We start from the raw sequence: 144,179 nt of genomic DNA, 5'->3' as shown, positions 1-144,179 counted from the left end.
AATAGACAAAGCATTTGTTAAGGACTTGTTCCTGATGACATTGGTGCACATGCTGCATGTATGTTTCTACTTTACCACAAATACCTCTCAGTAATTCTGTGGGAGGCAATTTAGCAGTTTTCGGTTGTAGTCGTATTATTGCTTGAAAAGGGAGCACTGTTTGGATTATAATGCTCTCATACAAATTATGCTGCGGCAGTGCATTTGGCAGTGGAAATACTTTCAAATGATTACTAATTGCTTGTGAAGGTCTTTGGTTACTGTCAGGTTTTGCAGTGCAGTATGTGCGTAATTTTGTATTTTTTTTCAGCTATAAGGTACAGCGCTAATTGTAACCATTGGGATTCCTCATTGTCTTCTATTTTCTACATTATATCTATACATTTGGTGCTCTTTCTATAGAAGGTTCTATGACAACACACACATACTTGGTTTGGTATTTCAGCAGATGTGCTTTTGAACTTTTGTGTTTCTTTTCTGTATGTATAATATAAAAAGTTGGTAGCTGCACTGTTGTCAGTACTGTTGTCTACAAATGCTGGAGTTTGTAAGTGCTCTTCAGTTCCACAATATTTCGTTGGATGTGCTCTGTTTCATTGAGCACTTCTTTGGATATACCTTGTAGGAGAATATCATTTAATGTCGCAGTGCTAAAGCTGTTTTTTTGCATAGTACAGTTTGTAAACTAGATTTCTGACTGTTGAATGGTGAGTTGCTAATATTTTGATACAGTGGAAGGTGCTTTTGCAAGCAGGTCCAGAAATACAGGCTAAGGAATGTCCTTGTATTCCAGTGTACTTGTGCACTGGACAGGAGTCCATAGTCTGCAGTATTTTTATTTTTATTTTGTCGTTGCCTTTGACATACTGATTGTGCAATTGCTGCAAAGATTGATTAAGCATTGGCGAACGTTACACATTGATGTGCAAGGACATTTGTCGGTGAGGCGTATTGCTGTGGTGGAATGGAGAGTGCCATCCAAGTTTGATGGGGATAATTCTGAAAGCAGTGTTTCCTCTTCCATTATGGTATTGTGTATATTTTCATCCCTGGTCCACTCCGATGTAAGGCAATTTGGTTTGTTTGTTGTTTGTATGATTCTTCATTGTAGTATGGCTCTGTGTTGGTGGTGTGACTCCACTCACCTGTACGGATGTCGCCAAAGGTATCTATGCTGATATGTTGATATTGCATTTGTTTCGAAGTAGTGCTTGCAATTTACCAATTAATCTTGTTAGTGGTTCTTTCTGTTCAAACTTACTATAAAAAATTTCCATTTCACGATCATTGCACTGTCTACAAGAGCTTCGAGGATGACTTTCTGCGGTAGGTTTTGAGGGTTCAGCGTGATTTCTGCCCTCTAATTATAAGGTTCTGAAGGACTCTGTGGTGGAACATATTTTGTTAAATTACTTTTTTTAGAATGTTTGCTTGTGGTTACATTACCATTTGTACTGCTTTGTTAGCAGTATTGTGCGTTGCACTGTATTTAGTGGTTTTCTTTTCATTCACACATTTTGAAAGATCAACTATAATGTCTTCACTGGTAGATGCATCCGTTTTCCTTAATGACTGCATTACCTCTTCTCCTTCAACTTTTTGTCCTCGGTCAGCTTGCAGTGGATGGCTACTTTCTGTGGTTTTAGGTTGCATGGCTCTCTTTCTGCATTGCTTTCTTCAGAGTTGCAGTTTGGTATTGTGTAGTAGCTGTTGGTGAAGAAAGGGAAGTGTGGGTGTGCATATTTTCAAATGTAAATGAGGGCAATGTGCATGAGTGGGTCAATAAGAGGGTAGACATATAAATGGAAGTGTCACTGTGTAGTGGTCTCTAAATTTCGGTTGAGGACAGTATCTAACTATGTGGGGATTAGTCTAATTGTGGTGACATAACAGACACTGAGCACCTGTAGAGATGTCAACAGCAACAATGAAGTACATACTGGTGGGTTGCCGCACATCTATATTCTACAATACAACAATAGTGCACTCTTCTAGGAAGACATACAACAGTGTGATGGTATTGTACTTACTATGTTGCTTGCTGAGAGTAGGTGGTTTGCAGGTTGTATTTTGAAGTGCACATGCCAGTGGCTTTCCTGAGAGAGGTGGATACGGCACCTGTATAAGAATGTCGGGGGAAATTCTCCCGGGGTCTGCTGGGTCTTCTGCGGACCCCCCGAGCAGGGAGGCCCCAACTCCTCCCACGTATCCCAAAAATGAGTATGAGGCACACGCAAGAAGCAAGGTGGTTCTGCTGTTTATTAAACAACAGCAGGGATGGGTCAAGGATCGTACGCGTCCATCCTGACTCTCTCTCAAAATTCGTGGGGCTCGCAGGCCCTTTTTACCTAAGTATGACGCGCTACTTGCGTCACCTTGGAAAGTTAGCAAAAAAAGCTATCGTCACTCTGGATTGGTTCCTCGAGTGGTAGGGTTAGTATAGCACACGTATAGAGAACGCTGTTAGTGGTTAAGGGTCAGTCAGGTGGTATACTTGGGTTGTCCCTTCTATTAGATACATGAAAATTGTTACATGAAGGCCCCTGATGATTGGCTAATGTTAATGGCGTCAGTGATAAGTGCCCCATGTTCTGATTGGTCCACCCGCGAGCCCCCCCAGCTTGGGACCATCGTTGTTCCCAGCTCGCGGTGCACCTGCCATTTGCAACAATGTATAACTATGTGTTTGTGCAGACAATGTGTGGATTTGTTCATAAGCTTGAGAGCAGACTACTCCCACCGCAGCAGTCCATTGAGTCGCTTCATTGTTGCTGCCTGTGTCTCAAGACGCGGGACCCAGGCGCCTCCTCCCTCCTGGGCCTGGCACCCTGTCAGGTTTGGCTTGGTCACGTGAGGAGAGACCGTGGTTGAGGCAGAATTCTGCACATTTAATGTTGCATTTTCCAGTGTGTGTCTGGCTTGGTTTGCAGGTGTGACCTTGGCCTCGGCTTGTGGTATGCAAGTTTGCAACATTGCTCCCTTGGCTGTCTGTTCTCGCCGGCTCATTCTGCAGGGTCAGCAATTGTACTCTTGCTCGTTCAATGTTCGTGGAGCCTCTTGCTCGCGGCCTACTTGGACCTGGTGCATAGGTGGGGATGTTTGATGCACGGCGCTTTAAGTTACAGTTTCATATTGCTTTATCCCCAGTATCATGTCTTCATTATATTTCTCATTGCAATGCATGGGTCAGGAGAAGCGTCAGCAAGCATTTTAGATGAGTTCGTTGTGCGTCTTGCCTTTCTGCATTTTGAAAAACCTATGTGAAAAATAATAAAGATGCGCGTCAGTGGGTGTGTCCGTCACCTACGTCATAGCACTGAATATGTTCTTTGTGTGGATTGGTGTGGGAGTGTCCAGTGTGCATGTTTGCACGGGTGCTCTGACCGTGGGCTAGGTCGTCATGGCATTTCTAACGATGTGTTTTTTTTACTGTTGAATGGTTCAGTCGAGTTCATCCATGCCGCAGGTGTCGGTTTGGGCAGGGCAGGCTGATGGGCACATCCGTATGTTCCTGTACCAGGGTATTTGGTCGTCTTGTAGATAGGCAAACTCGTCTCGTGGCGGGCGTCTGGGCCGCGATCCTCTAGGCCAGGGGCGTGAGGGGATTGGTGGGAGTCTTTTGTTCCATTCTCCCACTTCAAGAAGATGGTAAAACAATATGTTGGCTAATGGCATAGTGCTTGCATTTGTGCAATACATTCTCCAAAACTATAGGGGACCTTCTTGGCAGGGAGAGGAAGTGTTTGTGTATAAATGGAAGGCTTACTATATGAATGGGCACTTGGGAGCATAAGCATGTTTGTTAAGGGTGTAGGTGGGTTATTAAGGAGTGTATTGTATGATTTGTTATTAAACACGTGTGCATTAGTGTAGGCCTATTTACTTTCAAAATGCAGTACTTCGCATTCAGTGCAATTCAGAATGTTTTTGTGCTTGCATTTGCATGTACTTCTCCGCATATGTATGCTTGCTACATGAGTGCAGGCATTGATTCTGGGCTTTAATTTCCTTATGCACATTTATGAATGTTGCTGTTGCAAATGCACACATACATTTTTTCATTGTTTAACTACTGTTGTTATCTATGACATGCGGCAGGAAATTGTCGTTATGCTTGCAATGTATGCACTTGGTTTAGTCTGGTGGGAAACGCTGTCTGGCTGTCTGATCATTTTGTGTGCGATTTTTACAAATTTGATAGGTGTGTTAATGGGGGAAAGCATTACAAAATTGATGGAACAAAAGAACAGAGTATTTTTTTTTGGGTTAGTTGAGGGTATCAACCTTTCAAATATATTAAAATACATATTTCCATGTTTACATTTAAGACAATATTGATAACAACATGATAAAATGTTCGAACAAAAAAGAGACCAAAGCAAAAGAAGCAATTAGACACTTAAATAGTAACATATTTCAAAGTCAGCTAATTCTTAAACAAGATAATGAGGTGTTCTTTCTCCAATCTAATACTTTGGATACATTTACTCATTTTTACTCAACATTTACTCAAACAATTTAACAAGATAAAATTGTCGTTGTGATACCAGTGCAGGACAGTCAATAACTATATGTTGCAAAGTTTCCTCTGCCAGAGCAAAAGCGACAGACCTTTAGTTCTTGTAATATCAAGCCTCGTTTAGCCATTATATCCAATGTGTGCCACAGATTTAATATAAAGCGCACACACTTATGTCTTAACAAAGGTGACAGACATTTAACTAAATAATCTGACATATGCCTTAATTTCTTATAGCCAAACAAACGAGTGTCAAAATCCTTATAAGTGATACATTTGGCACGATTTCGTATCCAATCATGTTGATAAAGTTTTACCTTTGCTCGATTAGGATTCTCTATTAAGAGATCTAGAGAAATGTCTACTTCAGACAAAGCACTTATGACACAGTTTCACCATTTCACTGGAAAAGTGTACCTAGATGTTATTAGGTAAAATGCAGCTGTGCTTAGAATGTTATTTTGGTCCAGTCCCAATGAACATTTCCTAAATAAGCTACATATCTTCGATATAACATAAGATGATAATGACAATAAGCCCAATTCAAATCGCAACATAGGTAACGTTGTAGAGTTAGGCAAATTCATTACACGTTTCCAAAAACGTCCTTGAAGAACATCCCATTTTTGTTGCACACTATATAATGTGGTCTCAAGAACTGGAACAACTTTTTGTTGGTAGAACATCATAATATGCTTGCACGAGAATTTGCCATACTTATATAACAATATCTTGGCTTGTTAGATCAAGGTTGCCAATTTATTATCTAAATATTGAGCGTAGGTGGCCTCAGACAGGGTATAATGGAGAATCATGCCTAGATATTTATATTCAGTCACAATGGTTAGCTCGATATTTTGTAAATTCAATTTATAATTGGAAGGGTGAATTCTGGAGTTTTTTGACATACTAACACTTGAGTTTTTTCTAAATTGATTGTTTGTACGTATGTTGCAAGGCTATTTAATAAATTCTGTAGTCCCATCGGTGTTTGAGATAGTAAAACAAGATCGTCAGCATATAGCAACCATGCTATGCGCTGTGCCCCAGTTTTGGAGCAATAGAAAGAGTAGCCACAAAATAGATGCCAATATGCCATCTTATTTTAAGCCACGATTGGTGTTAAAGGAGCCATAGTTAATCGTACTCGCATTGATATACCAGTGTGCAGATGTTTCACTAAAGCAATTGGGGATGTAGGACAGCCATAACGAGATAATTTTGTATACAATAATTGTCGGTCAATCGAATCAAAGGCCATTTGAAAATCGACGAAGGCCATATAAAGTGGTTGCTTTTGAATGGCACTATGTGATTTTAACATATTCGAATGATGATATTGGGAGCTGTACCTAGGCCTGTTACAAACCCTGCCTGAAATGGATGTCTCTTGCACATTTTTAAGGACCAGTCAAGTCTCTCAAAATTAGCCGGCTAAATATTTTCACAGGAGCATCCAACAGCGTGATGGTTGACATCGATCTCCATTTTTTATAAATTGGCAATGTGACAGATTGTTTCCATGATGATGAAATAGATTGTGTGCGCTCTTGATCTACTGGCATTGCCAAAATAGTATAGTATATCTTCTTTGTCAAATTTAAGGAAAAAACTTCAATGTTACATGTATCAGACAAATGATTTGTTTTGTCCGGTAACGAGTAGTTTTTTTAATAATACTCAACCCACTGTTGTTCTTTAACAGAGTTGGCTTGTACAGCTACTTGATGTCCTGCTACTGATTGATTTATTAATGCACAAATTTGTGCTGTATTTTTATTTTGCATTTCTTTCAATATATAGAGTCTGTCGTTTCATAGACAGTTTTATTCTTGGTTTTGATGTGTGTTAACGTAGCACCTCTTATTTCTATTGGAAGTTTCATGGCCTCACATTTTTTTGCGCGAGTCTGAGTCTTAATTTCAATGCTGAATGTGTGAAGTTTAAGTATTTGTTTTTTCTGGGACCAATTAATATTTTCTTGAAATAGCTGCATTAGCTCAGGATATGCAATTTCTTGTTTTCTCCTCCCACTAAAGGACTCATGTATTTCACACGCATAACATTCATGGAAATTTCTCAAGGAAGCATCAGACCAACACAGTCTGTTGCGACCAGGGTTTATTAACACTGATCCCTGTGTTGGACTATTACGTACGTTGTCAATAGGTTGTATCATTAGCCATTGCATTAATCAACATGTTGTGATCACTCAGGTCTGTTTCAGAGTAACCGTTTTCATATACCAATGGCTGTTATGGACAAATGGAAACCACTGTAGGAGCCATTTAATGGTAGGTGATGCAAGAATTAACAGTATGAATTTTGAGTATGTTATGGAGATTCACTGCTAGGTACCCTGTAGCTATGCATTTATAATACATTTGCCAATGTACTGTACAAAAAGTAGTAATAACTACACGGCGTGGTGATGTCCTCCTTCCACAATGAAAACATTATGTTTCATAGGAGCAACGTTTTTCGTTCAGATGGAGTTCATCTGACTGATGCTGGCAATGAGCTGTTTCCTCGCAATATCCAAAATGCAGTGCAGCGCTTCCTACAACTTTAGCTAGCATTTTCCCTTTGGTTGTTCACCACTTCCAACGTTGCAAACACAAACAGCATAAAAAGGCTCTTTTCAGAGCCACCACTTTGTTTTGCAAAAGCGTACACTGCTTTTGACGGAGTCCCGCCACCCTGTACGTGGCGCTCATAGGCTGCACCACCGCCTGCATGCTTTCATTCAACTTCTATTTTTCAATAGTGCAAAGTGGCTCTGAAAAGAGCCTTTTTGTGCCCCACCCCTCCTTATGATTGTGTAGCATTTTTCCTGCTGTTATACGACACGCTACAAAAGACAGGAATGGAAGGGATATTTGGCAAATGGTGCCATCCACAGAGATAAGAAATTAACATATCAATCTTTATTAGCACACATTCATAACCACTTTTCAGAAAGTTATGTGGAGTGCACCTCACTTGGGTAGAGAGCACTCTTTGTCATGCTCCCGGAATGAAGCCTCAAAAGCACTTTGAACATTTTCCCCCCTACACAGTACTGCGTCGCAGTATATGCACAATAGAGTGACCTTTTAAAGGTACGGGTCTGCTGCAAAGCGTATGTCCTGCAAGGCTGCTTGTGGGATGTCCTGGCCCACTGGAGTGTGCCTAGTGGTGGCAGGAGCAGATGCGGAGGATGCGGCAGAGGAAAATAACCTACTACCTGCTTGGAGTTGAGTTAGAGGTGGTAGCAAAAGCACTGGTGGCCCTTACTTTGAGAGGTACTTTGCAGGCACACATTTGGTGAGAAAGCAGTTTCTGCATGAACCAATATGCACCGCTGCTCTTCTCTGGAAAGCCAAACAGGGATTGCAGCGCAATTGTGGGGTGTGCCTTATTATAGGACTGTTGTGGAGCATGTGCCACCAGAAAGTGGGCCTAAGTCTTTCCCTACAATACCTACATCCAGAAGGAAGAGTGTAGGATCTCTGCAAGGGTCCACTCTCACTGTAACACTCCTTACATTGCAGGAAATTGTCATTTTTCGATGTGCACGGATATGGCTCTTGTCCGCTAAATAAGAGCCCACACGCAGCATTGTTCCGTTACCATGAGGACGACGCCATTGCTCTCCATTTGGACGCCTATCTGCAGCACGTACATTGCCTGTAATACTCTGTGGCCATGTGCATAGCTCTCCTATGGATACCCTTGCCATCCCCGAACTACGTAAATGTACGGCACACGTGCATTGAACATTTCTACATTTGGTTGGTGTACGCACGATACAGTAGGTGGAATGTTTACATCCAAAGGTACTCACAGGACGTGGGAGCGCGCTTCCACCTACAACTGCATCAAACGTTTCTTCTCATATGTTGCCCAGGGACGGTATTACCAGATTTCACAGGACAAGATACTCATGTGCGTAGTTGTGCGACTGACAAACGTATGGTCCTGCAACTACTTACAGGCGGTTCTGTGCATGCAAACATGCGGCCCATAGTGGTGTCCTATGGATGCTTCCATTGTGATTGCGCATAGGGCAGCCAGGTGCAGTGGTGGTACGACTTCTCCATTTGCCTCACTTGTAATCATACCCACCAGTGCACTGCCCTTCACACTTACAATGACCTTCGTAAAACAAAGGAAAAGGCACATATACAATCAGTAAAAATTAACATATCAATCTTTATTAGCACACATTCATAGCCACTATTTGGAAGGGGGACCAGAAACAGACACATATACTGGGGATTTCACCATTTCTACAAGCTGCTGGTGAGGGGAAGGGATTGAGGTCTCATAGAAGCGTCTGTCATGACACACAATTTGCGGGGGATGAGGGGCTGGAAAATGGGGAAGGCGGGCATGTGCAAGTCGGGCAGTGATATCTTATTTTCCCTATAATGTGTTTTTCTACAAAAATGTTCAAGGCAGCAAATGGGGTTACTATGCTAACTAATTTCGTCATGCAGAAAATTTTCCTCCAGCGACTCTAGGGTGCTTGCCCTTGCAGTAACTCTCTCCCTTTTCACAGTGCAGCGGGTACCAATGGGGCTATCGTCCTCACTCATTTAATCATGCAGAAAATTCTCTTCCAGCCATTCTAGGGTGGTAGCCATTGCTGCGCACAAACAGAGAACCTCATGCTTTCCTACTATTGTACACTACCAGACTTGTGCAATTATAACATAAACTTTAGCGTACTTACGACGTTGCAGTGACATTCTGCTCTCAGTAGTTGGCATCCCTAACACTGCCTCTTCGTCCTTTGTTGGATTGTGAAGCAGGTGTGCGGTAAGATTGATGAAGGCAAACGTCACTTCTCTTGTTGGTGCTTTCCCTTATGCTGCATACCCTATGCCTTAGCGCTCTTTGTTGCGAAAGTACAGACTTTGTACAGTTACTGCATTTTCCCTTACCATTCACGCACTTGCTGCTCTTTCTATATTTTTTTTGTCTTTGCTTCATGTTACCACTTTTTATGACCACCTCTCCCTTTCTCGGCAAGTTGGACTCCACTCAATGTCCACAAACAGATGCACTGTTCCCAACCACTGTGTCATCTGTGTCATCTGTGATGTCTACTTTGAGGTCATGGGTGTTTGTCCGTGCAGCGCACAGTGGTAGAGCGCGTTATGGTTGCATACCTTGCCATAACTGGTGAATTTCTGTTTTTTTTTTGTCTTACCTGTAACCATAATGTCCCTGTAACAACGTTTTTCCATGACTTCATAGGATTTTTAGTAGTGCAACTTAACCATAATGTCCCTTTAACAACGTTTTTTGTTAGTGTATATATATATATATATATATATATATATGTACCTTCATGCCTATTGAGAACTCTCATTTTCTCTTCTTTTCTCTCTCTCACGCTTTTTTCCTCTCGTTCTTAACCCTTGAGGACTGCGCCCTTAGAAGATGTATTTTTCTGTGTGCCATAATCGAGCAGCCGTGATGGTAACATGTTGAGAAACACATCCATGTGCAGCAGGTGTTGATTTAACAAGAGTCTTGTTTGAATGAATATAAGGACATTATGATTATCAAAATAATCTGAGGTCTATTTCCTTGGGTTTCCTTTTGCCGGGGGTACTGGCTCGTCTGCCAGTTCTCCTATTTGTGCTCCCCCGCTCCTTCAGGGTCATCTGTGCCGCTCTCCTCCCTCTGTCCAACTAAATCCTGTATCAGGGTGTTCCATGCAAGTATTTTATGTCCACTCTCCCCTTCTGCCCTCTGCACCACCCTTGTCCACACTGCTGTTTCTGCCACCAACCATTTCTTTAGATCTGCCCACCATGAGCCTATGCTCGGTCGCTAGTTGCAGTTCCATGCCATTGCTATACGGCGCTTCACACGAAGAACGAAGATGCAGGGCAGAATCCACAATGAGTGCCAGTGTGATTGTTATGTTTTGTTTGTCGTTTGTTTTTTGTTAATGTTGTAAAACAATAATGAGTTTTAAAAAAAAATATACAAAAAAAAGTGATCTTCAGACTGGAGAACGCTTCCATTGGTTCGTTCTTGCCTCCAATACACGTTGTGAATTTCACATATTATCCATAGGGCCATAATATTGCAGCAAATGCTGCCCTCATGATTGGAGCACATGCACACTCTCAGCGGGTGCTTGATGTATATTTCTATACGGTGTACAAATGATGTTTGATATTTTAAAGAAACCAATCCTGACAAGTAAACACGACTAGGAGCCTGGGCCTCTTTCTTTCTGCAGTCTTACCCTGAAGCGATCAGCACTTGCTTCTAGCTGATGGTTTGTTTCACAGATCTACTCAATAAAACATGTGTTTGGACTCCAAGTCCATTTGCTTCCGTTACCTGTCAGCTCTTGTCACCTGTCTTTGTCTATAAACTTCAATGCTTTTGTTCACCTGTCCTTTGGCGGTGGCCTAAGGCAGTGATTAGCAACGAAACAACCAGAGCATGGATTCAGACTGAAAAGAGTGTTTTCTGAATGGTTTGCCACAACTTTCAAAAAGGTTGTTTACATTCAGGAATGATACCTGTGCTTTCATTTAAAACAAAAAAAAAAACATCTGTGATGGTGATGCGATACGGTATTAGGCTGATGGAATTAACAGTCTGATGTTGCTATGAGCAACAGGATGGGTTGGCCTATCTTCTAATTCCAAGCAATAGCAAGCATTGTGAATTATCTGTCATAATGTACAGTGATTATGTAATTGTGTGTGTCCGTATTCACTAGATGCTTAATTCTTGTTGCTTAATTTGCGGAATATTGACAGTACATTTTTAAGACGTTCATTTTGACGAGGAGGCGGATAATACGGGAAATGTCACAGGTTTGTTCTTCTGTATTTGTGGGAATGTGCCATTTCGTGGATTTTGCGCAATGTTTTTCTCTTTTTTGAATGGCTACATTTGCCTTTCTGCATTGAGTGACGCCCTAATGTTTGCAACTTGCTTTGTATTCAAGATGCATTGTGATGCTGCGGCATTTAATATGCACCATTCATGTTCTATATGCCCTTCTTTATTATTAAGAAAAGTTATTCTTGCTCTGCCCCCAGCAGTACCCGTAGCCTATGCAATGCCAAAGAAGAGACTTTCCACAAAGGCATATTCTCTAGGTCTGCAGAGCAGTTCGTATTGATGTGTTGACACGTGGAGTCGTGGTGTCCCGCCAATTGCTGTTTTAGGGCCTGATTTACAAATATAGTTTAACATGGGAAAAGTCCCATTGGCAAACATATTTGTAAATCATGCCCTTAATCTGTTGATTTTAGCCTGCTTTCTTAGCTACACAAGACTGTGTGTGTGTGTGCATGTGCAGTGCTGCCTCTCACCATAAAGTCGTGTGGTGCCTGCTCAATTTAAACAGAGCCTCTTATACCGCTGTTAAATCCTCTCATGGTGGCCCAGCTGTCAGTCGGCCTGTGATGGTCTCTCCCTCGGTTTCGCCCACATCAGAAAATAACGCACTGCACTTTTGGACTCTTGTTGTCCTGAGCAATGGCTCAGGGTGGCTGCCTCACTCATAAAATCTCAAGTAAATCCTACAGATGGCGCTCCAACTAAGAAATTACATTGCACACTGGGGGGGGCGCTAGAGGGCCCGACCAAGATGGCTGCAAGCCCGTGAGCTCTTGAACACCCATCTAAATCCGGAATGATATCCGGTAGATTCCCCTGCTGGAACGTCTCTCTGAGGCAAGGTAACGTGGGAGGAGAAGGTGCTGCGCTGACGGAGAGCAGTCCCGGCAAAAATCGCTGCTAAACCCCAGAATTGTGCTTGTATATTGACCGGCAGACAACCAGGAAACAACGTGAGGGAGGAGAGGAGGAGCTTTTGACACGCGACGCAGGCGCCTAATCCTTGGTGCAGAGGCCAATGACCAGCAATCCTGTACTTGCGGCTGTGGTGGGGGATGGGGTCCCAGAACGTACAGCTTATGCTGGCGGACGGATCGAGCTGGTGCGGCAGTTGAAACTCTGCTGGAGCAGGGAAACGTGGCAGAGGCTCGAAGGGCACCCTCGCTGGAGATGACTGAAGGGGGGCACTCAGCCAGTAGGCCGAGGCAGTGAGCGGCCCTGCCCTACCTCCAGGAGGAGAATCGGGACCCCCTGCGACCGCCTACATCCCCCAAACCAACAGTGGCGGAACCAATGACTGGAGACATGGCAGTCCTGCTGGTGCGGGAATGAGAACGACGTCAGAGGACCGACAGGAAGAAGTGCTTGCCATAGCCGCGCCAGCCGGTGGGGTGGACTGCTAGGGCGCAAGGGGAGAGAAGCGACGCATAAAAAGCCACATATCAGTGGGAGACTATCAGTGGGAGACAATGATGTAACCTGCAAAGCACAGACAGGCTATCGGCTTGGAACACGCCATGATGCGTTGTGGTTGCTCCAAATGGACAGAGGGCATAGTGAGACAACACAAGGTCCTGGGCAGCAACAGCAGTATCCGCTGATCCGCAATAAACCCGATCTGGACTGGTGATTTGGCCGACTCCATGCGCATCCCATTAGGAGCATACTCCAGAGGGTGGAGAGAGCAGGCACCTGTCAGGAGACAATAGGATCCTTGCTAAAGGGCTGAGAGGGCTGGGATGGGCTCACCGGTGCCCGGGCTTGATGTGTGGAGACCCAGAGAAGACCAGGTCAATTGTGGAAGGTGGAGGTAACTGTTGTAGTGACGAGTGCATGCAGTAAGCCCTGTGAGCGCACATCTCGCAACAGAGCCCGGGAGAGGGATCTACTCCGATTGCATCATAATGGTTCAGATTATACTCTGACATGAGACTGGGCCATCCTGGAACCCAGTGTGGTCGGTGCAGCCCCTCAAAACACTAAACCCAGACACGAGAGTTAACGCACCCCAACCTGGGGACAGAGGGACGGCACTAACCAAATTCGAACAGAGACGAGTGACTAGCCAACATATCGCTAGTGCTCTGAGGTGTCCACACTCACAGCTGCTGCAACGGGGCCACCACCCTCTTCCTGCCAGAGTATCGTGGGATACACTGGTGGCACCTGTTCATGAAGGGGGACTAGTGTTACCGAACTTTGAAACATTCTATAACATGGCACAAGCGGGATATTTCAAGGATTGGTATGAGGTCCAGAGGGATAAGAGGCATGTGGAGATAGAACGGGCAGTGGTGGCGCCACACCTCCTGAGATCAGTTATCTTACTGCTCCAGACAGTGCACTCATCACAAAACTTAGTAGAGGTGAACTGCATAGCATGGACACGTCTTGAGTGTAAAAAGAGGGGGGAGGTCCTATCCTCACCCAGACTTCCCTTTATGTGTTTACGAAGGATCCTAGTCACCGCAGAATCCAGCTTCGTAGCTCTGATGAAAAAGCTGGGAATCCCCAGCTTTGGGGAAATCTTTCCTCAAGGGAAGTTTATAACACTGGAGAAACTGAAAGGGAAAGGGACGATGTCAGCTCTAGACATATTTATGTATTACCTTTTAAGGGTGAGCCTGAACCAGGTGTTCACCACATTCCCGGATTAACCCTATATGGGACAGACTACTACAGGGTTTAATATGGGGCAAGGTGACGTCTGATCTACACACTATGTACATGCACACCAGGGGTAAGGATCAGGCATCGCCAAAGTCTAAAAGCCTGGAAAGGGAAATTCCAGAAGACATGTGGGCATACTGCTGTGTGGGAATCAGAAAGGGGACCATCAATGCAAGATTTAAACTAATCCACTTCACATTTTTACACCAGTTTTATTACACCCCGGCTAAACTAAAGGAATACTTCCCAGATGCTACGGGAAGATGTAACAGATGCAACACCGAATCATGTATCTTGAAATTTCCCGATTATACAACGATATCGGGAAGAGGTATTTGATACAATAAGCGGAATCATAGGCCGATCGATATGTCCAGATCCTATGATGGCACTGCTGGGCTATACTAAAGAGGCCCCAAAAAGCGCCTGGAAACGGAATAGTCTGCTGGTTATACTAGCTAAACAGCGGGTATCAATGCAGTGGGGCTGGGGGGTCAGGGCGAAATGGAACCCTAAGTTCTCACAAAGGAAATCAGATATAATGTATTGCATCGACATGGAAAATGGTTGGGGGTCTCTGAACCAAGGTCGTGGCAATGTTGGTAACATTTGGGACGCGTATACAAACTTTTTGATACAACAATCTGCAGACGAAGAGGAGGTGACAGCTATGCCGGAAGCTGAGAGTTAAATGAAGCGTTTAAAGTATAAAAGGGTAGAGACTGAACCTGGCAGTGGTAGAAGAGATACTATGCCACCGTCTTCCAAGAGTACACAGCTTGTACAGCCCAATTTCATGGCAAAATGTGGACGTCAGGTAGTGTGAAATATGACATGGCTTGGAATGTGTTTGGGTGTACTGGAGATGAGGGGGGGCGGGGAACAGGGGATTGTAAGCCCACAGTGTTGATTGTTTGTTTTTTGTTGACAAAAGGCAATAAAGAAAGTATAAAAAATAAAAGAAATGACATTGCACTATAGATGCAGAAACTCAGGAAGCAATCGCAATGGGGGAATACAAACGTTTTCACGACATCAGCCACCAAGTGGCTGGAGAAGTATTCACTGCTTAGGTCTAAGAAACAAACCTGGACTAACACTTTCAAATAGCTCCCTTCACCCATCTTTGTCAGCTGCAATGGCAATTTAACGTCTATGTCTGTAAGTCAGCTGGGCATTTATGCCACGCACACACTGTGATGTTGCGCAATCTGGATTATACAGGCACCAAACTACCACTCCTTATAATTCACCATTCTCTTTGATGCTCAAAGGCATCTTCCACCCTTGTCTACATGACAGAGCGTAGGTCAGGCCTTGATACCCCCAGGCATACGCCACACATCAGTTTTACTGATCTCCTCTTACCTTTCCTTCTCCTCTCTTTGCAATAGGCAATCCTACCGGAATTAAGTATGATGTCTGTGTATGACTTCTAACCGCACCACGTTTGTGATGGATTTAAGTATCCGCACATCATTCTCAGAGATGCCTTTACCATTTTCACAAATGAACATGGGCAAAACCGTGAAACACTGGCCTTCAAGGAACCAGCAAAGAACCATGTTGCTCTCTCTGACTGTGATAACCGTGGAATCATGTTAGACCTGCCCTCCATGCCTGCCTAGAGCATTCCCGGGAATCTATTATCGAAGTTAGCTGCTCTCCCTCTACCCTCCTGTTTCCTTATCACCTGAAGTTAACTCCATTTCCATAGCTATCCACATACTTGCCAACCATACTGATTTAGGCAGTAGGCTACTGCTTTTTAAGCAGTCCTACGGCCTACAGATTTGGGTGACAGATCCTACTGCTTTTTACAGGGACAGTTAATTTGTGACTCTAAATGTAGGCTGCATGAGACAGGCCCAGGACAAAACATGCAACACATTAGTTAGTTAGTCTGTCTGTGCGGTGGGCGGGTAACTGATTACTTTGAGTGATGGGCTCAGGCCAATCCAGTGACCTGACAGCTACATGACTCTGCCCTGCACTCTGGCCGGGACAGGACTTAGGTGAACCACCAGCGAAGGCAAGTGGCAGACCGTAGCACCATCATACAGTATCTTCATATCAGACTGAGAAGGGTATCAGTCACCATGTTGTTCAGTTATTCATCTTGCACGACAGGAATACATATGAATTGCCCGGGCTGCTGCCACAGAGCAGTGGCAAACGTTGCCTACCAGCTCTGCGTGATCATTTTCTGTGAAGTTAGGTAATTGATTTCGGTGTTAACTTACCATTCAGAATTATACATTTTAAACATTTCAACATCTTTCCATGTTGTGCTGTTTGATGGGTTGTGTATTTTAGATTGCTGCAGTGGTGCCAACAATGTATGTTTTGTATTTTCCTGTCATGTAATGGTTATGTGAAGTATTATTTTTGAAACTTGAAAAATCCTACATCTTTTTGGTCACAGAATATTGGCAAGTATGTATCCATTCCCTAGTGGTACGGCTTGAAGACTCTTTGGAAGAGTGATCTTGGCTGATGGGTCACTGGTGAAGACCATCCCTATCAAATCAAATTTTTGAAGAGTGTATACAACTGACAGTAACCCGGAAACCACAACTGAGCTGCTTGCTGATGCAGGTCTGGAAGCATGTGAAAGCATGACCATCACCGGCCATCATCTATGGAGAGTTATTGGGGTTCCTGCCCCTCCTAGCGATCCCTACTTTCCACCATTCTTTCAAAGGCTGATTTCACTTCCTCTTCCTTTCATCAAAGCACACCCTCTTGCTCCTCACCAACCTCTCTGAGTCCCCTCCCTGCCGTTACTAGCTCCCACTCTTCCCAATCGCTTGCACTTTGCAAAGTGTTCCTTTGCTTTTCTTGAAAATGCTCAATTCAAATGTAAATGCGTTCTCGGCTCTCTCCTGCTCTAACCTCCCACTCCCATTTCCCCTTAGCCCTCTCCCGCCACTTACCGTCACCCTCTCGTGGCTACTCCGGCGAATATGCACTCTTTCTGCATTGCCCTTTTCCCTGACCATTACAATGTTAACCTTCCGCCCAGGTTATGCACTTAAGTCTCTTCCACATATTCTCTTCCAAAATGTCACATACTCCATAAACCCTTAATTCCTATCCCATGACACTTCATCTAGTTTTACAAACTCAACCCATAAGCTTTTGCCACTCATAGGTTCTCATGCCCCGTCTAATTTGCACTACTTGTTGCAATCTCCTTTTTTTTTTTTTACAAGTCAGACATGTTGTTTTTCTTTGTTAGCTCTTGGTAAGTATCAAGACATGGGTAAGTATGCAATACCCAGTGTCATTATATTTCAGTGTGGCAGAACATATTCTTACAGTGTGCACATTCTAGATTCAACTTCCTTTAATGAATGAATGCATGCTGTTTTCTGTGCAAAGATTCGGGCCTTTATTACAATTTCGTTTATGTTGTAAGTATAGCCCCAATTCCAAAAGCCACTCTGAGAAGCACTGTGGCCCTTTTAGTTGCTTTTATTTTTCACTTCTTCTGGCCTGGCTATACATATACATCCGACGTCTAAGGCAAGTAAGTGGAGGCTCTACGTTTCCCGCCACGCATAATATTGCACAACGTACATTTTCCTATAACTTCACCATAGCATTCAAGCCAGTATGGAGCCACCATGATTCACAGTGCACATCCACCCTTCCCAACAGTGCCAGTCCACACACACAGCTTCTTTATGCCTCATTCACTTAGATGTGGAGTCCCGACATGGACAACCTCAATTTGTGTTGCCTTTGCACACAACACGATCACACACAACCTTTCGGTAGCTGGCATGTATAAAAAAAAGGCTGGGAATTATCATTTTTTCATTAGCCCAACAACTCTCTTCTGTTTATTGACATTTACAACCACACCTACTATTTTGTATTGCTCATGTCCAACAATTTTGCAAAGGGCTGCATTATAGCTTGCTTCCATCATAACCATTTTCCATTTTTTGTTCACATCTTGCCTCCTTTTATGATTTACTTTTTGTAATTAAGCCAAACCAGATCTTTGCATCATAATTAGATTATAGTCATTTTGTATTTACGCCGTATTCATCATTTGGTTAAAATATTAATGATGGAAAGTGCGCATCATACGTGAACATTATCCTGAAAATACAGCCCTTGTTATGAGTTTGGCGGTAACACCAAACAGGTGATATTTTTTTTATACTGATTTTTTTTAGCTCAAACAAATTATAAATCAGGTGATAATTACCTCCTGCAGTATTCATAGACATATTGCATGATTATAAGTTTGACATCCGCTTCCTATTTGTTTCAAATGTTTAACTCCACTCAAACCTTTAATGTCAAAATTGTGAAAAACCCACAGAGGTAAAACAAAGTATTGTCCTTGGTATCAAGGGAGCTGCAGGTGCGTTTCTTCAAGTTAAGGGACACAACTATGCAGGAACGGGGGCCAAGGAAGTAAATAAATAGGGATCTCAGGTGTCCCCCTTCTCGCCCATTTATCACTGTACCGCAGGGAGATTCCATATTAACTCTTCTCTGCATTATTCTATTTTATGTTTTACAATTACAGTATTATCTGCCATCATCCAAACAGGGATAGAACTACAGTTTAAAATATGGAAACATACACCACGTGCAGGCTTCTAAAACATTGCACAGATTATTTTACAAAACCTGCAATTGTTACTTCGCTAGCAACGCTGCAGACTCCCAACATTGTGCATGCAATATGATTAGCATCCGGGGTGGGTGGTGCCGCCAATCAGGTTCTGGGGATGTGAAATCTCTAATCTCAGCCCACATTCCACAGACCCACAGGCTGCCTCCCCCACCACAGGCCGCCATCTTCCCCACCCTCTTTTTATTTTCTATTTTCATTTAACTCCCCTACCCTGCCCCACTTGCATTATAGCAGCTTACTTCCTCCCTTATCCAACTGCAATGGCAATAGAAGAGAGGCTCCATATGAAGCCCCGCCTTCTACAACCATGGTGGCCATTTTGGATCAGAATTTTCATTCATTTAACATTGTCAACAAAAAAGGTACAAATGGATACAAATGGCAGTCCAAGATTACACTGATTTGAAAATAGAAGAATCATGAACAAAGTTCTGTAAAAACTGATGAAGTGAATTGGAAAAAGTTTAATTGAAAATATGTGTATATTACACGTTGTTAGGAAAGATTTCATAATTGTATGTAATTTTCCCTCCATGTGTACACCATAAACTATCTTTGCCAGAGAAACACAGCCTTCAGCTGCACTCCTCTGGGCTTTCGCTCACTTTTTATGGGGAAACTGACATGCCCTTAAGATAGTCAGTACTGGGAGACTTTGTTTATCTTCCAATACAGTGTACTTGGGTCTGTAGTCATTTTCCAAAGCCCCTAGATACTTCCGATGGACTTTTTGTGAGATGTGCAGCTGGGTCATGGACAGGGCTGGTGGCAGCTATCTTGTTGCATTATTTTTAACCCTTCCCTGCCACGTTAACCGCATTAACTGCATTTGGCACGGATAGGTGGCCTGGCTCCAAAATGGCCATGCCATAAGGTGTTTTGTCCTGTCCTTTGGCCATCTTGCTCCTTCACCTTCCCCAGGTCGAGCCGACCCAGGTCAGTCCTTAATTGGTTATGCACTTTCCCTTGAAACACAATGTTTTCACAGACTCCTGCATGCCTTGTGTGTGTGCCTCCAGGATGTGGGCTGGAACATCTGAGTCCAATACACATCCAGGGTGCCAGAGAGTCTGGAGTGCCATGAATTACTGGGACCACTGTGGTCTGTGATTGGTCCATGTATGGAGTGTGTGTTTGTGAGCAAATCTCCCATTGGGTCCTCTCCGTTTTGGCACAAAGGGAACTTTGGATAAGAGGAGGCCAAAAACACCCATACCATGTCGATCTCCTGAATTCTCACTGAACAAAGGATAGGATCCAAGTATCCTGCAACTACGAAGCTGAGTCGAGGAACCGCTGGTGATCCGGTGGAAGGTTTGGCACCCTGAGCCGGCTGTCATCCTGTGGGACCCCTCTGCATCTGATCGTCCTAGAAGGTCTGCGAAGATGCTTCGACCGATTGGAATAGTGGGACCAACTATTCTCAACACCTTCATCAAAACCTGCAAGTAAGCTTTCTTGGAAGTGTCCCTGGGCCAACCAGTGGGCTGACCAGCTTACCCAGTTTCTTTGCTCTATCACCGCCGCCATTTTCAGGAGGCCCTCGAAACTTGGTATACTGCTAGCTCTGTGTCCGCAGCACCCTTACCCCGAATTTCGTACCCTTGGCATTCCCAAGTCTGAAGTGAGATGAGTGCCCCAGGACCAGAGCATACGTGGTTACCGTGTTGCCCTGCCGTGGCAACAGCATTTGCAAGTACGCTGGATTTGTGACCCTCTTGCCCCTGAAGCCTGCTGCAGTGAAACTGGGTCAATTCATCCACCCAGAGCGGAAAAATTGCCACTGTTCCATATGGGTATCCTGGCTGTATCTCAGGAACTGAAAGCTGCAGAGACGTCCTTTGTGTCTCGTTCCAACCTGCAAATGAAGTTGACTGAACTGGCGAAGTTTGGATCCGAGTGCGCCTGGGACCAGTGAGTACCTATAACACTAACCAGTAGCCCCTGGCACCAAGGCCCCTTTTTACGCATGAGTGACGCCTGGGGGCCTCCCTCCTTCCACTGCTAGTGCGAACTAGCAACTCCATCCCACGCTCTGGAACTGCCACTGCCTTCAAGTGGAGGTCCTCCCTGAATCATGGGAACTTATTCTTCATCGCCTCATCCACCTTCCTGAGCTGCTAGGGATCCCTGAGAGACCCCTTTTTGCCCATTGGAACAACTCCGTGCGCATGCACTGCATGTACTATTGAGCACAAGGCTCCCCTCTTCTTAGGGCTTGGACTGCCTCTTAGTTAGGTGTGTTGTCAATGTCAAAGGTACCTAAAGACTACCTGCACTGGCTTTTTCCTTCCCCTCTAGGTTGTAGACTTATTTTGTGCATTTAACGCTTTAGACCCCAATGGTCTTGTATATACATTGTATTGATAGTGTTGTGTTGGTTTACTGTTACTGTGATTATTTTGCTATGGTCTGATTTACAAAGGCCTTGTAATAAATGTGTCTATATTTTTGATATAACACCTGTCTGGGAGTAATGTGTAAGTGCCCTTGCTCTGTTTGCTCATTGAGGTCTTTCAGTCACCCTCACCCCTCCTGAGACCTAGTCTTGACCGCCTGCCATAGCTACCTTGATTGGTCTGGTCTGTCCAGAGGTTGCCCTGTTCCAATAAACTAGGCTGGCCTTCTGAACCTCTGCCCATCAGGTCAGAGTTCAGAAATCCATCTTAACACACATTTCACTCTATTATGGAACAACAGCTCCCTAACTCAAGGCACCTTATTGTTGACCCTCAAGATCAGAAAAATCCTCCACCTTCTCAAGAAATCAACACTAGATCGTGATTACCTCAACAACTACTATCATATCCCTTCCTAGGAAAGATCCTTGAAAAGACAGCCACACAACTCCTTAAACACATCATAGGCAACAGCCTTCTTCAGCCTGTCCAGGCTGGGTTCAGAGCCAGATGCAGCACATACACAGCTACCATGAAGGTGATCAAAAAATTCCCTTACAATCCTCGATGGTGGTCATCCTTGTCTTCTGGTTCACCGTGTCCTCTCTGCAGGATTCTACACAGCAGACCACCAGACATTCACTGGCAGTCTACATCACTGCATGGGGATCAGCGAGATTGTTCTCAGCTGTTTCCAACCATACCTTTTTATGCAACGCCAGTTCATACAATTTGATTCCTCCAGTTCACCAATTCTATCCATCACTTGTGCAGTGCCACAAGGATCCATCCTCTCCCCTGTAATCTTCAATCTTTAAATGGAACCGCCTAGAACACTCATCATGCCACACAATATCCACACCCACCAATACGCAGCTGACGCACAGCTCTACCTCAAGATATCCTCCATCAAAGACATCCAAAGGGTCAAGGCATGCCTCACATTGATGCAGTCAGGGATGCCCAGTACTTACCTGTAGCTTAACCTTTCTAAGACTGAATTCCTACTGCTGACCAACAACACCAAACACCCTGACATCTAAACCTATCTCTCTGCTATAAACATCAAGGGATTTCAACCCTAGCTGGCCACCTGCGCAAAGTGCCATGAGTTTGACATCATCAGACACCTCTCCTTCAAACAGCACATAGCAAGAAAGACTCAAACAGCTTGGTATCAACTTTCTCCGCTGCATAAAATCACGCCCTTCATCCCACAAAAAAACTTCTGATTGGCTGTCCATGCCTCGGGCCTCTCCCACCTGGATGGTGGCAATGTCATTTGGAAGGCCTGATGACTATCCTGGTTGCCCTGAGATGTTTCCTGCATTCTGCAGCTTGGCTCATCAAAGCAGTCTGCAAATTCAACCACATCACTGCAACCCTTATTGAACTGCACTGGCTACCGATGCAAGCCTGTATCATATTCAAATTCTGCTCCATCATCTACAAGGCTGTCACCCTGAAGTCCCTAGCTAACTCAATGTGAAACCCAGCATCTCTGGAGGACTACAATCCACCAGAAGTAAGGACATGTGCTAACTTGAACTCTGCTAGTGCATAAAGGAAAGAAACAGAAAATAGGACTTTTCTCTCTATGCCTCAAAACTCTGGAACTTCCTCTCCATCATTCTTCACTTCGCGTGGAGCTCAAGACCCTCCTCTTCAAGGAATTGCTCCTGCCAAACACCTAGGTCAACACCACCTCCACTCCCCACCCTACCTGCCACTGGGTGTTCTTCTCTGCACTCTTTCCTCCCGAGATTACTTGAAGAACTCTTGATACCAGCTGCCCGCACACCCTCCCCTTCTAGCGCCCCACTCCCTTGTTTCTCTGCTTCCCTGAGTGTTCTTCCACCTACCATTGTAAAGTGGTGATTTGATTCCCAAAGCTAGGTCCTAACTCAATAAATACCCTAATAATAATTAAACTCTGACAGTAATAGTCATAGAAAGAGAGGGAGACAAAATAGTCAAAGACATTATGGCTTATTTAGAAAAAACATGAGTCTGCTTGGTTACCATGGAAGTTATTTACCCATCCTGCAAAATCCCAAAACAAGGCTCTGGGAAATCATCCTATTACAAATGTAATTAGCTGATAAAGAGAGCTGGCTATCAAAAAAGGAGTGAGACTATTAAAACAATATGCACTCCTGGCTGTTCTACATGGCACTGAAAATACATATAAGAATCTTGAAAGGCCACACAGAAAATACGTATTATGTCTGGCATAAAATCAGTACTAGAACCATTGACACAATATGCAGATTTCTTGTCGAGAACAGAAATTCAGAAGATGGCATCAAAGGCAGCACAGATATGATGAACATGGTATAGCACTTACCATTTGCCCCAAAGACAAATTACTAATCTGTTTCAATAGAGGGGCATTTTATACAAAGATGTTGCAACAAGAAACATTGAGGGTGGTAGCAAAAGGGCTACAGAATTACCACCAAAGGCAGACATTCCACACAATTTCCTTCTACGATGCAGCCCCATTGCCCTCATGAGGACTTTTTTTTCCAATGGAACAATCATCTATTCAAACCAATAGATGGCCCTTTCATGTGATCCACAGTAGCTCCGAATGTGGCTAATCAGCATAAGGAGCATGTTGATAAGGACCACAGGTACCCAGACATTAATCCACATGAGACACAGCTGTCTGCTTGGAGAAGATACTTTGGTGATATATTCATTACATGATAAGGAACAGAAGAAGAGGTGATAGACGTAAGGCATTTTGACTCACACACTGTAAAAGTGCAAAAGTTACCTTTATGCTGCTGTAATCACTAAACTATAAACAGGGAAAATAATCTTTAAATGTACTAATCAGAGTGTTAAAGGTGGATACATACAGACATACGTGATATGCATCTCTATGTATAAATGGGTTAAGGTTGTGACCACTGTCCATAACTGTAGGCCATGACTAGTACTCATTCATGTGTTGAAATATATTTGGCCATGCACACGGACCATGGCAGAAGGCCATGCTTAATGTCAGTTACTGTTGTAGTGTAATTAGTGATGTCATTATTGTGGTCATAGGCTGCGCAACAGGGGGGCACAAAGTTAAGGTGGCTTTAGCTGAATTTGAGGGGTTTTGTGGTATTAAGTTCTTATCTTAATATCCCTGAAACTAAATGTCAAAGCTTTTGTTACAATGTATTGCTCACCTTAACTTCCCTGTAACTAAATTTGTTCCTTGAATTTCAAGGGTTTTGTTATTCCACAGATTGTTAGAATGCTTCCAGACCACTAGCATGGTCTTTGGCCATGGTCAGTGGGCACAGCTTATGGCCATGCTCACTGTTCATTTGAACACGCTACCAGACCACTAGCCATGGCCTTTGGCCATGGTCAGTGGGCACAGTTTATGGCCATGCTCACTGTTCATTTGAACACGCTACCAGACCACTAGCCATGGCCTTTGGCCATGGTCAGTGGGCACAGCTTATGGCCATGCTCACTGTTCATTTGAACACGCTACCAGACCACTAGCCACGGCCTTTGGCCATGGTCAGTGGGCACAGCTTATGGCCATGCTCACTGTTCATTTGAACACGCTACCAGACCACTAGCCACGGCCTTTGGCCATGGTCAGTGGGCACAGCTTATGGCCATGCTCACTGTTCATTTGAACACGCTACCAGACCACTAGCCACGGCCTTTGGCCATGGTCAGTGGGCACAGCTTATGGCCATGCTCACTGTTCATTTGAACACGCTACCAGACCACTAGCCACGGCCTTTGGCCATGGTCAGTGGGCACAGTTTATGGCCATGCTCACTGTTCATTTGAACACGCTACCCAGACCACTAGCCATGGCCTTTGGCCATGGTCAGTGGGCACAGCTTATGGCCATGCTCACTGTTCATTTGAACACGCTACCCAGACCACTAGCCACGGCCTTTGGCCATGGTCAGTGGGCACAGCTTATGGCCATGCTCACTGTTCATTTGAACACGCTACCAGACCACTAGCCATGGCCTGTGGCCATGGCTGGAGAGCAAGGCCCAACACTACCAAAGCACTAGCCATGGCCTTCTGCTTTTGGGCATGGGCGGTGGGCACAACCACTCTATATTTGAAAACAATTGCAACCCATTGCTCAAAGATGTTTATCATAAACTGATTTTGTCCTGTTTTGACAGTGGTATTATGCATAAAATATTGCAGGCTTTGGGAACTAACAATGTTTTTAGTTAATGCACTGTGCGATTAAATTATTTGCAGAGGATCACTTTGGTCAAGCAGCGTGCTACATGCACCTTGTTTTATGGCCGCTCTCTTGATGACTGTTGTGATCCATCGTACAACTCCAACTAACCGCAGCAAGTAAAAGGGAAAGAAATGACCAGCAGCAAAAAGAAATATGCCAGGGTACATTTGCCCCATAGCGAAAATCAAAAGCTGGCACCCATGAATATATGCACGGTAGGTGAACATAAATCTTAAAGTGAAATATACAAATGTAATTCAATAGACCTACTCCTTAGATGAAAGTGCGCAAGACAAAATCGCATTAGACTTTTAAAAAAAGTAATGAACACCAGAAAAATAACCTGACAGAGGAAATGTTCCAATAAAGTATAAAAGGTTCTCACCTTTTAAACCCAGCCATCTGTCATGAAATATTCCCTGGAAAACTAAATCCCAATACGAAACAAGTGCTTGTGGTCTTGTGAGTAAGCGTCTGCCCTGGGAATACAACAACCTGAGTAAAATCCTGGAAGCCAAATACTTGAGCAAGCTTACCAACCTCAAAAAAATCCCAAGGGGTTGCATCCACCCTCTGAAGAAAAGATACACTCTCCACCCACATGTGCCTGTGCCGTGAAAAGCAGCCACAATTAGGGGATTGCAAACTCTTTTGCCACATCGTGGGCAAATACTAGTGACCTACTTGCCTCTCTCCCCTCTTCACCCCCTTTTCTGGCTTTCAACAATACTCTGCTTTATAAAGATAGCTTGAACATTACACATACCATAGTGTCAATCAAATATATAAATCCTTAAAGAACTATGTTAGGCAAAAAGTGTACAATTGTGGCACCTTTCCCCCCATCATGACTAGGATAGTACAAAACCAGAATGCAATTCAAAAAGGCAAAAAAATGGTCTCTAAGTGAAAAACGTTCAAGGACTGACAGTAGCATGTTTTAAAAAAATGTGGATGCTGTGTGTTCTGAGATATATAAAACTAGTAAAACACATGATATTTAAAACTAGGAAAACACATGGCATTTGGGACTGTGGACTGTCTCCCATCCATGCAGTAACCAAGACCAACCCTGCTTAGCTTCAAAGTGAGGAAGGATCCGCCCCCTCGGGCCATGCTGCTCTAAGTGGTCTTGTATAGGAAACTGACTGTTGCTGTAAAAGTATCAATTATTTTATTTGTTATTATTGACTTGGAGACTACAAATACCAGAATGCAATTCAGAAAAAGGCAAAAAATGGTCTCTGAGTGCAAAACCTTCAAGGATTGACAGTAGCACGGTTTAAAAAAAATAATAATTTGGATGTTCTTTTGGTCGCCCATCAGTCACCGGGACTGACCCTGCTTAGCTCCAAAGCACGGAAAGCAGTTTTCCTATTTCTGTAACTTGTCTTGTAACTTTGGCTCATTTATCGCATGGCCAGAGGAGGCCGGCCTCTACCTCACTTTGAAGCTAAGCAGGGTTTTTCCTGGTTAGTGCATGGATGGGAGACCTGTATCTATCTATTACATTTTTATTTAGTCCCATACGCCCAAGGGGCCTCAAGGATGGCATGGATGGCAATCATGTCACTGGCCCTAGCGTTGGCCTAGGCCACTGATTTTTCAACCCCAACCTCACTATAGCTGTAAAAATATATATTTTTAAAAAATGGTATCTGCGGGTCCTGAACTACCCATAACCTTGTCTATCCGTAGTGCTTTATACCCTAGAATATAGCTGTGGATATCAGATAAAAGGCTGGAATAAAAGGCTTTCCTGACCCCCAGGCCCTCACCAAGTACCCCTGTCATCTGTGCCAGCTCCCCCACTTCCCAGAGGGCCTCCTCACATCCTCTGCCCTCTCCCTTCCCCCCCACAACAGATGTTATTTCTGTGATGCAATTTTATGTGAGATGTCAGCTATTCACGGCTATAGCCGAGGCTACAGAAAGCTTTATGTTGCAAACTCATTCCCTAGGCCCCCTCCAAGTCCTAAATTCCACTTGGCGCCCTCTAGCCATCCACCCACCTCTAGCTTGATGGCATTTGCATGTTTCATGACCTTCAAATAGCTTTTCCCATATCCTCGGCTATAACCTCAAATATCTCTTGAATCGAGAGAAAAACAAGATGGCGGCTTTTTAATTTCTGAAAACTATGGTCATGCAATGCACCATGGCAGAAATAACTATCCATTTATGAGAAGGGGCACCCCCTTCTCTGTCAAATATTTAAATAACTACTGCACGGAATAACCCTAACAAATGCATGTATAGCGAGCCAACTCTTTGTGCCCATGTTGTTTCAGACCTGGTCCAAATCTATCCAGCAGTTTGGGCTGTGCGCTTTGGCATAAAATAAAACTTGTTTGTCTATGCAAAAATGAAAGGGAATTAGACCACAACTTTGGGAAAAAAATGTTTGGTCTTCTTAATAACTTAACATATCTGTATGAAACTTTGCAGTCTGGGGGGCCCACGAGTCCCTTATCACTATTGAAATATCGGCCAAATCCATTACTCGAATCAAAAGCTATTAACAATAGAATTTTGAGGGGTTCCTATTGGAGTCCGACTCACCTTAACTATAGGGCGTTTATACCCTATAATACACATATATATTCACTGAAAAAACTTTGTGAAAGGGACGTTATGGTAAAACCGAAAAACCTCCAAAATTAGCCAGTTATAGTAAACTAAGCAAACATAATGTGCCCCTACCGTGCACTGCTAAGACTAATACACACGACATCAAAGATTGCATCACAAATGTAATTGATGACATCACTCAGTGTTAGTCTTAGCAGTGCATGGTGGTGGCATGAGTTATGGCTATTTTCTGAGGTTTTTTTGGTTTTACTTGTAACCATAACGTCCATTTAACAATGTTTTTTTTTCGGAGAGGAAGGAGTTTAACCACGCCAGAGCCTGACCTGTGATTCCCAGGGTGCAATCAGGATTTTGCGTTTTAGCGTGTCAAAGGCAGAGGAGAGGTCAAGAAGAATGAGGACAGAGGAAGTGTTAGTGTCGAGATTTGAGAGCATATAAATGCACATATAATTGGCGAGTGAGAGAAGTGCATAAACAGAAGGGGCAGAACGGATGGACAAGTGCACACGAGAACCCAGGAGGGAAATGCCAAGGTATGCCAAGGTTGGATGTTACTGGGTAACTACTGGAGCAGAGGAGTCCCAAGGGTGGAATGCATCTTAACCGTAACATACCTTTTGACATAGTTTTTTCTGTCAATTTAATAGGTTTTTATAAGTGAAAATGTTTCATGGTATTACATCACTACATATAAGTTATTAATAATTCCTATTTGTTGTTATCAGCAGTGTATGCTGGGGATGAAAATCATTGTTCAATTGCCTACGGCATAAGGCTCAACCATGACCCCAACCAAACCATCCCTATTATTCACTGCACCTGCCCAGCATCCTAGCTCAGTGTCCACTATACCCTAATAATGTAACTCATGGCCAGTGCTCATGGCTTCCAACCATGGCCAGTCTCCAAATACATGGGGCATGGACTTTGGCCTGGTGATTAACTTTTTGACTCTGAATTGTATGATTAATTCCTGGTATTTGTTTTTCTGATTGTGTAGTCTGTCTTTGTTACTAAATGAGCAAATCAGAGTACACTGAAGCATTTGCTGAGAGCCAGCTCCACTACCCAGACACCAAATGTATATCACTAGTTGTTCTACTTACATTCTTACACTTTCAAAAAATAAAACACAAGACATATTTCCAAAAACATGCTTTCAGATCCTTGCTAATGCTTGTTGCGCGCATTTGTTGTAATCTAGTCCACCACTTCAGGATGTAACCGCAAGAAGAAAATGTTTTCCCAACCTAATGCTTGATCCATGCTGCATGCCCCCAGCAAGCAAATTGCAGTACACGTTTCTCCTTGCTGACGGCCAGGCCCAGTGCCAAGACATCAATGTTATATCACTGTGTTGTGTACTTCATTATACACTTTATACACTTTAAGAAAAACAAAAAAAACAACACATATTTGCAAAACCATGCTTTCCAGTTGTTCCTGAACCTCCTTGTGCATATTTGCTGCAATCCCATTCAGCACTTCAACCTGAACCGGTGAGCTAATTTTTTTTCCCTTTCAAACCTATCCCAATTTCGAAAAACTTTACCACATAGCCGGTCCGTGATAGCCGTGCCCACTTTAACCCCATTGCTGGTCCCCCGTGGTCTTGGCCAGTAGCCAGATTGTCCTTAGGCCATGACGCAGACAATCTAGCCACTGCCCAAAACCACAGCTATACCACAGTCACCAAAGGAATATCAATATTTTTTGTACCTACATTATGACACTTTTCAAAAAATAAAACAGGGACGCATTTGCAAAACCATGCTTTTAGGTGCTTGCCAAAGCTCCTTACAAGTGATTGGTGCAAACCCGCCCACGTTTTTGTTTCTCACAAAAGTGTCAAAATGTACGTACATACAATAGTCATATAACGTAGCCCCCACTTGACACAATCCATTCAGACTTTGTATAGACATTCAAGGTTGGGTCTATAATCTTTCTGAAAACATTTGCATCCCTTCATGACAAAATCCCTCCAAACCTTGCAAAAAGATTAATATCTAGATCTAAAATCAGTTTGCAAACATGTGTGCAGATTTGTCAAATGCCACCACACTTATAAGCCTTTACAATAGTTTGCTCCCTCTTGACAAAACAGAACCATACTTTGCAAAACCATTCAGAATCAGGTCTACAATCAAATTCCAAGATTTCACGCAGTTACATTGAGTGGCGCCAAAGTTATAAGCCATCCAACAACTGCTTTCCCGCAACCCTGTAAGGTAGAAACAGGCATAAATGTCCCCTAACATCTCAGATGTTCACGAACAACTCCGGACTGCCCCGACTGTTTGCAGACATCAAAGAACAAAAACGCCTGTTTTTTTGGCTGGTTTTTTAAGGCCATATCCCATCCCATCCTCATCACTGCTTATCTCTCCAGAGATTGTTTCATTAGTTTGACAAGTGCAATGTTGTATTTTTTTATATGTTTTCACCAGGGTGTTCGCGGACAGCGGCAGCTGTCCACGAATCCAACACGGCAGGCGTTTCCCTAAAATATGACGCACCTCACGCTTTTCACCATCTAATCAATGGGCACGTCTGTTGTCCGCGGACATCACGCCGCCCTTCGGGCCAATCGAGGCCCGTCTGCAGACCAAACAGGGAAGTAAGTCTACTGCCGAACTCAGATATCACTATTTTCTTTTGCCTACCTTTTGCCCATTTAAAAAAGAAAAACTGAACAGATTTACACCAAATTTACAAAAACATGCTTTCCGGACCAAGCCGCCGTACCTGCTGCAAATCTGGTGAAAATCCAGCCAGCGGATTGGGTTGGAGGCATGAGAACAAAGTTTGTTTCCTTTGCGTATATGGGAAAAACCACACATTTTGGGACACCCACCATAACATATCTCTGCCCCTCCACCCACCAGCCCCCTTAATGAAACCTCACCAAACTTTGCAGGATAAAAGTTTTGTGAGGATTCATCCAGGGTTTGCCAAGTGATAAACCAGTCAAAAAGTGCTCTTCCATGGTTTGAGCAACCAAACCATAACTACAGGGCTGATACTGCAGGGCCTGTAATGTGAATATATATATATATATACATATATATGTATGACAAATATGTCTGTGATAAACAGGTTATATGCTTGAATCACCAAGTGCATAATGCACACTGGGCTTGGGGCTAAATTTTTTAATATATTTCTTTCAAAACAGTCACCTAATCATTAAAGTGTGAGTAAGCGCACAATATACACACTCTTTTCGACAGCCTGTGAGAATAAAACACTTTTGACATCTGTCATTTGCCTGCATTTGGGAGCCAACTAATAAGATCTGTAGTCATTCTTATGTTCCCAAAGTGCTCTTTGATATTACATTCGGGAGGATAGCTCAGGAGCAACGTGCTCGCCTTGGAAGCAAGACGACACGGAGCAACACCGGTCTGCACTTAGAAGCCTCTGGGTATTAAGCGCGTTATTAATACGTATCATATCATATCATTCAAAGCACCCATGGAACTTCATTGGTGCTATCTGCCCCCTTCCTCTCTCTGATACAGATATTTTGCAAGAGTATAATAAGAGTGTAACAGACTATCAATTTTGGAAGGATAAACCTTTATCAAAAAATAATTTATATTGTTATTCTAAGCTTTGATAATGTATATCTCAGTGAGACAACTGTATCATTCCTATTATGGTTACAATATGTACTGAAAGTGATCATTCGAAATGAACAGTGTAGCATGGTATTAAAAGGGTCACGTACAACTTTAGCAAAATTAGACAATTTCCTTTTTAAAACGCTTCTCTTGAGTAGAAACCTTGGGGTCTAATTCACAGAAGCGTTTTATAAAGGGAAAACGCCATTGGAAAACTCTCTGGGAATTAGGCCCATAGTATTTCATCTCTCAAAACATCCTTTCTTCTTAGAAAGGCGCACTCTGAGATTAAAAGCAATGATTTGTTTCTTCTCTGAGCATCAAAGCAATATTTAATTTTGGGTGCCGTCCGCTGACCCACCGTTCTAACAAACCCAAGCGTTTTGTATGCACAAACACTAATAATGTAACAAGGAATAGAAAATGAACTCATTTTTAGACCTGACATCCTCGCCTTCTCGGTCATTACGAGCTCTTCCAGAAATCCGCCACCACTGCAGAGCCTCTCTGCATCGCCCTCACTTCCTCTTCATGGAGAGTGTGCACTCACTGTGATGGCAACATTCCACGGGGCACACAGTAAAAGACCAATAGTTCAGCATATGGTACAGCATAATATGATATGGCATTCATAAACGCGCCTATACACAAGTGTTTCAAGGCGCTACGAGGCAAGGGAGGGGGGACCGAGGGAGGACAGAGACAATGATTTTACTAGGCCAGGTTACATTGAGATTGCGCTAGTGCAGGGGAGGGGGGAGTGGAAAAGTGCCAGGGGAAAGGGGAGGGGGCAGTGCTGTACTTGGGATAATAGAATAAATAAGAATAAGTAAAAGTACAGCCAGCTGGTGGCAAGTGCAAGGTTAAGTGCAGACATCAGGTGTCAAGTGCTTGTAGTGGGACTGAAGGGATACAGAAAACTGTCTCCAAGTGCGGGGGTTGCCCAGAAGGCAGTGCAGGTGTGCGACTGGTGGGGGAGGTGACCTGTCCCGAGATCAGAGGGTGGTCAGGAAAGCAGCGCAGTGTCAGTTTCAGCCAGGAATTTAGCAGGGGAGAGGAGGAGGGACACCAGGGAAGACATGTATATTATATTTATGGTTCCACAGAATTACATGGGAGATGCCAGTGTCAAAAAAAATAAATCCTGATAATATAATCTGTCATCTTTCAGAAGGGGAAAATGGCACAATAATGAATGGATAGATTTTATAATGCTACAAGAACCAACATGCCATATTGCTACCATTTCTGGTGAACACAGGACCCCGGGAAAATCAGAGACGTTCTTATGGGACGGCAAAAGGGGCACCTGTTCCGGGCCCCCACCCGGGGGGGGGGGGGTGCCCCACAAGGCTGCCTGATCTAAGAAGCAAGATTCCATTGTTCACCAGACCTGAATAGCACACGTCAGGTTATTTTATGGAATGCTGCTGAGGCTCTCAACCTATTGCCTATATGTATTGACAAGCACATTCTGCGTTATTCAATTCATCATGCAATGCTTTCTGTGCTCACTGTGGTATATATAGTTTGTGTGTTCCTTAAGGCACAACTCTGTAGCATTATTTCCTTCCTGTGGGAATTATGTTGATTGTGTGCAATAGTTGAAATGCATATTGATAAATTGAGTGCCACAATGGTTCAGATGTTGGCTCAGTGTGTTAATGTGTTAAGCACTCATTGCAGATAAATGTGTTCATATGCAAGATTAGAATAGCACATTCCAGCAAGGCTGGCAGAGCCTTTCCCTATGTAAGTGTATACACCTGCCTGCATATGTACTTGGTTTTGCAACACTACAAGTGCTGTTATCGGCAATGTGCCTGCACCAGATAGGGGTTGCTATCAAAACTAACACGTTATCCATATGTTGAAGGTCTAGAAATTGGTTTGTTCAGATGGGGTGTTGTAAAACCTGGGTAATCCCCTCCAATGATGTGCATGAACTGTTAGTCCAAGAGGTGAATAAGCATCCAAATTGAAGACTGTGGAACCAAAGCATTCATGCTTGTATCCTGACTTTGCCTGCAGATTATACAGTGATCCTGGTCAAATCATCTAATATCTCTTACATTACTGTGCTGTCTTTTGTGGGGTGTGCCTTCTCGCATGCTGGTGGCATCGTTAAGCCCATTACTTGATCTTTCTTCTTATGTAGGCTATTTGAGTGGTTGTAGACAGAAGAGAGCGGATCAGATGTTGCAGGCCTAGGGCAAGCATATTCTTGGTCTGCTTGTCTAACACAAAAATCGGTTTGCTTTTTTTTTCTAAAGTCAACAGTCTTTCTGCACGTTTGTAAATGACGATTTCATAAGCCAATGCTTAAGAAGTATTTAAAGCTTTAAAATACAAAACACAAACCCATATTAAATCTGTTAAAGCACATTGATTGGTATGCTGGAACTTATATGCTTCCCTTGATAATGAAGAGAATGAAGCTAGAATAATTATATAATAACACCCTCTATAATATGTTATTTAAAAAAAATATATCATGTTTGGTAATGTGAGTTGTGTACTTCCCAAGTCAGTTTTATAAAATGAGATTATTTTAGTTCATGGTAAGAACTGGAAAAGAAAGTGTTCAAATGCAGAATTTGGCACAAATCCCAGCTTCACCCCTTAACCAATGTGTGATCCTTGGCATCTCATTTACCGTGTATTACGTAACCTTTCAAAAAGTGGTCAGCCCTTCAAAGTGATGTCCTACCCTGGGTATGATCTTCAAAAAAGCCTCACTCATGGTTTCACTGGCTATAGTGTTGCTTCCACTATAATAATGAGCATTGATAAATTGCACACCGCAGGCACTTGTTTCTTTGATCTCTAATGGCAACACTATTTAAAAAAACATGCCCCACTTCTAATCTCATTCTTTCTGAAGACAGACCCCTTCCTGGTAGCTTCTAATCTATATCCACTATCCATGCGATGGTATGTGTAGCTTTCTCCTTCCTTCCAATTAGTTTCCTCTATTCATGCTTGAGCACTTTTGCATTTTATCAGGCAGCTAATGTGAGTACTCTGTCTATTCTGGGTTACATGTATCTTTTACATACGACCCTGCATTAATGCTACATGCTGGATACCTTCCTGAAAGCTACTGAGAAAAAGTATCCTGTATCTATACTAGAACAGCGTAACCTCTTCATAGACTGTTAATGTTGGCGGCATTCAAATGCTACTTGTTTATCATTCTGAATAGAGCAAGTATAAAGAGGGCAAGGGGACTTAAAGGGAGTAAACATGCTTATTTTGAAAACTGCAAGGCAGTATATCAACCTATAATTTGTAATTATGACACAGTGCAGTGGGGGGTGCAACCAGATATTCTTGTTCGCTGAATTCCTTCGGTTGGATGGAAGGGGTCCTCAAATATGTCCGTGCTGAGGGCCCAAAAAGTGCTTAAGATGGCCCTGTGGAAAATGTCCGACAGCACTTGCCGGTTTCGGCTCGGACTGGCTTGCCGTTAATGGCCATGCGAGCCCCCTGCCTCAGGTGTGATTGCTATAATATCTATGTCTCACTTATTTGAAAAACACCATTGATGACATGGCAGTTTTTCTCTTTCCCATATGATGAAACAAACCTCTACAATTGAGTCACAAAAAAGTTATATTGGCCTCTAAAATAAACACCAATGCTTCAATGACTAAATTTGCTCATGTGACCACTACCTCCACCTACTAAGGTGCATACCATTTTTCATCCTCTTGTTCTGCCCCATCAAGGACTGATCTGTGAAAGTGGGAACCACAATGGACTCCAGACTTAGGTATGCGCTCTATATTGGCTTGATGAAATACACCAATTTGCCATCTCAAAGTATGACTCAATCAAACTGACTATAAAATATACAAACAGACTCCCCCTTGAAACCGTATCACTTTCAAGACCCTCTGTCACACCCATGAATTCATCCAAATGAAGATCCCCCCAATTACCATAGGAGCAAGCTACAGTGCTACATCACCCAATGCTCTTTAGGCTTCCTGATAAAATATTTACCAGATCCTGCAAATTTTCTGCAAATCAAGGAGGCACTTTGCAATACAAGAACCACTGCTATTGAACATGCTTGTCAGCCCCCTCTGGGAGATACTGGGAGTTTAAGTGGGACACATGTAGGTGGCTTTTGACTGCTTGCAGTCTCCTAATGTTTGACATCATAGCTCCTGGTAAGAATGCGGGTATCTTTGCTCCACAAGGATTCCGAAGCAGATCAGGGTGTTTTGACATATCCCCAGAAAAAACCCTGGTCTGTTTGAGAAGGTACATACAGTTGCCCAGTCCAGGTGTTTGTCCTCGCCTGCAGAGAAGTTAAGAATCTGAAGCCAGAGAAAGTTTGAGGATTTTTCTGTTTTACATTTGAGGTGTTTTCATACGTTTCTACCACTCATTCTGTAGTAGAATGGTGAAGGTCCATGATACACGTCAGAGGACCTCCTAAATTAAGTGAAGATGGGCATCCCTTCCTCATGCCATTTAATATGATAGCTTGGTTATGAGTTACCAGAGAGCAACCCAAAGGAGGGACGGTCAGGGGTTTGTGCTGCCTGTGCCTTTGGAGGGACTCTGACACCTACACGAGTCATGAGACTGAGACTGGACTGATGGCGGAGTGTTAAAATATCTAAAACTCCTATTTCCCAAGGTCAGTCCTCTCTAGGTCTACAGGAGATACCCTCATGTACCAGTGCCTAACAGTTTCCCTTCTTTAGACTTGTCATTCACAGTGTTCTCAATGTATCTGTCCCAATAACCTTTCTTTAATGCCATCAGTCAATTTTTGCATGGAAACAAATGTGCTGATCCTGTCCCTTATGACCAGCTTGTGAGACATGGCAGAGGGGTCCTGTAAAAAGCTGTTTTGTTCCTGTTAAACAGTTATTGCATCTTGGTATAGAACATAATATCCAGACTTGAACTCCCTGCACTTTTCTTCATGTGTTTGTCTTCAGTTTCAGATCTTTCACAGTGATTGACTATACTATTTGGCAGTAGTGACTTTAAGCAGGGAACAAAGAAACATAATGCAGACCCCTCTCCCCATGAGATGTGAAAACGCCTTAGATATTAAAACCATAGAGAAAAGTCTATTCAAAAGTGAAAGCAGGTTTAATGAACCTTAAAACAGACTATATGGAAATGAAATGTGTGTGCATGATTTATCTGTAGACCCTTGTTCATGTTTATCTATCTTTATAGTGTTTAGATATATTCTGACAAACAACCGATATATCCAATCTGTTTTCCAGATTGTGTCTGAATATCTATGAATAATTGGACGACATTGAATCAGGTCGACAGAAGAACCAATCAAAACAAGATGTAGACCATTCATTTACATTTTTATGGTTGGAAATAACGGCAGTTTAATAATGTCAGGGTCAAACACTCCCACCCCACAAATTGGGTCAGGAAACAAACAGTGTTTGTTACACTACTTATTTTTGTTGAAATAAAAATGCATTTAAATGAAAGTGATTCCCAATTTACAATACAAGGTAAACCACCAAAAATAGTAGAGGTAAATCCAAGTAGTCATTAAAACAAAGGAATCAGTCAATGCTTGTTGTTGGGCATAAACATTTCCCAAGTGTTTTGGGTTCACTGTGCACTTTATTATGTGTATGAATGTTCACGAGATTCTTAATGTGGTTTTAGTCTTCTAGTGATAGGCACTGTATTTTAGCAAATATTGTTTGTGATAAAATTGAACAGTTTAGCATGTCAATTTAATAAAATATTATACTGATTTATATTACTGGTTTTTATGGTTTACTGTTTACAATTATCTTCTTTTGGTGAATTTCAATGCTTAGAGGAGGTCCTACATGGATGCTGCGAGATTCTTTATGTTTTGAAACGACCGTAGGCCGAGTTAAGGGGGACGAATCTCGCAGCATTATTTAGTTGCCCTTTTGTCTTCCTTTTGTTTAATGTGGGCATAAACAATGTTCATACAGTTAGATGCAATTTCAATGTTTTGTATTGTGCTGACGCATGTCAGTCTTTTTTGATTACACAAGCGTTAAGCAAAAAGTAATAATTATTTTGCATTTCGGGATATATAGCCCTTCATCAGGAGCAGAACATCTTTTACATTAGTAGTGTCAATAAGACTTGAACTTCTTGTATCTACAAGGTAAGTAAAGAAACTTCAATGAGTACTGAGCATTGTAGCCATGAGTAGTGTACATGTATTAGCGGCTTAATTTCAAAAGTATTAGTTATAAAGTACATTTAGAGTTCACCTCAATGAGTGTGTGTCGACACCTTGTCTTAGAGGATATTCTTTTGCTGGGATTCTCAGAGGGACGGAAGCTCGACCTAGTGTGATATTTGCCATAATTAGTACTAATCATGTAGCAAACAAAAGTCATAAATAAGACATGCCTTATATTGGCCAATTGATGTGCCTACCTTAAAGAAGGTCGGCACTGCAATCCAAAGGACAGATATTGTAGTGTGCTTGGTTCACTTTCTTGTGGTAAAAATCTTATCTAAGGGTGTATGTAAAGTCCAATGTTAAGTAACATCCAAAAGTGTATACCATTTAAAAACACTCTTAATTGTCAACAGATTGGCTGAGTAGGGGTGAAATTACTCACCTACTTGCATAGTCTAGATTTATGTGGTTGTTCACGATATTGTGGGACAGGTGCAGTCATCCAATATGTGGATGTTGTCAGGATTGTGGTCCTTTCATATAGATGGGTGTGGATTCTTTAACGGTCAACTCTATTTCACTGCAAGAATAATATGTCTATTTAGAATAAGATAAGCAATGTCATCGACAATCGGCATTGTGAGAAATCTGTACTCATGTCTGTTGTAGTTACGTTCAGTTATCTATTTAAAAAATGATGTCCTGGGTGTTAGTCTTAGCAGCGCACAGTGCTGGCGCGAGTTATGGTTGCTTTGCCTACTATAACTGGAGAATTTCAGGGGTTTTTTGGTTTTACTTTGAACCATAATGTCCCGTTTATAAAGTTTTTTTTTAGTGAACTTGACATGTTTCTAGAAGTGTAACTTAACCATAACGTCCCGCTAACAAAGTTTTTTTTTACTGAATTTCACACGTTTCTATTAGGGCAACTTAACCATAACGTCCCTTTAACAATGTTTTTTTTACTGAATTTCACAGGTTTTTAGTAGGGCATCTTAACCATAACGTCCCTTTAACAAAGTTTTTTCAGGGAATTTCATAGTTTTTTAGTAGGGCAACTTAATCATAACATCCCTTTAACAAAGTTTTTTTTACTGAATATACACTTTCATCATGTGAATTTGGGAGATATGTACTATAATTTCCTTACTTTATATACATGTAACATAGAACATACTGAACCCCCTCGTTAATGATATTTGAAGGGCACGGACTGAGCACCTGTCTGCGGACGGGCACGGACGAGATCAACACTACCCAAACAGTCAAGGGGTATCTGAAATTGTTCTATTATGCCATATGAAAAATGCACAAGTTTAAAAAGGAGCACATAAACACATTATAAGTAGTAATAAGTAACCACTCGAACCTACATGTCTCACACATTACCCATTCATTTAATTACCATGTAGAATAAAATGGATTATACCATAACAAAAAAAGATATGCCTCCAACGTAATTACCTCACAGAAACTGTGCAGCTAGGAGCGACAATAGACAAACATAACACAACGAAGACAAATTAAAAGAAAGTAGTAAGTGAACGTCATTTTTCTTATATGTGTGTATACATTTTTTATGAGCTGCAGAACAAGAAATGTGCAGTACATTGGAGTGGCTGGAGGAGAATTTTCCTCATGGCGAAATGTCGGAAGATAGCGATAATAATGGTACTTCTCTGCATAAGAAAATGAATAGTCAGTATTTTATGGGCACTTAACATATATATATATTTATTTTTAACAGACCAGATAAAAAATTAAGAAAGTCCACCAAAGGACACAGTGCAAGACACCCTGAAACGAATAGAAGACAAAGTGGACATTCTAAAAGAGAATTTTGATGGGTTAAGGCAATTTGTGGAGGAATTCGTGAAAGGAAAAATCAGATATCACTGTCCCACCTGTACTTGTCCCCCTTCTCCATTTCCTAGTGAACTATCCCCAAACCCTCAAGAACAACATAAACGTTTTGACGAAACTTCCATCCCTTCATGCCCTCACAACCAGCCTGTGCAAAACCCTAATTCCCCTATATTTGTTTCAGTGTCTGCTTCCCCCTCTCTCTCTTGATTGATGTATATGCGTTTAATAAAAAAAATCTTATGTTACTTTTAGTGGAATGGTTTGGATCTAATTTTTTTTTTAAAAGAGTTAAAATGTCCACGGACAGCACGCCTGTTCCGCCTGTCCGTAATCAATAAAATATGGATATTCTAAGGACAATACACCTACCCGTACCATTTGCAACCAAGATGGAACTGTTGTTGGAACACACCAGCTGTCCAAGATGTCCGTAATTCAACAGAATGGGGGCGTCATAAGGACATTATACCTCTCCGTACTGTTCACAACCAAGATGAAACTGTTCTTAGAACACACCAGGTGTCCGGGATGTCTATAGTTGATCAAAATTGGAGTGTCCTAAGGACACTATACCTGTCCATACCGTCCGCAGCCAAGATGGAACTGTCCGTAGAACAGGCGCATGGCCGGCATGTCCATAGTCAAACAAAATGGAGGTTTCCTAAGGACACTTTACCTGGCCATACAGTCGGCAGAACATCTACGCACTTGCGCACCACACCTGTAAGTCTTGCGAGCATCGCGCCTGTCCGTAACTGTCCGTCTCACTTGTGTCGCACTTTTAATTAGTTTCAGGACCCGAACCCTGTCCGTAGAACACCCACGCACATCCGTTACTGTGCATTTGGTGTCCTGCGGGCACCCATTTCCTTCGCGGATGTGTTCACGATGTCATCATGTGACCGCACCCACGCTGAGCGTGTGTCCTAATTTGCACACTTTGTCCACTTCCGCAACATTTCAAAAGAATTTATGCAGACATGACAAATTATTTTACAATACGAAATGACCATTTCACATGTCCCATACAGTGGCCCTAGCTTTCAACATATTGTTTAGAACTTTTTCAACACTTTTGAGTGATCGATATGGTCACGAGGCGCATCCCTCCACCCCTATAAAAGGCCACACCCCCGAGCTCATCTTCATTGTACTTCTGGCTATAGCAGATTGAGTTTTGGTGCCTTTACTGCTGTAGCAAAGATTACTCGACCAACCCTAATGGCATCCATGGCTGCTGTTGCTACATCAGCCTCCGCACCACCCCCAAAACCCCACCCACCACCACCACCACCACCACCTCCCCATGGGCCTGCAGAGGGATATATGCGTGAGGATGTAGAGAGCGAGGAAGAAGAGGATGAAGAGAATGAGGTGGGGGGAACTCCCTACTACCGGCACTCGCCGGGTGTCGTGGGTGTGGCGGTTGTTTACCGTTTTTGGTAACATACCAAAAGCACGTGCGAACCTGGTCACCTGTAACCAGTGCAAGTTGGTGCTGAGTCATGGGAGACCTGGTGCGTACAGCTTTGGTACGACAACCATGAAGCGACACCTAACTTCGTTCCACGATGCAGAAGTTCGCAAGGTGTACCATGTAAAGAACGTAGTAGGTTGAGTTCCTCTGCAGCATCTTCTGTGTCCAATCCTCTCACCACAAGAGACACTCCTGTGGGAGAGCGCATCCCTCCAGCTGCCTTACAGGCCATTCGCGATGCTGTTGACCCTTACCTTTCGAAGATCACAATATTGTGTATGTACCGCGACGCAGTACTCTGCAGGGGGGAGAGTTTTCGAAGTGCTTTCGAGACCACGGTCATGGAGCCCCGGAAGATCTGCTACCTACCTAAATAAGGCCCACCCTACATCTTTCTCTCTCCACCTGCCCTTTCTTATCCCCGTGGTTGGTGTCCCTTCCTTACCCTCCTTTACTCTCCTCTCCTAGTGGGTCGTGTGTAAAAAAAATCCCAAAAATATAAAAAAAACAATAATTAAAAAAAAGGCTCTTTTCAGAGCCGCCTTTCTCAGTTTAACAATGGAACTATCAAGTAAATGGTGTAGGCCCCCGCTCATTTTTCAAAAAGTCCGCGGACAGTCGTATGATGCACAAAAATATAGGGTGCAACTGTTGCAAAACCAATGCACCTTTCTCTGGGAGTAAGTGGTGGCTCTGAAAAGAGCCTTGTGGTGGTGCTTTGTGTGTTTGAAATTTGTCAAAATGTAATGTAAAATAGGTGACTATGAATGCAAAAAAGGTTGCAATGCATTTTGTTCATTTCGAAGAAAAATCTGATTGCCAGCATATGTAAGATGAACTCCATCTCTACAAAAAATGAATGTGCTACGAAACAAAATATTTTCATTGTGGAAAGAGGAAATGCCAACATCTATTAGAAAGGCACAAACAGCTTTATTAACATTGTGCCTCGCTTTCTCCATTTGTGGACCAAATAAAGCAGAACAGAGCCACATTTGTCTTCGTGCAATATGGGAAATAATTAGTTGGCAATTTGGAAACATGTCCATGACCTTCGCAAGTCCTTCCTTCATTGCAAATTGCGAAGAAATTCCAGAGACATGCCCTAAACTGTTTCCTCCACCATGAATGATCATTATATCAGGATGACGCTCTGTCTGTAAAGTAGCACAGAGAGGTACCAAGTCCAGCCACTTCATTCCACGCATCGCATACCAGTGCACTCCCACATGAGAAAATCCAAGATCTGCAGATATACCACAACGTTCTGCATGCACCTTCAGCCAATGTATCCATGAGTCTCCCAAAATCCAGATAATCTGTTTTCAAGCACACAGAGCCTTAGCTGTCATTTCTCCTCTCAGGTAAAAGACGTTCTCACTAAATCTCTCCATTCAGAACACACCCACTGAACTTTAGTGACCAATCCCTAGCTTCGCTCATTCTCATTTGCATGCATCTCCACCCCAGAATCCCCGTTGGTAATACGCGCTGTGTCACAGGTTTCCCCCTTTCTCACCTGTTTTCGCTGCTTCATGGATTCCGTTGTAGAAGTTTTCTTCCTTATGGTTCGGGTCTTGTACAAGCCTGCTCGGCTGTCTTCGGCTTCCAGTGTTCGTATAACTTCTTGTCCGGGATCGATAGTAAGCTCCAGGAAATCCAGGAAAAAATAAGGGGAAGAAGCACTCGGAGGCGGGTGCACGGATTCCTTGAGAAGTTTGGGTAAGAAGGAGAAGGGATAGAATGGAGCAAGGGTCCGGGAACCAGGAAAGCAAGCGGGTTCAGTGAAAGCGAACTATGGAGCACACGTCTAGCCACAGCTAACAGTAGCGTTGAGATGCGCGAAAGTGTGGCTATTTTATCGAGCGTGCTGCAATGAACGTGAAGACTTGTAGGCAGTGTTCAGTGTTTGCGGCCATGTTGGTAGTACAACAGAGTGCAAGCCCCGGCGTGACAGGGACCAGGAGGCCCAGAAGGGGCGTGTCCGATGGGTCATGACACACTGCCTACAGACTACCACCATGTCCGCGGACATGTAGCGGATCTGAGCGTGACGACTGTACATTTTTAATGGTATTCCCCTTTTCCTTTTAAGGTGGGCTCTCTGCAAAGAGCTGTTTTTTTTGTTTTTTTGCAGATGCCTGACAGACACCTGTTATTTTGTATTTTCTTAAATTTTTTTCTTCTTTGTTTACTCCTACAATCATCACAGAACCTTCTCCAAGTCAAGCCTTGCATTCCAAAAGAACATGGCATTTCCCAAAAAAGATAAAGAAACACCATCTGCTTCAAAATAAGCTGCATTACTGGAAACAATGTTCTCGTGGCTGCAGAAAAACATACCAGCTCTTAACATGAAAGCACGCATGCCGCGATTGATGGCACACCTACCAATACTTTGATCTGGACAAAAAACAGAACTCTTGTCCCATTTTGCTCTAGGGAGTAAGTCAGAAAAAATTACTTTCACGGTTGCATAGATGTTAATGACTGCTTGAACCAACTGTTCCAAATCCCCCAACAAAGAAGGTGAACTCACGTGGCCCAAATGGCAAGCACCATAGTGCAAAACTACCACATGGGGACTGGTCATCATACGCATATCTCTGCAAACTTGGAGAATTGCTGCTACATTGCAATCATTTGCAGCGCTCCACACCACCTCCACTCCTCTGACATAGAAATTGTTTGCCACATGCCTACATTCGGAATAGTGCTGTAAACCGTGAAGAAAAATATCTCCGAGCACCAACACCCTGACTGTCTCCACCTCTGCCATCTTCACTACACACACTCTCTTTCGACACAAATCAACAATGTCAACATCTGATTGGCTGATGTCTACAGTCCCGTTTCCATGCTGGATTTGCTGTGGAACCCCGTATGTGGCACACCCCACCGCGGACAAGCGCGGAGTCCGTGCGGCACGTAACTCTTAGCCAGTCCTTCTACCCTTTCCACATCACTCGCAAATCCATTCCCTCATTGGACACAGCTAAACAGTCACACAACCATTCACCAATCACATCCAAGACCTCTACATCTAACTCCGTCATCAGAGTTCTGCACTTCAAATATACTGTTGATCACTCTGAATACAAGTCGCAAATCATTACAAAGCACCCACTTCAAAAACTACTGTGCAAGTGTTGCAGATTTCTACTTGCAGCTCCATGCATACCCACATGCATGGGTACAAAGTACAGGTATGCATATTTTATTCAGAGAACATGTGCAAATCTTATGATTCCATTTAAACAAATGAATGCCACTAAATCTGCATATCCAATACATACCAACCCTCCCGCTTTAAGTGCAAGACTTCTGATTTTTCATTGAGAAATCGCACTACTTCTTACTGTCTCCCACATAACCTGTACATACGTACCAACCCTCCCGATTTATGTGAGAAACCCGATTTTCCATTAAAAAAGTCACCATTTTTTACTGACTTCTGCCTAAATTGATGCTACTTCCAATGCGATCGTATGAGAGAAACGTTCCCCGATTGCTGTGGTGACATCTCCCTCTCCGGTGCTCCCGATTTTTCGCATTCCTACTTATAATACGAATTGACATTTTTTCCATCTACTATAATGACCTATCACTTCCAAACCTCTCTGCTATAGACAACACGGCTTAAAAAAAACAAGGGAATTTCATGAACTGAAAATTGTACTAATTTGCAAAGCAGGTTCAACTAACATACTGCAAATAACATATAAAGGCTGCACATAGTAATTTTGTGTGTTTAAAGCAGTGATGTTAATGTACACGTTCATTTTTCAGCTTTCGTGGGAGTATTCTAGTTTTACTTCTCAACACAGTGTATGTGTGCATTTCATTTCACTAACTTCTTCCTTTTACAATTGCAGTGAAGACTACTCTCCTGAAAATCAACAGCATCTACACTGAAACAACATATCCGAAGAAACCTGGTCATTCCACAAAAAAAAGTAAGTACAGTAGTCCCTTTATATTCTTACTGTTCTTCAAAGAAAGTGTGTGGGTTATTTATGGAATTTGCGCACCAAAAAAAACATTGATTTCTGAACCATTCTGCCCACAAATCCCCATTTATTAAACAAAGAATAACAGGCAGAATGGCACACATATCCCTGTGTTTTTGGAACACAAATAACACACACAAGCCTTAGTATATTAGTAGTACAAAACAAATAGCTGTTTTAATTTTATACCATTACGTTTACTATTAATGCTTCTCCTTACCAATAGCTCACTTTCTACTCTCATCTGAAGCACAGTGTAATAATATACAAACAGAAAAATAGCCTTCCCAACTCATTGTAACTGCCCAATGCACATTCACACACCACCACAAACATCTTCCCCATCAAACTCATACACGCATGCACACAGCACACATACATTGTAAAACAGACCAACCCAGGCCTTCTTTTTTTTCAACAGACCCCAAAGAATTCCTACCAAAAAGCAAGTCCGTAGAAAAGAACGCTGAAATAGAGCAAATAAAAATAAGTGTCCAAAGTAAGCATCCATCTCTAGCAGAGTTTGTACAGAACGTTGAAACAAACAGCTAATACAGTCATTTAGTGAAACAAAGGAAGCTTCAACAACAGAAACTTTAGCGCCTGTATCAAAATGTGGCACGAAACAGAAAATGCTTTTCAAGAATTCGGCTACCACTACTGCTAACAATGCTCATACAAATCAAGAACCCATAGTAAAAAAAGTATTTTAGCAAAAATGTTCTGCCACAGAGTCCTTCAGAATCTAATAAGAAAAGGAGCGAAATCATCTTCAACCCTTAAAACCTACTGTAGAAAATTAATCCTACAAGCTCTCGTAGACAGTGCAATCCTTCTCAGAAGGACATTATTTATTTTAGTGTTAAATAGGATGAAACCACTAACAATACTAAGTACTAAACTACAAAATAAACTTCTCAATAAACGGAATGTCAACAAAAATAACTTCTTAAATATTTGTGTAGGTGAATGTAGTCACACGACAACCACAGAACCATTTTTTAATGAAGAAGCATACAAACAAAATCAACCAAACACAATTGCCATCCATAGCAGTGGACGAGGCTATGAAAAAATCAATAATACCATCATGGAACAAGAAACACTGCTTACAAAAGTATCCCCAGAAAACTCAGAATTACCTCTCTATTCGACTGAACCAGACCGTCCAGTATACAAATGGCTGTGCACATCAATGTGTAACATTCCTAGCATATCGTTCAAATCTTTATGCCAGTTCCTCAATCAGTATGTGAAAGTTAAAGACAAAATGAAAATGCTGCAAAATATGGGATACCTGTCCAGTGTGCAAATACACAGGACTACAAGGACATTCATTAGGCTGCATTTCAGGACCTATTTGCAAAAGCACCTTCCATGATATCAAAGTGATATCAACACATCCTTCAAATGTAAGAAATCTAGTCTATAAACTGTACTATGATAAAAGTCCAGCTTTAGAATTAGCCAATTTAAATAACACTCTTCTGCATGGTACACCCAAATACCTACAAGAAGAAACCGACCGTATCCAGAGAAAATATTTTGGAAGTGAAAGCCACTTACAAAATTCAATAGTTTTGGAACAGACTAGCAACAATTCTGCACATAGCAACCTTCTATTACACACATACAAAAAGGAAATACTAAAATGTAAAAGTACATCCGCTGAAGTACCAAACCATGTGTGTGTGTGTGTTGCCGCAGAACTTTTTACAAAAGTAACACAAAAAGACGTAACATACAAAATAGAAGACCATGAAGATTCCAAATGGTTTGAATTAGCTCTCTACCTTTTAGCAGAAAATAAATACGAAATAAGTGAGCCCCTAATATGTTGCAGTTACTGCACTACAAAACTTGACAACAACCAAACTCCTTCACGTGATATCACAAATAATTCGGAATTATTCCCACAACCAATACCCCTGCAACAACTCAATTTGTATGAGAGCATCATAATTCAAATAATTCACCCATTTCAAGCAATAATATGCCTTCAACCAAAAACAGCTAAATTACCTCCCTCTGAATTGGTGAAAGGCATTTGAGGCAAAGTAGTTTATTTGCCATTAGATCTGACAGAGAATGTGCACAGTCTAGGAGTGCAACATCCAATAGAGCATTCTTTAATTGTCTTAGGAAATGGTGTACCAACAAAAGACAAAAAAAATAGGCAACAACTCGTGGACTTACACAAAGTTAGACAAGCCTTGCAATATCTGAACGACAATAATGAATACTACAAAGAAATAAATATTGAAGAAAGCTTAAGGGAAACAACTGAAATTATTCAAGAGTCATCAGAAACTGGTCAATTTGAACATCTGTATCCTGCTGCAGTATCCGCTCTTTTGGACCATTACAACATGCATCCATTGCACTCTAATGAGAGCATAGATGATGCACTAGAACCTTACCAAATGCGACAAACTAAAGCATCATCAATGAGCATATGGGAAAAAAGTATAGAAGCACGTGCTTTTCCACTGCTATTTCCAACTGGCAAATGAGGACGATACAATGATATACCCACTCAGATAACAGCATCAGAATACTGCTCATTACGAATGTATTCTGAAGATCCCACATTTAGACAAAATGTGGAATACATATTCCTCCTACTCTTTGAAAGTGAGCTAGCAACCCTATGTTACGGAGTTGCACACATATTGAAATCTGGAACCCACTTTCAAAATATGTCAGCTATGCAATTAATGCAAAAAGTGCAAGAAAAAGATGAGGTTTTACAATCAAGTATAACAAATCTGTTTGCAAACATGCGTGGTACGAAAGAATACTGGTTCTGACAGCACAGAGATATACGTTGTATGATCAGAAACCTTGGACCACCCACTTGGTTTGTTAAATTAAGTTGTGCAGAATATGCATGGGAAGATTTACATGATTTCCTACGCATATCAAACAACAACAAAATGAACATAGACATACTAACACCTGGAGAACTTTGCTCTCTAGATCCTGTTAATGTTTCAAGATACTTCCACCATCGTTTCATTGCTATGCTACACTTTATTTGTAATAAAACTGTTCCTGCCCTTGGACAGGTGCAATGCTTCTTTTGGAGAAAAGAATACCAAGCCAGAGGAGCACCACATATCCACATGCTTTTATGGATCAAAGGTGCACCTAAATCTGGTCAGGACAGTGATGCCACTGTTTTGCAGTTCATCCAAAAATATGTCACTTGTGAAATCCCTTCACAAAGGACACATAGTGACCTTCATGGACAGATTGTACAATTTCAAAGACACAAATGTGGCAAATATTGTCATCGCAAATACAAAAGCAAAGAGAAATACTACACCAAATGCTGTTTTGGATCCCCTAGACCAGTTACAGAAACAGGTGAAGTGAACAACTTAATGTCTTCAGTTCAACACAGTGTTAAAGGTAAATCACCTAAGAACACGTATTGCATAAAAAGAACAGAAGAATCAAAATATATCAATGATTACAATGCAATCATTGCACTCTTATGGAATGCAAACATAGAAGTGCAGTACATTGCAGACAATTCCACTGCAGTTGCACGATATGTTACAGCCTACTTAACAGAAGCAGAAAAAGCAGAGCTTCAAGACCTCTGGAATGACCTATCATCAGACAAAACACTATCTAAGAAATTGTACAGCCTAGGCATGAAAATGTTCTCACATAGAGAATGTGGTGCCTATGAAGCTTCAGATCGTTTAACCGGTACTGCTTTGTATGGAAAATCGGAAAATATAGTATGGCTAAGTCTTGGTCCTGCTAAATCTAGAAAAAGAGTTCTCAAATCATATGAGGACATAGAAACAAGCCAAAAATGATCCCAACAGCCAAGACATTTTAAAAAACTATTTACTAGACACATACTACCCGAACAGGAGTACCACTTTGGAAACCATGTGTCTATACCACATAGCCCAAAACTTTGAATACAAAAATCATATAAAACCTGATGAAAGCAAAGGTAGATATAGAGTGGCAGATTGTGATGGCAACTTAGTGAAACTTACCAAACGAAGCTTAATTAATCATGTCAAATTGTCATTAAAAGCTCCTCAACAGAAAGAACTATATTACATGTCCCTGCTACAACTTTTTAAACCATGGAGAAAAGAGGAAGAGATACTAGATAACTATGACTGCTATGAAGATGCTTTCAAAGCAAATGAAAGCGCTATCACTGATGTGAACTTTACACAGTACAAAAAAATGTTGCACAATGAACAGCAACACGAAGAAGTAGTGCAGGCCCAACTACATAAGGACACTTCTGACAGTAGTCAACCTTCTGTAACAGGAAGTCAAGAACCACTAGGACAGCCACTAATAGCAAATGAGGCAGAATTAGCTGTGACAGAAGTGGTAAACACCATGTGTCACTATGAAGAAGATATAGAAGACTTAACTGTACTACAAGCAAAACTTAACAAAGATCATCGCACCATTTTTGAAGAAGCAACAAAAGAAATTGCACATGGTGTACAACACGAAAATAAAGAATGTACCTGTCAAAATTACAAACCTATACTGCTGTACGTCAGTGGTGAAGCTGGTTCAGGGAAAACATTCTTAATCAAAATCATCAGCAAGTTCCTTCAACAATTGACAAACAACAAACTGTCAGCTGTTGTAACTGCCCCCACAGGTTTAGCTGCCTACAACATAGGTGGTGTCACTTTACACCGTTTACTACTCCTTCCAGTAGAACACCAAAACAAATTAGACTATTACAAACTTTCTGCAGAAGCTGCAATGGAACTATGCAGAGTATTAAAACAAATGAAAATGCTACTAATAGATGAAGTGAGCATGGTCTCCAACCTAATGTTGGCTTTGATTCACCTCAGATTGCAAGAAGTACTTAAAAGAAACTATGAAGAACTCTTTGCAGGAAAACACATTTTCATTTTCAGAGATCTTCTACAATTGACACCAGTAAAAGGTGAAACTATTTTTAAAACCTTAAGACACAAACTCTGCCGTAAAACAGTTGGCAGCATAGGAAATGTCAACCTTTGGCAATATTTCCAATGCAGCGAATTAACACAAAACGTGTCAATCTGCAGACCTCACTTACGCCAACATTTTAAAAAGTATTAGAATTGGTGTACTATCTCAAGAAGCACAAGCAATATTGAAAAACCAGCACATTCATGCACTTTATGGCAATAACGCATGTGCTACTGATGTTATGGAACAATTAGCGCACAAAAATGTCAATTGTATGGCCTTAATGCCAACTCTTCAAATTCAATGAAACAATGTTAAAAAAAGAAATGCAACCAATAATTGAAATTTGCTCCACATTCAAACTGGACGTACATAGTATGACACTACCCATGTGCCAGCAAGCCACAACAAGACTAAATACCTTAGAAAATTCAATCTCCGGCACAGCTGGGTTGGAAAAAATATTATAATTAGCCTTAAATTGTAGAGTAATGCTTAAACGTAAACTTGACATGGAGCAAGGGCTAGTTAATGGAGCACTGGGTACAGTTGTTGGCTTTCAAACATACCCACGTGACAACAACATTCAGTTAGTCAATATTCGCTTTGACAAACTTTCAGAAGTAAAAAGGTAAAGGCTCTCAACAGCTCGATTCCTTCTCTTCAAAGACTTGTATGTACGTAGAGAACAATTTTCTCTAACTCTTGCATATGCAGTCACCATTTATAAATCCCAAGGTCTTACCCTAGACAAAGCATTGATAGATATAGGAAACACAGTCTTTAAAGAAGGCATGAGCTACGTAGCACTATCACGCTTACGTACACTTGACGGTCTATTTTAATCAACTTTGATCCAAGTAAAGTGAACGCTGATATTCAATGTAGCAATGAATATTCTATTTCAATTGCCACCAATTGTTAACAACATTTACTTACACAGTACAGACCAATTGTGTTTGCAAATGTTAGTCCTTCATAGAAACGCAACAAACAATCCTGATAACACGTATAGTGTTCACGGAATAAGACAAGAATTGGACTACTGTGCTGGAATGGTGAGATTAACTATAAACTCAAAAGAAGATCCACAAGAATTTCTAATGTACTTACTACAAGTTCTCGAAAACAAAAACATACCTATAAATGAAATCTTCCAGATTTCATACATGTGGAAACATACATGCACTCTCTGCAACAATGTGACACAGGAACAAATCCCAAATGAGCGATTTGTGCATATATCCATACCTAATTGTGAATCCATTCCATTTCAGCAACTTATACAAAATGCAAACCACAGCAGATTATGAACTATCTGCAATTCAGATAATCGCTCCACCTTACTGATACAAACACATAGTAACTACATAATACTAGAGCTTCTACGTTACAATGCAGATGGTACCAAAAACAACTGCAAGCTGACTGGATTCACACACGGTCAAGTGTCACTTGGTAAGAAAATCTTCAAAAAAATAGGTATAATCTACCACAGAGCCACAACCAATGCAGGTCACTACACTGCATATATTAAAAAGAAATGTGGATGGTTCAAATGTAATGATAGTAGCATTACTTTAAAGCAGAGATTACCAGCAAATCTTACAAACGCATATTTAATCTTCTTAAAGCCAAAATTTAATAACTAATGTGTACTTGAGCATTAACAAAAATTCAAGTAAGAGACTATAAACAGTTAGAATATGCCAACAGGTATCTAACTGCCCAAGATTGTATAACAACCACACAGATAAATGAATACCACAGATTCGTAACAAAAAATGCACAGTTAGAATACGCCAACAGGTATCTGACTGTTTATAAAATCTGCATCAAGCCAACATACATAACATTAATCAGAAACAACAAGTGAACACTCAAAGGAAACAAAGAAATAGTTTGTAGCATAGCAAAAAAAGGTTTTTCTTAATCCGACAAGGATTTTTTCCACCAGACCCAATGATTTGAAAAACAAACACAGAAAATGAGCAAAATGCACAGTACACTGGTTTGTAAACTAAATATGGGGGTAAAAAAAAAGCTAAAATGTCTATTATACAATGCAATAAGTCTTTATAAAATACAAACACTAACATGCTCTTTTCTTTTATCACAGAAATAGAAAAAGGATATTTCCTCAAAGTACTAAAGTCATGTAAGAAATATATTGAATCTCAGCAAAATAAACAGTAAGTATAATTTCACACATTTCATACATATTTGAATCTATACGTCTGATCTATGGCAGTAATATGGTTCAGTAGCTGTAGGCAGGGCCTAGAGTCTTGGATGTATAACCTACGACCTACACCCTGCGGCCATGCAACCAAGACTGTAGGTCCTACCCACAACCATCGCAGCATATGAAAACCATGGTGGCTTATAACTGCACTGCTTATAACTTTGGTCATGGGTGCATGGCCTGCGGACATGCACCAAAGACCCTAGGTCGTGCACACAACCACTGTACCGCATCACACCCATGCTGACTTATAACTGCAGTGCTTATAACTTCAGTCTTGGGTGCATGGCCTTCGTCCATGCACCAAAGACTCTAGGTCCTGCCCTCAACCACCACAGCATATCACACCCATTGTGGCTTATAACTTCACTACGTATAAATTTGATCTTGGGTGCATGGCTTTCGGCCATGTACCCAAGACTCTAGGCCCTCCCCACAACTACCTGATCGATGTTCGATACTACGGTGTATCTATAGCTGTGATGTGCTGCGCAGGAAGTAGCCAGGGCCTAGAGTCTTGGGTGTATGGCCATAGATAATTGAATCTATAGGCGTGCAGTATATGAAACACATGTTGGCTTATAACTTCAGTGCTTAGAACTTTGTTCTTGGGTCAGCCATGCACCCAAGACTCTAGGCTCTCCCCACAACTACCTGATCGATATTCGTAACTACGGGTGTATCTATAGCTGTGATATGCTGCGGTGGTTGTGGCCAGGGCCTAAAGACTTGGGTGTATGGCCATAGATATTTGAATATATGGGTGTGCAGTATATAAATCCCATGGTGGCTTATAACTCTAGTGCTTACAACTTTGTTCGTGGATGCATGGCCTTCGGCCATGCACCCAAGACTCTAGTTGCTGGCCAAAACCACCACAGCATATCACACCCATTGTGGCTTGTAACTTCACTAAATATATATTTGGTCTTGGGTGCATGGCCTTTGGCCATGCACCCAAGACTCTAGCCCTCCACACAACCACCTGATCCATATGCAATACTACGGGTGTATTTATTGCTGTGATATCTTGCGGTGGTTGTGGCCAGGGCCTAGAGTCTTGGGAGTATGGCCTACGGCCATGCACCCAAGACTCTAGGCCCTGGCCACAAGCACCGCAGCATATCACACCCATGGCGCCGTATAAGTCTGGAGAACACCCATAGAAACAAAAATGTTAACTACGGCATGTACTCAATTTTAATATTCGCTAACACGACGCGTGTCCTTAGAACAGTTTCAAGTTGCCTGCGCAGAGCACGGACGGAAGTACTATCCTTATGAGACCCCTCATTTTCAGTAATTACAAACATCCCGGACAGGGCGGGCATGGCGAATACATCATTAGCACCTGCCGCCTAAACAAGTACAGTATTTCATCCATCTCTTACTCTCTGAACCTCCCCAAGCACCAAAACATTTTCTGAAACAACATTTCACCTGTGGTCCCCGCCGCGCTGTCGGCGGGTCCAAGATGTCGGGTGCATCCAAACAATCTGACGCACATCACGCCTCACTCCAGCCAATCGGCGGACACGTTACGTGTCTGCGGTTATGCCACCAGCCCCTTAGCCAATCGGTATCTTGTCCACGGAGCGAACAGGGAAGTGTGACCGCAGAGCAGACATAGATATCACTCATTTTTTGAGACATACGTTTTGATTGTTTTAAAGAAAACTACTGGACGGATTGGAGCCAAATTTACGAAAGCACGCTTTCGGGACCAAGGTCGTCCTCCTGCCGCAAATTTGGTGAAAATCCGTCCAGCGGTTTGGCCTGTAGGTGTGCGCAAAGTTTTTTCCCCATTCACTCTCTGGGAAAAAAGACGTTTCGGGACCCCTCCTGTAACTTAGCCCCTCCTGAACCAAACATCACCAAATGATGCAAAAAATTCAGAGTGGCCCATATACTTTTTTTGCAAAGTTTGGTGAGGATTCGTCCAGGGGGAGCAAAGTTATAAGCCGCCCAAAAAGTGCTCTTCCTATGGAAACAGCAACTTAACCATAACTGCACAGCCACTACCGTGGCTGTGTAATACATATATATATCGGGTTCTGGACCCAATAAGGCAATGTTGCTAACATTTAACACAGGATGCCTACGTGTGTGTTAGCTAGTAACTGATATAGAAATTAGAGAGCCATGTTCTTCTACTGTTCTGTGTTGGGTAACAAAGCTTCCTCTCATGTAGATACAATGCTTAAGGTGTCTTAAAACATGTATTAGTTATGGTATATGTGGAGACAAGTACATTACCTTCTATAATATCTGCAGGTACAACAGTTTTACAGACATTGTGCGGTTTACGGTTATGTTTCAATGTACATGTAATGCTGTAGTGGTCCAACCAGTGTGGTTTACAATCAAAATGCTTCCTGTTTACTAAGTCCACAGAATTATTTCCTAGAGTAGCTAGTATATTTTTAGAACTTACTCTATACATGGATATTTACACCATGATTATACAATGGTATTACAACAGTTTGATCTCAGTGCATCATAGCTCATTGTAGTGAGTCAATATACAATTCGTACACTTACATATTCATACTGTTTACTAGCTTCATTCAGAGTGCTATCTCTTTTCATTGATCCTTCAGTATTTCACAATCTTCCAAAACATTTATATATGGACAATAATTATACAGTACAAGCTGGATACTACTAAGGCCATGTTTCTTGGCTTTAACTGCAAGAATAATTTGTCTATTTAGAATCAGATGGGCATAGAAAATATGCTAGTAGGTTTCTAAAGACCATCTACAAGGTCTTGTTTATCTTACCCTTGTTGGAGAGTCTGCCGCTTGGATTTGAGCGGAAACACGCCCCTGATCCAAGATGGCCGCTATAAGCTTTGCATCAATGCGCGTCGTTGCGGATGCAATGAGGTTACAGCGTTGACGTCGGCAATCGGCATCGCAAGTATTCTATACTCATGCCTGTTGCAGTTACATTCACTTATCCATTAAAAAAATGATATATATCGGGTTCTGGACCCAATAAGGCAATGTTGCCAACAATTAACACAGGAACACAAGATGCCTGCATGTGTGTTATCTAGTAACTGATAGAGAAACTAGAGAGCCATACTTTTGTAGTGGTCTGTGTTGGGCAAAGAGGATCCCTCTCGTGTAGATACAATGCTTAAGGTGTCTTTAAGGAAGTATTAGTTATGGTATCTGTGGAGACAAGTACATTACCGTCTATAATCTCTGCAGGTACAACAGTATTAAATGTGTGTTGCAGCTAATCACATTTGTTAACATTTATTACAGACATTGGGCTTCATTAAAAGTTTGGCAGTCCAGAAATAATAGCAACGTACCGGCACCCTTTCCAGACTACCAAACTAAGAGTCTGCCGGTACGGGCACAGAACTCCTGGCAGGCCTGGCCTACCGACAGGCTTTTCACTGAAGCACCAGCACCGTTACTAATGGTGACGGTGCTTGGGGTTTCCCATTTGGTAAGTGCTGGGAAACTACCATGTTCTACCTGCTATTTGTCTAGATAACGTATGAGTTGCTGTATATCTGTTGGTATGATTGCAAGATCAGTTTACTAATTTCTTATTATTAGGTATATTACAGGAAGGCTGTCGGTGAGAACTCTTCATTCATTCCTGTTTTTTCAAATGTGTCCAACTTGTGTATCCAGAAAATGTCTCTATGCCTAAGGTCATCACTGGTATTGATCCTCATTTGATTCTATAAACAGTCAAAACACCAGCATATCTACGTTGGGCAATTGTGTGTCTGTTTTCCTCAAAGTGTCTAGCTACGGGTGATTTCTGGTTTTTAGTGCTGATGTTAAGCCTTTTGTTGCATCAGTCTTTCTTTTATTTCCATAGTGGTCTGTCCCATGTAGAACTTACCGCACGGGCAGATCAGTCCATAGATTTCAAGGTTGGAATCACAAGTGTCGTATTGCTTCAGGCTTATTTTTTTACCAGTCCTGGGATGTCTGATGTGTTCGCCCTTCGGTACATTGCAGCAATGGCAGCAATGAAGGCAGGGGGGGAAGGTGCCATGTTTTGGTGAGTTAAGGAAGAGTTGCTTAGATGAATCTGCTCTCTCTGCTTTCACTAGGTTGCCGCTTAAGTTTTGTCCTCTTGTATGTACTACCATTGGTAGTCTTTGGAACAGTTTTTTAATTTGGGCATCTAGTCTTGTAATTTTCCAATTTTTTCTAAGTAAACGGTTGATTTGTGTGCTTTGTTTGGACATTTAGTTAGACATATCAAGGGGGGAATCATCTTTCTTTCTTTTTTGTTTCAGCAGAGTCTTCCTGGTATGTAGAGTGTTCTTGTTCTTTTCCTCTATGAGCACAGTTTCTGGGTAGCACCTAGCTCTGAATCTATTCATCCACATCTCAGCTGCTTCTGTGAACTCATTATCATCAGATACAATTCTTCTCACTATAAGGAATTGACTCAAGGGGAGATTGTTTTTCAAATGCTGAGGATGTTAACTTCTGTAGTGTATTGGTATTATTGACATCAGTGGGTTTACTATAGCTAGATGTACTCAATGTTTTACCTATAAGGGTCACTTTTACGTCGAGAAAGTGCACACTCTGGAAGAACCTCTAATGTAAACTTGATTCTGGGGTGACATTCATTGAGATATTTCAAGAAGGATTTGAGTTCATCTTCCCTGGGATCCTTCCAGATAGCAAAGATGTCATTGATATATCTCTTCCAAATGGCTAGTTTGTTGGCCCAGGTTTGATTTTCAAGGATATATTGTGCTTCAAATGCAAACATGAATATGTTCACGTAGGCTGGGGCCATGGCCGAGCCCATTGAGGTACTAGAAATGTGTAAGTAATATTGCTTGTTAAATCTGAAACAGTTGTTGTACAAGATAATTTTTGTTAATTCCAATGTAAGGATTTTATCATATTGGAAGTATTGTTCTTGTAGGAGTATCCATTGGAGTGTGTCAAGTCACTCACTATGGCGGGATGTAAGTATACATACTGTGAAACATCTAACGTAAAGAGTGTCCAAATGGAGTCAAAGAAAAAGAGTTCTTCCAATGTGGTCAAGAAGTGGGTGGTATCACTAAAATAGGTCAAGGTTTTTTTGATTGGACTAGTGGTTGTACAAGTTTGTCCAGGAAATTAGCAATCGGGTCAAAGATGCTGTCTGTGGCTGCCACAATCTGTCTGAAAGGGGGATGTTGTAGTTTCTTATGGACTTTAGGGAGACCATAAAATACTGCCACTATGGGATATTTTTTTCAAGAAGTATTTTGTCTTTTCAGGGATCCACTCTTCTGTGAGAGTGATAGTCAATACATTTTCAATGATTGGCTTAATGGAGTATGTTGGGCCGTTGACAAATACCATATAGGTGTCACATGTAGGTGTCTGTGTCACCAAGGAGTGATAGACAGCAAGTGGTGTAGAAGTCTGAGTCCATTACAACAATGACCCTGCCTTTGTCTGCTGGTTTAATTTCTATGGTCCGGTCTTCAGACATTTGTTTCAGAAGTTTGAGTTGATGTTTGCACATATGTCAAAGTATTTAATTGCTTTGAGGTCTTTCACCATTTTAGTTCTGAATAGGTCACACGCTGAATTGCCTATTGTGTGGTTGACCAGGATCTTAGCCTTGATCTCTAGATAATCAAATGTCTGTGATCTTTCTTCCATAGGATGTATAGAGTCAAAGAATAATTTAATCCAATTTTCCTTGTCAGTTGGGCTATATTGATTTCTTCATCAAATAGGTTTGTATTATTAGTTGGTGTAAAGGACAGTCTTAGGCTGAGTATGTCGTTTTGTAGTTTAGAGAAAGTATGACTAGGGATGTTAATGACTAGGTGGCTGTTTTTTCTTTCCTCGTAATATTCTTGTTTCCTCTCCTAGTCATTTTACCTCTAAAAACGGACGTGTGTTTGTACCACTTGGTTCTCCCTGTGCCAGTACCAGTGAGCTTGGAATTACAGGCAAAGTTGTCTTTTTATTGTCTGTACTAGGAGTCATTGTGGTTTGTTCTTTGCCACTGCTAGAGGTGTCGGTCATTGGGTCAGTACTTCTACTATTGTGTCTCTGTTGTCTGTCCTGCCTATTTGTCTTAAATTGTTGGTTTTGCCGATAGAATTAATGCCAGGAGTACACTATATCTCTTGAGTAGTCGAGTGTGTCTCGTTTAAATTTTCAGATCTTTCTTTGCTCGATCTCATGTTGGTATGTGTCTAGCTTTCTGCAGGTTCGGAGATGTCAGAATCTTTCTTAGAGAGTGATTTCCCCAATTGCTCTATCGTGCATTTATTGAGAATTTTTCAATTTTTTTGACAAAATCACTGTTCTCTTTACATAATGTGTGTCTTAACTACACTCTCAATCCTCCTTGGATTTGTTGGGCTTTATAATATTGCACCAAATTTGAGGTGTGAAATTTCTGAGAAAATTATTTTCTAACTAGTCTTCCTAGTTTGTTGACAAGCTTATCTGGACCTTCTGTGATCATTCTTTCTGTGTCTTTTATTAGACCTAAAATGCGGGAGGCTGCTTCTTCACTAAAAGCTAGTGTAGTAGCATGTTTCGCTGTAAGAAAATTGATTTTGGAAGACATCATCATTTATGGTTTATTCTTAGGGTATAATCGATGCACGCTAAACTATTGCGCCACTCCAAATAATGAGAAAGAACAGTATTCACCTAGGTTTTTTTGGTGTGCACACCTTCTTAAATAGGATTCTTGGTCTCAAGTAATGGTATATTCTTAGCTTTGGGTGCAGGGGTGAAAGAACTGCTCTGGCACAAGAAGCTGCTACTGTGTACTGAGAGAAACTTAGTGTACTAAGTTGGAGGACACTCCCCTTTTCAGTATAAATGGTGTGCAGGGAATGGATCAGTCAATGTTTGTTGTTAGTCATAAACAATATTTATACAATTAGATGTAATGTCAATATTTTGTATTATAATAATAATAATAATAATTGGTTATTTATAACATGCATATTAGCAAAGAGGTTTTTAAGTATGGACCCGGGATTCAAACCTGTGTTGGTCTGCGTCGTCTTGCTTTCAAAACAAGCACATTGCCACTGAGCTATACTACACATGTTAACCAGTATTGTGCTAACAAGTGTTCATCTTTTTTTAATACACAAGTGTTAAACAAAAAAGTCATAATAATCACAATGTTGAGGTCTGCGCGTTTCTGGAGGTATATGCCTTCATTAGAAGTGGAAAATCTTTTACAATAGTGTCAATAAGTCTTGAAACATCATATATCTACAAGGTAAGTAAAGAAACTTCAATGAGTACAGAAACATGTAGCATGAGTTTTATAAATAAAGTGGATTTGGAGTGCACCTCAATGAGTGTGTGTAGACACCTTGGGATCTCATTACAAGTGTGGCGGTCTGAAAGCAATGTGCCGGTAATTTCAGATTACCGGCACTCTTTCTTGAGCGCAGCACTATGAGAGTGAATGGCAATAAGAGCATACACTGGGCTACCATTGTCGGTAGCACAGTCAACCGAAACAGCAGAATCCTCCAGAAGCAGTGCCAAAATCACTGGCAACCTGGAAATAAGGAAGCATTGCGACAGCGGGTTTACCGGAAACACTGGCATGGAAATGCTGGTGCCACTGGGAAAACCATGCCGGAAACGCTGGCACCACGGAGCAGGCTGTAACCCGGCCCATATGTGGAGGAACAGGCCACAGGTGCACCCAATGCCCCAAGCTGCACACAATGAGCAAAGGGACTGCTGAAAAGGACCGCAACCACACCACACACACTTCCCAACACAACCATGCTGTTTCTCCGACCTGGAGGTGCTGCATGAAGGAGTGCAACTTAATGAGCAGGAGCTGCAACAGTGGCAACAGGCCGACAGGCAGTGGAGGAGGAAGATGAGGAGAATGCAGATGAACAATGGCATGCAAGTGTGCCCCAGAGGCGTGCATCTATACCCTGCACAAGAGTCATACCCTGGGCCCTGAATGACAGCCAGAACCAAACACTAAACTGCCTGATCATGGAGACCATCCTGGACCTTGGAGAGCTCATCCAGGATGACATTCAGTGCATCATAGGCATCCGGACGACATAGCCCCCTATTGAAGGTGCCATCAGTGCTGCACTATCTTGTCATGGGCACATTCCAGCACTTAGTCGGTGAGCTGCACAGTATCTCACAGCCAGAATGTTCACCTGTGGTGGTGCAGGTCCTGAATGCCCTCCTACACCATGTGTCCCAGCACATCGTCCTACCAACCATGCAGACACAGCTCAACTCCACCAAGGTCCGCTTCCATGCACTTGCGGGCATACCTAATGTATTGGGAGCAGTGGACTGCCCACATATAGAGCTAATGGCTTCCCACGCCACTGATGAGGTCTATAGAAACCGAAAGATGTACTGCTAATTGAATGTGCAGGTTGGATGTGATGTGGACCTGACAATCACCCACTAATGCGCCCGCTTTTCGGGATCAACCCATGACTCCATGGTCCTGTGGAATAGAGCTCTTCCTGCGTACATGGCATGTATGGCGGACAGCTATTTGGTGAGTGAAAGCATCAATACACATGTGCACCATGGCATGGAGGTCATTCCCTGGCACCAGTGAATGGCCCACAGCCACCATGCCAATGCAGGACACAATCTCGGGAGGATAGCTCAGGCGCAACCTGCTTTCCTTGGAAGCAAGACGGCACGGAGCAACAAAGGTTTGATCCCCAGGTCCGCGCTTAGAAACCTCTGGGTATTAAGCATGTTATAAATAACCAGTCATATCTTATCTCAATCGGCACACAAGAGTGGGTGGCCACGATGGGCATATACATGTTTCAACAGATGGCTACCCCATCACAATCTGGGCATGGACGGACAGACACATGCAATGCACTACAGGTACCAGAATGCATCACTGCCATGTCAAAATACTTGCATATCCTGACTCAGCCCCACCCACCACCATCAACCCATCCTTGGGAGTCAGACCCTACAAATGACCTGACCAGCATTACCTGTCACAGGGTGCATCAATTGTGAATGAGGGCCCACAAGTGCTCAGACCCAGATGCATGTGTAACTCGCTCACATCCCAATATGTATGCACTGCCCAGTCACCTCAATATAATGACCCTCCCTGTGTCCCATTCAATGCAGGTGATTCCGGTTAGGCCCTAATACCATGGCTGATGAACCCTCTGAGAGATCCCCAGACTCACCAGGAAATAGCATACAATCGCGCTCACATCCGAACACAGACAATTGAGCAGACCTTTGGACTGTTGAAGGAACCATCTGGTGCCTTCTCCGCTCTGGTGGGGCACTGCATTTCAGGCCAGTAAAGGTGGAGAAGATATTCTTGGCCTGTGACAAGTTGCACAATATGTGTATCAGGCATAACATACTGCGGCACCCGGACATGGACATGCCTCCAGCGGACGCTGATGACGATGGTGATGTGGATGCAGCTATTGACATGCAAGACACCATCACAGGGATGTCAGGGATGGGCTTGCAACCCACCAGGAACTCATTGAGAACTACTTTAGAGCACCCAGCAACTGCAAACAACCCACGGCACACACTGCATGTGATGCAGCACAATAGAAAAGCACAGCACTTCACAATTTGAATGTCCAGATGTGAATTTCTTTTCACAACCATGTTTATTTTGGAATGATCAAACATCAACAATTAGGTGATCCACCAGCCCCCTCCCATATAACCCTCTCAAACACACCCCCTGCCAACCAGGCCTCCCCACTGCCCCTCCCCAACTAACCCTCCAATACACACCCTCCCCAAAACACTCCATAGGTTGCAGTAGTGTCACAGAAAGTCTGGTAATCGGTCACTTCTGTGGCCTCTTTTCACCAGACCTGCCCTTCTTTGGTGACCCTGACAGCTGCAGGGAGCAGCACTTTGGGCTGCTCTGTTGGGAGCTGGCAGGTGCGGTGATTTTCGAGAGCGGGGCATAACCTGCCGCGTTCCTGTGCTCTAGGGCCGCCTGCAGGGAAAGGGTGAGGAACTCTGCTAGGGCCGACATTGCCTCATTCCCCTCTCAGAAACTCTGTGCAATCAGGACTGTTGTGCATGAGGAGCGCTCCAGGGCACAGGTACAGCACCGGCTGGTGGCTTGCACACTCTCCCAGATAATCCTGGCTTCCTCGAGCTGCTGGCTCACACAAGTCCAGCCATCACCTCAGCCGTGCCTCAATTCGCCGGATGTATGCATCCATAATGTGGAAACTGGGTATCAGTGGTGGAGGGAGGCTGTGGAGGCCTGAGGGGCTGAAGGAGGGATGGTGGTAGGGGGTGTAGTCGGGTGACCCCTTGGTGGTATACCCGCCCCCCTGCCTGACATCGTCATCTGTCGAGGTGGCAACATATATGGGAGGCTGGTGGGGGGGAATGGCCGTATTGGTGGCCCACTCTGCTGTGTGTTAGGGCAGCCGGCTGTCTTCATGACTGGTGCTTGTGTTGCTGTATGTGCATCTGGCTGTGCCGCCGTGGCTGGAGTTGGTGTGGATTTGGAAGTGATGGTGCGGGGCATGGTTCTCCTCCTCTGTGTGGGTGGCTGTGATGTGCTTGCTCCACCTTGCTCACTGTCAGACAAGGTGCCTGGGGGGTGGGATGGGCATGTTGTTATTCACCTCTTTGACATCCAATGGCCTTGCTACATGCAGTTCATACATTGTGTGAAATTATGCCTGTGCATGGAGTTATGACATCAGCATGGCTTTGATGCGTGCATGCATTTCAGTGTGTTATGGGGAGACATTGCTCGTGGTGCATGCATGCCACCTTGGTCTGGTGTGTGCCTCATGTATGTGTTGATTCTCATGTTGTCACTTTGTGAACATGATCAGTACTCATGTAACCATATGTGTGTTTGGATGTTTGGGGGCAAAGCTTGTGTACCCCTGGGCATCGGCCATGGTTTACTGCCCACTCTATGGGTTGGATATGGTTTCGTGGCATGCAATTGAACATGTCTCCATGTACTGTGCACTGCATTTGCTTGTCCACTGTGTATTGTTATTTTGGTGTGACATGTTGTACTCACCACCCTCTCCATGTGTCCCTGAGCCGACCTCCACCACTCCCACTCCCTCGATCCCTTTGAGGTGCAGCATACTGCTGCATTTCTCCTTACATGGCATCAGCTTTATTGGCAAAGCCGTCCCACCTCCAGTGGCCAGGTATTCCTTTCGGTGGGCCAACAGCAGGTTGCAGACCATCAGGCAGAGGTCAACCCACTGCTTATGGGCTTATGGGAGTCGTTTTGTGTTCATGCTACAGGACCCACGGCTGACACCTTCTGCACCTCCTTGTTTCAGATGGCATTTTCTGGAGTTGGAACTGCGCCAGTGGTCAGTGGCAAACAGTTCCCCATCATGTTGCACTATGGTGTCTGTGAGCTCAATGAGTTCTTGCTCTGAGAAGCGTGGCTTCTGCTGCCACAATTCAGGGACTCGGAATGTCATGCCTGCTGTGAGGATGCTGGTCTCAATATGTCCGGATGGCAACAGGAAGTAGGTGATTTTATGTGGATTGTGTTTTTCAAAATGGGTGCCGGGAAGCTGGTCCTGCAATGATGTTGTTTGCAGTCCCGGTTTGTCCGCATGATACAGGCAAGTAACAGTGCCACCAGCATTTTTGATGGTGGTGCCACAGGTTTTTTGGCATGGTGATGTTTTTTCTGTCATGTCGGTTGCACCATTACCGGCATTCCCAATTGTGCGCTCCCACAGGGTTGTGATGTGCTTGTAATAACATGGTTGTGGTTGCTGGAAACGGTGCCACCAACTCCACAAAATCAATGGGACATTACTGGCAAAGTAGTAATGTGGGCCCTTATCTTTGACATTCAAATTGCATCTCTTAGTTTACTTTCTCAGACACACAACAAACCAATATTACTTGGTAAAGGTACCAAATCATGATTAGGTGGAAAAGAATGGGAAACAGTGCTTTCCATATGTTAGTTAGACAATTTGGAATCCAAGAAAATATTTTGGCCAACCAATGTGCTTCCTTGGTGATTCCTCCTTCTACCTCCATTCCTGTCTCCAAATTATGGAGGGCTTTGATGGCTATACTTAAATAGCCATTATATTTTTTTATTTATTTTATTTCTCATTGCACTCCACATGCCCATAGGCCTCAGGGGATACATAGGCACAGCAGTTTGCCCCGATCTTTTTTACAAACACCACCCTCCACTGCTGTGAGGAGATCCAGTATCAGGCAGTTCGGTAGTGTCATTATCCACAGTGCTCTGAGTTTTTTACCCACGACATTGAGACCATGCTCTATGGCATTTGCCAGTTGGAACACACTCCACCTTATGACCTGAAGCCATTTGGCATTTGTGGCGGTTTGTATTCCAGGGACAAGGCATGATGCAAAGAACGATTACGTCTATACTGCGCCGGTATCTTCTTTAGGGCATCTTCTGTGTGTTTAAATGATCTACAATTGCGAGGTAAAATCAACAGACTTTTGTGGGTTGTACAATTGGGGAACTGAAGGGGAATAGGGATATTTATTTGAGATTGAAAGGTGTTTTTCCAGAATAAGGAGTACTGGTGCATGAAGTGTCACAAGAGAGCATACTCCATTACAAGAGGCCGGCAGATGGAATCAGGTGTTGCTTACACACTGCCAAAACCGGTCCAATAATATGGCAGTACTATCATGTAATGCTGGCATGGCAAGAGTTCTGTTGCAGTGCACACTCTGACCCCAAGGTACACTTCCTTTGCCTCTGAAACAGAAAGAAGATCAAGTGAGTTTCTGTGCTTTAACAGTTTGATCATGTTGTTGAAAACTTGTTAATTTACTAAAATGTGAAGCCAATATAATTCTGCATTTTTCATCTGCTCTTTTTGTGACATCTTCTATATACCCCATCAGTCTTTCTGCTTGGCACATTGCTTGCCCCTTCACCCATTTTGTGTTCCAGTAGTTTGCTTCATCAATGTACATTTGTGGTCTGACCACACAACGTATATAGTCCTTTCATTCTTTCCCTGAAAATTCAGCTTCATTTACTTTTTCCAATCTTGACTGTAATGTGTGTCCCTGAAACTGCCCTTGTATCTTACAGAGTACTAAGTATGGTAAGCACTGTGCCTCTAATGTCCTCACTTACGCGGTATTAACCCACACACTTAACATGAGTCATTATACTGGTCCTGCCTATCTCTTTCACTGTCCCTTCTGAATGGTGTTTTTCTATGACATTGGCGTGTATATTTTCTTCTATTTATAATTTCTCTTCTTTGTCTCGTCATGAGATTGCTTCTAATTGCTGTTACATTCAGTACTTTGGTTGCATTATTCCCTCTACTTTCAACCCCTGAACTCATTAGTTTCATCAAAAAATAAGAAAAGAGATGAGAGGAAAACAAGCAGCATATTCCTATGTACAATGTCTTCATTCTTTTGCTATATTATGTTTGGGCCTCAGATATCTGTGCTGCCCACTCTAATCCTGATTGCCCAAAGAGAGTTCACATAGGTTTTCTTAATTTCTACTCTACTCAGCTTTAGTTGATGGTGCTGTTTTCTGTTTCTGTTTCTTGCTGAAGTTCCAGTGTTGTGCTGGTATCCATTCAGACATCTGTTAGGTGAACCCAGGCATGCCTGTCTTTCAGTTCACTGCTGTGGGCATAACGTATGTCACCTCATGAGGACGAGTGAACCATGGCTGCTTCCATGTTCTGTTGTGTGCTCTCAAGTAGACTTGTTTACTTGGGCAGAGTTGAAGTGGTTGGTTTGGCTCTGTGCTGCTTGAGTTTGGTAAGGCCTGTTGGTGCACTTTGCAGGGGATCTGGTGGGATACAAGCTTAGAACATGTTCCCTCAGGACATCTGCACTGCTGTGAGTATTTGTTGCTGTTTGCATTGGAGCCACCAGCATTTGCATCTTCTGACCCATCTCCACCTCGTGTAGTGACAGGTGGTGGTGTTTGCTTGGCTGGTTGCGAAAACTGAACAGTACTGAGGGCAAGCTATATAACCAACTCTTTTTTAGCGTATTACACATCTTTGCCAGCTTTCCAGTTTAATATTTCCACTAACCTGTTGGCTAGTGGGTGGGTCTGCTTGATTTCCAATACTTTGGTGATCTCACTGAAGAGCTCATTTGCATACAGTGACTGTGCAATTGTTGGACCTCAGTACATCACATATTCCCCATCTTGGAAATACCTCTCTAATTAGAAATTGGGCTGCAGATTTTGCATCAGCATGTACACATGAACCCACCTTAATCTATCGGAAAAATGGTCATACCACAAAGATCATATACCATAACAGAAATTACTGCGCTAGTTAGCTATGTCAATGAAAATGACATGGAGTTCTTTGAAGGGACCTGAAGGGCGGGGCAATGTTGCTTTCAAAGTCTTCAATGTGTGGCCAAGATTGAACATATGGAATGTTGTACAGTTAGTGGGGGTTTTCTCTCACAAAGATGCTGCCCCAACATTAGATTTGGTATTGAACTGATTTATTAACAAAGCCCATATGATAACACGTGTTTCGCCACATCTCATGCCTTTTTCAAACGTGTGCATTGGTTTAGTCAAAAACATGCAATACTTGAATTCAAAGAAAAACATCAATGTGCATTTCAAACATGACATAGATGAGGGAATGGTGAAGGTGAGGATTATTACAGTCAAATACAATAAAAAAGACGAGCAACAAAAATTGTGAAAAAGACAAAGAACGGAATAAGCCCTATACATTTCAGTTTTCATATACATAAAACATCTTACCTCATTCAGAAGTAAAATACCTCATTCCAACTAATGTCACTTTAACTTAAAACACAACTAAAATAGGTGTTAAGAACATCTTTAAGAATACAATCCATTAGCTTTCATTTTTAGGTCAGATTTTGACACACACCACCTTTTCCTTTGTAATTATGTCATGCTCTTATAAACTACAATCACCATTATCCGTCCAAATATTGAGTCCTTTTCACTAATAACACATCACTTTGATCTAACAATCACCAATAAACCTTTATTTATTTCCGCCTATTTAATTTGATTTGAAATAAGACATAACATAGGCATCTTACTATGCATGTATATTTTCCTTTTTCTGGTCTCTAGTCTGCAAAATTCACGGGTTTAAATCCCACCTACAAAATAGTAATCCTTCTCATTTTAAATCCTGGTAACTTATTATTTCCATAAATAGCTGCACACTTCTTGGTCCCCTCATTCACGTACCACTTTCACATTTATCTTGGTTGCAGACACATGTCTCCATTTCTTAAATATACTGTTTCCTGAATATTTACTCTGTCCCCTGAAGGTGCGTGTCAATTGCCATGAACCTTTTTGTTTATTACAAAGGCATTCTCCGTCACAACCTTATCTTTCTTAGTTTTAGTAGTCAAATGCAGTCACTATATGCACATAATCTACCTTAAGTTAGACGAACAAAATATACTAGCCGTATGTTTCATAAATGCGGTACAATCATTCTAGACACTCTGAATATATCTATTTAGTTCATACAGAATACATTCTGCTTCTCTGCGCATCTTTTCTTTGATGCCGCTTACCTCGTACTAAGTTCTCCTGTCCCTGCGCATCGGCTCTCCCATTGAACGCGGGATGCCGAGTCGCAAACCTACTTATACTGATGATTGCCTTGGTTACTGTTTGCGGCCGTCATTACTTTCAATTACCTCAATGTACGGTCACCATGTTTTGGAACGACTGGACGCACCACTATGGATATCGTAAATGCTTATTCCCATACTTTGTCTCCAATAGGCCCATGTATGTTTTCATAACACGATTTTAAATTACCAAAAAAGCCTACGTTTTGCATTATTAAAATATGCATGCAAAATACAGGATTGAATCTCCTGGCTAAAAGCAAATTGCTCACATTAACTAACACGGGTATTTACATATACTCCAGACTCTTCAAATTTCACGGCTTAATGACCTTGAACAAATATATGTATATCAACATGATATTACTATTATTTCTCCTCGTTATACGACTGCCATGGTTAATCTACTATTTAATGTTAAGTTTTGTAACGTCTATAAAAAAAAGTCCTTGCGCTTCAAAAATGTGTGAACTAAATGATTAGTGCTGCGCTATGTAAATGTTGCAATGTCTTTAATGTATGTCAAACCTTGTGATTCCTCCCTAGCATAAATCATATCTTCAAGTCCATATGGGCAATCAGGAGTGTTCACGTCCTGATGAGAATATGAAAAAAGGGATAAAAACATGAATGTCATATCAAAAATGTAAAAAAAAGAGTCAACGAAAATCTAGTGAAAAAAATATATATATAAATAAAAATTACTGTACCACATACCATTGTGTTACCTTTCGTTAAGGCAGCAGTGGACCGATATGTTCCCAAAGAGTCAACGAAAATCTAGTGAAAAAAATATATATATAAATAAAAATTACTGTACCACATACCATTGTGTTACCTTTCGTTAAGGCAGCAGTGGACCGATATGTTCCCAAAATATTTTTTTTAATTAATTTAATAATATAATACTCTCCACACAAACGCTATTAGGACAAAACGTATACTGATTAGGGCTAATTCTCTTACATTAAAGCTGCTTTTTTCCGTTGGATCCAAGATCCTCATTTCTCAAGAAAATCTCTTCTTTCAATACCACCTTGGGGGATATTGTCATAAATCAACCACATATCTTACACTGACCATTAAAGGATACAGGTATAACCTAAAGGATATAATTGGTAGGGTTCTTCTGGATCCTCGAAGAGAAAACGGCTTGAAGGTAGTGAAGTCAAAAATAGACCTTCCAAATGATGCCACTCTATGACTAAGCTAACCAGTCAGAGGGAGTAATCACTAGAAAGGGCGTGGTAAGGCAATGGGAAGTCGGCCTAGGAAAACATAAGGTATCATGAAGATATGTACCAACATTACTCTTACAAATAGTTCACCGAATAGGACAACACTAACCTGTAGATGTTGAACGGAAGAGGCTCCGAAAAAAGGTCTCTGAAGGAATCCAAAATAGAATGAAAAAGGAGGGAAGGTTAGTATGGAAAACTTATCCCGAACGGCACGAGGATCATGCTATATTTGGGTTGGGCACCACAGGGTAGCGTCCAAAGTTATGTGCACAATCACCTTATAAATACACTGTCGACAGAACTTCCTTGCCCTTGTAGAACAGCAAAACAATCCAACACAAATTAATCAGGAATAGTTATAAATCCTCCTGTTGTTTCATCACAGGCGACGGGTTCAATCCGAGCACAGCACAGCATTTTTTTTTTTTTTTTTTTTTTTGTGTTTAATCACTTCGGATTTTTTTACAAAACAAAAAAAATGACTGAAGTTCCATTTAAATGGTTTCAAATTCAGTGTCTGGTTCGAGTAAGTGCAGGTTCTCGAAAAGGAAAACGACTGCTGTTGGAGCGTGTGGCGTCCCGGCGAGCGGCTCTGGGACGGCAAAAGAGCCGGGTGTAAAGAGGCCTAACTTGTATCAGCCCTTTGTTGGAAAGATCGACAGGAGAGCAGCAGTCGGCTATGCTTCTGTGGGACGCTTTAAGTTGATGATGTGTTGCATGATGTTTACCGTGGCTAGGGCCCAGCCAGGCTTGTCGCCTGCGATCAACTTGTTCCAACAGTTTTCCTCGTCGGGCGCTGAGAAGTCGGAGATGTAGTTCTTCAAATAGATACGACGGATTTCTCGAGTCTTCGGGCAATTCAGCAGGAGATGACGAATCGTTTCTTTTTCAGTAGGGGATTTACAGTAACGGCATTGGCTTGTGTTCGATAGACCTCTAATTGCCAGGATTTCGTTTGTCTCTAAGAGATTTAGGCGAATTTTCAAGAAGTAGAGACGGGCTGCTCTACTTGGGAAAAGTTTGAGGTATGTTTGTAATGTGTCCTGTTTCTTGAAGAAAAGCGGAAGGTGGCTGATGAGTTTATATTTGTTTGCTGTTTCTATGGTTTGAATCCAGTCCCACTCTTTAATTTTTTTGGAAGTTTTTACTGGATTGGTTATCAGCTCTTCCTTGCAGCTTTCGGCTGAGTGTAGGAGGGCAAGCATGTTTGATTCCCAGTTCAAGAGTGAGTTGCATGATTTCATTTCGAGTTCCTGGTTTATCAGGCGATAGGCGTATGGGGCCCCTGGCGTAATGCATTTCCTGTACAGTAGGACACTGTTCAACGCGACCGAGGTTCCTAGGGATAAAAGACCGAGTTCTCTCCTGAGCGGTGCTATCGGTGTCGATTTCAGGAGACCCAGGATTTTCCTCCAGAATAGCGCTTCCAATTTAGGCCATAGCTCTGCCGGAAGGTTGGGCATGGCGTCTGCTCCGTAGGTTACCGTAGGGATCACCTTCTTTTTGTAAAAGTCCCTTACTGGGATTAAAGAGTGACGGCCAAATTTAAGGTCGATTGCCTTTCCCTGGATCGATAGGTTCTTAACTTTGTCGATGAGGGTTTCTTGCATTGATTTGTCTTTCGCAGAGCTGTCTAACGTAACCCCCAGGTACTTAAAACTGTTCACCGTTTCAATTTGAGTGGCGCCGAGACGAAGATTGATCTTTTCCGCTTTCTTTGTTGTTTTTTGGAGCCTCATCGTTTTGGTTTTGGACTCGTTGATTTCTAAGTTGTTTTCGTCCATGTACCTTTGGAGGTTGTTTAGTTGTCGTTGGGGTCCTATGGGAGTCTGGTCCAATAGGATCAGGTCATCGGCGTACAATAAGCGGCTGATCAGGACTCCTCCCAGTTTTGGTGGGAAGGAGCGGATTAGTTTTTCGGAGTCTTGGAAGTCCCCAAGGTAAGTCCAGAACAGCGCGGGGGCGAGTGGACAGCCTTGCTTGACGCCTCTGGATGTTTTTATCTCTCCCGAAAGGGACCCTTGTTGATTTAACCTTACTCTCATTGACGTGCCTGAGTATAAGGCTTTGATCGGGTTCAAGATCTCGGGTGGACATTTCCAGTTTGTTAGTTTCTGCCATAATCTAGTACGATTCACTTTATCGAAGGCCTGTGTTAGGTCAATGAACGTGATATATAGGTCAGGTTTGCCTTCGAAGATCTTGTTTTTCAGTGTGTTCAATATCAGGATGTTCGCGTTCGTACCCAGGTTCTTCTTGAATCCTGTTTGGAGGTCGTCTTGGCAGGGGGCGTTGGTTGCCCATCTGAGGAAATGTTGCAGGAGGAGGGATCCAAATAGTTTGCCTATTGAGTCCAAAAGGGCTATAGGACGGAAGTTAGTTGGATCGGCTCTGTTACCCTTTTTGTAGATTGGAACTATGTTAGCACGGGTCCATGATGGCGGTATTGATCTGGAAGCTGCACAGCGAGCAAATATAATACTCAAGAGGTGAGACCACGCTTCAGGGTGGGTTTTGAGATCGACATTTGTTATCCCATCCGGGCCAGGTGCGCGGGACGGTTTTAATTTTCTTATCTGTGTTAGAATGTCGTCCTGGTCGGTGATGTTAATCCATGCAGAGGTGGTTTCAGGTGTTTTACTCTCGGTAGGCATCGGTTCTTTGAATAGGTTTTCAAAGTGGGCCTCCCATACTGCGGCCGCGATTCCATTTAGTTGGTCAGGAGGGGCTCCTGGAGTAGCCGAATGAATGAGGGTCCAGAAGTCTCTGGCATGGTTGCCGTTTATTGCCCTGAGGATGTTTTCTGCGTCTTGCTGGAGCAGGTTGTGTCGATGGCCTCTCAGCCAGTTTTTATAGGTTTTTACGGCTGTTGAGACGGCAGATGCAGCTGAAGGTTGGTTCAGTGTCAGAGCGAGTCTTTTAGATCTCCTTAACTCTCTCTTTTTCTCTTGAATTAGTTTATCGAATGTGTGCCTCCGCTGTGGACGGTTTTCCCTGTTCCTTCCACGTGGGATTCTGAAGGCTGTCAACAGAGGAGTGTAGTCAGCCGATGACGGCTGGTTTCGTGAGGTAAGGTCTTTGTAAGCTGTTGTTAATGAGTTTACAGCTTTTTCCGTCATTTTCAATCTTGTGCCTTGCGATGTTAGATCGATGTTATTTGGCATCGTGGTCTTGTTTGGCGCCACCGAGATCCAGGTGGTTTCTAGGAGATTGTGGTCACTCTCCTCTGTTCTTTTCACATTGAATGAAGTTACCAAATTTAGTAGTGGCCGAGAGACGAAGATGTGGTCTATTGTGGATTTGGAGTTGGCTCTTTCCCAAGTTGGGAGCCTCTTTGAGTCGAGGAAGGTGTGGTCGAGGTTTAGGAAAGTTCTAGATTCCATTAGCTTTAGCCATTTACATGCCCTTTGGTCAATAGGAGGATCTTTCAATTTGGAAAGAGGAGGGTTGTCAGGGTTGTGACATTTGATGTTGAGGTCCCCGCATATGAGTATGTGGTCGACTTGATGGTTTAAGTGAATCCAGTCGATGTCTCGTTCCATTTCTTTGATGAATTTCGAAGTGTTAGTCGTGGCCGGGTTCCAGTATGTAGTGATGATGACCATCGACTTTGAGTGGCCTACGGTGTTCTCTGTGGCAAACGACCAGTTTAGCTTTATCATCAGCGTGTCGTGGGTCTCTTTCAGTTTTTCTATGTTCGTTAGACCTCGACCGCTTCGGGTCGCGACAAGTAGGCCAGCAGTTGGTCTACCTGTTAAGCCTTTTTTTTCTGCGACTATGTTGGTCACATACCCATCTATGATCGGAGGATGAAGGAGCCAAGTCTCTTGGAGGCAAATGATGTCGTATTCGTTCCAGTTAATAGAGCTCGGGGTGGTTAGGTGGTGGAAGCCTCTGGTGTTCCATGAGCATAGTTTTATTCGGTCGTGAGTCCAACTGTGTGGGTCTTTGGACGTGTCGCAGTTGGTATGGTACATTGATGGCTATTTTTGACGCTGGGACTTCAAGGCCTTAGGCAGCCATGACCACATAGTCTCAAGGGTGGAGGCTGGCGTGGATTTAACCACGTTTGCATAGGTCTCGTTTTGAACCTTCCTTAAATCTGTTGGTTGCTGTTCTTCCTGGTTGGTTCTTTGGGGTACTGGGGAGAGCTTCGTTTTCTGGGGGTAGTCGCCTGATGGAGGCCAGTGGTCAGTTTGTTTAGTAGGTAGTTTCGAAGGATCTTTCTGAACAGTTGGGTTTGTGGGTTCTTTCCGTCTTCCAATGTCTTTGGCACTTTTCGTGAGATGATGCTGGTGTTGATGGACATATTTTATGTCAGTTTTCCCCTTTGTACGTTTCGTGATGGGTTCTGATACCTCGTTTTTACGGGTTTTTATTTCCCTTGTTGATTCTCTTAAGTCGTAACCCATGGTTTGCAGGTCTTCGACTGCTGCTCTTAGTGTTTTATTTGTAGCAGAGGATGAAATATAAAGATGGGCAATTGCCTTGTGATGCCTATGACTTGGGTCAACTATCCGGATGTCCGCGGATTTCAGCGCACACAGTTTGGGAATGTAGCTGAAAAGGTCAAGGACTGATCTTCTGTTTAAGATTACTCTGTCTTGGTTTTCTTGAGTTTGCTCGAGCTTCAGGATCCATCTAATGTGAGGATCTTTTTGCGGTAAGACTCTGGTTGTTTTATTCGTTGTCGTGAGTCTATTATAGGGCCTTTGTGGACGAGATGGTAGTCGTCCGACGTCAGAAAGAAGGCAGTTAGTTTCATCATAGCGATCATTCCGGTTCTGCAGGCGATAGGAACGCGATCGTTCTTCTCGCTTTTGGGGTGACGATCTTTTCTTTGTGTTGTGATGAGCGTGGTAGGAATAGTGTTTCCTATCATCATCTTGTTTCCTGGTGGTGGTCCTTCTACTGTTCTTCAAAGTTAGAAGTGGAGACTCAAGTCCAGAATCTTCTGCGTTGGGTCTGGTTTGTTGTTGAGCAAGTGACGTAATTGTGTCGGACGTGAGGTTTTCTTTCATTGAAAGCGCTGTAGATTTCTCTGTTAAGTGCTGTGTGATGTTCATCAACTCTTCATGGTTTAAGAACTCCTGGACCCCTCTGGGTGAGGGGTTGAGTAGATCGTTTTCTTCCAGGGGCGGTCTTTGTTTGACTTTCGGTGTTGACTGTGGGGTTGGTTGAGTTGCTAAAAGTTTTATCAGTGGTGGCAGTTTAGCCTTGGTAGGAGCTTGATTTTGGATTGTTGATTCTGAGTTTGAAGTGCTCGTAAATTTTGTTGTACTTTCTAAAGGGTCTTTTATGGTTTTTTCTGTCGTTGGTTGTAAATTAGAAGTCGTTGTTAGGTCAATAAATACTGCGGTTTGAGTTGCTTTCGCTTCACGTGATATATGGAGTGGCCGCATGAGCGCTTCTTTTTCGGCATCATTTCCTTTGTCGTTAGGTGGTGTGGGATACTGTGGTTTCGGGGGATCCCCCTGCTTTTGTTTCTGCTCTAGGGCCATTATATACCCTTCAAGAAAAGTCAATTTAGTTGACATGGCCACCTGTATTGAAATTTGATCCTTCAGGGTGTCTCCGATGGTCTCGTAAAGTTTGGTAAAGGGGGCGAGGGCGATTGTCAAAGCCGACATCAGAGTACACATGTCGAGTTTTTTAGGTGGAGGGTCTTTTGGAGTTGTTGAGCTTTGGGAGGGGGGGCTGCTACACCGTGAGGTCAATGGGTTTGTAGGTATAGTTCCTGAGTTTGGCGTTCTGGGGGGGTGGTCTAATGAGTGTCTTCTATGGTTGTTGTAGATGTTGAGATTGGAATAGAAGGTGTCCAAGGGTCTCTCAAATAGTAAGTTAGCTTTGGGCGTTTGAGGAAGCTTCTTACTCAGCGAGTGACCAGGGGGTGAATTGTTCGTTCTGATGCGTTCATCTCTCCCCAAGGGAGAGGGCTTTTCCACTAAATCTTTCCCTGGTGTTTGCTCCTCGACGTGACAGACCAAGTCATGTTTTGCTAAGGCTTCTTTTAATAGGGTTGGGTGAGCCGATGGAATTTTGTCTATGGTGGATGGGCTTTGGCTAGCCGTAAAGTGGTTTGAGGGCGTCTCGTGGGATGCTCCTTCCAGCCGCGTAGTATCCGGGAGTGTTGTATTGCTCTCTTTGGGGAACAATGGATCGATGTTGGCCTCGGTTGACACCAACACATCTGCAGTGGTGTCAATGCAATTTAACCGCCGGGGTACTAACGGCGTTGTTGTAGCACCATCTTCAGTTGTGGTGAGACTTACAGATTGGGAGACAGGTTTCGAAGTGACGAGTGTTGCTGGGGGTGGTATTACGAATTGCTCGTTTTCTTTGGTTGAAGATAGCGTGGGGTCGTCTAATGCTTTTGGTTGCAGCGAAGCAGGGGTGTTTGGTAAGGGATTCAGTCTGCGTTGTTTGTTTGGAGGCGAGCTTTCAGAGGTTGCTTCCAGTATTTCCTCATCGGTCAAGTCTTGCCTTAAGCCTTGGAAAGCCATTGAGTGTTTACGGAAGAAGTCCGTTAGGAGTTTCAGCGGTTGTTGATGTTGTTTTGTTCCCTTTTTCAAATTTTTTGTAGGGTTTAAATTGAAATTCTTGTTTATTTTTTCGGGATAGCCATTGGCACCTTGCTTTACTGGTGGAGTAGAAATCTTTTTTTTCTGTTTTTTTTCCTGTGCTTTTTTTTTTTTTTTTTGGGGGGACACCAGTGAGTCGTGGTCTTTTTTTCTGGTTTGTTGGAGTAAGGACTTCATCAGCGGCAGTGGATGAAGAAGATGTGAGGTCAACGTCGGGTAGGGGTTGCAGGTCTTCCACTTCGTTTGCGGTGTTCTTTGCCTCGTGATGGATCTGGGCTAGTACCGTCAATACGGTAGTGGGCGGGGCCTGCAGCAAGTCACCCGCCTGGGTTGCCGAGATGCGTGCGGACTCGCGCCTCGTCGGGGCCGCTGAGGTGGGCCGCTGGGCCCCGTCCGGAGCGACCGTCTCCTCTGCGGCCTCTCTCCTCGGTTGGGCGAGGGCAGACCCAGTCCGCGACCGCGCCTCCACCCTGGCGTCCGTGACGTCACCTGACAGCCCGTCCAGGGATCTCAACGCCGTCTCCCCTCCGGGAGACGGCGGAGCTCCGGTCGTGGCTGAGGAGGGACGCGGGCGGAAGGAGATCGCTGGAGCCTCCGAGAGTCGGCGTGGAATCGCTGGGCCGTCAGCATGCCCGCCAGCCTCACCCCCGACCCACGGGGGGGACGCCCTGGACGAAGACGCCCATGCGCTGCTGGGTAAGACTGGTATACTCTTTTCGTGGAATGATGAAGGTTGAGAGGTAGTCAATGCAGAAGCTGTGTCGTTAACCCACTTTGATGGGTTTTTCTGCGTTGAGTCTTGAGTAGAATGATCCTGAGGGTGGCTTGTATCAAGGGGGGGGTTTGGAGTGGCTGGTGCTGTGTTTTTCCTGGCACTAGCACTTGAACTAGCACTCCTCAGATGACGGCCCATGTCGTCTTCTAGTTCCGTTTGTGCCTGCGGTAGAGTGGTCGTCTTTGCAGGCTTGCCTGGCATGACTGCAAGACTGCCACTCGCCGCCACTCCGCGTCCGCTCCGCGGAGGTAATGGGCTTTTAAAGTTGTAGCACGCCTCCTAGTAGAAACAGGCACTGTAGAAAGACTGGAATGAAGTAGGGGTGGCAGACCAAGACTGCCACTCGCCGCCACTCCGCACAGCATTAACAGGTGGCAGAAATCATCCAGGAGAGCCGCACGTTAGTCCTTTAAATGCGCCTGCAAGAGTTAGTTGGAACTGTGTGTGGAAAAGTACACGCAACAAGGAAAGCCGCGCGTTTGAATTCTTAAATGCGGCTGAAAATTTCCAGGAAACCGCGTGTGGTAGATTTACACGCGGTAAGGAGAACCGCACGTTAGTCCTCTAAACGCGGCTGCAAGCACTGCATGTGGAAAATTTACACGCAGCAAGGAAAGATGCACATTTGAATTATTACACGCGGCTGAAGAGTACCAGGAAACCGCGTGTGGAATATTAACATGCAGCCAGGAGAGCCGCACGTTGGTCGTCTTAGACGCGGCTGCAGGAGTTCCAGGAAATCCGCATGTGGAGTATTTACACATGGTCAGGAGTTACAAACAATGCTGAAGAATTGCGTGGACGCAGATCAAAGCTTCAGGTACAAAACTCCATGTTGTTTCAATCAGAAGCAGCGAGCAACTATCAAACCCTGCTAATAAACGTAGAGTGGAAATCACGTGACAATCTCCAATCATGTGATATTAATGACTTGAATAATGTAAACGCTGTTTTCCGGGCAAAGTATCAAACAGCCTCCATCTAGATTAGAAAGGCTTTGAGGTTCTATGGGCATAACAAGACCTGTGAGAATATGATGTTGTTACAGGTCCAGAAGTAATCTGACTGCCCTGCATGACCGTTATGAGTCTATTTAGTAAATACACCTCTGTTGGGTTAGTTGTACCTAGTAATCTTTAGGTTAAATTAAATACAAAAACTGGCATGCTGGTTACTCTTCTTATAAAAGTCAAATTATCACATTAAACTATAAAGGAGTATTACTATCATATTTGTCGGTTCGGAAACACCCCTGACCTCAATATTCTTTCAATGTTGGATCCTGTACACTGTGGCATTGCCCCAAGCCTATACTTTCCGATCCCTCTCACATTCATGGCCTAGTCAATAATTAACATTATATTGACAAATCCTTCCAATTTTCATTAGGAATCTACAAAAATGAAAACATCTCACTATCTTTGTTCAGTCCTAGTTCCAATGTCCTGAATTTACAGATAAACCTTGCTTCTGTTTGCCTAAGTAGTAGCTCTCTATTACCAGCTTTCCTACCAAGCATCACTCTTTGTAGTCCAATAAATCTTATATCCTGCTTCTCGTCCATCTGATATTTGTTTTGCCAATGTTGTACAAGTGGCAATGTTGAATCTTGACTTCCGATTGTTGACAAATGTTCCTGTATCCGTATCCTCATTTCTCTTATTGTGCTCCCTGTGTAGATATGCTTGCATACACAGTTTATATCTTACACCACATATTTTGTCCTGCAGTTGATATTCTCCTTGATTTGGATTCTGATTCCATTTCTGTCCTGTAAATTGTTTGTGCTATAATGTACATATTTACATAATGTACAGTTAGCCACAAATGTATCCTTGTGTTCTGATAGGATACGAACTAAACAATCTTTGTTAATATTGGCAGCTATGTGCTGCTGGTTGTGTCTTCGAGGTAGTGAAGCTGTTCCAATAATTCAAAAGGCATTACTACATTACCTGTAATGTTTTGTCATCATACCAAATTGGTAGGTGACAGTGTGCAGTCTCACTTCACTCATAGTGCTTTCTCTTGCGCTGACACTTTCTCTTGCAACTCTATAATGTGCACCATGGACATCGAGTTGTACGATTCTGGTATATAAGCTGCCTCTTCGGCAGCTTCTTCTGCAGCTATGTTTTCACATGAAATTGGATATTTTCCTCCGGTGTGCGCTGCACACTTCACAATTGCTACAACGAAGGGCCTTTCAGAGCATCTATTAGCCTAGATAATAATGCTGCACCTTGAACTGGAGATCCATTTAATTTCCTGTACCCTCTCTTTTGCCATCTTGACAAGCCTTCCCAGCTTGCTTCTGGTGTTTGAGATTTGAAGAGGGATCCTCTGCGAATCTCATTCTTGCAGGCTCCCTCCTGCTCTCTCAACTGCATCTGACTTCTCTCCCTCAGCAGCCTCCCTTTATACACCTGTTTGATGTTGATTGTCTGCAGGTGTGTGGCAGGGTTGGGTTTGCCTGAACTTGCCTGTTCTCATTAAGGGGCGAGCCTACTGTCAGAGTGTTATAGTCTGTCCTCTGTGTCTTAATGGTTTTTTCACTGGTAATCTTCACCCCTCCAGATTTGAAAATGGGGAGCAGGAGAAGTAGTGTGTTTGAAAACACCCCAAGAAGTTAGGGGGTTGCGATTGTGGGTAACTGGTAGAAGGGGATACCATGTCTCACCTAGGGCATTCCCATGAAAATGACCCCAGAACCCCCTACCCAGGTGATCCTCCCTCGCTCGTCCACCCCCAGGGTCGGGATCCAAAAGTGAAGGCCCTCCTCTTGCCACCGGAATAGAGGATTCTCTGGGTCTAAAAGTGAGAATACCCCTAGGTTTCTCACATGGTGCATAAGTGGAATGCTGGTGTTGGGTGCACCTGAGTGATGCTGCATAGTAGGCCTGCTTCAGCAATCTCATGCTATCTGTCCAATCTTCCCACATGTCCAACAAGGTCCTCTGAATCATGATCTTACCTTCCAAATCCCCCTCCCGTCCTCTTTGGGAGTTGCCTTGTCGACCTGCCCATCCCTGTGGCCGTTCTTGTTCACACCGCCCATCTGTGGCATTGGTAACTACTGCACCTTGCATGCTTACTTTCAGTAACACTTCTGTACTAGCTTTGCTTTTGTTCATTGTGCTTGTTATTCTTTTTCCATTTCTTTTGTGCACTTTCACTTACAATAATGCAATATAAGCACTTGTATCTCGCCCCATCAATGCCCACTATTTAATCCAATTCTGCATGTACCTCTATGGGAAGACCCATGTGTAACACGTGATAGAATATTGGTATACTTTGATCCCATGCATCCCATGTCTCTTCTCACCAGATTTCCCGAATTGAATGGATGTACAATACAGGGACTTCATTTGGCTGCATAGTCTGCGCCATGATTGATCATATGTTAGGTTTATCCGGGTATCCTCTTCTCAGGGCACCCCACACATGGGCTTGGCAGTTATTAAATGGAACCCCATTGTGAACGTTACTCTCTAGTCAAACCTCTGGATAGCCTGCTTTTTTCAAAATGGTGTTTGTCTGCTCCCCTATTATGGCAGGGAGTAAGCTCTTCATGTGTCCACTGCTATCGGAACTCCTGCTGTCTGTTTTTCTAGAGCATTAATTCACTTCCCATCTCCTACTGTAGGTGTGGGCAATGTCTTCATTAGATTATTTTTATCCATGTGGTGCCAAAATACATACTGTGATCTGCCTATTAGTTTCTGTATCAAAGGGAATTGTATCCTGCGCTTTCCTTTCTTAAATGCTTTCCTTCTTTTCCTCTCCCTCACTGTGTCATCTCCCCCTACTCATCCTCTGTCACCCTGTCTTCCTCGCTCTCTTCCTGTTCTTCTTCAACCTCAGAAGCTTCTGAATCATAAAGCTTTGCTAGTTTTTCTCCCTACGTCACATATATTCTGCATTCCTTCTTTCTGTTTGGTTTGCCTCTTCTGTCTTTATTTTAACATCCTAGATCACTATGCTATTCATTTTCAACAGAATGTCCCCTGCTGTCCATGTATTGGCTTTTATCATTGGGCACGGCTCTCCCTTCTCCTCTGTCAAGCTCTTGCTCTGTTTTTGGAATCACTGTTCCTATATCCCTGCATGCTTTGCTTGCTATTTTTGTTCTAATCAGATCTCACACATTGTTATTTCCTACATTGCCCCATGATGTTCTAGGTTTTAAATCTGTGGGGGGGCTTATACTGGGGATTTGTATATCCTGTGGCAGGCCGTACTGGATATGTTCCTAAAGTGGGCAGTGCTGTCGGCTGCGAAGGCATTTGAGCTTGTGCCGAATTGGCGCTCTCTGTTGAAAGTGGCTGGACTATCGATTGCACCGGCATTGGAGTCTGTTCTGTTTTGGTGCTTTCACTTGGAAGGGCAGGGCTGTGGCCAAAGCAGGTGCCATATCCCCTTTGTAATCCCTACTCTCTGATTCACCCTCTATTTCGTTGTACAATTTCCATAACTGTAATATACTCTCTCTTTTCTTTAACATTTTAGCTTTATATGTGAACAACAAATTATTGTACATGAGCTCTCCGGTCCCCTTATTATGCGTACCTTCCACCGTACATGCAGTAAACCTTTTCCCTTCTGTCCCCGTCACTCATTCATTATGCATGATAAGCTTCAATGCTGGGTACTGAGTCTTTGGAACTCATTACCATCCAATATTAAGGGATCTGTGTTGACTGCTCAATTCAAAACACATTTAAAAACATATCTTTTTAATAAGGGCACAAATTGGATTACTCTTTCTGGTTTCCTTTCTTCTTTGTATCCCTTTTTATGTTTGTTTGTTGTTAGTCCTGTGAGTGTAGATAGATGGATAGAAAGATTATGGTTTTAATAATGTTCTCCTATATGTCGGGATCTCCTTACACATGTGCTCAATCGGCGTTCAACCTCCACAGGACAGCAAACCTGCCAACCTGATAAGGGAGACCACAGTGTCAACTCCCTTTAGGTTTATCAGGACATTTTACAACATATCATGTTGGTCAAACAGTGCGTACTCCCACCGATACCTTTTTTGTAAAACATATGTTCAAACCTCCACCACGTTGTTATCAAATATATTCATGTTCGCCATATTTCTTTGAGGAAACAAGGTTGTATTCCCACACAGTACAAAAAATCCAAAAGCAGAGAGTATAATGTATACATCTCATAATACAGGTTCCAAACAATGCAGACACTGTATAACATATGTGTAGTGTACACATATGAAACAGTATAAGGTTCACAACATTGCTGTTCCACATTCCATCTAGATGCTACATTGATATGTAGGAGTAGACCTAGAAATTCAACAAAGTAATGATCTGTGCAATTAAAGTGCACAAAGTTTCCATCTTAACACAAATTGTTCTGAAGACAAATTAAAATTGAAGAGCATATGGCACATCTAAACCAATGTTCTTTTGTGTTTCAAGGTAGGATACCATTCCCCTTTCGAGCGAAGTAATGAATCCAAGACCAAAACTGGAAGATGCAACATTAACTATTAATAAGCTTAATTTTTTGCATTCTCCCCATACGTCCTGGTCCTGATAAATCAATTTGTATGTAATTTTACAGTCATTAGACAGTGCAACCCTGAGTTTGTTTTAGTTAGAATAAGAGAATGAGTAGAACTTTAGGTTGAATGTTGGATGTACATTTTAACCACAGATTTGTGTTAACCTATCATCTGCCATTTAAATGGAAGTAGAGCCATTTAAAACAATCATTGCTGTTGTTTAACAAAAACTGTCTTGTCAACATACAAATGCTGTTTTTGGTAACATAATTTATTTGTTTGTTTTTTAAGAAAATCTTCTTTTCTATACACTAATAAAATTTATTTTTGTAATCTAATTTAACTGACTGAATATTTAATTTGACAATTACCAGTTAGTAGTGCTTTGTAACAAAGCACAACTCGCTCAACAGGGCACAGTACCCCGTCCTGAAACCAAGTTCGACTCACAAGCATTCTTGTTTTGGTTTAAGGTTTTGAAAACTATCTGGAGGGTTCTGCTTGACGAGCAAGGTAATTAACCCTCATACCTCCGTGACAATTAGTACAGTCCTTGATCGTGAGGTTCATACCCCCTGAGAGGGGTGGAGCAGAATCAAGACACATTTCACCAAACCAGTACCAACATGTTTTTCTATTTCTCACAGAGCACAGTCAGCCATAGGCTATACTCCCACTAGCTGCACTCTGTACTTATTGCCCGCTAGAATGGCAATAGAAAGATGCAGAAGCTATGATAACAAATATGTCACTGAGTTGCTTCAAGAGGCATCCATTTTAGGTGGCGCAACAGAAACTACTACCAATATTACCAACTTGGATGAGCTGACACAATTAAGAAAAAGGCTAATTTGAACCAAAATTCATGGTTCCATCATGTTGGAGTATTTAAGAAAAGGTACTTTGCCCCACGGTTTATTTATGTGTAATGGACCTAGACTCTTTCTCAACAAAACATTTGCTACAGTGGAGCTATGTGGCTAACAAATGTGGACGGGACTGGATCATTTTGATAATTGACACAGCTAATGAAATTACCGAAATAATACTAGTAGATCTAAACACCCTACAAGAGGAGATCAAAAAAGCCATCCCACTGGAACTTTTTAAAAAACAAGTTGACACGCTACTTCTGGAAATGAACACCTTCAACGAAGAAACATTAAGAAATAGAGTTAGACGAATGAACAAAGACCTTCTCAACTTTACGCAAGAAAAAGCCTTTTGCTACACACAGGACAATTACAAACAAGATGAGGTTCTGTGACTATGCTTCTGGATTTATAGCGTTCCCCAATTTGTCTTTATTGAGTCGCATCCCCTCTCCTCTGACACCACATGTAAGAAAGACAGACCGACAGTTCAAGGTTTTTTATTAAACTTCAAAAAGGGTTTCAAAAATGCCAAACTAATCCTAAATCTACAGATGGGAGCAAGCTACGACCAACAAATAATAATAACGCAGTCCTAGTGGTGTCTTGTCACACTAAAAGGGCCTATTTTAATAAACCTGTTACCAATCCATATCTCTAAATACAAACAGTGTGGGAAACAATGTTCTGAAAAAGAAAGAAGTGTTCACAAAATTATATGTCTGGATGTTCAGGCCATTGGCCTCCCCGCCCCACGTTTTCAGCATAGGACAAGGTGGTACACTCGAGCTTAGCACAGTCTCTGGCACAAGGATACAGTTCAATCATTAGCATCAGGACCTTCCGTGCCAAGTCGTGTTGCCTTTCAAAAAGCTCTACTTTTTGAGGGCCTGATGCGAAAACAAACAATATGTTATTTTCCTCTTGAGATTTCACAAGTACTCAATTTCTCAGGCGATTCACTATTTACCTCGGATTCCCCTCAGCTGGGCTCAGATCCTCTTAACACAATGCTTGTGGAATATTCATACATCGAAAGCTCGTAGGATATTCATGCATTCAATTTCTTGGGTGATTCACGGTTCAGCCGGGATCCCCCTAAACTGAACTCAGATCCTCTTTAACACACTGTTCAATTAGTCTCCATCTGCCAGACTTGGACCAAGTTCAATTTAATTTTTTAACACAAACTTGCTTTAACCAAAAAGCTCTGAGCTGATCTCCCTCTGCCGGGCTCGGACCTACTTCATCTGTTTTGTCATCACTTTTCTTTACACTATTAACATCAAAGACTTTCGATTGTGCACATGATTTTGCTTGACGCATTGCAGTACCACTTCGATTCACTTTTTTGCTTTTGCCACCTTTCAGTTGGAGACCTTACAGAGACCTTCGAATGAGCATCCACGCGGTGCCGGACCATTCTAAAGAATTGTATCTTGGTTTCAAAGTTCACTCACTCATCTGTTATTCAATTTTACTCACTTTGATTATCACATACGCTTCATGCACTGTTCACTTCAAAGTTTACTATACAATGTTGTCCCTTGCAACCTTGGCTTCAACACAGACCAGTCTGGTATCAGTTTCCCCAACTCACCGGCTGTTCTGAATTCACTGATGCTGCTTTGTTGTAGAAGCCAAGGGCAGTACCACGGCGGCAACCGATTCTCCCCGCCTTGACTATCAATGCAGGAGTGCCCCGGGTACATCTGTCACACAATGCAGGGTTCTTTAGCCTTGTTTCTGGGTCTTACATTTTCTATTCTCGAAGGTTCATGAAAGTAACGGTTCCATATTGAAAAAGTCAAGGGCACTTCCCTCATTGTGATCCCCTTTGGTTTTACCATTTTTCATCTTGTATTAAATGTCCATCTAGGAACTGCTGCTTCCTCATGTGATTTGCCTCGCTCAGAGTATGCTTTCGTGCTCCACCTTTTATCCGTGTGGGGAAGTGTAATGGAGATCAGGTGTGTATAATGGTCAGTAATTGCCTGACCCTGCCTGACCATTGTATTGGGACATGTCAGGTATACGGCTCGGGTTTTAGTCAGTTTTCTCTCATAGCGATCTGTCAGTGAGAAAGTGTTTGTGTTGGGAGAAGGGGGGGTTGAGTTCCTAAGTATCCTACCTGGTAGGATGAGGTAAAGGTGTTACAGGGAAGGGGATACCACATTTTGCCATCCAGTGTCCCACTCCCTAAAGATCCCTCACCCAGGTGATCCTCCCACACTGGTCCACCCCCCAGGAACTGGATCCAAATGCGATGGCCGTGTTCTGGCCAGCTAGATGACAGATCCCCAGGGACTAGCGGGTGAGACACCTTCAGGTTTATCACATACCCTTCCTCTCTGCGATGTAGCCACATCTGTTTCACAAGGGAACTGAGAATGGAAATCCATGTTTCTTTGGTCTTTGCCTTTTCGGTGCTCCACAGTGAAACAGTAGGGTTGCAGGTCTAAGAAACATCACATGACTCAAGGGTTAGAATCTTTCCACTGGCGAATGCAAACTAGTGGAGAATGATCCATGACGAGTGTGAACTTCCTTCCTAGGAGGTAGTATCTAAGGTGGGTAATGGCCCACTTGATGGCAGGGCCTCTAATTCCAGCACAGAGTAATCATGTGGGAAGGCTTTGCGACTAGTAAAAAAGATACAATGTTCCAATCAGTCGCAAATTTGTGACAAGACTGCTCCTAGCGCTGTAAGGGGAGTGTCTGTTAGTAACACAAATTCCTTCGAGAAATCTACTACCTTTAAGATCAGGTTCTGGCACAGGGTTTGTTTTAGGTTGTTTTTACATACATCGTCCTCCTCAGTCCAATTAATTTTCTGTGGTTCAGCGTTCTTTAATTTATCTGTCAGCCTAGCTGTCCTGTCTGAGAAGTTAGGGATATACCGACTGATAAATCCTAAGAATGCTCGGAGTTCTCTTTTAGTTTTAGGCGTAGGCGTATCTGGGATGGCCTTGACTTTCTCGCAGTGAGGTTGGATACTAGCATTCCATACAAAGACATTTTCCTGCAATGGAAAGATAAGAGTCCATTCTAAACCTGTGATAGGGCCCAAAACCCCTCTGTGTTATTACAATGAACAGCACTTCCTCACACCATCATCTTATAGTATGGCTATGAATTAACAGAGAGCTGCCCACAAGAGAGATGCCTGGTGGTTTGTCCCACCTGAACATCTGCAGGGACTCGAGTAATGAGACCAAGACTAGCTAGGCTGAAGACTGAGCACTGAAGAAATTTAAAACCACATACAAGCGTGTGACTATTCCTCTAGAGCAGTTTGCTCCATGTCTCCCCTGACAGCTGCATGCTGTTGTGTCGTACAGTTGACCCACAGGGATCGAAATGCAGCAATGTTGAAAGTTGCAGCATTTAATTATTTTTCTCATTGTCAGTCAGTCAATTCTTTCACAGAACCAAATGCAGCTTTGCCTGCACCATGTGTATGCAGACAATGGGATCTCCCACAGAGTAAAGTGACTTGGGAGATTTCTCAACTTGGGATTGGCTATAATGTCCAGGCATTAACTCTCTGTGCTGTCCCTCATGTCTGTCCTGAATATCAGATCTCTGACTGAGATCGAATGCGATTTTGTGGTGACTTTATGTAAAGTACAAGGTACAGATCCCCGCACAGACCATACATTGACAAAAAGTATAATGAACCATTGGACTGATGATTTATTTCTTTGTGTGGAACTTCAATCATGGCGATAGTGTGTATATGTATTGTTTATATTTGTTTCAACAAATACCTGCACATCCGCCCATAATTCTTAAGGGGATGGCATACTGTGGCTCATCTTACACAGAGTCTGCGTCCACCCAGCTGATCAAGTGGGTGCACTGTAGCAGTCTATACCCTACCAAGTACTAGGCTACCATCGTGCCACTCTTCTAGAGCTGGGGTTTAGTGGGATACAGTGACTAATCTCCATTGCTTCGAAGCAGGGAACACCACTTATTAAAACAAACAAAAGGATTACATGCTCCCTATACAAAATAGTTTCTTATCCATCAATCACACCTACTTATTTTTAGGTGGATCTACCTAAGCACTATATATGTCCATTTCAATATCTGTTTATTCATTCACGCATCAACATTTTATTATGAATGCATAGCAAATGTAACTACATGCAATCCACAGGACACTGCTTTCAGAATAATGCACACAGATATTGTTTATTGTTTTTTTGTTTTATGAAACCACATTTTTTTATAAAACAGATAAAGTATGTATTTGTTTTGGGCTTAACCTTGAAAAAAAATCGAACACAAAAATAAGCAGACATATAAGATTGAGAATCATATACAGATGTTTGAGACTTTTCAAAATATTAGAATATGTTGGGAAGCATACAAGATCACCGGTCTTTAACGATACATAGCTAATAAATCTCAAGAAATATAATTTCTTTGTCAAGAGATCATTTTTTGTTTGGCTATTAGGTGGTGCTTGAGGCACCTATAAGCCGAAACTACTGCATTAGAGTACAGCTAGTGAGAACGTCATGTGAGGATGGAGACAAAGCTATGCATGCAGTGATTATATCAACAACAACAAAAAAGTATCTAATAATACCAAAGAAATAACACAAAATATATATATAGGGGCGGGGGTAAGGGATTATAAAGTGTGGGGGTGGTTCAGGGTGGGGTTAAAAGCATGTGGAAATGGTGCGATGGGCGGCAATTAAAAACAATATTTATTTATTTATTTATTTTCCCTGTATTATTTCATTCACTATTTTTGATTTGTTAAAATCACATGTAACCACAAAGCTTGTGGGTTTGTTTTGTTATTTACAGGCCCATTGACTGTCCATTACCATCCTAATCCATATGGCCATTCCCACCCACTTCCTGCACCTCCCCACCCAAAACACATCCTCCTGGGAATACTTTGAGCTAGCTTCTACAAGCCTTACCATCAGACTATGTGCTCAAAGTGCCTGCCAGTGTTTTTTCAAAGCAGTCGCCTGAGAGTTAATGGCGTAACTGAAGCTGTAAACGCATTACTGGTGTGATAAAATGTCTCAACCAAGGGCCAGATTACATAAACATAAACATTGCACTGGTGCAAGTGCAAAGTTGCACGGTATCAGCACTAGGGCAAAGTTTATCCTTATTACAAAAACACTGGGACATATTAGACGAAAATTTATCTTTTTTTGTCCAGGGGCAATTTTTTGACCTGGTGCTAATACCATGGCAAACTGCAATTGCCATGGTGCAATAGTTTGTTAATATGTCCCAGTGTTTTTTTAAAATAGGGCAAACTTTTCCCTAGTCCTAGTACCGTGCAACTTTGCACTTGTACCGGTGCAATGTTTCTGTAATCTGGCCCCAGGTCTGCCTTCAGCCTTCATTATATAAGCACTATGGGTGCCCTTCAACTGTAGTCCTGTTAAAATCAAGAATTGGCAGAGCCTGCAGTTTTGGCTTGTGTATTAGTATTAGGCATTTTCCAGTCACTGCTATTATATGCCCAGGTGTTTACACCATTTTGCAACTGCTTCCATGGATTTCCAGTTACTACCACTACAGCAGTGCTGGGCAAATGTCTTTCCTGGGCCTACACAAAAGCCAAAACTGTTGGCATTGCCAATGCGTATTGGGAATAGTTGGAGAGACCGTTAAAATCAATCATTTTAACAGAAGGTGGTAGATAATGTTTAAAAATCCACGTAAACTATATTGTAATGTAATTGGTTATTCATAACGCGCTTAATACCCAGAGGTTTCTATGCGAGGACACAGGAACGAACGGTGTTGTATCGCGTCGTCTTGCTTCCAAGACGAGCGTGTTGCACCTCAGCAATCCTCCCGAGACTATCCAAAAGAAGATGGTTTAAAATTATTGCGTACCCTTGCATCAAACATGATTTTTCAGTGCATTTATCTTTTCAACAAATTCAACTGAAATTAAAGATGAGCATTTGTAATAACGGGCAGATGCCTTTGCCAATACAAGGCTTCTCTTCTTTTAACCAAAACGAAAGCCTATTATGTTTAATCAATATCTTTAGCCTTCTAGTGTTACTAATCATTTAGGCTTAAAAAATACAAATGAAGGCTTTTAAGGTATGGGTGTATTTTCCAGAGCCATTAAGGAGAACAGGAAATACAAAGGGCAGCAGTTATAAACATTCCTTAAGCATGTTTTGGTTTGAAAATATGGAACTTTCCAGAATTATCATAATTACCTTGCGATGATTGTGTGCTAGGTTTGCTCATCAAAGCCAGTGGCTGATTTTAATGTGGAGATGAAGATAAAATGGGGCTTTCATAATTAATGATCGTAGCTCATTAGCAATTTAGTGGTGTTCTTTCATAACTAATCTTGCTAAGTATAGGCATTAAGACACAACGGGGCATGGGCGTTAGGAAGTGGGATAATGACATAAACTGGCTGGATGGAGGGTCAAAGGTAGCCAGGGAAGTCTTTAAGCCTAAGAAGTGTCATTATCTCACTGGGATGAAAGCTGTGGCAATTACAGAATGCCCCTAACGACAGAACGAAGACATCCACCTTGCATGACTGTCCTCGTCCAGCTTTTCTAAACCACTGGGGAAAATATGTAAGGGGATCCATTATGTAACATGATGTTTGTAGTCACATTTTAACGTTGCTGTGTACATGTGATACATAATGCTGGCTACCGATCATTTGGTTTGTACACATGACGTTTTTATCAGGTTATTCAGCCAGATATTTTGACCCCAAGTGTATTCGCGCTATAGAAAGATTTGCAAGACACTGTGATCATTTCACCACGAGGTGGCACCTTTTCATTCATTGGGGATGGAAGGAGATGCAACGTCATGCACTGGCCTGGCTGGAGCTGTGCTTTGAGGCACATAGTGTTTGAACCTGTCCAATGCGCCCATGATAGACTGGGGTATGAGCCTGGTTTTAAGCTCATCAAATGCAGGGGGTATCTTTGTATGTAAGACACAAGGTACCACACAAAACAGTGATGTTGTTGCTGATCTCCAATCCACAACTTTGTTCAAAAGCAGAATTCAGATCCGGATTCCCTGCCCTCACTCACCTCCCATCCTGCAGCCATTTCGACCTGGCATCAACTGGAAAGAAGGATTTACAGACTGCACACATATCTCTATGCATGTGCTATTCCAAGTGCGGTGTACATGAGAAAACGTGTGACGTGCCACTACTCACAGTGAAAATAGGGAAATGTGTATCCACTTGATATGACCAAAGATACCTGGCACGGACTGTGATAATACCGTGTAAGCCTGGGCAAACCGGTTCAGACCCAATACGAATCATCCAAATATTGGCCCATTTGCCCAACAAGGGATTTCCCAATCGTTTTCAGAAGTTTGGGTCAAAATAGTAAATGTAGGAAATGCGTGGTTAATTATCTTGCAGCAGGCAAAGACCGGGTCAGAGCAGTTGATGGAACAGGATTTGGTTGCGGAGAGGCAGAACATTAAAGTAGGAGATATGTGTGAGAGAAATGAATATAGGATCATTTTAATTCAGAGGAATTTAACTGAGGGAGAAAGACAGTGAAAATATGGTAGGCCATATTTGTGACTACCTACTTTACATGGCATTAAGACACATGCCTTTCCTTGTCAGAGTGGGGAGAAGAACATTCCTGGATTATTTAAGATAGACAGGGGAATATATACAGATCTGTAATGGAATGCCCAATCTTTTTTTGTGGGGAAAAATAATAGTAGAAATTGTCTCAGAATTCTTTGGAGTCAGAAGAGTACATTGAGTGTCTGTAAATGTGAGCATCACCTTTTTGTGGCAAGACAAACACATTTTTGCTTGCAGTGGTGCAAACAAAACACATAGAATTGATTTCAGGCAAGTATTCGGTGGCTGTTAATCAGTGTGTCTTTTTTGTCGTGACACAAAATTATACTTGCTAAGAAAGGTTACATTTCTTTCTTCCTGTAAATCAGTGTGACATTTTCTGACAAGAGAAAATACAAGTAGAACATGATATGAGAGGTTTCTAAGCGCAGACCCAGGGATCGAACCTGCGTTGCTCCATGTCGTCTTGCTTCCAAGGCGAGCATGTTGCCCCTGAGCTATCCTCCCGAGACTGCATTACAATTCTATGCAGACAGAAGGGGATCACATTCAATAGTAGATCCGTTTACAACAGTATTTGTGATGAGACACAATACTTGTTGCACCCATAGAAAAGGTATTACATATCAATGTAGGCAGGACATTATAATCAGTTGCAGTGAAATAATGTCCAGCACAAGTGTAAACATCTAGTGGCTACTAGAACCATGGGAGTGAGTACTAGTGCCATTAACCACCTTGAATGAGATAAACACATGTGGCATTTCTTGCCAATTTGAGGAGACAAACATTACATAATTTGGTTTAAAGTAGGCAGACGATTACATTCAGTATCCGACAATGAGTATGTCATCTTTTGTTTGGAGATACACCATATTTGTTGCAGATAAACAGTACTGCCATTCCTTGTCAGCAAGAGAGCATTATATGTACAGGCAGTAAATAAGTGTGACATCTTTTTGTGTACTAAGAGAAAATACTTGATGTTTTCATAGAAAAGTCTTAGGCAGGAGGAGGAGATTACATTTATTCTGTTTATATAATTTTAAGTCAGCAAGGATTTCTAAAACTCTTTTACTGCTCTGGAAATGTACAGATGATTGATGTACTGTATTAGTGTAATATGTGAATATTTTATGTTGGCCTCCGCCGTAATAAAGACTGAGTGATTGATTGATTGATTAAAAGAAGTGGAGTCCCTATCTAAGGCACTTCTCAAAACCAGTCTGGAAAGTCCTTTGTCTTACTGGTTGAGGGAATAGTGCCCCAAAGAAGACTATTGAAAGATCTTGTAATGGCCCTATATGTTCCTTCTAGTTCCCGCTGAGAAATCCATAGACATAGCCCACAAGGAGATAAAATATCGTCCCAATGGGCCTCATTACAAGTTTGGTGGTATGCCACTGGTAAATCTGACGGGATACCACCAAACTGTTTACCGTTACTGACACTCAGTCTGCCAGATTACGAGTGCCGGCAACAGTAGGAAATTCCCATTCCATGGAGTTCCATTGGACGAGGTATTACCAGTGATTTTTGCCCATACGGCGCCTGACTTACACCAGGTCTGAGCTGGTGGCAAGTGATAAACTCGTAGTTGGATGGAGCGGTAACGTGCCGGTATGCAGTAACACTGCATTTTAACTGGACAACTTATAATGAGGCCCAATATATTTAAACACTACCAGCAATATCTATTCTGAATGGAGTATAGCACAGGGGCAAAACACTGGTCTTGGAAGCAAGACCACGCAGAGCATCAGAGGTTAGAATCCCAGATGCGCGCTTAGAAACCGAATTCAGGTATGGTGTTAGGCGCGTTATAAATAAAACAATGAAATTAATAAATACATAAGAACTCATCAAAATGTCGAGGAGGTATTTGAAGAAGTCTCTGTGCCCCTACCAGCAAAGTGAACGGTTGGAATCCTTGGCTAGAGGGAGCCACCCTATTAATGATGTCACTTTCCAGGTAATAAAAGGGGATCCCCAAAGATCGCTGAAAAACACAGACCAAGAAACATTTGACTATAATAGGTATCCAGGAGGGACCCCATAGAAAGGTTATAACTCACTGACAAACAAGCATGCTCAAGCATACACACACACTCTTACTCCTGCAGTTAGTCGGTCGTTTGAATATAGTCATATTAATACATACTCAGCCAACTTGCCAAATATGCTCAAACTAAATCAGCCACTAGTGAATGAGCTGAGCAGATACTTTACACTCCCTCATTCTTTAGTGAGAGCATCAGGTGAGTGAAAGTCTTTTATCATTATTATTATTGTTAATTATTATTTTCATTGAGCATGGACCTAGCTTCGAGAAGCAACAGAACACTTTACAGAGGTACACAACAGTGCACATGCATAACAGAATGCTTTCAGAGGTAACAACCAAACAAATATACAGTGGTAGTAGGATACAGAGGGGTGCAGAGGAGGGGTACAGCTTTAGAGGTGGCAGGGAGGAGAGGGGTGGGTGGCATCTATTGAGTCAGGGGGCGCTGGATGACGTGATGGCTTAGGTGTTGATAAGGAGATGGGTCTTGAGTTATTTTCTCTATTGTAGGAGTATGCAGGCAAGTCTTATGCTGATGGGGAGGAAGTTACATAGTCTTGGTGCAAAGGCTGGAAAGGCTTGTTTTCTGGTTTTTGTTTTTGCAGCAGCAGATTTCACGTCTGTATGTGTCCTGGCTTCTAGAGGTGAGCTGTACACTGGACGTGCTGAGTTTCTCTGTGAGGTAGCTGGGTGACTTGATGGTGACTGCCTTATTGAAGATGCAGCAAGACTTGAAGGTGATTTGTGCGTGCCGTGAGAGTCAGTGCAGGTCGATGACAACATTGCACTCCACAGCACTGATTGTTTCCGATGCCAACCTTACCATTGTGACTGTGTTATGCCTAGTTATACTTGTGCCCCTTACCCACCAGTGTCCCAGCCTGATCGGCCTCCACTATTGGAAAAAAAAAAATTACTTTTCACTTAAATTCACTGAAAAGCTTAAGGCGATACCAGACCAGTACCATACTGTTCATGCAGACTGCAATCAATGACAAATGGTTGTAGATAACTCACTGGGAGCTTATAAAGGTTGCAAATGAAACCAAGCACAGCCTGAATGAGGAACTGAGGGCACAGAGGGCACTCTGGATGATGACACTTCAAAATAGGTACATTTTAGACCTCCTTACCACTATGGAAGGAGGTGTTTTTGTCAAAATAGGCAGCTCTTGCTGCACCTTTGAGCCCCCCAATGATTCTGATGATGGGTCTCTGACCCACACCATAGGGTTCATACACAATGTATGTACAAAGATAGGAAAAAAAGCTGGGTTGGCAGAAAAATATTGGCTCTCTGAATTTTTCTCATGGTTCCCATCCTGCAAGTGGCCACTTCTGTCCTTTTACTTGTCGTGTTTTGTTCCTGTCAGCTGGTTCTCCGATGTTGTTCAACAACATTTCCCCAAGGACGTGTCATGATGGCCCTAATCTTCAAAAACAACAGGATTAGTTAATACATTAACTAAGGGGGGAATGTTTGGATGCAAGTCCAACGCCCCGATCAGGAGAATAGGTTCAGACTGCGTACATTCTAGCAGCCGAGAAGGCAGGCCATTTAGAGTGAGCAGATTTGTCATTTGCTTGGCAGTACTGCACACTTGTCATTGTTTAGCACATACCTTAGCCTTCTTTAGCACACTTTAGAGGACAACGCACGATTGAAACGAGAAGAGACAACATTATTGTCATTATGCAAGGGGTTAGGCTTAAGTTGCTTTTGAGAATGTGTAGGTAGCATTAGTGAATTATGTGTAGTTTATTTAGATGAAGGGGAACGCAAAGTTGTTGTATTAAGAAGAGGCACCTGAAGTACCTTAGAGTGTATATATGTAGCAGGGTAGAGGTTGTTTTGTAGTCATTTGATAAGCGCAAAACTGTCTCCATTTTAGATTTTATGTCAGAAGTTATAGCTCTGATGAGTTAGAGAAATTAGGCCATAGCTTGAAGCTTCTGTTTTGTTGTTTTTTGTATAGAATATATGCCCCTTTCTCCAGTGAAGCGTTAAACAGCAAAGGATATTTATTTATTTTCACATTTGTTAAGCAGACTATTCCCGGATGCATCAAGGCACTGATTAAGTAGACAAGAGGTTACATGCACATCAAGGAGCTTAAACACATTTAAACCAATTCAGAGAGATTCAGGTATACAGACGTGAGGATTTAGAGGAGAAGGCTAAGGTCTTAACATGGTTCCTGAAGGACCAGCATGATTGATCTGATCTGATCTCAGATGAAAAGGAAGAGTGTTCCAGTTCTTGAGGGCGATTACTGTGAAGCTGCCACCCTCCCTGCATATCTCTTCCTCCTGAATCTAGGGAGAGTAAGCTGGTATAAGTACATAGAACAAATAGGTCTGGTGGATACTTTGGTGCTGTGTTCAAAAGACGGAGAGCTGTGCAGATAGTAGCTAATTGTTTCAGGCAAAGGAGTTTCACAGAAACCGAGAATAGAATACATCATATTCATTTCAGTATGAATAAGATTAGAACTGCAACTGGTAGGACTAATCTATGAGAACAGGGCCCAGCTCCCAAGCAGTGCCAAGGCGGTGAACTACAAAATGCATGTCTACCGCCCCCAATGACCAGTGGCAGCTGCATTTCATCTGCAGGTGACAAGCTACTTGTCACCTACAGCTAAAGCTAAATGCTCACTGCAGTTTTTATAAGACCATCTGGTTTCCAAAGCAGATAGCGCAGGATGTACCAGGGAGGTAACATTTTCTGAGATGACAAAGATGCAAGTTTGAGCGAGCTGCTTAAAGGTGCCAAGTTGTCTGGGTTAATTAATTTGCATTGCCATTGTATTGCTAGAGTGAGTCTCAGAACGTGCACATCACTAGGTGGCCCAACTAATGAGGTGAATTCATTTTTGCAACAAAATGTTTGAATATAATAAGCCAGTTGATATGCAGCATTTCCTGCTGACGTAGATCATTCTTAGGGGTTTTGTTTTTAGATATGTAACTGTCCAATGTAATAATGGATTATAAGCAATGTTTAGATTTTTATATAGGGTCTATCCATTAGGGAACATGGGAATGTTTTTTGTATCCGATATGTTAATCTTGTGGTTTTCTGCTATTAAAATTGTAACTTGTATGGGCATGTCAACCAAGTGTCCGTTTTTAGTTCAGCTTTGTGGTCATCCCTACAGCTTAAGCCACTCATTTTATTTTAAATGGTATTCATTTTACAAAGGTAATTCTGCATTAAAGTGGCCCTAAAATTCAGGTTTAAATTTTGCTTTTCAACACAAAGTACAGTGGGCTTTAAATGAATAATATCTCACTTTGTGTTCAATGTATATGGGAGAAAAGAGGGCTTTTAAATTACAGCAGCTGTGTTCCTGTTCCACATTGCATTCCCCTCGTGTCCCCATGCCCTTTATTTTCCCAGGTTTGCCCTGGTCAATCTAGGTGAACAGTTTGGATATATTGGTTGGTTTATTAAAAGGTAGATATGTTCAAGCAGAAGCCCATTGTTTGGGTTGCGTTCATGTTCAAGCTCTTCAATTGCATCCGTAGGTACACTTCAATGTAGCTGGAAAAGTGCAGAAATGATCAGGATTCATAAAAAAGTGTATAAGAGAGACCGAGAGAATTATCAGTCAATTTCATTATTGGACTCATTGCCCAACATTTTTGGGAAGGTGCTCTTGGAGCCATTGTGCTCAGTGAAAAATAACCTGGCCCACCGGCAGCTGGTGAAACAAGTATTCATGAGGTTTTTTTATCGAATTCTCCTTTCACAAAAAGATGTCATCCTATAGAGACAGATGATTTACCTGGTCTTTGGTAACATGAAGTTGTCATTTGAAAACGGGACCCATAAATTATTGTGGAAGGAACTGAAAAAATTAGAGTTCCCTCCTGCACTACTGATTGTTATGCAACATATTATAAATGTGAAAATCAGGCAAAATGACTGAGGAGTTGTATTGGAAATGTACAAAGCAAGATATACTTTAATGCCATTTGCAAACCATATGTGCCATTACACCCTATCAGCTTACTGCCCAAGTTAACCCAACTAACCTTCTCCTTATATTCCATCATAGCTTGGTCTCCCATACTACCCGTCACTTCTGTGTGACTGCTCCCACCAGCCCCCCAAGGGAAACGGTGCTGTCCATTGTTCATATCCGTAGTCCATCTTCTATGGTTATGTTGTCCTGCGTCATCACGTAATCCTCCTCTTCTGGGTCAGTCGCTCTATTCCGACAACGTCCAGTATAGTCCACCTGAGGCGAGGGGTGTGGGGCCAACGCCCCTGACACACTTCCGGTCGAGAATAAGATTCCATTGTTAGGACCAGTTTTGGCCTGTGTGATTCAAAAGGGAGGCTCAGGTGGCCTTCCCGCAGTGCACCTGAGAATTTCCAAAAGCGCTGTTTCAGCATTCCTTCAGCAAATGTTCATTTGGGGAAACTCTCAGGCAAGTATTACCTACTGCCAGTCGAGTGAGAAATTCCCTATCCAATGTCCGCTATAATAAAAAGAAAAAGAAACTCTCTGGCATATATATATTCACTGAAAAAACGTTGTTAAAGGGACGTTATGGTTAAGTTGCACTAACAGACACCTCTGAAATGCAATGAAAAAACTTTGTTAGGGGGATATTATGGTTACATGTTAAACCGAAAAAACTTCCGAAATTACCCAGTTATGGTAAGCTAAGCAACTAAGACTTACACCCAGGACATGAAAGATAACATCACAAATAACCTGCTCTTCGTTTGTGCAAGTTAACCATCTAACCTTTCATTTTTAGTTTTACAATACATATATAGATTGCAGCATTTTGCTTTCCTACTGCATTTCTAACAAAACAAAGGAGAGAATGAGGTTGGAGCATGACTGAATAGGAGGCAAGCTGGTTTTCAGGGGGTTATTGTTAATCAACACTGCTCTTGATTGGCGACAACACTGTATCGCCCAGGCCAATAAAAGAGCAAATGTTGTGAGACCGGTTGTTCAGACACTTCCTTGTTTAATGCACATAAGAAATCTCCTTCCAAATATATTGGGACAATTCGATGGGCCATCTCAAATGCTTCTTTTCCCTTTGTATATACAGTCTCTAAAACCTGCAAACCCTTGGTCATATCTGTGATCTTTAAACCTTTGCAGCACCAATTTCACCCCCCCTCTCAGAAATTCCACATACACCTTTACCATCCTTCTCTCTGTTGCCGACCAGAATACTGTGAACTGCTTAGTACATATTTGAATAGTAAAATTCACATCCAATTCTGGAGACTCTGTTATCTCCACACATCGATCCTTTCGACAAACAAATCTTCTTCCTGCCAAACTATATCTGCCTCCTTCACCTTCCCTCACACTCTATGTCCAACCAATACCATTTGACCATCACTTAGTTTCACCCTCACTTAGTTTACTCAAGCATTGCAATGGTGGGGGCTGTAAAGGCCATAACTCCCAATTTAACCCAATACTGACTCACAAATCAGGTGTCATCACCAGGGCAGAGATAAGGTATTTCCCATACTTTGAGGTCACTCACTCCCAGTTCTGTCTTGCCCATTTCACTTGCAGTATTCTGCTGGCCAATGCCCAAAGTCTTTTTATTGGACCATGTGTGGTAAATGAACACTCTTTTTCTGCACAATACCAGCCATTGTACTTCCAGATATTTCTCCCTGGCCACAGGTTTTCCCTTAGTTATTCTTCAACAACCGTGGCCCGCTGCTGTGTTGCACATCCCTTCTGATCGATAGCATGTGACGAGGCGTATGACTATGTGAATACCCAAATACTATGTCCCATTCCAGGTTTCTTCTGGCTTCCAGCACGCCGTCCATCAGTTTCCGCAGTGCTCAGTCACGTGCAGCTCACCGATCCGTGCTTAGCTACCTGCAAGTTCTGCCCCCATTATTAGCCCTGTTGCTTTTTCACGTTGATCTAATCGACCTTCGAAATGTGTGCCTTTACATATGCCCCATGTTGTACGTGCTGTATTAGCCACCCTCCACATTATATTGAATATTTTCCTTTTCTGTCCATCATACAACTCCTCCTTTTTCTGTGCCAGTCAAATAGCAGCAACTCTGCTGCAATTAAGGTAATGGGTAGTCACCTGGAAGGCAGACAAAGGAAAAGTAAACAAAACCGTTGCTAATTGTGCATGCAGTACCATATATCTATAGCCTGCTCTATCCAGATTCAATACAGTGTTGTACCACACTCTCTGGCTATACACCTGAGTATACTCTAAAACGTCTATCTCCCTCTCTGGTGACTGCAAATGCTGAATCATGCTATGCTATCTGTAATATGACACTGAGCATCAGTCGAATTTGAACACACCTTCACTGACCTAGTATTGTTTGTTCCATCGACTATTGTTAACAAATAGCACTCCAGTCGTACTAGCCAATCTTTCCTTGTTCCTACCACCACACTGAGATCTTCCATCCAACAATGCCCTGGTACCATCAGTCTGTGCATAGCCATGGACACATTTTGCAAGTCAGTAACTACACTTCCATTTCCACCAATATCTCTTTGTGTTGTCTCCCCAGTGATCCCCGTCCATTTTGCATACCAGTATATTATTTTAGAAATCATTGTGTTTCTCCTCCTGGTAAAAAGAACAGAATAACAATAGTAAATTACACAGATGTGCTACTTTTGTGCATCATTCTCCCATCACGTGACATATTGAACAGAGGATAGCACAGGGGCAACGTGGTGGTCTTGAAAGCAAAACTACGCAGAGCAACAGAGGTTTGTATCGGTATTAAACGCGTTATAAGAAACCAATAAATAAAATAAATAAATAAACATTCATAAGTGCATGTCAGTATGTCCGTAAGAGAAGAGGTTTCTGTGATAAGAATGTACGCCAATGGAATTCACTATGAATTAAAGATGTAGTGTAGGTTCTAGAGTTCCTGTAGAACTGATTTCAATAGGATTGTTTTGCTTTCATCTATATATTGTGTGTATACGATTGTTTTGCTTTCATCTATATGTATTGTGTGTTTTCTGTTTTGAAATGGATTGTTTTGAATGTCAATTTGCTTATCTGATGTGCTAGTTTAAGCAATGTATTCTTCAATGATGTGAGTTTAGTTCAACTCTAGGAAAAATTATTTTTTAATTGCATGTGTCATTTACTGGGTTTGTATCCGAATAAAACTGTGCGCTGATGATGATAGAATCCTAAATATAGTATCAATTGTGTTAAATACGAAACATGTTGGAATGCCTCTGAAAGAAGATCCATGGGCCAGCTCCACCATTCCCTCTCTGCTAGTGTTGCGTCATCAGTAGCATGACGTCTCCTCCTGGCACGTAGCCCAGCTCAGAAATGCGCAGCTCGCAATTGGCTAGGAACCTTCCGCGTTCCATTCTACAGTGCATTGGCGCTCAGAGTCGGAACGGAACGCTCCTAAATCGAACTTCCGTACTGAACCGCTCTATTGTTTTGTAAAGAAATGTACAAAGTTCCTTCTAACCTTTTTCATTAGCTTTTCAGAAATCACAGGAGGGCAAGTATTTAGAAACCTTGCTGATGTGTTGACATTAATAGCAAATGTGTGCCGAGCTGTTTTACAACAAGGCGATCTAGGCGGCCATCTGCTATCCAACAAGTGGGTGGGCCCCAGGGAGCATAGCTGGTGCCTTTCATATGCTCAGTCTGGGCGCACTGCAAAGGAGAGAGGGGCTGGCAAAATGGTGCGTAAACACTTGCACAATCCTTGCCTATTGTTCACATTGCCGCTAAAGGCTGACACCATCGCTTCTGCTCTTCCCTTTGACAGGATTGAAGCTTCTTTTTGCCTCGTGCAATGTCCCGAGGCTGCAGAAGCGTAAGACGATGTTTTCAGGTACATGGAGCCGCATCTGATGCAAAAGCCGCAGCTTTGCCATCTGCAGTGCTCAATGCAAGCACCAGAGGCCATTGCACCAGTAGAGCTAGCGTGCAGGGGGGCTGCGGATTCACAATCACGCATTTAATGTCGTGCTCTAGGCTGCCTGTACAACTTGGCGTCACCCTCTGCACCACTGGCCATCCAAGGCGTGTTTTCTTTCCTGCTGCCGGCCGTTCAGCATGGTACATTTCCATTGCAGTCTGCACAGTAATGCCATAGACACAAGACATTCATCCAATGAGTTATAAGATACACATTTGAATAAGGAAATTGGGCTAGTTATTGAACTCCCAGCCAGGGTTAATAAGTGTGAAGAAAGAAAACACCGGTGGCCAAGACGGATGCAACCTGCAACACAGTTTCTGTTTTGACAAGGAAATAAGCAATAACCTCCACACACGGGAAGTCTTTACTTTGCGTTCACGCCACGCCTCAGGCGCGCGGCGCTGAGTTCCAGTTTTCAAATCGCAGTTTCACTTAAAACGTTTCATTCGGAAAACAAAACACCTACCATCAAGTGTAGTTTAGTCTTAGGTTTACGGTTCACTGGAGGGCGCAGCAGCGTTTCCTTTGTTTTTATTGTTTTAAACACTCGCCCACTCTGGTAAATGATTGCCGATCGCTTTCCACAGACACACGAACATCATGAGCTTCAAACCCGCTAGCATTATATACTTAGTGATTCAAGCATACAATAGTTTTACCACAATCAATATTTCTTAAATATATACATATGTGGTCATTCGTATGTTCCCAAAATGATCTTTAATTTTATGCAAAGCAGCAAGGAGTCCTTATTAACACTATTTGCCATATTTCACTTTATTATAGCGATATTTCAATTGAGTACATATGCGGGGTCCAGACTGTACATCCTGGAATACTAACCGTCGTTCTTAAAATAATTGATATGGTGATTTTAGGTTTGGACAATATGCTTTGCTCAGTAAGACAAATGTAACAATATTATTATGACTTCAATATATAATGGAAGTGATCATTGGAAATTAATATTTTTAAATTGAGCCAGTTTTCAATGCTAGTAAAATTAATACACTTTCTTTTTTTGGATTCATTCTTTTGTCAAGAATACACACATGTTCAACGTCATGGAAATGGTGATGCATAGATTAAAATTAATGATCTGTTTCTTATGTGAGCACCAAGGCAATGTTTAATCGTACTGCTGGCCGCAGATTAGTTTGTGGCAATGTTGAAGCCAGGTATTTTTGGACAGTATGCACAAACACTAACTAATCCAGAACAGGACTGCAAGACTTGTCCTTGGCCTCAAGCCCTGGGATCGTATCTCTCCAGCTCTGAAATCTCTTCACTGTCTCCCAGTGGATGCAAGGATTAAATTCAAAACCCTCTGCATTGCCCACAAGGCTTTCTGGGGCCTGGGTGCAAAATACCTTGAGCTATCCCTCTGCAAATACCTCCCCTCTCAAGCTCTTCGCTCCTCTACCTCCAACTCACTCAGGGTCAGTTGTTTTTCAAAGAAATTAACTGGGGGTAGATCTCTGTCTTCGGCTGGGGCCTCCCTCTGGAACAGCCTCCCCGCCACTCTAAAACTTGAGGAGAACCATCTCCGGTTCCGGAAGCACCTCAAGACCTTTCTCTTTTCTTCTGCCTTCGCTCCCCCTCTCCCCTGCTGATCTGTTCTCTCTTGGCACCGTGCACCTGGTCACCCTCTGTCCTTCGGGCCCAGGTACCTGCTCACCCTGCCACCCTCCCGCACTGCTTCCAGGCCCCCCCTTGCACTCAGGTCTGTATCTGTACCCATACAGTCCCCCCTTTTTCTTCCTGCACTTATCAGACCTACCCTGTCTGCTGCCTTAAACCTAGCACTTGCAAATTGTTGGCTGCATTACCACTGTTTGTTGCCTTTATTATTTATTTATTGTTATTTATTTGTTTCTCCTCTGCTTCGCACTTTCCACTTCTCCTTTCCATGCACTTTTCCCCTCCCCCTCTCCCATGCACTTGCGCGTTCTCAATGTCACTGGGCCTAGTAAGATCGCCGTTTTGTTCTCCTCTGTTCCCCTCCCTTGCCTTGTTGCGCTCTGAAACACTTGTGTACGAGCGCGATATAAATAAAATGTCAATCAATCAACCAAGTGACGGTATCCCTAAATAACATAAGAATGGAAAAAATGCTACCTCATCCTCAAGAATGGCTATTCTAACATCACATCCCAGAATATTTCAACAAAGCTCATGACATCGAATTTTGTATTTTGCCGCAATGTAGATGGGGTTTAGGATAGGGTATTAATTATGCAGGGGGTCTCCTTCACATTAATTTGCAGTAACTTGTGTTAAATCAATGTAATGGACTTTGTGGAAATATTATCAGAGAAATTATGTAGATCCCAATAATTACATTGGAATATCTATTGTCAGATAGATGCAGACCCCTCCTCAACAGGTCACATGTATTAGCACTAATCTATGACATTCCTAAACTCAGATTGATCTCTTCGAGGGATATTCACCTGTTTAAATTTGTGGATGGCACCTGAACAAATTTGGTTGCCTTAGATATGCCATTGAGAGTTGTCTGGGAAATGCTGTTATCTGAAACCAATAATGTCAGACAGATGGGTTATGATTCAGATGCTTAGTTTGAGAGCAATTTGTATAAGATGTAGTCTCCATCCGTTGTAAGTCAAAATATCAATTGTACAATTGAAGTAATCAAGATAACTTGCCATAGTAACTCTGAAAGCTTGAAACCCTTTAGGCCCATGAAAACAAAATATCCACCTCTGGGGAGCACCCATCATTTGTCCTGACTATCAGCAGCACTTAATACAAATACATGTCATCTACGGGGTACTACACACCATCTTTAGTGGGGTTAGCCACTTGGGCTCTTACCTTGAAACACAAGAGGACATCACCATCTTCTAAGTAACATTCAGCTCTGTACCTAACTGAGTAAATATCCTATTGCTATGTTACAGGAAACATGGTTAACAACTTCTATTTATTTGGACGGTTACAATATCAACCAGTAATTGTCAACACAAGGTGCACAAGGCTGTCCCTTTGGGGTCTTTTGATTGCAACCAAAAACTCTTTGATTTCAGTATGTATGGTCTTTTAAAAGGTACCTCATTGTAGAGAAATCTGTTAAAATATACCTTCTGATCATGACTATCCCTTGGAATCCAGGCTGAAAGCCATATCATTCCATTTCTTTATGAAGTGACGAAAGTTCCAGAAGATTGCTTTATGATATTTGAGGCAGTCTTGTCCTTCTGGAAGGGGAGCTTAATGCAAAGTGCTTTACTATTGTTGAGGCAAATGAAGATGATATAATACTGCATGCCTCTAGCTCTAATGAAAAAGGTTGTATATGTTTTTGTTTTTTCCAGAAATGGGAGCTGCATAGTCTAAATGTTAACAGAGTTGGCGATTGTGGAAGTCGAGATATATGGCATAGGGGCTCTTACTTATTGTGCATTAATTATATGTTTTTAAACACGGGTCTGCTTTCTAGATGTGATCGATTTTATATTACTGACGACAAGTATAGCAACCATAGTATGCTTGCAGCTTGTTTTCTTCTCCTGTATGCATCTCCAAAGATAGGTGGTACAACAAATGTGGCAGTCAATGTGGCAGGCAATATAATCTTTTGGAATTATAGGTATACAACAAGGTTGAATGATTCAGTCTCTGATGTGGATGTCTCATTGAGAAAATCCCTGATATCCCCTATAACATTTGACCTATTCCTAAGAGATATAATTGATTGTTTGCAAATAATACGAGCTGCTATAACAAGCACCCCGCACATAAGTTTGATGTATTGGTACAACAACAAAAAAGAGATATCAGGAGAGAGCTTAGAAATATTAAAAGGAGCCAAGAAACTCTATAAATTGAAACACTATCGTGTAAGCCGCTGCGTCAAAGATTTAAAAATTGGTTGAAGCATTATAAATATCAGAGAGCACAAAGTGAGGCAGAAACAATGTTCATAATGTTGCTATCGAAAGAAGATGGATATTTTTGGGCCTTAATTAGCAACCCTGAACGCCACAAGGAGACATACAGACAAATCCTATTCTGGAATCTGCGTGGCTACATCAACCTTAATACTGAGCAAATTAGAGAGGTGGGCAATCTCCTCTGGACACTTAAACAAATTCCAGTCAGGCTTTAGGAGATTGGTTGGTACTTCCCATAATGGGACAATTCTGATTCTTCTACAAAATGAAGCAAATAAGAAAAACTCTCCCTGCATGATCTGTGTTTTGTTGATCTCAGCTCAGCCTATGACTTGGTAAACAGGGGGAAACTATGGGGCAAAAATCTTTCAGTGGGCCTCTTGATCATACAAGTAAGTATATCAATCCACCTTCACTTGAATTCCAGCATCAGGGTGAGATTCAACCATAAAGGGAATCTATTGAAGAGCATAGACACTGTGAGAGGCCTTAGACAAGGGTTTTGATTAACCCCTAGACTATTTAACATCTATGTGTCTGATATAGGAGAATGCCTCCTGGGCTGTTTGCTAGTATCTGCACGCATAGGCTTGCAGGCATTTAATACACTTGCAACCGCGAAAGAGGTCCTATTAATGGACCAGACACAAATTGGCCTTCAGAGATTATTTGAAGGTTACATGTATATGCAGTAACACATATATATTGATACTGTCATACACAACAAAAGCAATTAGCTTCCAGTGGTGCTTTGATAAAATACCCCTTGAAGTCACTGATCATGTTATATACCTTGGCATACTGATCTTCAGTCACCCAAACAAAACTGCTATGGCTGCCTATTTACGAACAAAAAACGAAATAATTAAACCCAAGAGACGGAAAGTACAGGCCAGGTATGGAAGATTCTCAATAGAACCCATTATCAAATAATATAATGCAAAGGCAATTCCCAAAATAAACGTGGGTGCCTCAGATTTGGGAACCAACGTGCTGCTCCACAAACAACAAATAACATTTGAAAATTCAAAATAAATATTGAAATACAAAGGCTTGCCACCAGGTTGTAAAAAGGCTGAAAAAGAAGGAATTCCTTCTTTCTTTTTTTCCTATCCAAAATAATAATGGTTTGAATACGATATTCTGGGTAGATTTGAAATAGATTGACATGATTGAAGTATGTTTGTGGCGTGGAGTTTTTCACATGTCCAATAGCCTGCCTATGGCGGCTATACAATATGAGTTGGGCTTCATATCATTAAGCACTAGATTAATCTGGAGTGCTTTATTATTGTTCAGGAAAATAGTATTCCCCCCCACACTGTGACTCCTTGTTTGTTGTACTAAAAGCCTTGTATATGAGCAATTGTGATGTCTTTTTTAAGAATTGATATTGTAAGTGTGATGAGGTATTAAAAAGCATAGAGTGCAATCAGGAATCCTTAGTTCAAGCACCGAATATGGTCAACAAAATCCTAGGTCACTACAGGTCAATCATTAATGAAATATAAAATCCTCCAGGATCTGTTCATAGAGCATAACAAGTGCAGGATCCTACCACAATACCTGAAGAAAATTCTTAATAGGAATAGTAGAGAACAGTTTATGCACCTCAGGGTTCAATTTGGTACTAACACGTACAATTCTATACATTAGAAATACGAGTAATCCTCCAGGCTCTTGGTGCAGGTTCTGTAAGGTATTGGCATGTTGTAATCCAATCCTTAAAACATATTTTTGTTAACTGGCCAGAGCTCGCTGAGTGTCACCAACTGTATTTTGGATCATTTGTGCGTAATTTCAGGCTTTATGATAATTATCTGTTTTGGCAAAAGATCTTCTCGGATTCATCAATATCAATGGCAATTGCTGCCCTGTGATTTCTAAATCATCAAATTATAATTAGGCTCTGTAACTAGCATCCTAAAGATTTAGTTGAGAGGATTTTTTGGGTAACTTTTTTAATTTAAGAAGTCATGTATCGTTGTTTGTTATTGATATGTTTATTTATCAAAGGTTAAATGCATTTTATGAATGCTTTGTATGTCTATGAGAATGTTATAAGTGTAGATATTTGATTTGATATATTGTTTGTATTTTTTGTGGAAGGTGTAATTATAACCATGACACAGAAAAGAAAATGGTGCTCATCAGCAATGTTCTCTCTAATTATTTTTGGTTGTGTACTGCAATAAAATGTTTCTGTGTGGCATGTTGTCAGGCATGGGCGCATATAAGTGACGCAGTCCAAGAAGAATATGACCCACTGTGCAAGCGTAGCATGGAAGCTCTATTTCAATATTTAAACCTGTGTGAATTTGTACTATTTTAAATCTCAAAATGCTAGGAATGTGTCTTTAGTCGACTTGTTAAATATGTTTCTGCCGAGTATGTCTCATAGAATATTTATGAAAATAGAAACAAGCAGATATGTTCTTTTGGTGCCACTCGGGTTCTGCGTCACAATCATATCATTGTCTCCCGGCTCCTCACCATTGGCTTAAAATATGGAATAAAAAGGAAATGCGTGAGAGATATACAGAGGCAAAGAGAGACAGACAGACACAGAAAGAGAGAGAAAGAGTGTAGCGCAGAGAGTCAGAGACAGAGGATGAAAGGGAGCATAGAAGAAGGGAGGCCTAGGGCGATAGAGCAGAGTGAAAGGGAACACTAGATTAGTGTATGAGGCACCAGGTACTGTTAGTATTATACAGAATATGTTTAGTTCTAATTCTTTGAATGGGCAAAAGGTGATGTCACTTGGAACAGAAATCACAAAACCATCATGCTTTCTGTTAACTAGTTACACACAATAAGGAATGTTTCAAATGGGTGAGCGTTGCAAATCAGACATATGAAAAAATGTAGATTCATCAGAAGGTCATAATACAGAGAAATGTTGTTAGGAGAGTTCATTGGTGAGTATCAATAACAATAGAAGATCACTTTTTCTCACCATGTCTGTTTCAAACAACTTCCCAAAGCTCTAGACATGTAATTAGATACAAATATACCCATTAAACCATTCTGGGATTTCCAATCACTTAAACAAAAGATGATACATTTATTCAACTTGCTTGCACACAGTAATAAATCACAAGGGTGTTGAAGACTACCAAATTCCTGCCAGTATTTGCATGTGTGGCCAGGTGGCCACACACAGTAAAGTTGCCCGCAGCATGTGCTTTATCACACTAAGATAGAGAGGTGTAACCAAAGCAACGGCTTTGGCTATATTACGCAAGATCCAGATAACAAAGGCTCCAATGAAGACCCTTATTCTTAAGCAGGCTATTGACACATTTTTCTCTGCACTGTTAATGTTTAAAATACGCCCTTTCCAAACAAGACGGGGACCGGATTCCTGAATGTTAAGTCATGTTGCACATGATGTGGAACCAAAGGCTAGCTAGCTGGGCTTGGAAAGAAATCCTAGGGAGGGGCGAAGTGGTGGTGGTAAAGATAGCAGAACGGTAAATTCAGAGAAAGTGTAGAAAAGTAACATACATTAACATCTTACAGGCAGAATGTTCACTTCATTGTTTCACCACTTGTCCTTCCAAAGCAGCCCTCATTGCATTTGTATTGTTGGCTGATGATTACAACTCACATCGGTGTCAGAGCGCCCTAACCGGCTATGACCATCAATATACTCTACTTACTTTACAATTCACTCTCAAAAAGAAGAGCTTCCGGCGCGTGTTAAAATTGCATTGGCTTGCTTGGCATAGAAAGAACAGGTATACAGCTCGGAAATAGCACCATTTTCATAGTCATCTTGGAATACAAAGACCAAGCGTAAATCCTGTTTTTTTTTTCCAAAATGCAATTTACAATGCCAATTGAAAACCTAGACAAGTTAAGCCTTGACTGTAACTGTGACATTCCTCATTTGCAAATACTTTACTGATTACTTACTGACCACCACAACCTCAAGTGTAAAGCAATGCATCGTCTGTAAAGCTTGCCCCTGACAAGCAGATGGCGTTTAACAGGGAGGGTACTACTCTCTGAGAACCGCCAGGTCAGGATGAGAGATTTTGCTAGGATCTAGCGCTGCCTGCAGTAAAAAGAAGGCAGTCATCTTGCATGAGCAACACCATACATACCAGAATTGTGCCCCTTTAACCTTACATACTATGCTTGCACTTGAATCGTTGTTAGGGTCAGTGTATTTGCACTTGCTAGGACATATATTTCCTTCACTTAGCAGCGACCAGAGAATAAGCACAGCAATTGGTCAGGATTGGCATGCATTTGTTTTACAAACCAAAAGACTACACAGTGCCAATTACAATCACTGAAGTGAAAAAACAAATGAGAAACAAATGAGTTTATTTGGGTACTTGAGTAAATATGATGGGTAATATCACTTCTGGTGTATGTGCCACATGGCTATATCATTCCCATTGCATCACAGGCCTAAATTTGCATTAGTCCCTTTTGGGTGGGAATAAGGCTATTTTCTTTTCATCATCATACTTTACCAAAGCGCCTATATATACTGGAATAATTTCATGTGTACGCCTCTAGACAGTATGGTGTGTCGTGGAGTGTTGGCATGATTGCAATAGATGAATGCACAGACATGGAGTAAAATAGCCCTTTTTCATCTACAAAGTGTCTTCCTTGTTAAATCCTAGAATCCGCATGCCAACAGTGTAGCCTACAACGCATCTTTGTGGTAATGGATGGGGAGCCAGCAAATAGAAGGGAAGGCTGATCCATGTGGAACCTACACGTTTAATACATTGTTTTGGAGCTGAAGTTCTCTAACAAATGTACTTTCTCACTGTGGGATTCTGAACATTACCTGACGTTTTCATAAAGCACTGGACTTTGTTGTTTAGCCCATGAAAATTTGCAGTGTTACGGTCCTGGTGAAATTTGTCTGGTAACAACCAGAGTGGTGGTAGTCCTGTGCTTTAAAAAAAATTGCATAACAAAACGAATTCCAAGTCCTACCAGATTAAACAAAAAAGACATTCAGTAAAAAGGATGTAACAATATGACATTGTACCTGGGGACAAATCATGAAAATGGCAGCGTGGCACCAGCCGGTCAAAAACCTGACAAGGATGGAGTGGTCAGATGGCGACCTACAATTGCCTGCCCTGTCGCACAAAAATGAGAGAGGGGTCCGATGGGAGGCCTGCTGAAAGCAAGGGGTGTGTGTTTAATGGGTTGTGGTAGAGCAGCTTGTGCAATCACAAGCAGCTTTCTACTGCCTATCCCTGTTTAAAGTAAGGAGGGTGGTGCACGCGTGTCTGAGGAAGAATTTCTATGAATACACACACTAAAAGCAGTGGTCTAAGTGAGCGGGAACGGTCTGGAGCACCGTTCCTGCAACTTTTATATTTTACTGTTAACAGTTCCACTACTTTCTGCAGCCATTTTCACCATTCCGGAACTGTTCTTTGTGAATGTATAGCACACTTCTCCACTTTACCACCAGATATCAGTTACTGCTAAATTGAAATCCGTTTCAACTTAATTGGCTGCCAACCAGCATGGCGACACTCCTGGAAAACAATGTTGTGCATTTTTCCCTTCTTGCCTACTGTGTTCCCCGCCGCAGCACAGTTCCACTACTTATTTGGTACACTTATACCACTGACTAAAAGCAACAAATGGCTTGCATCAACAGGTGCTGCAAATGAACAGAAGAGGCCTAATTAAAATTCACCACAACCGATCTCAAAACGCAGATTCCGATGTTGATGGATGGGAAAGCCCTAGAAGCCATCCTAAAATGCTTAACGTGCCTTTTACCATCTAAAATAAAAGCGAAACTGTTAACAGTAGAGTGCTACGTTGATTAAGTGAGATAACCGTCTGTCACTGTTGTAAGCATGCAACCCCTCCTCTGCAGCATATACTAAAATGCAGTTCTGGTGCAACCTGTGCTGCATTTGCACTGAAGTCTGGAAATGGGCAATCATTCTTTGCCCTTAGTTCACTTCATGGTATGCCTGCTTACAAGAGCTCAGTGTAAACAGGCGGTCGGTCCTCTTCCCTGGAACATCCTTTGGCCTGTTCTGCGAAACCGTCTCCTGCAGTGCTAATCCCGGGTCTGAAAGTTCCAGGCAGGCACTGGCAGAGAGAGAAACGCAGCAGAGATTGTCACAAGGAAAGCAAACCCAAGCAAAGAGGTTGATGCCAGACCTGCTGCATGAGGATTGGAGTGAGCTGTATTTCATCGGCTGTCGCAGCGTAGTATGTGCAGTTATGCGGTGCTACAGCCAATCAGTTTGAAAACTTGATTTGTATATCACCTGATTGGCTACAAATATAACATTGGGGAAGATAGGCTGGGATGCCACATACTGTGCGCAGTGATTGAAACTTTATGGGCAACCTCAGGAATAAATGTGCACAGGCACGCACCTTCACACCTTACAGGGAACATCGTCTAAGTTCGGACCCTACCACTAATAACAAGGACTAACATAAATTGGACCAGAATAGGACTTCTCTTCGTTTCCGCTGACCTGTACACCCTTTTACATCTTAAGTCGTGCCTCCAGTGACCACAAACAACACTCAGCGACTTTAAAATTAATGGTTGAATTGAATACTAATAATATAAAACAAACTTATTAATAAGTAATAACAACAACAGAATTAAGAAATTCAAGCACAACTCTAAATTCCTAAATAATAAACTAGAAAAAGACAATGTGCGAAAAGCAAAGAATTTTGTAAACCTAATCAGTAATCTGAACACTTTCACAACTTTTTGGTGGGAAACGGACCATTCTATCACCATTGGACCCAGTGGCTCTATAACATGTACCAACTGAAAAGAAGTTGAAGAGAAAGCCCTCAGAAACACTTAAATATATTGGTCAAGAGGTCATAGACATCTACGTCATCAATGAGAAGGCGAAATAATGTTAACCACTGTCATTTTCAAAATACTGGCACTTTTGGAAAATTATAAATAACTTGCAACAACCCCAATCTCAAATACAAAGTAATGTTATCACCAATCTTTTTAGAGAGCCCTTCAAGCGACAAACTGCAAATTCCATATTTACAAAGCCCAAAGGAGAGTGCAATCGATGCTATGACAAAGATCTAATTATAGATCTGATCAAGAGGTATTCTGCCTCTAGAGCTCCTGGCCCTAATGGTATAACAAACTCCATTCTTAAAGCAAATATCAAACTATGGTCAACTATCTTAACTGCAGTCTTCAAAGAATCTCTCAGAACTCGGATTCTTCCGGAGTCCTGGAGGACTGCTGTTATATTTCCTATACATAAAAAGGGTGATCGGGAAGATGCAGCAAATTATCGCTGACCGCCCTTCTCGATGTGTATGGAAGGATATTTGCCTCTGTGGTACTGAGAAATGTATAGGAATGGATTGATAGAGGTAAGATATTAAGTACATTCCAAACTGTGTTCTGTAAGGGACTCTCTATCTTCCTCAATGGAGTAATCTATCAAGAGCATTTGATACCATCAATAAAAATCAACCATGGGCAAAACCTGATAAGTGGGAATTCCTAAAAGTCTCCTGGCAATTCTAATGAGCCTGTATCAAAATACCACCATACCTATAAGATTAAATCCGCAAGGCGACTCGTCCAATGAGATAACCACAGATAGAGGTGTTAGGCAGGGATGTATCTTAGCTGCCTGATCTTTAACCTCTATCTGGCAGACCTCAATGACGTGCTAACCCCCTACTCTTTAGGAAGTCCTAAAGTTGGTTCCTATCGCTGTAGTGGATTGCTTATGCCAAAAGGTTTGCAACAACTATTAAACACATTTGAGATTTATTTGAGGAAAAACGATCTATTAACAAATCCCGCTAAATCTCAAATTCTAATCATTAAAAATCAGGTTAATCATAATCACAACTGCAATTGGCAGTTGCAGAAGCAAGCAATACCACAAGTGAAAGATTTGAAATACCAGGTCATTAAAACCAAATCTTTCAAAAAAGGTAGCAGGCGCTCCTCTCCAGAAAGAAAATGGCATGATAACCTGTTCTGAGATGAGAGTTTGCAGCACACGCTTTTGCTCACTGTACCTTTCACAGATGGGAAATTATCTTTTGCATATCAGTCTTTGTCCCGCCCACATGGGAAGTGTAGCACCGAAATGCTATGGCAATTCCTCTCTGAACAAGAGTACCAACAGAAACCCCATACACGTGTTTCAGCCTTGTTGGGCCTCATCAGTGAGGTGAAGCTGTGCCTCTCTGAGCACAGAGAGCAGGGAGTCCACGTCTGGTTGCCCCCAGGTAACTTAGGGTGACCAACCCCAAGTTCCTTGCAAATATTTCAAAAAAGGTAGAAAATCAGCTCAGTCTAGGGTCGCTTGTGAGGAAGATATTGAACACAAGCTCATTCTTCTTATAGCACAGATGAAAAAAATATTTTTGATTGTATATTCTCAATAATCCCTCTACTAAACTACTACAAAGCAAAGGTTGTTCCACCTCCGCTATATGGACTATATGGGAGCAAGTCCTACATATTCCAACAAGCTACCCAATGTGCAGTCTTAGATATGAATCAGGGCTAGAGCATTAGGAATGAGCCTTGACTAGAAAATACTAACCTTATTCAGATGTATTCAAATCTCCTAAGTAAACTCGTCAAAGGTCAAAATACCTCACTGTGGGATACAATGTCTTTTACACCTTCTTCTTCAGTTTGTTTGGTTGTCACCCAGCCAAGAGGTCTTTGGGCTCTGACCCCACTGAGGGGTTTAGCCGGGTATCTCTACCCTCCTGCCTGGAATAAATGCATACTTTGTTTGTCATGGTGGAATTCCTGGGAGGATGTGATCTCATCTGCTGCAGTGGAAAAATCAGTTTGTTGTGATGACCTCTTCATTAGCCAGATGTACGCTGGTTCATTGGGGCCGTGGACTGCGGGCACTGGTCAGGTCAACCACTTTGGCTTGGGCGGCACATCTCTGCTCATTCGGTTGAGCTCAGCTAGCTCCAAATGTCTCATACAGAGCAGCATATGGCATGCTGATTGACTGTTCCATTCAAGACACCTTCTGTGCCTGGCTACTTCCTGACTATGCCTTCCATGACGATTTCCCCTCTGTCCACGGGGTTGTCCTCTTCCCTTTCCTTTCCTCCTCTCCCTATATAGCTCATATGGCACCTTCATGTTTCAGGCTGAAGGAAATTGGATGATCTGTTTATTCTGGGTCTCTCTAAGTGAGTGTCTTAGAAAAAAGGTCAGAAACCAAATCAGACACTTCTAAAGGGTCAAACATACATTATGTTATGTTGAATGTTTTAACTGGGTGATCTCTAATTCAGTTCCACCTACACCAAACCAAAGATGCACAATCTTTCATTATTTGATAAAGTTCCTTTTATGAAACTAGGACCCCAACTAAATAGAATTGATTCCCAATAGCGTCTCTCCCCTTTTGGAGCAAGAAACATGCATAGTTTTGCTCAGGTCTATTTATTAACAAGCAGTAATAATTCAATCATATTACAGATTGTTTCTCCAAAATAAAAGGCAACGCATAAAAAATAATCAACACAGTGTAGTCCCTTTGTTTTCCATGCCACAGATATGGAAATAGAAACTTTAGTAACACATACTTCACCATAAGTATCTATGCATTTAATTCACCCGGAGCATGGAGGCACCATAGATTGGATGTATGAGAGTCCAGGAGGAATCTTTCATTTGTGAAAACAGCACATTAGTTAAAATATCCCTGCCTATATCCTTCTCCTTGCTTCCCATTTGTTCAAAATACCAGCCCCTTTACTCAATAGACAAGTCAGAGTTTCAACACCATTGTAACAAGTTGTTGGACCTTCATGTATGTGAAAGGCTTGTAACCAAAGAAAATATATGTTGATCAGTATGTTGGCAAGCTTCCTATCCACGCTGTTTCTTTTCAGTTACTGTTTAAATTGTACCTTTCTCCCTTTTTAATGGGCACAATGAACAGCCGAAAGAGACAGGCATAATCACCCTCTCCATTTTACTTTGAGCAACTCTGCATTATTATCAATATTCTGCATGATGATATACCCAGGCATTACTTAAATGATCTTCTTTTTCTAAGTATGCACATAGTTGGTGAATTTTTCGACCCCCATTAATAGTTCTTCTGTGCTGGACGTCATTGCTAGAGAAAAGGGTCACATGGATCTCACCATATCCACTTCTTTGGACCTAATCTATCAAATAAATCTTTTTCCAGATTACATACACTTTTGAAATGTTCTCTAACTTCTCTGGATGCACAATTAATTCATCTAATCCCACCCATCAGTACTAACAATATATAGGGACTATTATTTATTCTAATTCCCTTTATAGGGTCAGCCTCCACAAGATTACTTCCCTTTTAGATGATAGTCACACCAGGATTTGTTTTGGCTGAATCACAGACAGGTGAGCACCCTCTTAAGGACTAGTTCAATTCTTCCCCTCTAGGATCAGCCAGTAAGATAGGATCAGCTTTTCTCCACAGCCTTCTTGCTTTCTTTTCCACTGAAGAAGGCCTGGGACTTTAAATACTGAAGGGCCCAAACAGAGAGCAATCTATTCCTTCCTCTTCCTGTTGTTATCAATTCTTCTTTTTCTCCATCAGTCAGTAAGTGAACAAGTAAGTTCCTTCAGTAAGTGTCCATGAGTGATCGTTCGTCAGTATCTCCCGTGATCGACCTTTTATAGAACAGAAAACCCAATCCACTTGATCAATGTGTATGATTGGACAATGTTCGAAAAGTGACAGGATATTCATCTGAACGTTTTGGCACCCAAAAGTATGACACTGATATTCTGCCTACATACAACACTAGGAACATGGTAATAGTCTTTTGGGCCAGGGCTGGAAATCTGCTCATGTTGACTCAGGCCTCGCCGATATGCACTTTATGGCCCAGTACTTGGCTGATGAAAGAGCCTTTGTAATTTGAATATTGTGGGGTGAAATATAGCCCCTGAAAACCAGAAATAAAGAGGCCAGAGTGATTTGTAATACCCATTGAAGTATAAGGCCAGCACCGAAATGGTGATGTCAGACATGATGCCTATTGAACCAAAAATCTAAAGTATAGAAAGTGGGCTTGAATCGCAAAATGGAGAAGATATGCACAGTGCATTTCAGCAAGGAAAAGAAAGACATGAGGATTGCAATGCTGCTTTACTCAATCCATGGAGAGCTGCAATTTTACAGTGCGTACATTATCTTCAATGTAATACCAGATTGTGCTCCAGTCATCTAAATTGAAACCAAGCTTCTCGCATTTACAAGAAATAAAAGACTGTCCTTTTGTTTTTCCCTCATCCAAATAACAGTATGCAGAGAGAAGTGCTCACTAGACTTTCAGAGTTTGAACATAGTTTTCTCAAATAACTACCATATACATATGGACAATCCAGAAGTGATACTCATGTATTATGAAACTGTGAAAGTAAGGAAGTACAGTACCTATGGATAAGGCTATGGTGCCATATAAAATGTCATGTAAAATGCATTGTGTGTGAGTTTAATAGTAATTGCTTGCAGTATTACATGAGCCGTTAATTTCACCAAAGATGAAACTTAACCTCCAAGACCTTTCCTCTGCTGTCTTGGAGAGAGTGGTCTGTTTCTCAACCATCCATCAGGGCCATTAATTAAACATTTAGAAAGAAATACACTGCTTAGATTTCAACCACGGTGGGACAGATAAGGCCATGCCTGTTATTTCAGCAGACGTGACCTTGAGCTCACAATTCTCATAACATGTCCATAAGAGTCTCTATCAGGCCCTCACAAGCCTTGAAGGGGGTGGCGAACATAAACATGTGCCAGCCTATGTCTGGTTACATGCTTAAGGGTTAACTGCAATTTAAGAGAACAAAGGAAAAAGACTGCAGTTGAATTTGTAGAAAAATACATATTATTGCATAAGAGTGGCAGCGTATATGCCACAACGGTCATTACATACTTTTATTAAAGGTGACAGTAACCCCATTTGAACCATGCTAAAACAACTTTTGTGTCATAAACATAACTAAAGTTATTAATGAAAATGTAATTTGGACCTTCCCTTGATTCCGAGAAATTTGAAAGTTGGTGTGAGGGTAAAGGAAATAATTAACAGGGGAACTATAAAGTGGCATATTTTTCACTGATACAGCTCCTGAGTAAATGAAGAAAAAACATATCTCTGCAAAGGAAGGTCATGCCGACTTCAGATTTGCATGATCAGGTTTGCCTTAAAATGTAGTTCTTAAAAATATATTCATACATGTAAATATTTGAAAAATAAGGCTACTTGCTATGTTGATAGATTTTTAGAGTTTTGAACATGTCGACCCACTGTCAATTTGGGATCACAAAGCTTTCTCCTCCCACAGCTGTCCTTACTCACCACCCCCATCTCCCTGTCCTATTAGCACGCAGGTGGGAGGTGGGTAGAGAAAACCAGCCAATTGCTTTCACTGGAATCATGACAAGTTCGTGATGTCATTTGCCCTATAAGTAAACCAGTTTACATTAGAACTGGGCTTTTTCACTCATTCTTGTAGGCAACCTTTTGCTGAACTCTTTTGAGAAACATCCAAGAAGAGAGGCCCAAATCTTGCATTAGAGATAGGAACCAGGAGATATAGAAGCTAACTGGGACCCCTTGGAGGAGTCCGAGAAGATCCTTGTCTGACACCCTTGCTGTCCCAGCAGTGCCCTGCTGTTCTCTTATGCCCAATCCAAGGCCCCCCCCTGTAAGTAAAACTAGCCCCACAACCATAGATTGTGTAGGCCCTGCATTTTTCAAGTATTGTCCTAGTTATTTCCCCATAGCTAAATATTCTGTTTGTCTGTGTAGATCCTTAGCATATTTCATTAAAGTAAATCAATTAATTCCCCTATAGAAATCACGGGATGTTTTGTTGGGTTTCAAAACCAACAAGCTCTTCTGAGTGTGAGTTGAGCCGGTATAGACCTAAAGATCTGCCAAAAGAATTAATCCCAAAATCATGTTTCCACATGAGTATGCAGGGTGCAAAACGAAATTCTCCATTGCTCCCCTTCATTTTAATTCAGTAGTGCCTTTGCATTTGCAGGCTAAAAAGAAAAATTGCCCCCTTGTTCCCATTGTGCTCTGACCATAACCACAAAGCCCTGCCTGTTCAGTTTAGGGGTGGCAAAACAAATTTTCCCATTGCTTTTCTGTCCCTCATATTGCATCTGTGGTAACAAGTACAACCAAGGATAATACTTCACCACCCATGCCGTTAAACCTTTACTTACAAATAGGTAGTCTGTTCTAGAAAAGGAGAAATGCACTGGAGAGTAATAGGTATAGTCTAGGGGATTAGGGTTAGCCAGTCTCCAGATATCCATCAGCTCATTGGTATGTCTGAAGCATTCAAAAGCTTTGTGCATATTTGAGGGACAGTACTTGCATTGCAATTTTCCATCCAGTACAGGGTCTAGAGGTAAGTTCCAATCCCCTACTACTGACATACTGGCAAGTAATTGGGCCGCTTGACTCCGATTTCCCCAGAACTTTGGTTCTGCTTGGTTTGGACATATATATTTAGGATAGCCTGTCTAAGTGTCCACGATCATACATTTTATCAAGGTCCATCTCCCAGTATTATCGGTCTTTGACTAAACTATGTGTAAGTGACAGTTCTTGTTCATTATTATAGCTATCCCCCTTTACGTCCCCTGGCTTCAGAGCAGAAATGTGCCTCACACATTGGTTATGATATTTGTCAGTCTCTTTTGGGGATCGATGGGTTTCCTTGATGAAAGCCTTGTGGGAATGCAACGTCAGTACCTTTTTGACTTTTCATTGGGGAGCCCAACACCTTCCATTACAGTTAACAATGTTCACCAATGAAAGATGATTTTTATGGGTAAATTAGTGTAATACAAATACCCCAAAAAAGACATAATGCCATTATTCAGTGCTCACTTGAGGAGGGGATTCCCATCCATGCCAACACCATAACTAAACACCGGATATGCTCTAGAAACAAACCACTTAGATGTAGTACCATTGCAGTAGTCAAAGGACGAAGGAACAAAGGGAGAAAGATCAAGAGAGAAGTTGGAACAAAGTATATCAAACATATAGATTCATAATAGGAGAGGTAGCTCACCAACTGACCTCAAATCCAGGAGTATAGTAGGGCAGTTGCTCCAACATCACAAATGGTTCCAATCACCTGTGGCCAAAGGACTCTTAGCTAAATTGAAGAAGGGACTTGGTAGAAGAAGAAGAGCACCATATGGCACATTCCCCCCAATTCAAAACTGTTTACTTGCCAAAGAGTGATTAGCAGTAGGATGTACATGCCAATAATCTCTTGAGGAACAAAGACCACCTTGATAAAAGCACATGTGTTCTCCCTTCAAGTCCCTGTGATTTCTGCAGGTTTAGCCTTGGACTTCACAGGGTCTGGATGTATCCCTTTCCTGATAGTGTCTCCTGTGTGATGCCTTTGTCCTAAGAGCCTGATCTAGGCATGGTATGGGATGTCTTCTGATAGCGGAATTGAGAGAGCCTGCTGTCCGAATCCAGAGTCACCAGTCTAGATTCATGACTGGTGGTAGTTTGCCTTCATTGATTCCCTGTAGTTTCTACTGCATTCTCCATGGATTCTTCTTTCATCGAATGAAGTTATCTGTAGAGGTCCACAGGGTCATCAAAAATGTCAGCCCATTTCTATAGGAAATCGTCATTCTAGAAGGTGCATGCAGACCATATCGTAGGCCTCTGCAGCGTAACAACTCTAGGAACTACCTCATCTTGTCCATTGTGTGTTTAGAGAAATCATGAGATATGAGGATCGAGTGGCCTGGAAAAGATAGCTCCCTTCTTGACAAGTCCAAGGATTCAGCCACTTGTGCGAAACAGAGAAAGCAAGCAATTCATATTCTGGGTTACATTTCTTGTGATCATTTTATGGTGCAGATGTTGTTTTCCACTGTTTTTCCAAGGGGGATGCAAATGTAATCTGCAGCAGGGATGGAAGCAACTTCTCAAACCATGACCAAGGGTCCGTTCCTTATGTCCCCTTGAGAATTCTGAATACCCAAATATTATTCCTTCTGTTTCTGCCCTCTAATTCATTAACAGAGGATTCCGGCTTCATAATCCTACCCTTCATGTGCTACATTTCTTCCACTGTGGAAAACTGCTCTTCCTCATAGTTAAGGTAGCCAGTAAATTGATTCATATGAACATGGATGGACGTCATCTCCTCTTGCATTTCCAGGGTTCGTCTCTCTACTATCGCCGTTGTTCATAGGATGATGGTGAGTTCGGCTAAAATGGCACTTAGACCCTCATGGATTTCTCTCTCCATTTCTGATTGGGATGATTTACGTGTGGAGGGAGAAGGGGATGCATACTTCTCTGGGAATGTAGGTGATTTCTTGGAAGACGTTTCGGTTTAGATCTATTTACATGTGTTAACACAAATATATACACACGTGTATATTTATTTTGACAATGTAAGTGCAGGACTCTATCCAGGCCAGAAATCAGGATCAGGTAAGCTGAAATATCTTGTGGTCTTGGTAAACAGTCAAATAATGCCATTAGAAACATATTAGTACCATGCTTTCTCACACTAGTTCAAAATGGCCCCCTCCATTTCATCAGGGGAGCAGGCTAAAGAAATCAAAGAAGGATTAAATATGGTTATCCACAACATCTGGTTACCTCTGGCTTCATTGCCATATCTCAAAGCATGGCCAGAGGCTCAGAGGAAGGTCCACCTCTGCAGTGGCCCCAGTGACTTTGTATACAGGATTGCTGATCATTATTCCAGTGGCCCTCTACCACGCCATGTCACAGGTCGCAACTCATGCCCCAGCCACTCATGAGTCTGTTACACCCCGGGACCTTTAAATTCACCTGAATTCTTTGAATGTCTTCACCCATGCAGGAATCATCTGCAGGCGTGTTGGTCACCAAACTCAGGTGAGAGTATCCGATGAAAAAAGAAATGGCAGAAAAGTGGCTAGTTGTGGCTCAGAAAAATAGATTCAACTTGCAGGCTGCCTGCCATGCACCCCTTCATTTTGCATGAATTCAAACATTTTCCTTTCTGTAGTTACTGCACATGATGTTTCAATTGGCAGTTCAATCCTGATAGAGATGTGCCACTCATCTGAGATTTGTAATAAGATAAACAGTAGCATTTATATTCCACCCAAATGATTATGATGAGGTACCAAACTAGCTAATGGAGTACAAAAGAGTGATACCTTAGTGGTACAATTCCAACTGAATGAAGGTTCCTAAGAATTGTCAAGCTGATTGGCCCGAGAGGACCGCGTACCTGTAGTCTTGGTGGTTGGTCTCGCAGAGGTCGCCAGTCTGGAGTCCAGGAACTGATGAGATAGCGGCACGAGGAATCAGCCTCTCCACCACCCAAATGAGGAACTGGGTGAAGGATGGACCAACCCCCAATGTCACAAAGGCACTCTCCCAGGTAAGCGTGACAAGAGGATGTAGGCTCAGATGGAGGGAACCATAGTCCAGGTAGAGCTTGTTGTCCAGACCATGAATCTTCCAAGAACCTCAGTGCAGCGACAGTTGATAGATAGACCAGTGTAGCAGAAAGGTATTCGTAGTAGGCAAAGGAGCTTGGCTGGTGCAGATAGTTCCAATGGTACACAGGATGAGATTCGGAGTCAGGCAAGACAGGAAAGAGTGAGGACAGTTGAACTAGTTGTCTGGCCAATTAGAGAACTGTAGGAACGTGCCCAAGATGGAACAGGGGGAATGCAGGCTAGTGTGGGATAAGTCCCCTCTACACAATGATGACTCAGGACAGAACTCCGGAATGGGCTGAGGGAAGACTGACCCAGGGCAAAACCTAGGTAGTAGCTGGAGGCTGGCTGGCCCAGGGCCGAACCCAGGTGAGGATTGAAGGCAGGCAGGCCCAGGACAGGACCCGGATAAGAACTGGAGTCAGGCTGGCCCAGGGCAGGCCACAGGTAAGGACTGGAGGCAGGCAGGCCCAGGACAGGCCACAGGTAAGGCCGGAGGCAGGCAGGCCCAGGACAGGCCACAGGTAAGGCTGGAGGCAGGCAGGCCCAGGACAGGCCACAGGTAAGGCTGGAGGCAAGCAGGTAGGCCCAGGACAGGCCACAGGTAAGGCTGGAGGCAGGTAGGCCCAGGACAGGCCACAGGTAAGGCTGGAGGCAGGTAGGCCCAGGACAGGCCACAGGTAAGGCTGGAGGCAGGTAGGCCCAGGACAGGCCACTGGTAAGGCTGGAGGCAGGTAGGCCCAGGACAGGCCACAGGTAAGGCTGGAGGCAGGTAGGCCCAGGACAGGCCACAGGTAAGGCTGGGCAGGAACAACGAGGAAAGCGAAGCAAACCGCGTTGAGACGCGGGCAGCTTTGACTAGCGGCCTCTTTTATGGGCCGCCGGCGCCCGAGAGGCCTGGAACGCAAACCGTTCCGTTTCCGGGCGCCGGCGAACCCAGAACGAGGCTTGGAAGGCAAGCCCCCACGGCGCATGCGCGGAACCGAGAGAGAGGACCTCCGCGCATGCGCCGAAGGCCGCCGGCCCTGTAATCCGTTGCTCCCCTCCCGGCGAGTCCCCAGACGCGAACGCGCGGGTAGACTCGCCAGGAGGAAATGGGAGCGGCAGACCCCAGTCTCCCGCGTGACATGACACTATGCCCCCTCCCAGGAAGACCCGGGGCCCCAGGCTTCCAGGGAAACCGTACGTAGAACTCACGTATCAGCCGGGGAGCATGCACGTGCTGGCGCGGTTCCCAGGTACGATCACAGGCCGGGTACCCCTTCCAGTCAACCAAATAGTGGAGCACCCCTCTACGGTACCGGGCATCACAGATCTCGTGTACCTCAAACTCAGGGCCCCCCTGTACCAAAACAGAGGCCGGACGAGGAGAGGTGCGGCCATAATCATCGACCACATAGGGTTTTAACAGGGACACGTGAAAAACGGGATGTACACGCCAGGAAGAGGGTAGGTGAAGACGGAAGGCTACAGAGGACAACCGTTTGGTGATAACAAAGGGTCCCAAATATCGAGGGGCCAGTTTGACGGGCAGATTGCGGAGAGGCAGGTTCTTTGAGGACAACCACACCTTGTCGCCCTCCTGGAAGTTAGGTTCTGCACTCCTCTTCCTGTCTGCCTGTCTCTTCATCCGATCCTTGGCTTCACTTAAGATCTTGTGTGCAAGTTCTTGCTGTTCCCGGATGTGTAAGACCAGACCATCAGCAGAGGGAACAGTACTAGACGGAACTGGTTGAAAAGGCATTAACCGAGGATGTAGACCAGTGGAACAGAAGAATGGGCTGACTCCAATGGAGGCATGAACAGTGTTGTTGTAGGATACTTCGGCCAGATCTAGCCCACCTTTCCAATTAGACTGTGTGGCATTGGCAAAACAGCGGAGGTACCCCTCCAAAGTCTGATTGGTCCTTTCGGTTAGCCCATTTGTCTGTGGGTGATAGCCTGAGCTTAGAGCTCTATGTATTCCCAGATGACCACACACCTGTCTCCAAAATGATGAAAGAAACTGGGTACCTCTATCCGATATGATTTTCTCCGGTAGGCCGTGCAACCGGTAGATGTCGTGCAGAAACGCTGAAGCCATTTGAGTAGCTGTAGGGATTTTCCGGAATGGGATGAAATGGGCCAGTTTGGTGAAGCTGTCCACAACCACCATTATACAGGTGTACCCTTCAGATGGAGGCAAATCCACAATGAAATCGGTGGCGATGGTATGCCATGGATAGGGAGCCACTTCGGTGGGCATTAACAAACCCAATGGTCGTCTTCTGGGAACCTTGCACTGGGCACATATTGGACAGCTGTCAATGTACTTCTGGACCTCGGTCGCCCAACCAGGCCACCAGAACTGTCGGGATATCAACTCTCGAGTGGCTCTGACCCCGCGATGTCCTCCTATGGGTGAATCATGGAATCCGTGTAGAATGCCCCTTCTAATGGCTCCTCTGGGTATGTAGAGTCTTCTTTGAAAAAACAACAGTCCGTCTCGTTCTGATACTAGTTGCCGACTAAGAAGGGACGTTCTTTCTGGATCCGACCGAGTGGCTTCCGCGATGGACTTAAGGTGAGAGGACAAGGCCAGCAGAAAATGGCGAGGAGAAATCAGTGGCTGTTCTGGACAGGGCGTCCCATCTACGTTTTCCAGGGACCTGGAAAGCGCATCCGCTTTCGTATTGGAGGTTCCCGGGATATAAGTAACATGGAACTCAAACGGAGAGAAGAAGAAGGCCCACCGGGCTTGACGAGGAGTCCGACATTGCAGAGAGCGAAGATATTGCAGATTGCGATGGTCTGTCCGCACCTCCACAGAAAAGCGTGCTCCGAGGAGAAAATGTCTCCATTCCTCGAATGCGGTCTTGATGGCTAACAGTTCCCTTTCAATCACCGCGTAGTTTCGTTCGCTGGGACTCAACTTGCGAGAATAATAGGCTACTGGATGTTCTACCAACGTGATAGGATCTTTCTGAAGAAGGACTGCCCCTACAGCAAAGCTGGAAGCATCGGCCTCCACTATGTAAGGCAACTCTTCCTGGGGATGGCGCAGGATCGGGGCAGCCATAAAGGCCGACTTCAATACGTCGAAAGCCCGGGAAGCCACGAGATCCCATTCGAACGTGATCTTGCTGCTGGTTAGCCTGGTGAGGGGCGCCGAGATCTGTGAGAACTGTGGGATAAAGCGCCTGTAAAAGTTTGCGAATCCCAGGAAGCGTTGGAGAGCCTTGATATCGTGTGGATGTCTCCATTCTTGTATGGCTCGCACCTTCTTGGGATCCATCCCAATGCCTTCTTGATTGATAACAAATCCCAAGAATTCAATGCTGGGTTGGTGAAAGCTACATTTCTCCGCTTTGGCGAACAGGTTATTGACGGACAGCCGATGAAGGACCTCACGAACATGTTCCACATGCTCGTCTAAGGATTTAGAGAATATCAATATGTCGTCCAGATAAACCCAAACGGATAACCCTAACAGGTCACCAAAGATGTAGTCCATGAATCGTTGAAAAACAGCGGGAGCATTACATAGGCCGAAAGGCATAACCCTGTATTCAAAATGCCCAAAAGATGTCTTGAAAGCTGTCTTCCACTCGTCCCCACTCCTGATGCGCACCAAATGATAAGCTCCGCGGAGGTCCAATTTGGAGAAGATTCGCGCAGTATGCAGGGTTTCAAGGATGCTGCGAATTAAGGGTAAAGGATACCGGTCCTTGGCTGTTATGTCATTCAACTGCCGGTAGTCGACACAGGGTCTCAATGTACCTTCTTTTTTCTTTACAAAAAACAGGGGGAATCCTGCAGGCGATTTCGATGGCACAATGTACCCCTTTTCTAGACTCTCCGACAAATACTCCTGAAGAACTAGCTTCTCGTCACGTGTCAAAGCATATAGTTTCCCATGGGGAATAACGTGGTCCGGTAGCAGGTCAATGGAGCAATCAAAAGAACGGTGTGGAGGAAGGGATATGTTGCCAGGTTCAGAAAACACATGTTTGAATTCGGAATATTCCTGTGGGACCAGAGACGTGGAACATAGATGAACCCCATTGCTGTCCGTTATTAGAGAAGTCGAGACGGTCCTGGTGGGAACGGGTAGCTTGCATTCTTGAGCACACCGTTCGGATGAAAAGGTCAAGGTCTGGGTTCTCCAGTCTATCAAAGGATTGTGGTGTTGCAACCAAGGTAATCCCAAAACCATCTTGTAGTTTGGTGACTTGATAACATCAAAGGCTAGTTCCTCGTAATGATCAGCAATCAGAAGGGCCAGTCCAACTGTGAACTGACTAACGGGTCCAGAAGACAAGGGAGTACCATCAATAAGCTCCACCGACAGAGGCGTGTGTCTGGAAACGAGTGGTATCTTATGTCTGGTGACGAACGTTTCGTCGATGTAATTGCCGGAAGCCCCACAGTCCAGTAGACCGGATACTTCCAGGTTCTTGTCTGGTAGTTTAATTCGGACCTTCAGGGTCTGTAGTACCGCTGGTTGCATGGGCAGACGTATAGAACAAATAACAGAAGGGTCTGAGGAAGGAATGGGACCTGTCGTTGCCCTTCCTGTATACGACAGGTCTCCTAGTTTCCCGACTTCTTCTTCTGCGGACGCAAAGGACACGTACCCAAATAATGTCCAGCTGCTCCACAGTAAAGACACAAACGCAAAGACCTCCTTCGTTTCTTCTCTTCTTCCGTCAAAGGTCCCCTCATGGCTCCTACTTGCATGGGCTCAGGTCCGGACTCGGTCGACCCAAACGAACCAGCAGGTGTGTTGGTTGTCCGGGGACCGCTTCTGTCAAGCCGACGTCTCTCAGCCTTTCGTTCGGCTAGCCTTTGGTCAATACGGAGTACTTGATCGATCAAGAGTTGAAGGCTCTCTGGTTCAGGGATGTGAAGTAACTCATCCTTGTACTCCTCTCTCAGGCCTCGACGAAACAGTGTCTTCTGTGTAATTTCGGGCCACTGGGAGTCAGTAGCCAAAAGTCGGAAACGGCTGATGTAGGTGATGACGTCATTGCTTCCCTGTTTGTAGTCCATCAATTGATTCTGTGCAACGGAGGCCAGGTTCGGCGTCTGAAATACCTCAAGAAAGGCCTTTTCAAAGGCAGCAAAGTCATTCAAAATAGGACTGTTCGTAACCACAAACGGAGTTGCCCAAGCTAATGCGTTCCCAGTTAGGTTCCCCAAGATGTAACCAATCTTGGCCCTATCAGTGTTGAAGTAGGTAGACCTGAAGAGAAAGTGTATTCTGCAGTGGTTACAAAACTCCGCCACCCGTCTAGGGTCTCCGTCGAATTTGATGGGTGTTGTATGAGCCAATGATCCCTCTCCTTGAGAGGTACTAGGTGCTCCTTGCGTTATCATTTGTCGTAATGTTTGATTCTCCTGACGCAGGGCGGTCATCTCGGCCCTGAGCGCTAGCAACTCGTTCCTCATGTCCTGCGATTCATCCATCTCTGAATCAGGAGGAAGGCGTCTCAATCTGTCAAGCTGATTGGCCCGAGAGGACCGCGTACCTGTAGTCTTGGTGGTTGGTCTCGCAGAGGTCGCCAGTCTGGAGTCCAGGAACTGATGAGATAGCGGCACGAGGAATCAGCCTCTCCACCACCCAAATGAGGAACTGGGTGAAGGATGGACCAACCCCCAATGTCACAAAGGCACTCTCCCAGGTAAGCGTGACAAGAGGATGTAGGCTCAGATGGAGGGAACCATAGTCCAGGTAGAGCTTGTTGTCCAGACCATGAATCTTCCAAGAACCTCAGTGCAGCGACAGTTGATAGATAGACCAGTGTAGCAGAAAGGTATTCGTAGTAGGCAAAGGAGCTTGGCTGGTGCAGATAGTTCCAATGGTACACAGGATGAGATTCGGAGTCAGGCAAGACAGGAAAGAGTGAGGACAGTTGAACTAGTTGTCTGGCCAATTAGAGAACTGTAGGAACGTGCCCAAGATGGAACAGGGGGAATGCAGGCTAGTGTGGGATAAGTCCCCTCTACACAATGATGACTCAGGACAGAACTCCGGAATGGGCTGAGGGAAGACTGACCCAGGGCAAAACCTAGGTAGTAGCTGGAGGCTGGCTGGCCCAGGGCCGAACCCAGGTGAGGATTGAAGGCAGGCAGGCCCAGGACAGGACCCGGATAAGAACTGGAGTCAGGCTGGCCCAGGGCAGGCCACAGGTAAGGACTGGAGGCAGGCAGGCCCAGGACAGGCCACAGGTAAGGCCGGAGGCAGGCAGGCCCAGGACAGGCCACAGGTAAGGCTGGAGGCAGGCAGGCCCAGGACAGGCCACAGGTAAGGCTGGAGGCAAGCAGGTAGGCCCAGGACAGGCCACAGGTAAGGCTGGAGGCAGGTAGGCCCAGGACAGGCCACAGGTAAGGCTGGAGGCAGGTAGGCCCAGGACAGGCCACAGGTAAGGCTGGAGGCAGGTAGGCCCAGGACAGGCCACTGGTAAGGCTGGAGGCAGGTAGGCCCAGGACAGGCCACAGGTAAGGCTGGAGGCAGGTAGGCCCAGGACAGGCCACAGGTAAGGCTGGGCAGGAACAACGAGGAAAGCGAAGCAAACCGCGTTGAGACGCGGGCAGCTTTGACTAGCGGCCTCTTTTATGGGCCGCCGGCGCCCGAGAGGCCTGGAACGCAAACCGTTCCGTTTCCGGGCGCCGGCGAACCCAGAACGAGGCTTGGAAGGCAAGCCCCCACGGCGCATGCGCGGAACCGAGAGAGAGGACCTCCGCGCATGCGCCGAAGGCCGCCGGCCCTGTAATCCGTTGCTCCCCTCCCGGCGAGTCCCCAGACGCGAACGCGCGGGTAGACTCGCCAGGAGGAAATGGGAGCGGCAGACCCCAGTCTCCCGCGTGACATGACAAGAATATTCACAGTATAACACTACCACAAGGCTCAAAACTGAGCAGGAACAATATGAGGCAGACATAGATGTGCAGGGTTGAAATATATTTGTTTATTCCGGATCATTGCCCAAAGGGCTTAACGTATTGGAAACATACATTTGTCTTAAAGAATTACCCAACAAGTCTTTTGTGATTAACAAAAGTCCATATACTAAACACCAGTATCTCTGTTTTCAACACAAGGCCTTTCAGTATAGGAATTTATCGTCCAAACTCACCTTTTACGTTCACTCACAGTCATGTGGTTCTAAGAGGCCCCCACACTTCTTTCTTAACTCCTTTTTCTTTAGATTCAAGTCCTCTGCTTTACTACAATACATTTTCCCAAATGGCAGGGATATAGCTAGATAAAACCAGGCTGCATCCCAAGTGTTCCTCAAAGTGACCAGCAAGTTGGACTTCTCTGCAGGTTGGGTGAGGATGCCTTCTACTCCCTCTCTCTTAGGGCCCTCGTTCTAGTCTCCAACTCCCTATCCCCATCTACCTTTTCAATGAGTAGGCAAAAGTCTCACGCCCAGAAGGATATCTCCTGCCCAGCATATCCTACTACTACTATCCTTCTCCTTCTGTTCCTCCTCAATGCTGACTCTCTTTTTTCAGGCTAGTAATATGCCAGATACCTTTCCTTAACTCCTCCAACATCCTCTCTGCTGTACCTCTTCTCCTTCGCCATCTCTCCTGCTATATCTCCCCAACCACCTACATGTACACATTCCCTGCTCCCTTGATGTTGGATCCTAACTCCCTTTTATTTTGTCCTCTTACCTCATCAACCAGCTTGCAGTATTTCTTCTCACCGCCTAATCTCTTTTCTTGCTCTCCATCCTTCTGGCCACCTTTCTCCAGCCCGCACTCTCCTGCATGTTCTCGTCATGTCTCGCCTTACACAACCAACTCTAACTGATACTCAGCTTCTTTTGAAAATGACCCACACTCTTCTATCACTACTTACAGATTACATATGGGTTTGGCCCTGCCCTTGGGGACTTGTCTGTTCCTAACCATTCTCAGGAGTAGGTCATATTAATGACTAAAATCTATTTTTATCATGTTGTATTGTGTAATTGGCTAAAACAAGCCTTAGACACAAATCGATATACAAAATATTGTGCATATATAAAACAAGATAAAATGCATGATAAAATACATAACACAGTAAAACAATACATCACAAAACCTTTTATGATTGGAGCCCTAAAACACTCCATCTTCTTTACAAACTCTTTACATTAATGGAATGCCAGTGTAGATACAACCAAAGAGGCCCCTGAATATATTAAACCCCAAAATGTATCAGTGCTTACATTTGACAATTTTTGGCAAAGTTGTAAGGCAATTGGTTAAGACATGAAATGTGGTCTATACTTCTCTCTTACAAAGGCGACAAACCCTATGCCAAGACCCCGGTAATTGCAGTAGTTTGCAGTTCGTTCAGTCTCAAGCGTAGTATAAAATCTTTAACCCTTGTTTTTTTTAAACTTTTTATTAGGTATTCGAAAAGCTCATGAAAGTGAAATCTTTGGGATACATATTCCACAAATGTTTTCTTTCTTGCCAATTTAGTTATCAACTGGGACCTATCCTGCAAGTCAGCTTTATATTTGCCAGAGATATAATAAAAGGATTTTCCAGCTTAAAATCGGTTGACGTAAAAAAGGATCTAATTTTCTCACTTTCTAAAATTTCTATCTTAGCTGTTATACTCTTTGCCATATTAGAAAAGCTTTTTAAAAGCGAGTCAGTCTCATCGTCCATTTCTAATACATGTAAACAGAATACCCCACACTTCATGGACCACAATGTCATGAGGTTTGCAAGCCCATATCAGAGCATATTTAATCTAATTGAAGTGTTGTTCTGTGGCCTGTCCTGATTTTGTCAGGTGTGAGTAAGACACACACTGGCAACCTAGCTGGTCTCCTTAACCAAGACTTTCTTCCAGAGACCACTGCACACAAGTGCAAAATGCTCAGATGAAAAGTCAAGAAGTTCCCTCACAGGCTGAAAAGGAAGAAACAATAGATTAGTCAGTGTTCAATTAATGTGTTAACCAACAAGAGCTTCTTTTCTCCCAGAGCCCCAAATGTTTCACCCCTACCGTTTTAGTTTGGTGATGGTGGTTATGAAAATAATGTAAATATCTTCTTTACATTGGGGTGCTATAATGTCTATAGATCAGGAAACCCCAGCATAGATGAGTTGGTCAGACACACTATATAAAACATGAAACAACAAACTACGCAGAGACTTACTTTGGGTGGCACGAGGATGCATCTAGAGGGAAAATCATTCAAAGCTACAAGATTCCCAGGGTCTGATTAAAACCTCCCTTGAGGTCACAACAAACACCTGGTAGTCTAAACTCACAATTCACAGTTCCAAAGAAGCATTTCAAAAGGTCAAAAGAAAAGAAATCCCAAAACGCAAGTTCAAAAACCAGGTGAACTCCACAGGATTTCCAAAGTCACAGCTTCCAAACAGCAGATTGGAGAAAAAAAAATCAATATAACAGAGGCAATGTTGATACACACATATGTGTTCTAACAAACAGTTTTCCAGAGAGGATTCAAACAACAAAAACCAGAAAATGCAGGCCAAAGCTGAAAACACTAAGAAGAACCGAAATGTACTTGTGGGTCTTGGGAGAACCCTCCAATGTCTTTTCAAAAGCAGGATCACACTCCTGCTGCAGCTTTCATATTGGTGGTTGCAGGCTTCAAAAATAAACAGCGTCAATCTTGGGAGGAAAGAAGGGGAAGGGTGTGTTAGTCAGATAGTGAGAAAGCAGATGCAGAAACCTTTGGTGTTGGTTGATGCAGGTCGGCAGTATCTGTTACCTGTGTGTCAATATGAACATCTCTATGTTATTTGTGATTGGTACCGACCGGGCAAGTTATTCTTATGGGCAGCCCCGGTTTGCTGAGTGCAAAAGTTAAGAGCATGGTTGTTGATTGAAGATGGATAGGGTATACACCTGTAAAATAGACTAGACCTAGGAGGTCGTCTGTAGGAGTTTGGCAGGTTTAAGGATGCAGTAGAGTTGTCAGGAGTTAGTTGAGGGAAGTGGGGGTGGAGAGTGGGGGTGAGGGTGTTGTCACCGGCTGTGCTCTAGGTGTTCATGTATTGATATTAAGTTAAACTGTTGTTATTGTTAATTATTTTGATTGTGTCATGATTAAAAAAATAAACATTCCACAAATACATAAAGTGTCAGGTATGCAGTGAGCAGTATAGGGATAGGCAAAATTGCTGTGATGATTAACTCAATAATTAGCATCTTATTTGTTATGTATGAATGCAGCAGTATAGTTAGCTGTACAGATGTAGTGGATGGTAAACCCAGATTTAGTCTAGACAATTGCTAGCCATGCAGCCTAACCACGATGAATCAACATGTTTAGGTAGAACTTCAGGCCTCCTGCCATCTCTGGGCCGACTGATTGGATGATTTTCTCCCCTCTCAGGAGAGCGTTATCTCCGACACAGGACCCCATTGATTGTCTAGATGTGGTAGAGGTGTTAAGTAAAGATGTTTTCACTGAGTCTGTATTGGTGTAATGATAAAGCCTAAGGAAGCAGGGTGTTGAAAGCTGTGAATAGCAGTATGGTAACTCAGGTTGGTACACATCAAGGTAAATCAAAAGCAATAAGCGAGAAGAAATCAAATAATTGCAAGGCCCCTCGAAAACAGCGTAATACTGGGTCCCGTACATTTGTAACAAAATTCAAGTTCAAAGAGGGAACTACTACAGGTACTCTAGGGGCCAACGCTATAGCTGCAACCAATCATCCTATGTGTAAATCTAGTTTAGTGACTGGGCTACATAAAGCTAAAAGTAAACAAAAACATATTATTCCGACTCAGGGAAAGGGAGCGATTACACATTTTCTAAAGCCTGTACACAATGGTGACTGCTCCCTTGACCTGAACAATATCTCTGTTTACCTTGTCTCCGAGACCTTGACAGTTGGGGAAGCTCAGATAGTACAACCTGGTGATAAGCAGGAAAGTTGGTTAGCATTAGGGGAAGCAAAACATTGTAGGCTGAGCACCTCAGTGATCATGGGAAATGTGGGGAGCAAACTGAGATCTGATGCTGAGCCTAATAAAGTTTTGTTGGGTGGGTGAAAAATGGCATTTAATGCCTTATGCTCGGATAGTTCAGATGCAAGAAATATGGGTAAATCAATTGACCATGCCAGTGAGGTTTCCCATTCTATATTTCTGTGCCATTTGTTTGGGTTGAGAGGAGCGAATCCCCTAAACCGACAGTCCATTATGTCTTTGCTGTTCGAAATACACAACTTGCACCCAGTTAACTCACATGATCTGCTACAGGTGCAATGTGTGTATGACAAACGTGTGGACGTGGTTAAATGCACTTTGACACGCAAATGGTAAAAAAGGCTATTTTAGCTGAATTCCAAGTCTTCCTCCTATTGGGGTAAGAATTGTTCTAGGGTCATGTTTACCAATAACAGTACTAAATTGTGTAGACATATGATGGTAAGGTTGCAGTTGGTTATTCCATGTCCAGAAAATTGTAATAGTAATAAGCCTAATGAGTTAATAAGAACCCTTACCTATGATTGGCCAGCCATCATTGAAGCTCTTCATGAAGGTGTAACAGTTGTAAAGCTGTGTGAATGACGGCCAAAGGGTTATTTTACAATCCTGGAATACATGGGGTTTTTCACATATGGTTAGAGATCAGACAATTATTGAGAATTATTCTGTAATTTGCTTGCAGGAAACAATACTGGATTCCCCAATGATAGTTCGATTTGAGGTATTTTTTAACAAGGCAACTCGATGTGAAAATGGCTGCCAATCAGGTGGACTGCTGACGATGGTTAAAGGTGGTCAAGGTTTCCTAGTGAAACATATAAAGGGTACAAGAAATGACATCCTGTGTGTTGTGATTGAATAGAGGGAATCAAACTCAGATGTGGTGCAAACATGTTTTTTTATATAATGTGTATTTTAACCCTGCTAATGCAGTGATTGATGAATTTTTAACAGAAATTCCCTTTTTAATATTGCCCGAAATTCCAGAGGAGGGAGTGAGTATTATTGTTTCTGGTGAATTCAATGCTGAATGCCTGGACCCACATTGGCACATGGCATCAGCCAGATCAGCAATCCCTAAAAAGTTCCGCGAAAGGGGGATTAGAATTAGGCAGGATTTTGAGGCTTTGGATTTATCGCTCCTGGATACAGGAGCGATAATCCCCCAGGTTTCACCTGGCATAATGATTGCGGGAGGTCCACTTTGGACTATATCTTTGTGTCAGCCACTATGTTTTAGAGTGGAGAGGGGCTTGTTGTTCTCCCATCGAGCATAAGCGATCATTCTATGCTCAAGTATACTCTTCTACTGTCCAGGACATCAGCGACTTGACGCCAAGGGTAGCTCCAGTTTTTAATAGTTGGTACTATTTCAGCTTGAGAGTAGTAGTGACCAACTGTGTACCCACATCGGCTTTGAACATACTATCCAACATATGTTGGGAGGGCTATTAACTTGAAGAGGTTTGCACATGGAGGTGAGTGGTCACAACAACAGACATGCATTTGATCACTGCATTCAAGCACACAAGCGAGATCTGCGAGTACTTTTAAAGCTGCTTCTGCAGCAGAGTAATTTTTCCTCCCAAGATCATCATCGCAATTGTCCCTCCAGGTTGTCAGGGCCCTGCTTGATTCCTTTACCAGTAGTTCATACCTTTAGATGTATAGGGAAGCCAGAGGAGTGGAAAGTATTAGATCATTGATATGTACGACCCGCCTGTCAACCTGCGCTTGTAGAGAAATTCAAGCCCATTTCATCTCTGAGGCAGGCAATAGGTACTGAGTTTGGCAAAGAAAGTACTTTCCTCCAAACCGCTGCTTCCAATTTGGACCAAGCTATATTTTCATGTTGTCCCTCAGCCCCAAACATGAAATGTGGGAGTAGTTTTTCCTTATAAAACTTAAAAACCAGCAAAACAGAGTAGCGACCACATTTTAAATCAAATTGCTGTAACGGCACAGCGCTGCTAAAAATTAAGTTGTAATAGTCTTGTGCAATACCGATTTACCACTTCTTGCATAAATGTAGTTCCCCAGATACTTAAAACATTCAACAATTTCTAACATTTGGCCTTCTACCATCCAAATGAAAAAAATACTCTGCTGAAGAACTGGCTTCTATCCCAAGAAGTCATGAAGTCAACATAAGATGTACCTCTGTGTGTTTCTTGAGGAAATATGCTCTGGGATAGACCATTCAATTATGGCTGTCTTGATCTTGGTACTGGGTCTTCTGAGTTATAGATCCCATATGTAACCATGTGTATGTACTCCAAAATTAGAAGATTTAAGAGACTTGTCGGGGGGAAATTCTGCCGGGGTCGGCCGGGCCGTCCGCAGACCTCCGGGCAGGGAGGCCCCACTCCTCCCGTATATCCCAAAAGAGTATGAGACACACAGAAGAAGCAAGGTGACTCTGCTGTTTATTAAACACAAATGGCAGGGATGGGTCAAGGATCATACGCGTCTGACCTGATACAAACACAATCGTGGGGCTCGCAGGCCCTTTTTACTGTAGTATGACGCGCTACTTGCGTCACTTTAGAAAGTTAACAAAAAACCTATCGCCACTCTTAATTGGTTGCTCGAGTGGTAGGGTTAGTATAGCATGCGTATAGAGAATAATATGAGTGGACAAGAGTTAGTCAGGTGATATATCTGGGTTGTCCCTACAATTAGATACATGAGAATTGTTACATGAAGACTCCTAATGATTGGTTAATATTAATGGCGTCAGTGATAAGAGCCCCATGTTCTGATTGGTGCGCCCGTGAGCTTCCCAGCCTGGGACCATCGCTGTTCCCAGCTCTCGGTGTACCTGCAATTTGCAACAATGTTTCACTATGGGTACATGCAGACAATGTGAAGACTTATTCATGAGCTGGACTGCTGACTACTCCCACTGTCGCAGATGTCCATTGATCCTTTCAAGTGTATCTGCCTGTGTCTTGTAACGAGGGATCCAGACGCCTCCTTCCTCCTGGGCTTGGCATCTTGTCAGGTTCGGCTTGGTCACGTGAGGTGGGACCGTGTTTGAGGCAGACTTCTGCACAATTAATATTGTTTTTCCACTGTGTGACTGGTTTAATTTGCAGGTGCGACTTTGATGTTGGTGCACGGCGTGCGAGGTTGCAACATCGTGCCCTTGACGGTCTGCTTTTGGAATGTGGGTTTGCAACATTACGACCTTGGCTGTCTGCTTTCGCCAGGCTCATTCTGCAGGATCAGCAACCTGACTCTTGTTCTGTTAACGTCCACGGGAGCTCTTGCTTGCGGCCTACTTAGGCCTGGTGTATAGGTGGAACCGTTTGGTGCACAGGCGCTTTAGGTTATGGTCTCATATTGTCTTATGACCAGTATCGTGTCTTCGTTATAATTCTCATTAAGGCACCTAGGTTTAGAAGAAGCGTAAGCAAGCTCTTTAGATGAGTTCATGGTGCGTCTTGCGTTTCTGCATTTTGAGAGCCTATGTGGAAAATAATAAAGATGCACGTCCGTGAGTATGTCTGTCGCCTACGTCATAGCACTGAGTATATGCTTCGTGTAGATTGGTGCGGGAGTGTCCAGTGTGTATATTGGCACAGGTGTGCTATCCGTTGGCTAGGTCGTCATGGCATCTCTAACGACGTATAGGTTTTAGTCTAGTTGATCCATGCCGCAGGCATCGGCATGGGCAGGGCGGGCTGCTGGGCAGGCAGATGGACACATCCTTATGTTCCTGTACCAGGGTATCTGGTCGTCTGGTAGATGGGCAAACTCTTCTCATGGCGGGTGCTTGGGCCGTGAACCTTTAGGCCAGGCGCGAGAGGGGGAAGATGGGAGCCTGTTTTTCCATTTTCCCACTTCAGTCCCCCCTCTGGTCGACTTGTCGACCACAAACATATCCTTTTCGTTATCTCCTCTTACTCTCCATATTTTAGTTATTCCTCCTAAATGTCCATAATGGTTGACATGATCTTCAAACGACCAATACATATATTCACAGGTTCCTCCAGGAGTACAGTATACCCATTTCCCTATGTAACTCCTGGGGTTTCTTGGGTTCTCGACCTTCACCGATGGTGGGTCCAGGTGGTTGGTGATGATCTGGTTGCGCAATTTCTCTCTCTTTCTTGTATGATTATGCCTGTGTGTTGGCCGTCATCTGCTGGCATCAGTGGATGCATACCGACCATTTCAAGCAACTCGTCAGTGGTGCGTGCCTTCCGGGCTTTCCAAAATCTTATTATGATCAGTGTAGCTCCAGCCAAAATAATACAACCAACTATAATTTTCAGTCCATCTGACAGCCAAGATGGCATCCATGACCATAATAGCGAAAACCAGCTCTCATCCTTTTTCACACCTTTACTTTCATCCACCATTTTGGAGTGCAACTGGGCCAATTGTGAAACTGCTTCTGTCAGTGTACCGTTGTCAGCATCGTTGCCAGGAATGAATGTGCAGCATGATTGTCCTATCTTTGCGCAAACTCCTCCTTCCATGGCAGTGAGGAGGTCCAATACATATCTGTTCTGCAGTGCTACCATCCTTATTGCTCGCAGCTCCTCTTTTATCGTGTTGAATCCGTTTACTGTAGAATTGATGGTCATCATAAGTTCCCATCTAGTTATCTGGAGCCATTTTGCGTTTGCGTAAGCCTGTAGTCCCGGATGTATTATTGAGGAGAAGAACATTGCTGCTCTGCTGAATAGTCTGTGTTCTGGCGGGATTGAAGTGAGTGCCGTTTACGACCTTCCCCATAGGTAATTTCCTGTTAGAGGTTCTCCTTGTCTTTTCCGTCTATTTAGGACAGTATCATTGCCGCTGGTCCTGTTCCCTGGCTCCTCCTGAGGTGGTGCAGATCTCTTATTTCTCTTGTCCCCTTCATCCATTTTGGGAAAGTTCGCCACATTCACATGCTTATACTGGAATGCCACACAAGATTGTGGCCGGTTTTGCAGCTACGGGATATTCCGCTTCTACTATGTTGTTCAAGGGCCTGAGGTCCTGTATAAAGCACCAAGACCCCCCTTTAGCCTTGCGCACTGGGTACACAGCCGTATTACATGGTGATTCTGAGGGGACCAATATACCATTATTTATAAGGGCCGTTATGGTTTCATATATGCCCTCATCTGCCTCTTTTGATAGTGGGTACTGTTTTACTCTGGGGAGTATTGCACCTTTTTTCAATTTTATTTTTACTCCCCCTATACTTTTTATGCAGCCCACGTCATAGGGGGCAGTAGTCCACAATGATTTGGGTACTTTTGACATATCGTCCTTAAAGAAAGGGACAGGGGTGCATGCGGGTGCCTCAAGTGCCATTGCAATTTTCTGTGCTACTTGTTTGTAGGCCACTCTTAGCCATATTTCCACACTCATCATAAACACCATTTCACCTTCTTCCTTTTCATCTGAAAACAGCTCCTCATCTGACACCTGGGTGAGCCTACATCCTTCTGCTAATGCTATCACTGCCCTCCATGCTCTTCCTTCTCTGTCTTGGGCATGTACAGCAATATAATCAGCTGTTGCAATAATGCTTTCAATATCCATTGAAACCACCTTCCCTTCTGGTTCAGTAACAGGTGTTTCTGGTCTGAACAGATAGGCTGCTGGCCTTCTCCATATTTTCCCTTCTATCCCTGGCATCCATGCAATTGCCATGTCCGTTCCATACTGGAAGAGTTCACCATCTACTGGCTCCGCCCTAATCGCTGTCTGTCCACAGTATGCCTGCATAATCTGTCGTGCCGTGAGCATGTTAATCCCCGGAGTAGAGCAAATTATGCCGTCCTCAGTAAAGGAGATCGTCATATTCAACCTGTTCATTATATCTCTCCCCAGTATATTTACTGGTGAGGCACTATAATATAAAAGTGGAACTGACAGATCGTAATCTCCAATAGATAAGGGAATGTTATCAGAAAAGGGAACCAACCCTCTAGCCCCAGAGAATCCTTGGGTGTTCATGGTCTCGCCTGACATCTTAAATTTACCTTCCCTTATGCAAGACCGGGTCGCCCCGGTGTCAACAAGGAATGATAATTTTTTGTCACCTATCGTTACCTCTATGCGTGGTTCCTCCGCACTATTAGGTGTTACTGACAGGATGGGACACACCAAGGCCGTCTGTGGGCTGTCCTATTGGGGGTACAACGACTGGCGATTTCCGGTATAAGGGTTGTGTCCCAAAACCGTCACCCTACCCAGTTGTGTTTGTGGTATTTGTGGTTGTTGTGTCATCGCTACCTGTTGTTGTGGCAGTGTTTGGGGCTGTTGTTGTGTTAATTGTTGTTGTTGTTCATTTCCTTGTTGCAACATTTGCTGTTGTGGTATGCCCTGCTGTACCTGTGCGGGCCTTGATTGTCCCTGATCACTCCATGATGGTGTTCCTGGTCTAACTCTACACGTGCGTGACATGTGCCCCAATAGTCCACAGCTCCAACACACCGGTGGTTCCCTATTCTGCCATGGAAAGCTCCCTGTGTTGTCCTGGTATACTGGTTGCCCTGTGGGGTAGGAATTTCTAAGTCCTCCCACCTGCGGTTGGGTGCCATATCCATACCCTCTCCCTCTCATAATTCCTCCTCTTCCCCTGTTATAATTATAATACCCAGCTCCTTGCATTGGGTATCCTCCTCCCATGTTGGGCGTGTATGGTTGCAGTGGCGGCACCTGTTGTGTTGTAGTCTGTGCAGGTGGTATTTGGGAGGAATCTTGTGCAGCCACTACTTGTGTGGGGCTTTGGGTCACTGTGGTAGGTGTAGTTATTAGTGCCCCTTCCATTGTGTATTTAGTAAGCTTTTTCTGTACTAATTTAGCCTCTTCCGTTTTCCTGTCCTCTTCCTTTTGTTTCATTTTCCCTTGCCATGTCCTACAATGATGCACTATAGTCAGTTGTATTTCGGGCTATGGTTTTGCTTCCATTCCCACTACTTTCTTTAGTTGTTTCTGAACTCCTTCTGGGAGCCCTTGTACCAGTATATGGTAAAATATTGCTGGTGTTTTATCCCATTGTTCTCTAGTTTCCATGCGCCACTTCTCTTGAATTTCCTGGATATAATCAACAGGATCTTCGTTCTCACGCATCTAGCGGGATGTAATTGCTCCTATATCTGATGTGTCTGGGTACTGTACCCTTAGTGCCTGCCATAGTGCATGTCTGCAGTTTGCGAACGGGGCCTCATCGTGCGATGTATTTGTTATTGTTACCCCATGAAATCCTGCTCTCTTCCAGATGTCATCCGCTCTATCCCTTAATATTGATATTAAAAGGCCCTTTACGTCTCCTACTGCCAGCTTCTGTCCTGCGGTGTGTTTTTCCATTTCATATATCCATTTACCCGCACCTCCACTTAATGATGGGAGCCTACATTTTATATTTTCTTTATCGGTATGCTTCCAAGGAACATACTGTGGTCTAACCCCACCTCTCTCCAAAAGTGGCATTAAATTATGTTTCGTTTCACCCTTTGTGTTCCATAACATTGAGTCCTCACACCCTTCCTCCTCTTCTTTCTTCCACATTTTCACTTTCGTTTGTATTTCCCCTGCACATACCTCTTTCTTCTCCATCTTTTCCCCTTCTTCCATCTTCCTCTGTATTTAATGTGGGCATGTATATACCTCTTTCCTGCCTGCGACTAGGGAGGTCTCTAAGCCGCCATGTATAGGGTGTCAGTTCGTCGGTGAAGGGAGCTAGTTTTATTTTGCGTAACGAACGTGAGGTGGTTGAGCATGCAGGGTGCGATTGGGGAGGGCGTGATGGGCGTGATGGGGATGGGGATGTTGCGGCCTCATGTGCCTGTCTTTCCTCTATTCCTTGCTTTCCCTCCTCACTTCTCTCCATCTCATCCTTTCTCCTACTGATCCATGGTGAGTCTATGTTGGTCCGGGTGATGTATAGTTTATCTAAGCTTTCCCTTTCACTGTTTCTTCCTTCATTTTCCACTCCCTCTTCCTCACTACAAAAGCTAGTCATAAACGGCACCCCCCACTCGGTCTTTTTCCCCTTGATCGTTACTGTATGTAAATCTATTAGATCCAGTTCTCCTCTTTCTCCTTTATCAACCGCTCCCCTTTGTGCTGATGTTGTTGCTACTTCTGTGTCATCATATACATCCCCCCATGCTCCACTCTCCCTTCCCCTATCTCCTCTCTCTCCTTCATACCTTTCCTCCATTTCCTTACTATTTTCCTCCCTTTTCCTTTTCAATTCCTCCATCACTTCACTTCTCATCTGTTCTAATATTCTTTCATCCTCTTTCTTCCTTTCCCATTTCGCCCTTTCTTTTTCTACTATACTCTCCATCACCCTCCCTTCTTCGTATTTCTTAGTTGATTCTGATAGTAACCTCCTCCTCCATATTGCCATTTCTTTTTCTTTTTCTTCTTCTTCCCTTTTCTTTTCCCGCAGTACTACTCTTGATACCCTTTCTGCTGCTGCTTTTACCCTGTCAGCTTCTCTCCTTTGCTCCTCAGTTCGTTCCCTTATTTTTTCCAATTCGTTCTTACCTTCTCTCCTTTTCCTCGCTCTCTCTCTCTCCTCCCTCTCAAGCTGCTTGATCAATTCATTCTGTTCATCCCTTAATTTTGCTAATCGTTCCTCCAAAATCTCTTCTTTTTGTCTTAACAGCTTTCCCCCCTCAATTCTCTCTCTCTGGCATTATCCTCGTCTGTTTTCTTTACTACCTCCTTCTCTTCTCCTGTTAATGAACCTCGTAATTTTAATAATATCTGTGCAGCTACCCATTCATCATTTCCTATTTCCATAGTCTGGTCTTCTCCAGTCCTCCCCTCCCCTGCTGGCATTTTCCTATGAGCCACATATGGTGGAGGGCTGTATACTGGGTTCGAGTATCCCTCAGCCGCCCTTAACTGTCCTCTTTCTATTTCTCCCAATTCTCTTAAAGGGTACAACCCCCCTCCCTCTGTTTTTACTCCCTTTGCTAGGGGTATATCATTGCTCGGTTCCTTTTTTATTTCATCTGCTTTATTATTCTTTTCTCCTCCCTCACCTCTGTTTCCCGTGTTCTTTGGGTCCTCATTCCCCTGTTTCCCATCCTTTCCTTCCTCCTTAATCTCTGTTTCTCCTGGTAGTTCCCCCATAGTGAATATTCCATTTGGTCCTGGTCGGGACCCCTGGAACATCCTCCATAAGTTAAACACCTCCACGTGGTTTGCCAACTTCTTCCCTTTATATGTATTGTGCAGATGATTTAATAGTGAATGTTGGGCATATGGATCAAAGCTACCATTAGGCGGCCACGGTGTTAGCGTTTTGTTATCCGTTCCCTGGGTCCATTCTATGCTATACTTAATCAGTTTCTCCCTATGGGGTGGCAATGTTGTGCATATGTATTGTAGTGGCGTGGTGAGGGTGTTCCCCCACCCTCCCGATCCTGTTCCGTATGACATAGTAGCGCTCCACTTGCTACCCTTCCCTAATCTGCTATCAGTTTATCCCACTAGTAGTTTACAATATACAGCCTTATATCGTTACCTGGCCCCGTAAGTTTGGGGACTTACGATAGTCTGCTTAAGGAAAATTATAAAAATATAGTATGTTACATTTGTAGATTTTCCTCTGCCTTTCTTCCTTTATACAACACTCTTACGGCCCCCTGCGGCCGAGGCGTACGTAGCCCCCTGCGGCTGCGTACCCCTTATTACGTTCTTATACAGTCGTCCTGTTTTCACGTGCTCCTCCCCCTTCTACACTTGCCGTGGCCGGCGTTCTCCATGCGCGGCCACGTTCCCCCTTTCGCCTTTCCTCGATCAACTCGTTTACCATTTATCTCCGTTTCCACTCCCTTACCACAGTTTTCTTCCCCACCACTCTCAAAACGAAGATGCCTCGTACTTGCGATATCCTATGAAAACCCTATTGGTGACATCACCGATCTCGTAGAGCTACTGGTAAGTTCTTCATATATTCTTTAAATCCAAAATACACCTGCAATCTACCCCCGTTAACCCCACAGCTGTCTTCCTGTCACTCCTGGAACAAGGTAATCAAATCAACAATATAATCGGACTGCGCACACTGCGTCGCCTCGCGTGTGATACGCCCCTCGACAGGAGGGCTTAACCAGCCAATTATCTTCCGTATTGGGCAACTAACTAGCTACCGCCTACAGGGAAACGTCATCTACCTATCGAGTGTCTTGCTCGAACAATAGGGATCCTCATCTACTCATTGATCAATAAATGCCAAATCGTAGGAAACCACACACACACACTCCCTCACACGTAGTCGCGATGTAGGCCAATCAGTTTCTACGAGCGGCCGCACGTGATGTTTTCGTGCTCCGCCCCCTTCCCTCGCGTTACGTAGCCAACTGCTCTCGCGCTTGTTCAACTACCATTCATTCTATTTCTAACACTAAATTCTCAAACCTTCGCCGTTCACCTGTGCAAAACCTCCCGCCTCCCGTATTTAATTCCTCCCCCCTCCCTCACAATTTCACATTGTTTGTTGTGCGTGGCATGCTCACCAAGTTCTCTTGATGTGGGGCCGCTCGACTGCGTGCACCCCTCCAAGCGGCTCGCCACCTCCCCTCGTCTGGACCACGTCTGGACACTCGCCAACCGCGGGCGGGATACTTCTCAACCGGCTCCCGAGGGCCAATATCCGGATTGCGCTGTCCGGTCTTCTCGCAGTTCCGCGACGGTCCTGTAGTCCTCAGAAGGGGGCGACGGCAGAGGGGGCCGTGCCGCCGGGCCTCCTCGCAACTGGAGTGCTTGGAAAAAGTAAAAAATAAAAATGCCGATCTTAAACAGATCTCAGCAGTGCCTCCAACTTGTCGGGGGGAAATTCTGCCGGGGTCGGCCGGGCCGTCCGCAGACCTCCGGGCAGGGAGGCCCCAACTCCTTCCGTATATCCCAAAAGAGATAGAGTATGAGACACACACAAGAAGCAAGGTGACTCTGCTGTTTATTAAACACAAACGGCAGGGATGGGTCAAGGATCATACGCGTCTGACCTGACACACACACAATCGTGGGGCTCGCAGGCCCTTTTTACTGTAGTATGACGCGCTACTTGCGTCACTTTAGAAAGTTAACAAAAAACCTATCGCCACTCTTAATTGGTTGCTCGAGTGGTAGGGTTAGTATAGCATGCGTATAGAGAATAATATGAGTGGACAAGAGTTAGTCAGGTGATATATCTGGGTTGTCCCTACAATTAGATACATGAGAATTGTTACATGAAGACTCCTAATGATTGGTTAATATTAATGGCGTCAGTGATAAGAGCCCCATGTTCTGATTGGTGCGCCCGTGAGCTTCCCAGCCCGGGACCATCGCTGTTCCAAGCTCTCGGTGTACCTGCAATTTGCAACAATGTTTCACTATGGGTACATGCAGACAATGTGAAGACTTATTCATGAGCTGGACTGCCGACTACTCCCACTGTCGCAGATGTCCATTGATCCTTTCAAGTGTATCTGCCTGTGTCTTGTAACGAGGGATCCAGACGCCTCCTTCCTCCTGGGCTTGGCATCTTGTCAGGTTCGGCTTGGTCACGTGAGGTGGGACCGTGTTTGAGGCAGACTTTTGCACAATTAATATTGTTTTTCCACTGTGTGACTGGTTTAATTTGCAGGTGCGACTTTGATGTTGGTGCACGGCGTGCGAGGTTGCAACATCGTGCCCTTGATGGTCTGCTTTTGGAATGTGGGTTTGCAACATTACGACCTTGGCTGTCTGCTTTCGCCAGGCTCATTCTGCAGGATCAGCAACCTGACTCTTGTTCTGTTAACGTCCACGGGAGCTCTTGCTTGCGGCCTACTTAGGCCTGGTGTATAGGTGGAACCGTTTGGTGCACAGGCGCTTTAGGTTATGGTCTCATATTGTCTTATGACCAGTATCGTGTCTTCGTTATAATTCTCATTAAGGCACCTAGGTTTAGAAGAAGCGTAAGCAAGCTCTTTAGATGAGTTCATGGTGCGTCTTGCGTTTCTGCATTTTGAGAGCCTATGTGGAAAATAATAAAGATGCACGTCCGTGAGTATGTCTGTCGCCTACGTCATAGCACTGAGTATATGCTTCGTGTAGATTGGTGCAGGAGTGTCCAGTGTGTATATTGGCACAGGTGTGCTATCCGTTGGCTAGGTCGTCATGGCATCTCTAACGACGTATAGGTTTTAGTCTAGTTGATCCATGCCGCAGGCATCGGCATGGGCAGGGCGGGCTGCTGGGCAGGCAGATGGACACATCCTTATGTTCCTGTACCAGGGTATCTG

The sequence above is a fragment of the Ambystoma mexicanum genome, chromosome 1q, assembly GCF_040938575.1.
Source record: "Ambystoma mexicanum isolate Mex_15411 chromosome 1q, UKY_AmexF1_1, whole genome shotgun sequence".
In the NCBI taxonomy this organism is placed as follows: domain Eukaryota; kingdom Metazoa; phylum Chordata; class Amphibia; order Caudata; family Ambystomatidae; genus Ambystoma; species Ambystoma mexicanum.
This window is presented reverse-complemented; position numbering follows the sequence as displayed.